The sequence below is a fragment of the Ailuropoda melanoleuca genome, chromosome 16 (genome assembly GCF_002007445.2).
Source record: "Ailuropoda melanoleuca isolate Jingjing chromosome 16, ASM200744v2, whole genome shotgun sequence".
In the NCBI taxonomy this organism is placed as follows: Eukaryota; Metazoa; Chordata; class Mammalia; order Carnivora; family Ursidae; genus Ailuropoda; species Ailuropoda melanoleuca.
Window position 1 is genome coordinate 37,192,490 of NC_048233.1, and position 144,179 is coordinate 37,336,668.

The window sequence follows — 144,179 nt, forward strand, 5'->3', positions numbered from 1 at the left end:
ACAGGCTCATGCATGCCAACCCCAATACTTCTTCCAAGTTCTGAAATAATGAGCTGCCAGTTTCCTTGAGTTGCTAAGCCTTTTGGGAAGGAAGAAGTGAACTGAAACAAGCAAGTACCTGCCTCAGTCCACCAGAAGGAGGAAGCTCCTGCTTTCAGACATGACAAATTCCAAAAATATGTGGTGTTAACTCCAATAGCGTGCAGCTAGCACAACTTGAGACTACATAGACATGTGCAAACCGGCTCGGGAACAAAGAGACATCCTAACCCCAAAGGTGCCAGAATATATGACAACACCACAAAAGCAATATTAACTTGAATGTTGCATGGTGTCTGCAAAAGAAAATAATTTGTTAATTTTCTTTTATCATATGCCATGTTTTTACTTAAGTGTGTCTAATTAGCCTGTGTTTGTTGTGTGCCAGCTGTGTAAGTAATTAGATAAGGAGCCCAAGGCACCATGTCGATTCCACCACAGCTGGATCCTGATTCCCAAAAAATAAAAAAATACTTTTCAATTCCTGTGGCCTTTTCCTCTCTCATTCTGAAGCAGAGGACTGAGAGCCATAACGATAATCCTGCCATTCAGGGGCTGCAGAAGAGGTTCAAGTTGCCAGCCCTCTTTATCCTGTCTTGATTCCAGATGGCTGAAAGCAGGAATGGCTTTAAAATGCATAAACCTGATGATACAATTGCTAATTAAATATTGGAGGAAGAAAAGAAGGAGGTTAGCTTACATTTCATCCTATACGTAAAGAACGCAGGGAGGTTAGCAGTATGATGGATTTGGGATCGATCAAAAAGGCTGTACGTGGGAGTGATCGGTTTCAAGGGGGAAAAGAAATGGGTGCAGCGAGACCAAGAGAAAACTATTGCAATCATTTTCTAAAAGATGATAAGGACACCCTGGGTCCGTGTTCGAAGGAACGATGAGGCCGTTACAAATCTGAGAAGTATTACTGGGAAAATGTGGGTAACTGATTAGCTAAGGATTGGTGAGGAGCAAGGATGATCCCCTTGCCGCAGACTGGCTGGGTGGACAGTTTGTCACCACCTGAAATGCAGAATACAGGAGCAGCAGGAGGTGTGGGGGGAGGTAGAGGTTATAGCGACTTAAGCTGGCTGGCCCCAGCGTCCTGGGTGAAGTAGGACGCGCTGCCACCTGCTAATAATGAGAGGAGTAGGGACCCTGAGAATGGTGAAGGTTTACAGTGGTAACTGAATATAGGGAAGATGTTGACCAAAGGTTTAAAAAAAAATAGTGAAGGGTAGAAGGAGGACTCAGCAGAGCCTGGAAAACACATTATGGGCAGAGTAGTGTGATTTTCTTTACCAGGGTGAACTGCCCATAAGAGAAAGAGCAAAATGTGGCACCAATGGACCTAGAAATAAGCTTCAGAAAGGCGACATTCTATGAGGCATGCTCTGCTCTTGCATACACTGATGGCCAAAGTCTTGGCTGAGATAGGTTGTATCCATTCAGGCCAGATACTGATCTGCAGAATTTTTGTTTTAAACAAATTGCTGTGTGAAGAGATATACTTTGAATAATCAGTGTGAGAAAGATTTGAGGGAGCTAGGGGAGGAGGAAGGGAGACCAACCAGAAGGTGGTCTATGCAAACAAGGAGGTTCTGGTCTAAGACATTATTCATTGAGATATAACTTAGGACCTTATAAAGCCAGCAGAAAGGTGGATTTTTCATTTGTCTATTTGTTTTTCTGCATTAATGTATGATTGAATCTTTAAAAGAGAAAAAAATGCAGGCGTGTCATTTATAAGAGACAGTATGATTTGGGAGGTAAAAACACAGGCTCTGTTAAATCCACCCCCAGGTTCAAATCTCAGCTCTATATGTAAGAGTTGTGTGATCTTTGACAAGATACCTAACCCTCATCTGTAAAATGGAAATAAGGGTCTTACTTAAGTTATGCAGTTATTGTAAGAATTAAATAGGTTAATACATGTGAAGGGCTCAGAAAAACTCCTCAGTCCATATTAAGAACTCAATAAGTGTTGGTATTATTCTCATATACACTTAACCCAAATGTCATCATCCCAAAGAGTCATCTTGTTCTTTTTCTTTTTCTTTAAATTCAATTAGCCAACATATAGTACATTCTTAGTTTCAGATGTAGAGTTTAGTAATTTATCAGTTATATATAACACCCAGTGCTCATCATATCATGTGTCTCTTTAATGCCCATCACCCAGTTATCCCATCTCCCCACCCACCTCTCCTCCAGTTTGTTTCCTATAGTTCAGAGTCTCTCATGGTTTGTCTCTTCCTCTGATTACTTTCCATTTAGTTTTCCCTCCCTTCCCCTATGATCCTGTGTTTTGTTTCTTATATTCCATGTATGAGTGAAACTATATGATAATTGTCTTTCTCTTATTGACTAATTTTACTCAGTATAATATCCCTGAGTTTGATCCATGTCAATGTAAATGGTAAGTATTCATCCTTTCTGATGGCTGAGTAATATTCCATTGTGTGTGTGTATGTGTGTGTACACACACACACTTCATCTTCTTTATCCATTCATCTGTCGATGGACATCTCAACTCTTTGCACAGTTTGGCTATTGTAGACATTTCTGCTATAAACATTGGGGTGCAGATACCCTTTTGGATCACTACCTTGGTATCTTTGGGGTAAATACCTAGTAGTGCAATTGCTGGATCATAGGGTACCTCTATTTTTAACTTCTTGAGGAACTCCATACTGTTTTCCAGGGTGGCTGCACCAGCTTGCATTCCCACCAACAGTGTAAGACTTTCTCTGCCTCCTCATCAACATTTGTTGTTTCCTGACTTGTTAAATTTAGCCATTCCAACTGGTGTGATGTGGTATCTCATGGTGGTTTTGATTTGTATTTCCCTGCTGCAGAGTGATGTGGAGCATTTTTTCATGTGTCTGTTGGCCATTTGAATGTCTTCTTTGGAGAAATGCCTTTTCATCTCTTCTGCCCATTTCATCCCTGGATCCTTTGTTTTTTGGGTGTTGAGTTTGATAAGTTCCTTATAGATCTTGGATACTAGCCCTTTACCTGATATATCATTTGCAAATATCTTCTCTCATTCCATGGGTTGCCTCTTAGTTTTGCTGACTGTTTCCTTTGCTGTGCAGAAACTTTTTATCTCAATGAAGTCCCAATAGTTCATTTTTGCATTTATTTCCCTTGCCTTTGGAGACATGTCTACTAGGAATTTTCTGCAGCTGAGGTCACAGAGGTTGCTGCCTGTGTTCTCCTCTAGGATTTTGATGGATTCCTGTCTCATATTTAGGTCTTTCCTCCATTTTGAGTTTATCTTTGTGTGTGGTGTAAGAAAATGATCCAGTTTCATTCTTCTGCATGCAGCTGTCTAATTTTCCCAACACCATTTGTTGAAGAGACTGTCTTTTTTCCATTGGATATTGTTTCCTGCTTTGTTGAAGATTAGTTGACCATAGAGTTGAGAGTCCATTTCTGAGTTCTGTATTCTGTTCCATTGATCTATATGTCTGTTTTTGTGCCAGTACCATACTGTCTTGATTACAGCTTTGTAATTTACCTTGAAGTCCAGCATTGTGATGCCCCCAGCTTTGGGCTTTTTTTTTCAACATTCCTCTGGCTATTTGGGGTCTTTTCTGGTTCCATACACATTTTAGGATTATTTGTTCCAGCTGTGTGAAAAATGTCGATGGTATTTTGATAGGGGTTTCATCGAATGTGTAGATTGCTCTGGGTAGCATAGACATTTTAACAATATTTGTTCTTCCAATCCATGAGCATGGAATGTTTTTCCATTTCTTTGTGTTTTCCTCAATTTCTTTCATAAGTGTTCTGTAGTTTAGACTACAGATCCTTTACCTCTTTGGTTAGGTTTATTCCTAAGTATCTTATGATTTTGGTGCAATTGTAAATGGGTCAGTTCCTTAATTTCTCTTTCTTCTGTCTCATTGTTAGTATATAGAAATGCAACTGATTTGTGTGCATTGATTTTATATCCTGGCACATTGCTGAATTCCTGTATGAGGTCTAGCAATTTTGGGGTGGAGTCTTGTGGGTTTTCCGCAAAAAGTATCATGTCATCTGCAAAGACTGAGAGTTTTACTTCTTTGCCAATTTGAATGCCTTTTATTTATTTTTATTGTCTGATTGCTGAGGCTAGGACTTCTAGTACTATGTTGAACAACAGTGGTGAGAGTGGGCAGCCCTGTCATGTTCCTAACCTTAGGGGAAAAACTCTCCATTTTTCCCCATTTAGAATAATGTTCACTGTGGTCTTTTTGTAGATGGTTTTTATGATATTGAAGTATGTTCCCTTTATCCCTGCACTGTGGAGAGTTTTAATCAAGAAAGGATGTTGTATTTTGTTAAGTGCTTTTTCTGCATTGAGAGGATCATGGTTCTTGTCCGTTCTTTTATTAACATGATGTATCACGTTGATTGATTTGCAGATGTTGAACCACGCTTGTGGCCCAGGAATAAATCCCACTTGGTTGTGGTGAATAATCTTTCTAATGTCTTATTGGATCCTGTTAGCTAGTACCTTGGTGAGAATTTTGGCATCCGTGTTCATCAAGGATATTGGTCTGTAATTCTTTTTTGGTGGGGTCTTTGTCTGGTTTAAGGATTAAGGTAATGCTCATAGAAAGAGTCTGGAAGTTTTCCTTCCATTTCTATTTTGAAACAGCCTCAGAAGAATAGGTATCAGTTCTTCTTTAAATGTTTGGTAGAATTCCCCTGGGAAGCCATCTGGCCCTGGACTCTTGTTTGTTGGGAGATTTTTGATTACTGCTTCAATTTCCTTTTTTTTTTTTTAACCTTTTTAAAAAAGACTTCTTTAGAGTAATTTTAGGTTTACAGAATAAATGAAACAAATCATAGAGAATTCCTATATACCCCACATCCAATATCCCCATATTATTAACATCTTACATTAGTATAACACATTTGTTACAATTAATGAACCAACGCTGATACATTATTAATAATTAATTATTGATATATTACTGATTTATTACTAATAACTGAAGTTCATAGTCCATACTGTAACTTTGGGAGGAAGTCACTGTGCAGATCATACCTAAAGAATGGGAGCTATCCTCTCCCCCGTTGAGATGGAGGGATTATCTATATAAATTATATGGAATTCTTCTCCATAAGGTCAAAGTGTCTTTTAACTTGAGCTTTTATGATACTGTGAATTAGCTTTATGAATCCCCTTGCTGGTTATGGGTGTGCTCAGGTTTTCTATTTCTTCCTGTTTCAGTTCTGGTAGTTTATACATTTCTAGGAATGCATCCATTTCTTCCAGATTGTCTAATCTGTTGGCATATAGTTGCTCATAATATGATCTTTAAATTGTTTGTATTTCCTTGGTGTTGGTCATGATTTCTCCCATTTTATTTATGATTCTATTAATTTGGGTCCTTTCTCTTTTCTTTTTGATAAGTCTGGCTAGGGGTTTATCGATCTTACTAATTCTTTCAAAGAACCAGCTTCTAGTTTTGTTGATCTAGTTTCTACTGTTCTTTTGGTTCCTATTTCATTGATTTCTACTCTCATCTTTATTATTTCCCATCTCCTGCTTGGTTTAGGCTGTATTTGCTGTTCTTTCTCCAGCTCCTTTAGATGTAAGGTTAGCTTGTGTATTTGAGACTTTCCTAGTTTCTCGAGAGAGGCTAGTATTACTATGTCCGTTTCCCTTAAGACTGCCTTTGCTGCATCTCAAAAGTTTTGAACAGTTGTGTTTTCATTTTCATTTGTTTCCATGAGTTTTTAAAATTCTTCTTTAATTTCCTGGTTGACCCATTCATTCTTTAGTAGGATGCTCTTTAACCTCCAAGTATTTCATTCCTTCCAAATTTCCTTTTGTGATTGAGTTCAAGTTTTAAAGCATTGTGATCTAAAAATATGCAGGGAATAATGCCTGTCCTTTGGTACCAGTTGAGACCTGATTTGTGACCCAGTATGTGATCTAATCTGGAGGATGTTCCATGTGCACTCGAGAAGAATATGTATTCTGATGCTTTAGGGTGGAATGCTCTGTATATATCTGTGAAGTCCATCTGGTCCAGTGTGTCATTCAAAGCCCTTTGTTTCCTTGTTTATCTTCTGCTTAGATGACCTGTCCATTGCAGTGAGTGGGGTGTTAAAGTCCCCTACTATTCTTGTATTATTATCAATGCGTTTCTATAACTGGTTATTAATTGGTTTCTATAACTGGCTGCTCCCAAGTTAGGAGCATAAGTATTTACAATTGTTACATCTTCTTGTTGGATAGACATTTTAAGTATGATATAGTGTCCCTCTTCATCCCTTACTACAGCCTTTGGTTTAAAATCTAATTTGTCTGATATAAGCATTGCTATCCCAGCTTTCTTTTGATGTCCATTAGCATGATAAATTTTTCTCCACCCCCTCGCTTTCAATTTGGAGGTGTCTTTGGGTCTAAAATGAGTCTCTTCTGGACAGCATATGAATAGGTCTTGCTTTTTATCCAATCTGATACCCTGTGTCTTTTGATTGGAGCATTTAGCCCATTTGCATTCAGAGAAGCTATTGAAAGATATGAATTTAGTGTCGTGGTATTACCTGTAAAGTCCCTGTTTCTGTATGTTGTTTCTGTTCCTTTCTGGTCTATGTGACTCTTGGGCTCTCTCTTCACTTACAGGATCCCCTTTTAATATTTCTTGCGAGACTGGTTTAGTGATCCCAAATTCTTTTAGTTTCTGTTTGTCTTGGAATCTCTTTCTCTCTTCTTCCATTCTGAATGACAGCCTTGCTGGATAAAGTATTCTTGGCTGCATGTTCTTCTCATTTGGTACCCTGAATATATCATGCCAGACTTTTCTGGCCTGCCAGGTCTTTGTGCCTAGGTCTGTGGAGCTCTTGTCTTGAACTGCATTCAGGATTTTTTCTTTATCTCTGAAATTTGTGAGCTTCACTATTATATGTTGGGGTGTTGATTTATTTTTATTGATTTTGATGGGGGGGTTCTCTGTACCTCCTGGATTTGAATGCCTGTTTCCTTCCCCAGTTTAGGGAAGTTCTCCACTATGATGTGCTCAACTATACCTCTGTCCCTCTCTTTCTCTCTCTTTCTTCTTCCTCTGGGACCCCAATAATTCTAATATTGTTTCACTTTATGGTATTGCTGATTTCTCGAAGCCTGCCCTCATGGTCCATTAGTTGTTTTTCTTTCTTTTCCTCGGCTTCCTTCCTTTCCAACATTTTGTCTTCTATGTTACTGACTCTCTTTTCTGCCTCCTTTATCCTATCTATTAGAGTGTCCATTTTAGACTGCATCTCAGTGAAAGCTTTTTTAATTTTGGCCTGATTAGATTTTATTTCTGCACTAAGGGATTCTCTAGTGTCTTTATGCTTTTTTCAAGCCCAGCTAGTAACTTTATAATCATTATTCTGAATTTTAGGTAGGGCATTTTATTTATATCCATATCAATTAAATCTATGGAAGAGAGTATTACCTCCGATTCTTTCTTTTGTTGTGAATTTCTCCTTCTAGTCATTTTGTCCAGAGAAGAATGGATGAATGAGAGAACAAAATAAAGGATATCAACCATGACCCCGTTGAAGTATAGAACCCTAGTCAAATCCAAAGAAATCAGAAACCAAAAAAGAAAAGGTGGGGGGAGAATATAATCTAACAGACACTAGATCCCAAAATTGTGAAGAAAGAAAAACTCATATATATACAGAAATAAAATCGAATACAGTGAAAGGAAGCCCAAAATGAAGAATATATCTATAAAATGTAAATGTAAAATTGAAAATTAAAAAAGACTTTAAAAAGTTGACAAACTATTTGAAAAGGGAAAAAAGAAAAAGAAAATTTTTAACTGAAAGACTCATGAGAAAAAAATCTTGAAGTCTATATACTATTTTCCCTTGGGGCTGGAGTTTTCCAGTTCTGTGTGCTCTGTCAACTTGGTATCAGCCTGATGATTCAGCTGGTCTTCTGGGGGAGGGGCTTGTTGACTGATTCTCAGGTGCCTTTGCCTGGATGGAGTTGCACGGCCCTTTGCCAGGGGGCGGGGCTCAGTGTAAGCTGTTTTGGGTTCTGTGTGTGGCTTTTGTTCCCTGAAGGCTTTTCTTGCCACTTTAGAGGATGAAAATGAATAAAATGGTGTTGCCTTGATCTCCAGCCCTGGAGCTGAACAATTGCAGCCCCCACTCTTCAGTGTACCCTCAGGGAAAAGCAATCAATCTCTTTTGTTTGCACCAAACTCTACACACCCGCACCAATCCCCCTGGGGAAGTAGGAGGTGTCTCACTGGGCTCCGCTGTTTGCTGGGCCCCTGCTCCAGGAGTGGTTGCCTGATCCTATGCACACCTGTGCCGCTTCTCACTGGGAGAAGGAGGAGGGCCATGCTGCTTGTTGGGTCCCCCTTGAAGAACAGTCCCCAGTCTTGCCTCGGTTGGCAGTTTATGGCAACACCTAGCTGAGAGGCCATTCCAAGGTTCACTAATTGAAGCCCGCTTCCCCGCTCCAATGCTTGGGAACTCTGCTGAACTCAGGCACCCCCATTCTTTTTGTGACCCTGGGGATCCTGAGACCACACTGTCCCACCTAGGATTCTGCCCTGCTTTGCCACCTGAGCACCTTTCAGGCAGGGAGTCCCTCACAGGAGCGGACTTCTTAAAGTTCCGATTTTGCACTCCACTGCTATATTTCTTTCCAGCAGTCAGCTTATGGGAGCTGTTTATCTTCCAATACATCCCCTCAGATTCGCTTCTCTACACCTTCTACCTTGCAAAAAGTGGTCGCTTTTCTATTTGTAGAATTACCGCAATTCTTTTCTTAGATCTCAGGTTGACTTCACAGGTGTTCAGAATGATTTGATAGATATCCAGCTAAATTGAAGGGACCAGATGAATCAAGGGTCCCCTACTCTTCCACCATCTTCCCTCCCTCTCAAGTCATCTTCTTCTTGATATTAAAATTAAAATGGCCAAAGATCCTATCTTTTAGTGCCCTTCCCTCCTTAGTGTACCTTCCTGTAGATTCCAGCAGCTCTTGCTCATTAAACTTTCACTTTTTTTTTCTCACCTCCTCTGCTGGTTCCCTTTTATCTACCTGTTGTTCCAAAGATAGAACACAGACTCTTGTCCTAGATTTCCCTGATGTAACTCCATCTCGAGGCAAGTTAGAAGAATTTTCTCTGAGGCCTTAGGGTAGTAGAGCGGCAGCTTATAGCACAAGGGCTGCAGTTTACCATGAGATATGTCACACCTCTGCTTTCAACAGTCTGTTGGACATTCCCGTGGTCAGCAATGTGTTCCTGCTGTGTTTCACATGTCCAGTTCCTGAGCTCTTCCTCTCTTTCAGCGTCACCTTCTTCATCTCCCTTCCTTTTTAGTCTAGACTCTTTATGTTCTCTTTCCTGAGCTGTCAAAGGAACCCCATCTATTTTTCTTTATTATTCATAGCAACTAGCTTTCTTGTTGCCTCACACCTCCACTTTCAAGAACCATGTCCTAGCAGGGTGTTTTGTCAAATAAAAAATGATATGTTCAGTAGAAAAATGCTGCTGTTGACTTTTGAAATAAATGTTTTTCTCATTAAAAGTACCTATGTTAATAATACATGCTATATAGTGCTGTTCTACTATTAATGTTTATTTCTTCTGTGTATCAATGATTCTCAAACTCCAGTGAAAAGTCTCCTTTTATTCAATTTGCTAATATGTTGTGAAGAAGTTTTCCATCTTTGTTCATGAGAGAGATTGATAAAAGTGCAGTGTTTTATTATAATATTCTGGACAGTCTTTGGTGTCAAGATTATGCTGGCCTCAGAAATGAGTTGGGATGCATACTGTTTTTCTCTTCACTGGAAGAGTTTGTATAAAAGTATTGTTATTTCTTCTTTAATGTTTGGAAGCATTTACAGGTAGGAATATTGGACCTGGACTCTGTGTGTGTGTGTGTGTGTGTGTGTGTGTGTGTGTGTGTGAAGATTTATTGATGGAAACTCAAATTGTTTTTGTTTTCATGTTTCTTGTATGTGGGGGAAAAAAGAACTTTATAAACTCCATATACTCCATAATTCCTGTACAAATGTAAGGATTAAATTTATTTGCTAAAAATCAACAAAGCTATAAAAACCATAATAATCAGAATTAACAGTATTATTTCAGTGTGATGGGTAATTGTTTTCTTTGGCTAAGCTGCAATTGGAAATGTGGATGCAGTGTTGTTTGGGTCTTCTGAGTTTGCTGTACTTAAGCTCCTTGTGTCAAGGATGACTCAACTCTCCCTTCCCTTTTCTTCATCTGAAGTATGAGAAACTTTTCTCATAAGGTGCACAGTGACATCATTTGGACTTCATTTAGCAGAAATGCTTCATCTATGCATTAAATCCTCAACTGCTAGTTTTTACACTAGTCTTAATCATTAAAATAGTCCATTATATTACTTGGTGGCAGGAGGTCGTTTCAAGTTGTCAAATCAATCTCATTTATTAACTAATATGTGAAATCAAAATTGCATGCTATGGGAAAATCTTTTAATTGAAAACTATCATTCAAAAGAGAACTTTCACATTCATAACTGGTAAAATAATTCAACTTGAGCGTAATTGAGAATAAGGGACGGTCATTTCTGTTTTGATATTAGCACACCTAAGGTCTGGCTGCTGATTTGACATCAGGCAAACATGCTTCCAATGCCTTAAAACTTAAATGTGGTCCCTTAAAGTGACTCGTCTGGGCTACTACGAATGCAGGTGCGGGAGCTAAAATTGCACGATAGTATTACTTGAGGGTAAAGTGGTTGTCTAGATGATTACTAATATGTTGACAGTATTTTTAAAGATTATCATCAAAAAGAATATGTAGACTTAAAGAATTTCTGTAGGGAACATGTGGGCCATTGACAATGTAATTACAGACCCCCATGAGACTAGGGACCCTAGTTGAGAAACACTATTCCATATTAAGGAATCATTTTTTTAAAATTCTGCTACTGTCTGATGGCCTATTCATCATCCAATTCTCTTTTTTTTCTTTCCTGTGTGGGCTCTGCTATTCTTGTCCCAAAGCCAATGTTTCCTTTTAACAGGGCTCTTGCTGTTGGGCAGAAAGATTTCAGGCTTTGCATGTGCACATGCGAAGTTTATACCAAGTATTGAGCTAAGAAGACTTTGCCGTCCTGTGACAGGCACTGTAGGGAGAATGGCTGCCTACTATGGATCATACTCATCCATGTGGTTTTTGTTATTTCGGTTATTTGTTTATCCTGTGACCTGCCCCTCTTGGGGCTGGACCAGAGGCTCCTGTTGACCTGAGAAGAAACCAGCCCAGCAGAACCAGAGGATAAGTGCCTTAAATCCTTGGCTTTTAAGTGTCAAATGGCCTATCCTATTAAAACTGCCAAGTCTGTTCATTAGCCCTTCTGATCCCTGCAGGGGTGGGGTCTTAGACAGAGGGGGAAACTTCGAGTAGAAGCAGAGAGCAGGAAGATGGTGAGGATCTCTAAACAGGTGAGCTGTGCCCTGCTTCTCTGCCTTGTGGTTAGCTCCAAGATGGGAGATGGGGGGTAGATACTAGAACAATTCTGCAAAATGTAAGAAGCCTTGAGGGGAGGGGACAGGTGCTCTGCTTCTTCTCTAGAACCCTGGGAAGTGTTCATTCAGTAGCAGCATCTCATGCCCAGAGACTTAGAGCCAGAAACATGGGGAGTGGGGCTGAAGGGGTCTGAGGCAGCCCCTGCAGGTTTCCTGCAACCCATTTTAGAAGATAAAGGAGTTGGAAGGAAAGCAGAATTTTTCCATGCCCCAAGAAAGCACAAAAAGTAGCTATGAGCAAACGGGCAGATCTGAAGTTGTTAGATCAGTTGCAAGGGGAGATCATTAAAGGACATCAGAGGATGGTATGTCTAAAAGGTCACTAAGAATGTGACTGTTTAGAAGCTGCCAGCAAGGAGAGGTATGACCATGGCCATGGCTATGACTGGGCAGATGGCTGTGGACAGATGACTAAGGACTGGATGTCTCCCCTGATGCCGTGATGGTACATGAACCCCAACTTAGATGCCACCTCAGGGAGAAGGAAGGGCAGGGGCCGATCCCCAGTGACTGAACCTAGGAGAACTACAATGATCTGAGGTTGACTAATAGTATTTTACAAATTAATTCTTAGCATCTGAATCTGGCAAGACATTCAAAAGAATCATAAACTTAATCTATAAGTTCTGTCCTATAAACATATTTATCAAAGAAGTATATCCTGAAGGCAGGCAAAAGATATTTTCTGAGAAATTGTCTGGGCTTCCATATTTGCATACTTCAATATAAAACTATTGAATTAAGAGTATCCCCAATTTAGGTGCATTTGCTCTGAGCTTACCAGGTACCTCAATAGAGAGAGATCTTCTCAGGTAGACAAAATCTACAAAACAGGATTATTTAAAAGCAGCAATAATTTAAAACCTAGTAATCATAAAATGTAAATTTGGGGAAAATTGTAGGTATTACATCTTTTTAAACACCATATTTAAAAAGATAAATTCTAGAAAAGATAGCTAGACACAATGTTGAAGATAAGCAATGTTAAGAAGCTTTAATATTAAAGTTCATGAATATGCAGAAAATTAATGATTTTTATATTTTTACAAGGAAACACAATTTTAAATTTTATTTATGAATAGCATAGATACATAAAAGAGCAAAATAATGTGTTGAGTTTACTGAATTTTCATAATCTGGAATCAGCAATCAGATTAAAAAAACAGAACACTCCCAGGACCCCAGAAGCCCTCCTCCAGGGCCTGCCTACCCCTCTCAAGGCAACCACTATCCTGGCATCTATCACCATAGATTAGTTTTGCCTCTTGAATTCTATTTATGCCTTCTTTTGCGTCTGGCTTCTTATGCTCAGTATTAAATGTGTGCGATTGATCTGTGAATTTGTGTGTGATGGTAGGTTGTATTGTCATTGTTATGTTCTTCCGCTGTACAAATATACTTCATCCATTCTTCTGTTGGTGGACATTTGTGACCTTTTCAGTTTGGGGCTTTTGTGAATAGTGCTGTAAATGGCAAAAGTATATTCTTGTGTAAGTCTTTTGATAACTATATATGCATGCTCTTCTGTGGGGTATAGTCTTATGAGTGGAATTCTTGGATTCTTGTACATAGATCTGGCTTAAAAAATGCTGCCAGTTTGCCAAGCAGTAGTACCGATGTACACGGCCATCTGCAGTACCCGCTCCTGATGGACGGCATCCTTAGTAACATTTGCGTTTCTTCTTCTCCCACTTCTTTCTCAGTCTTCTTGGTCTACATTTCCTTCTCCTCCTCTTTCTTCTTCCTTCTCCTCCTTCCTCGCTTTCTTCCCCTCCCTTCTCCTTCCCCCCTCCTTATCCTTCTCCTTCTATTTCTCCTCCCTCCTGTCTCCTTTTCCTCCTCCTACCCCTTCTTTTCCTCCTTCTTTAGATCTTTTTTTTTCTGGTGGATATCTACTAGTAACATATTATGGATTTAATTTGCATTTCCTTGATGCCTAATGAACTTGAGCGTCTTTCCACATGTACTGGCCATTTGAATATTCCCTATTGTGAAATGCCTTTTCAAATCTTTTGCCCATTTAAAAAACTTGCGTTACCTGCCTTTTGCTTATAGTTGTAAAGGTCATTATATATTCTGGATATGAGTCCTTTGTCAGATGTATGTATTTCGAATATATCCTCTCACTTGAAAATTATTACCATTAACTATGATATGTACTATACAATTTTTGTAATACTCTTTATCAGAAAATGAATTTCCTTTTGAGTCCTAATTTGCTAAAAGTTTATCAGAGAAGAATGTTACATTTTATTAAGTGCTTTTCTGCACCTCTCATGTTGATCATATTCTTTTTCTCCTCTTTTCTATTAATATAAGTGAGATACATTGATTGCATCTGGAATGGTAAACCAACTTCCAATTCTTGGAACAAACTCAACTTGGTCGTTATATATTTTCCTTTTCTTTACATTTCAGAATTTCATTTTCTAATGTTTCATTTGAGGTATTTGTATCTATATTGTTGAGAAATACTGGTCCATTATTTCCCTATCTTTATATGTCCATGCACAGGTTATGTCCAGGTTATGATAGCCCCATAATACAAGCTGGTAAATATTCTGTCTTTTGCTATTCTCTTAAAAACATTACATAAAATCAATTGTTATTGCTTCCCAAAATATTTGGGAGAATTCACGCGTAAATCTATCTGGGTCTAGAATTTTCTGTGTGGAATGGTTTTAAATTACAGATTCAACATCTTTAATAAATATAAAATTAAGTTTTCAGTATCATTTTTTGGAAACTGTATTTTTCAAGGAACTGGTCTAGTTCATTTAAATTTTCAATGTATTGACATAAAAATGTACAACTTTTCATTATCATTTTTATATCAGTGGGATCCATAATGATGGTTCTTTTCCATTTCTGATATTGTATTTATAGGTTTTTTTCTCTTTTTACTTGATCAGTCTTCTTAGGAGCTTATTCTTTTCATTAGTCTTTGCAAACAACCACCTTTGGATTTATTGAGTATTTCTATAATGTACCAGCTTTCTATTTTAATAGTTTTTGCTCTTTATTATTATTCCTCTTTTCTGCTTCCTTTAGTATAATTTGCTAGTATCTGCATTTAACATGATATGGTTTTTTTTTTTAAAGATTTTATTTATTTATTCGACAGAGACAGAGACAGCCAGCAAGAGAGGGAACACAAGCAGAGGGAGTGGGAGAGGAAGAAGCAGGCTCATAGTGGAAGAGCCTGATGTGGGGCTTGATCCCATAATGCCGGGATCACGCCCTGAGCCAAAGGCAGACGCTTAACCGCTGTGCCACCCAGGCGCCCCTAACATGATATGTTTTCTTATAAGCACAGCTTTAACAGCATTCCACATGTTTTGATATGCCATATTTTTATTAAACTTCTGTTAAAAAATATTTTCCATTTTCTACTATTATACCTTCTTTGATCTATAGTTAATTTCTAAGCAATTGGAGATTTTTAACTTCTCTTTTTGTGATTGATTTTTGAGCTTAATTGCACTTTTTTAAAAAAGATTTTATTTATTTATTTGACAGAAAGAGAGCTGAAGAGTACAAGCAGGGAGAGTGGCAGAGGGAGAGGGAGAAGCAGGCTCCTCGCTGAGCAGGGAGCGTGATGTGGGGCTTGTTCTCAGGACTCTGGGATCATGACCTGAGACGAAGGCAGTTGCTTAACCAACTGAGCCACCCAGGCGCCCTAATTGCACTGTCTTGACAGCATACTTTGTATGGCTTCAATATTTAAAATTGTTTGAGACCAATGAGTAAGTAAGGTAACTATTCCATAGACAATTGCAAAAGAAGTATATTCTGAAATTGTTGGTGCAGAGTTCTATATACGTAAACTAGGAAAAGTTTGTTAATCGTGCTGTTCAAATTGTGTATATACTTACAGATTTTTAATCTGATTATTATATCAGTTACTTAGAGATATATGCTAAAATCTTCCATTATGTTTGTGGATTGTATAAATTTCCTTTTAGTCCTGTAAGATTTTGCTGTATGTGTTTTGAAGCTAAATTATTAGATGACTACAGATTTAGTACTTTATGTGTTACAGTCGATAAACCCCTTTGCCCTTAATAAATGACCCTTTTTTTCATTTGTAGTGCTTCCCTCCTTAAATACTATCCTTCTGATACTGGTTAAGACTTACCAGTTTTGGGGGTGCCTGGGTGGCTCATCAGTTAAGTGTCTGCCTTCAGCTCAGGTCATGATTGCAGTGATCCCAGAGTCCTGGGATTGAGCCCTAAGTTGGGCTCCCTGCTCAGCGGGGAGTTGGCTTGTCCTTCTCCCTCTGCCTCTCTCTTTCTTTTGCTCCCTCTCAAATAAATAAATAAATAAATAAAATCTTAAAAAAAGAGACTTACTAGTTTTATTTTGGTTAGTGTTTGTATGATGTATAATTTCCCATTCTTTTTACTCTTATTCTTTCTTTATTCTTACATCTCTCTTATAACCAGCATATATTTGTGGGTTTTTTAAATTGACAATTTTTGTCTTTTATTTAAACTGCTTGTTCTACTTATATTTACTCTAACTACTAATATATTTATATATTTATACTCACCCTCTTACTACTTGTGTTCTCTTTGACCCACCTGTTCTGTTTTTCTCTACTTTTAACTTCCTTTGCATTAATAAAATATTTTTTTATTATTCCACTTTTCTGCTTGATTAGTTTGTTAATTACATACTCTAATATTATTCTTATACAGCTTGCCCTAGAGATTACACCATGCATTTTTGACAGATTGCAGACTAATATAAATTGTCACTGTTACTACTTTTTGGATAATGCAAGAACCAGAGAACACTTTAACTTTATTCACTCTTCCTATCCTTATGTTATTCTTGTATTCTAATTCGACACATATGCTAACCCCCTTAAGACATTATTTTCAGTGTTTTGTAGAATTAACATTCACTTATTTACTGCTCTTACTCTACATTCTTCATTGCTACGCTTCCATCTTGGATCATTTTTCTACGGCTTGAAAAGGTCTCTTAGTGTTCAGTTTTGCTCTAAAAAATGTCTTTGTTTCACTTTCATTATTTTTTTAAAATATTTTCTTCAGGTTTTGTGGCAGTTACATATTATCAATACTTTGAAAATGTTACATCTTTGTCTTCTGGATTCCATTATTTCTATTGGTAAGTCAGCTCTCAGAACTATTGTTGTTCCCTTGAAGGTAATGTCTTTTTTATCCTGGCTGCTTTAAATTTGTTTTGTTTTGTTTTGTTTTGAGTGATTTGATTACGACGTGCCTAGGTGTGGTTTTCTTTGTCTTTATCCTGGGTTCATAGAATTTTAAAATATGTGATTTGATATCTTGGTCAGTTTTGGAAAATTCTCAAATATTGCTTCTGCCCCCTTCTTTTTCTGGGCTCCAATTATATGTATGGTAGGCCCTTCCATTATATCCCAACTCTCATATATGTGTATATTTTTTTTCCTGTTTGTCTAAATATTTTTTCTCGCTCTTTATGTTTTCAATGCTGTGCTGCATCACTCACATTCCCTGGTTAGGACTGAGAGGCTTATTTTCCTCAGCTGCTGGGTGCATTGGTGCTGACAGCTCTCAAGTGTTGGTCCTTTCCAGGAATTTAATTCAGCTGAAGCTAGCCACCTTCCTGAAGTTCATGCCCTCTTCCTGGGAACAGTTGCATCAAATGGCTAATCAATGAAGGGGTATAAAAACAAGGCGCTGTTGCCACCCCCACCCCTTCCCTTGGTAAAATTCTACAGGTCTCTCCTAGCTTGAGCATTTCCCGTGGTGTTGGCTGCCCATACTGAGAGCTGATTTTTCCCTCTGCCTGATTTTTTAAAAAGATTTTATTTATTTATTTGATAGAGGAAGAGAAAAAGAGAGAGAGAAAGCACAAGCAGGGGGAATGGGAGAGGGAGAAGCAGGCTCTCCACTGAGCAGGGAGTGCGATGCGGGGCTCTTTGCCCAATTCTACTTCCTTCACTTTCTTTACTTCCCTGCCGATGTCTAACCCCAAGAGCTCACCCACTCAAAATTCCTAAATCCTAATCTCTGTCTTAGAGTGTGCTTCCTAAGGAATCTGATCTGCAATACTATCCTTTACTTCATAATTTTTCTATTAATCTATCTTGCACTTCAGTAATCCTGTCTATGGCTATGACTGGCTGAGGTTAACCAATTCTTGAGTTTTTAAGGTTAGTTATCTAATTTATAGTTCTATTTTCTTCAGGTTTTTTTTTAATTTAACTTATTTGGAGAAACTTCATCTTGTTAAAATCTAACTTAATAACCATAATATCTAGATCATTTGTGGGTTTATTTCTGGATTTTTTTTCTTATTCCTTTCTGCTAATATGCTTGATAATTTTTTATTGAATGTTGATAATTTTTTATTGAATGTTGAGCAATATGAAAAACCATGAAGATTTGGGATGAGGTCTGTTTCCTCCCAAGAGAATTTAATTTTTTTCTGGCAGACAGAATAAGATAGATTACTTCAATGTAGTTAAGCACAGATCTGACTTGAAGGTGAATTTAAGCATTTATAGAAACCTGTTTATTTCTGGCCCACCCTTGCTCCTATGTTTAGCCCTGTAGGAGTCCTACCTAGAAACATGAGGTTTGTAACCGACTCCTCTTAGCTTTTGTGGTTCCTGAATTCTGTATGTTTTTTTGGGTTTTTTGGGGTTTTTTCCAGCAAGTGAGACTTCTGAAAGCTGTTTATCTTCTCACGCTGTTATCTGATGCTTTCTGCTCAGTTCATGTTGCTTATATGAAACTAATGCTCCAGAGGAAAAAGTGCAGACCTCCTGGGCTCACATCAATGATGTTGTCTTCTCTCTGCTGTCTTGGTCTTCAAGCCTCAGCCTCCTAGATAGTTCTGCAGTGTTTCAAAAGAAATCTAAAAAAAGCTTTCAGTTCTATTTTGTTTTTCTCTGTGAGATGACTGGTCTCCAACAACCTGCTTGCATTAATTTTTAATGTTTAGGTAATCAAGATAAGTTTCTTTCACCTTTTGTTCTAATGTACAAAGGTGTATTTTTAAGGGAGAATTTCCTTTTTAAAGAGTTTTTGAATAGAATTCTTGTACATGTGTACCAACATAATAAGCCAACTTATTGGTAGTGTTTATATATGCATTTATTTCCAGTGCCCGTTTTCCTTCCCCAAACTGTCCTCAGTTGGAAATACACCATTGCATAACAAAGAATTTTAAATCTTGAATGCAGAGGCCTAATTTGAATCTCTTCAATAGAAAGTCATAGCCTCTCCTGTAACTTCCAGACCTAGCTTTATGGTAGGGAGGGTCAAGTAAAATCTCCTGGAGCTCTTCATCCATAGCAAATAGTAAAAATGAGGCCATATAGCATTCCATCTACCTCACATGTGTGACTATGAAGGCCTAGATGTTGGAGACTGAGGGTAGAGTATTATTAGCTTAATCAAATGGTCTCTTTAATTGCAACTGCTATTCCTGGCCCCTGGGTTGTAATTCTTGATCTGGTTTTCATCCCTTTTCCATTACTTTATGCTTCTTCAATGCTATACTGATTCATACATCTCAAAGTATGCCAGTAATTCACATCTTAAGATAATCAACCAAGCAAAAAATTAAAATCACTTCTGCCTGCTCTAGCTAGTTTATCAAACCTCAAATCTCTAAGTGCACCCATATCCTTCAGCTGACATAATGATATCCCCACCCCCACCCCAACTTGGTCTGCTCTAGCACCATCAGAATCCATTTCCTTTTTTTCTTTTTACCAGCTTAGTTTTATTATTTGTCATTACAAATATATGGTAGGTTGAAAAAAGGGCTACAAATTATTTGCCCCATTTCCATGAAAAAGTGGAATCTATTTCTTCACTTCTTAAAAATGAGCAGGATTCTGACTAGCTTTAACCAACAGAATGTGGAGAAAGCGATGTTGCTCAAATTCTGAATTTAGGCTTCTAGAGGTTTTGTAGCCTCTGCTCTCACAGTGAGAACTATTCCACTACCTTGTGAACAAACCCAAGCTAGCCCATTGGTGAATTCGAGATCATGTGAACAGTCCACTGCCATGCACTTAAGATGAGTGTGAGTGAACTCAGACATGAATAACTGATCCCGACCCAGCCCAGAAGGACCACCCAGGCCTTCTCAGCCCAAGTTGACAACCAGACTCATGAGCTTGATAAAACTGTTGTTGCTTTAAGCTGCTAAGTTTTGGGTTGGTATGTTGTGTAGCAATATGGAAAATTAGCAAAGTTTTATACTTTTTTTGGCATATGAGCATTCTCCTCCTGGATTTGACTTTCTAATTGGTCCCCTGGAGAATGCTGGGATATAATTAAAAGTCTGAAGGCAATGAGAGGTGGTATGTGTGGAACCTGAGGACACTTCCTGCAAGAATAATGTCAGGCAGGCTGATTTGGCTCTCAAAGGATGATTAGTAGAGTTCGGGGAACTCAGAATCCTCTTATTCCTCCTCAGCATTACCTGCATAATTCTCCTGGTTCCACTCTTTCTCAGTCAGTGCTGTTTCACATAAAATACATTGTAGGATTTAATGCCCCAACCCACACAATGACCTTCTGCACCTGATTTTTATTTAATCTATCTGTTTTATCTCTCTAACTAGCTATATCAATCTTAAGAGATTTTCTTAGGGTAATCTGAGAAACTCCTTGGTTCTCTATGTCTTTGTCTAAACATTTAGGACACTAAGCCTGAAATTTTCTCTAAGTTCTGAAGTGTAGTTAAAAGCCTTTAACACTCAGCACTCCGGTTTCATACTGTGCTATGGAAGAGGCCTCTGTATGTCCAAATCATTTCTCCAACAGGCACTTTCCCTATATGGCTGTAAATGATAGTTGAAATAGCTGTTTTGCCACTGCTAGTTGTGAGTTATAAGTATTCCATTCTTTAATGGCAAATGGATCCTCACTCCTTTGCCACCCAACCAAGTCAGATAACCAGACCCAGTCAGTCAAGGTACCTCAGTGAAAGTTCCATGGCCGATAACAGAATCCAGTCGAGCTAGTTCAAGGAGAGATTCAGTTAGGGAATTAGGTGCTTATAAAACTTTGAAAGGTGAAGAAGCCATCGCTAGGCTGAGCTTCTAGGAATGACTCCCAAAATGTTACTGCACAACTGGTCTGCAAAGGGAGGGAGCTTGTGCCTCTGCCACTACGAGGAAGCTGAGGAAATAGGAAGCTGCCTCCACAACTGCTTGTTCTAGAAACCCTCTCACCCCTGACCTCTGCCGTGATGTGGACCAGGTAAATGGGTCTTCTGCTCCCTACCTCTTGACACCCATAAGGCTAGGGATGGCCCAGAGAACCAGCTTCCCGTATGTCTGACACACAAATACCCTTACGGCACTGCTTCCCAGGGGCATAGAGTTGTGCTCTATTTTTCTAGGTACCCTAGAATCTGAATCTTCCAAATTTCATGCAGGTGTATCTGCGTAGCCTAAACTGTGTGACCGGCTGAACTATAAAGGAATCCGGGAAATACAGTTTTTCATTTTTCATCTGCTGTCTCCTGACTATGCAGAGTGTATCTGTTGCCTGATGACATCAGCATGCTCTGGAAAGGAATAGAGATGAGTGGGCTCATCTGTAGCCTGTGACACAAAGACTAAAATGCACATGATATGCTTTGTGCGAGTGCCAGTAACACGGGTAGTGCTCAATTCATGTTGGGTTTTTTTTTTAAGCTTTATTTGTTTATTAAAGCATGAGTGGGGGAGGGGAGCAGAGGGAGAGGCGGAAGCAGACTCCCCGCTGAGCAGGCAGCCCAACACAAGGATCCATCCCAGGACCCTGAGATCATGGCCTGAGCCGAAGGCAGATGCTTAACCAACTGAGCCACCCAGGTGCTCCCATGCTGTTTTTGTTGTTGTTGGCCTGGTATTGCTCAATGAGAGGGGAAAGGCGGACTCCAGGGTAGGGGGCATCTGAAGAATCATGCCAGAGTAGAAACATGCCTTTTTATATTTTCTTTTTGCCTCCGGTGTTGTGCTCTTATGAAAAGCTTTCCCAGAATACCAATGCTGGAAGAGGATTTGTTTTCAATGAGCAGCTTTTCACACTGTCTCTCATCCTTAAGTCCTTTCAGCAATTACCTCAATTTCCCACTGAAAACAATTCCACTTTCAGTCCTCATCTTTGTTTCTCGATTCCCTGGTTCCCTCTCTTGCTTTTCTTTTCCCTCTGTCTCCCATTCCTGCCTTGAAAATAAGGTTTTTACATTATTAGAAACACTCTGTATTCTCCTTTTAGAGTCTTTGACTTCACTATTAATGAGTTAATACTTGTAAAGCATTTGAAAACAATTCTAGGCACATAGTAAGCATTGTTTGAGTATTCACTTTTATTTATTGACTAAATTTACTAAGAAATGACCTACCTTAGGCATCCTCCAGAGCCCACCATGCCTTACAGCGATGTTCTTTTAAAACTTCAGGAATTAAACCACTTTGGCTGTGATCCAAGACTGGCCAATTGAAACCAAATCTTGCTCTTGAGAGAGGAACACTGGAGGATGATTCAGTGTCATTATGGCAAAGATCTTATCCCCATAAATGCTGTTGAGAAGAAGCTGATGTCGAGCATCAGGTCTAACTGCATGTGATTAAACCTGAATATTATAAATAAAAACAACCCAGTCAGGGACGCCTGGGTGGCACAATCCGTTAAGCATCTGCCTTCGGCTCAGGTCATGATCCCAGTGTCCTGGGATGGAGCCCCACATCAGGCTCCTTGCTTGGCCGGGAGCCTGATTCTCCCTCTGCCTGCTGCTCCCCCTGCTTGTGCTCTCTCTCTCCCTGACAAATAAATTAAATTAAATCTTAAAAACAAAACAAAACAACAACCCCCAGTTGTTATAGATGCTCAATTTTGCATTTCTTTTAACACCTGGTTTCACACTTATTCGTACTTCTGCCTAACAAGACCCTATATGGGTTTTCCAGAAGAATCCAGGAATAATTGAAAGGGAACTACACACCTATTCATCACACACATTTATATTTGGGACAATTTTAATTATATCTTACATTTTTTTAAAGACCTTGAAGACAACAAGAAAATCTGACACAGAATAAACACTTTCAAGTCTGAGAGAATGTACTAGAACCAGCCCACATCCTGGGAAGCCCATATCCAGGAAAACCTTACTGGTAAGGATGTCATTTAAGACTTGCAGGATGCAGAGACAGGGGTTGTTGGTGGCAAAGCCTGACTCTGACTGACTCACTGGGGCCTTTAGTAGCTGATTTGTTTTCTTGCACTTGGGTTGGGTTGAATAAGGCTGTTTGATGGTCTTTCTGTCGACACATGCTTCCTTAGGTTTTCCTTAGCTGTGACCAGCTCATATGAAGACTGTGTGAGGAGCTCTCCGCCTCTGAGATAGCAATATTATCTCTTAGGTCCCTTCAAAGGAGTGTTTTACAATCTCTGCTCTCAGCTTTTGAATGTGAGGAAATGATCATTTTAAACAAGGGTTGCAGCAGACCTCAAATTTGGTACCTTCTTTGTTAGCTTTACCTCAGGAGTAAACAGGATGGTAGAGTGGGAGGCTCTCAACCAGAATAGACCTTAGCAGAGCTTGATTCGAGAACCGGTCCTGATGTTGGCAAACTGTCCCTTACATGGAAGTACATACATTGGAATGAAAGTTCTTCCACAGTGTTGATGAAAACCCATAAATGATTTGCAGCCAAGCAAGGATCCAGCTGTTTTCTCCAACTCAAGTGTGCAGCACCCGGCATAGGCAGTGCAACGGACCGATGGCTACCTTATAGGCAGGATGACCATATATCCCCATTTTCCGGGACAGTCTGGTTTATGCACATCATCCTGCATTCATCCAGTGAATCAACCCTTTTAGTCTCAAGCATGTCTAGATTTGGATGATAAACTTTATGGAAACTTATTTTTAAACAAGAGGTCAGGAAAATGTTACGCAGGATAGCACAGCTTCTGCTCTTGCCCTCTAGAGTTTCTGGAGTCCCGATAAATTGTTGGGATTCATGCTAGTTGAATTGGGACGTTAAGGGAAACTTCAGTGACAATGGGGGCCCCTCCTTCCCACTGATCCATACCCTTCTGACTGCTGTGCCCTACCTCTGGCCTTCCCTTAAAAGTGTGCAAGAGCCTTGCCTTCCTTTAGCTCCTCTCCACCCTCCCCACTTCCTCTCCATCTCCTAGCTGCTGCAACTATTGTTCCAGATTGTTTTTAAATTACATTTTCTATTTTGGGACTCTTTGCTCAACAATTTTCAATACATATTACAGTTGTCCTATAAGAAATTATTTGTCTTAATCATATGCTCTACTGGTTACTTGTTCATTTATTCTATTCTTCAATTTTTGTGTCCTATCTCTTTCCCTTTCTTGGATTACATTTTTATTTTGAGTAATGTTTCCAGAAAGTTACGTGGGTGGCAAAATTTCTAAATTGCTTGCATGTTCAAAATTATCTTCATTTTGCCTTCATACTTGAATGCTAATTTGGCTGGAAAAAGTTTCCAGATCCTTTTTCCTCAGAATATTTTGGCTATTCCTTTATGGCTTCCTAGCTTCTCCTCTTGCTAGTCAGAAGTCTGGTGCCAGGCTCATTCTAACTCCTTTGTAATTTTTCCTTTCCTTCCACCTTCTTTCTCTGTTTTTGAAAGTTTGTAACACTTTTTTTTTTTTAGCCTTGGAATTCATAAAAATCACTAAGGTATTGTTTCTTAGTATTTGCATAAAGCATATGGTGGGCCATTTCCATCTGCACACACAGGTCCTTCTTTAGCATATGGAAATTTCTTCCATTATTTGATTTTATTTTTCCCTCCATGCTCTGTCCACTCATCTTATTGGGTAAATATTAGATCTCTGGATATAATTCCATGTTTATTAATTCCTTTCATAGTTTCATTCTTCTTTCTTTTTGAACTGTGTTCTTGGAGAATTCCTTCACTCAAGCTTCCGGGTTGCCCAGAACGCCTCTCATCCTTTCTCAACTTCTATTCAGTCCTTTTACTGAGTTTTCATTTCAACAACCAGAATTTCAGCTTCCAAGAGTTATTTAGTATTCTCATGCTTAAATTTCATACTATTCCTTTCTCATTAATGGCTGTGATTTTCTTGAATTGTCAGATCTTTCTCTAAGGTTTTTTTTTTTTTTAAATATTTTAGTTTTCTTGTATTAATTGTGCTTTCCTTGAGGACAGTTCCTCTACTTATTCCATTTATTGGCTTTTTTCCCTCAAATATTGGGGCCTGGCTCTCTATTGGGTAGGTTTGTGTGATGGGTGGGCTTCTTCTGAAGGCTAGAGAAGCCCATCTTTGGGGTATGGGGCTCCATGTCCACAATGAGGCTGGAAGTGACCTGGGACCTTACCCTACTCCTCTTTCCACCTCCAGGGCTCATGCTGGGCATTCCCTAGAAGTAAACTCAATTATTTTGAGAGGTATTCTTAGGATGGTAGGCTGGGGACAAGTATATGTGAATGTGCTATGAAAAGCTACACATATATATAGCTTTTCATAGCACATTCACATATACATATATATGTATATATATATAATTAATCATAATGAAATAAGCAACAAGAAATTGTTTTGAATAGGTGTTGGTGAGGATGTGGAGAAAAAGGAACACTCATGCACTGTTGGTGGGAATGCAAACTGGTGCAACTATTGTGAAAAACAGTATGGAGCTTCCTCAAAGTTAAAAATAGAACTAACCTATGATCCAGCAATGGCACTACTGGGTATTTATGTGAAAAATGCAAAAACACTAATTCAAAGGGATACATGCACCCCTCTGTTTATCACAGCATTATTTACAATAGCCAAATTATGGAAGCAACCCAAGTGTCCACCAATTGATGAATAGATAATGAAGAGAGGTGGTGTGTATATATACACAATGGAATATTCAGCCATAAAAATGAAATCTTGTCATTTGCAACAACATGAACGGAGCTAGAGAGAATAATGCTAAGTGAAATAAGTTGGAGAAAGACAAATACCATATGATTTCACTCATATGTGGAATTTAAGAAATAAATGAGCAAAGGAAAAGAGAGACAAACCAAGGAACAGACTCTTAACTGTAGAGAACAAACTGATGGTTACCGGAGGGGAGGTGGGTGGGGGGAGGGGAGATGGGTGAAATAGGTGATGAGGATTAAGGGGTGCACTTGTGATGAGCATTGGGTGATGTATTAAAATGTTGAATTGCTACATTGTGAGCCTGAAACTAATGCAACACTATATATTAACCAACTGGAATTAAAATAAAACTTAAACATAATAAAAACGAGATGATTTGGTCTTGCTATTTTTATACCGCTATTTTGACCCTGCTGTCTTGACTCAGGCATTTAACCTTGGAGAACATGGATCACACACATACACACAAATTGTTTTAATAAATACTGAAATAAACATTGAAATAATAAACACTGAAATCAGAAAAGAAAGAGAAGAAATTGTTTTGACCTGCTTTTCTTTTTTTTATCTCCAGTTGCCTAACCTGCTAAAGCTAAACTTAGAATTGAATTGTCAGATCTTTCTCTAAGGTTTTTTTTTTTTTTAAATATTTTAGTTTTCTTGTATTAATTGTGCTTTCCTTGAGGACAGTTCCTCTACTTATTCCATTTATTGGCTTTTTTCCCTCAAATATTGGGGCCTGGCTCTCTATTGGGTAGGTTTGTGTGATGGGTGGGCTTCTTCTGAAGGCTAGAGAAGCCCATCTTTGGGGTATGGGGCTCCCTATTGCAGGATAACCCTTCGTGCTGCTCTTCTGTGTGCATGCTTCCCACTTCATGTTAACAGCACACTAAGCATTGAGAAGTTACAAAATATCAAACTTCCAAATGAATTACTAATGTGTAAAAATTAGGTACTAACCATTGCTTGATGAAGATCATGAAATGAAACATATTTTTAAATTGTAACTTTATTTGGAGTGGGAGATTTTCCTTACATGATGGTGATTAAAGCCTCTGGACAAACTATTTGAAAAGTAACCTTTTATTTCAGAAGGGTGTTGCTTACATGGTTTTCTGTCCTCCTATCTTATTATTAATATTTTCTTTATAAATATATTGTCCCATGTAATCAAATCAGGTGACTAAATGACTATCTGTACTAAGATATCCGAGATCAGGAGCCTTTGTTCAGGACATTTCTTTTAATTGGCAAAACACTTATTTTAGTTACAACAAAGAAAACACAGGTAGAATTGATGAAGCATTTTTAAATCAGCAAAATCCTAGACCATATTCACCATAATACAGATTCATTACTCTCAGCTTCAAGAAGTGTTTGTACGCAGGTCTTTTTTTTCCCCCTATCCTCTATTTCATCCATCCCCCTACCCACCTCCCCTCTGTAACCATCAGGTTTTTCTCTATAGTTAAGAGTCTGTTTCTTGGTTTGTCTCTTTCCCTTTGCTTGTTTGTTTTGTTTCTCAAATCTTACATATGAGTGAAATCATACAGTATTTTTCTTTCTGACGGGCTTATTTCATTTAGCATTATACTCTCTAGCTATACCCGTGTCATTGCAAATGGCAAGATTTCATTCTTTTTTTAATGGCTGCATAATATTCCATTGTATATAAACACCACCTCTTTTCTATCCATTCATCAGTCAGTGGACATTTGGGCCATTTCCTTGGTTTGGCAATTGTAGATAATGCTGCAATAGACAGGGCTGCATTTAGCCTTTTGAATTAGTGTTTGTGTATTCCTTGGGTAAGTACCCAGTAGTGCGCATACTGGGTTTTAGGGCAGTTCTATTTTTGCTTTTTTGAGGAAACTCCAGACTGTTTTTCAGAGTGGCCACACCAGTTTGCTTCCCCACCAGCAGTGCAAAAGGGTTCCTTTTCTCAATATCTTCATCAACACTTGCTGTTTCTAGTGTTTTTTATCTGAGCCATTCTGACAGGTGTGAAGTGATAACTCATGGTGGTTTTACTTTGCATTTCTCTGCATGTTGAGCAGTTTTCATGTGTCTGTTGCCCATCTGGATGTCTTCTTTGGGGACATGTCTATTCATGTCTTCTGCCCTTTTTTTTTTACTTGGATTATTAGTTTTTTGGGTATTGAATTGATTCAGTTTATTATATATTTTGGATACCAGCCCTTTATCAGCTACATCTTTTGCAAATACCTTCTCCCATTCAGTAGGTTGCCTTTTAGTTTTGTTGCTTGTTTCCTTTGATGTGCAGAAGCTTTTTATCTTGATATAGGCCCAATAGTTGATTTTTGCCTTTATTTCTCTTGCCTCAGACATATCTAGAAAAATGTTGCTATAGTGGATGTCAGACAGATTACTGCCTGTGCTCTCTTCAAGGATTTTTATGGTTTCAGTCAGATCTCACATTTAGGTCTTTAATCCATTTTGAGTTTATTTTTGTGTATGGTGTAAGAAAGTGGTACAGTTTCATTCTTTTGCATGTTGCTGTCCAGTTTTCCCAACACGATTTATTGAATAGACTGTCTTTTTTCCATTGTATGTTCATTCCTCCTTTGTCAAAGATTAATTGACCATATAATTGTGGATTTATTTCTGGGTTTTCTGTTCTATTCCATTGATCTATGTGGTTTTTTTATGCCACTCCCATACTGTTTTAATTACTACCACTTTGTAATAAACTTGAAATCTGGAATTGTGACACCTCCAGTTTTGTTCTTCTTTTTCAAATTTGCTTTGGGTATTTGAGGTCTTTTGTGGTTCCTACACATTTTAGGATTGTTTGTTCTAGTTCTGTGTTGGTATCTTGATACGGATTCCACTAAATCTGTAGATTGCTTTGGGTAGTATGGATATTTTAACAATATTTGTTCTTCCCATCCATGAGCATGGAATGTCTTTCCATTTCATTCTGTTGTCTCCAATTTTTCATCAGTGCTTTATAGTTTTCGGAATACAGGTCTTTCACTTCTTTGGTTAAATTTATTTCCAGATATTTTATTGGTTTTGGTGCATTTGTAAATGGGATTATTTTCTTAACTTCACTTTCTGTTGCTTCATTATTAGTGAATAGAAATGAAACAGACTTCTGTACATTCATTCTGTATCCTGTGACTTAACTGAATTCATTGATCAGTTCTAGTTTTTTGGTGGAGTCTTTGGGGTCTTCTGTGCATAGTGTCATGTCATCCGAAAATACTGAGTTTTACCACTTCCTTGCCAATTTGGATGCCTTTTATTTATTTTGTCTAGTTGCTGTGACTAGGACTTCCAATACCGTATTGAATAAGAGTGGTGAAAGGGGGCATCCTTTTCTTGTTCCTGACCTCAGGGGAAAAGTTCTTAGTTTTTCTCCATTGAGTATGATGTTGACTGTGGGTTTTTCATATAAGAACTTTACTGTGTTGAGGTATGTTCCCTCTAGACCTACTTTGCAGAGGGTTTTTATCATGAATGGATGTTGACTTTGTCAAGTGCTTTTTCTGTATCTATTAAAATGATCATATGATTTTTATCCTTTCTTGTATTGATGTGACCTATTATACTGATTGTTTTGCAGATATTGAACCACCCTTGCATCCTGGGAATAAATCTCACGTGATCATGTGTCTGATTTATGATGAATTGTTGGATTTGGTATTGCTAATCATCAGAGAGATTAGCCTGTTATCATGATATCTTTGTCTGGTTTTTATATTCGGGTGATACTGGCTTCATAGAATGAATTTGGAAGTTTTACTTCCTCTTGTATTTTTTGGTATAGTTTGAGAAGAATAGATATTGACTCTTTAAATGTTTGGTAGAATTGCCTGTGAAACCATCTGGTCCTGGATTTTTGTTTTCTGGGAGGGTGTTTTTTTTTTTATTCCTGACTTAATTTCATTGCTGGTAATTAGTCTGTTCAAATTTTCTATTCCTGTCTGTTTTGGAAGGTTATATTCAAGTCATTTTAAACTCACAGTAGCACAGTGTGTATAAGAAACTCTATTTTTTTTTTATATTGCATGGTGCACTGGGTGTTATACACAAATAATGAATCATGGAACATTATATCAAAAACTAAGGATGTACTGAATGGTGACTAACATAACATAACATAATAAAAAATTATTATTAAAAAAAAGAAACTCAATACAGATTAATAGGAAAACAATTCTAATAGGAAAAAATGGGTAAAGGATATAAACAAGCAACTTTCCGGTGATGGAACAGTGGTTATAAACATATTTCTAAATATGTATAAAATTTATGTTAATTAAAACTCAATGCTGTATTTCCCCCATCATAAGGGCAACTATTAAAAAATGACAATATTAAGGAGTTATCAAATTATAAGGAGATGAGTACTGTCTGTATTATACTACCAGTGGGACAATAAATCGATACAGTTATTTTGGAGAATAATTTGACAGTTTTTATTACAGTTGTATGTGCTATTTGGTCCAGCTAGTAAAACACCTGCTTCTGTATATGATAGATGTGAATTATGATCTGCAGTATTTTTATAATAATGAAAAAATTACAAACAACAAGTGATTGTGACTTGACAATAGTGAAAATGTGCTCTATTAAACAATGGAATTATCATAGGGCAATAAACTCAATCTACATGAATCAATAAAAATTTCAAAAAATTATACTGAAGTTATAGAATAAATATAACATATAAACTTACGTTTAAAAATGATAAAAAAATGATTTCATATTTTTGTCTATGACAAAGGTCTGGAAAGATACACAGCAAACTCTTAATACCATCCCCCTGACAGTGCGAAAGTAGAAGCTTCCAGGCCTCTTAAAGAACTGACATAGGATCATTTCATCTGCATGCTCTTGGTCTAGAGCAAGTCTCAAGACCAGCCCATATTCTAGGGCACTTCATCTCTGATGATGGGACAAGTGGCAAGCATATGGGCAGAGCTGGTGGTTGTGGGATTGATGGCCACTGTCTTTGTAGACGGAATACCATTTTCCTTCCCTTATTTCAGGCAATGAACAGCCTCCAGCTTTTGGCTTCTTTGCCCACTCCTATACCAAAGCTTGCTTTTAAGGGAAGATTTTATGGGATTCTTTTACTTTAATTGAGAATTTAAAGCAGATACACCATTCTAACAGGACATTTATATTTTATATCTCTCTCTGATCGTGGCAAGAAATAATTTATCTCTTAGGGCAAGTTCAGGCATTAATAGTGGGGGAAGGGTTTTTCAGAGTCTTGCTTTTGAGTTACACTTCATAGTTTTCTAACTGCTTCATCTCTTCTACCCTCTTAAAAGCTGGCCGGGGATAAAAGGGTAATGTCATCCCGGAGGGACTGAGCTCTCCATTCACAGATGCCGCCCAGAGCTTGCCTTAGAGCCTCTGAAGAGGTGTTCATAGCCCGGAACAGAGGTGTCTTTAACCATGTTTTTTCTGGGCCACAGTTAGTTATTGGCCATGTCAGATATCATATAGGGAAGCTGGATACGACACAAGGTACTGGAGGTACCAGTAGTGAACGAGATGGGCTGAGTCTGCCCTTACAGAGCCGCTAGTCTGGTGGGTTATGTAGACAAGGAACCAGAAAGTATAATATGCGTTAAGTATGATAGAGGGAAGGTGCTCCAGGAAGACTGCAGAGAGATCTAAAAAGTGGGGCGCTGCTAAGTTTCCAGCACCTGACTTTACCAGGAAAACAAAACTAAACTAAACTAAAAGGAAATCCCCTGCTTTGCAGTATGTGCCAATTTTCATGGTGTAAAGATTCCCCATTAATTTCATGCTACCAACGTGATCTCACTGAGTGGAGTTATAAAGAGATGCAGTGTTTGCAAGCCGGCACAAGCCAACCATAGCACACCACTGGATCTGAACAAGTCGCCAAAATACTTCCATAAAGCTCTGCCAAACGGCACTTCATTTCATAACAGGATTTAAATAGAAAATGAGCCATGTGATGAACATCCTTCACAGGTAAATTATTTGATGAAATAGTCCATTTTCTTTTCATTTTCCTGCACAGCCAGATTATTGCCATTTTAGCAGGACCTATACCCTTCCAGCAGTGGCTGGCCCTGAGCGGCTGGCCAAGATGTACACCTTTAGGGAAAGAGCTAAATGCAAAATGGCAACTGGGTTTAGTCCTCCTTAAGCTGCCGAGTTTGCATAGGTTGGAAGAAATGCTGATTACCCACCTGGGAACAGAAGTTTGGGCTGCAGACCAGGTTTAGACAGTCTCTTACCTAATAAAACTTGTTGATTTTCCAAAGTTTTATAATAAAATAAATATGTCCATCACTTTCTGGAGAGTAGGCAAGTTTTCCTTCGAGAAGAGAATACCAAGGACTGGACCATAAAATAATCGTTCTTGAGTAGCTTATTCACAAATGGCCCAGATAAAATGCTCTATGACCCAGTGCCAGGGAGGCTGAGCCATGATGAACAGGGAAGAATTGGGTTTCTGTCCTGCTCCCTGCACCTACCAGGGCTGGTGGAAAAACTTCCGCTTAGGGACATTTAAACTGAGTGTCAAACTAAGCGTCAAGATGGCTGTGTAGGAGCCTTTTTTCTAGAGCTACACACAGCCAGAGTCAGGCTTGGGACTTAGAGACCAGGGAGGCCAAGTGCAATGTGGAGGCCATTTCGCTATGACCCTGTCATTCCTAGAGCCTCAATTTCCCTTTGGCGAAATAGGTATATTTTCTTATGAGTCCAATAAGCTAACCAATTTGACCAAAATTACACTGATTTGGAATAATTCAGACTGCAGTGAGTCCATGTTTTCTTCGGTCATCTTTTGTAACCCTCCTTTGGTCTGGACTGGACCCATCCAGACCACATGCACACATGCATACATATACACACAGACATTCTAGAAGTCAAGGGGCACACAGTGATGGTAACTATAGTATTTTGTATTACTATGAACAGAAACTCTAAAAAAAGAAAGGAACCCATATCCTTTGCACCAAAATATGGTAATAAGTTTGTTTTTGCTTGTTTTTTTAATGAAAAGTGTATTAAAGAGTTCTTAAGATGCACCATTTTTAAAAGATGCACCATTATTTCATGGATGACTAGAAGAGGAAAACTGCCAGCTGAGACGTAATGCTTTCTTTTTTTAAAATTTTCATCAGTCTTGCCAGAGTTTTATCAATTTGGAGTTTTCCAAAGAACCAGCTTTTGTTTCACTGATTTCTCTCTATTGTTTTCCTGTTTTCGGTTTCACTGATGTATGTTCCTATCTTAACTCCCTTCTGCTTCCTTTTGGTTTATTTTGTTCTTTTTCTAGTTTTTTACTGTAGGAACGTAAATATTGATTTGAGACCTTTCTTCATTTCTAACGTAATCACTCGAATGCTGCAGATTTCTCTCAGCACCATGTTAGATGCGTTCTTTATATTCTGATATGTTGGTTTTTCATTTTTTATTCAGTAGGTACTTAATTTTCCTTTGATACTTTTTCTTTGACCCACAGAATATGTAGAAGTGTATTATTTACTTTCCACTCCTTTCTGCTACTGGTTTCTAGATGATTCCATTATGGTCATCAAACACACTCCACATGATTTCAATTCTAACTTGTCGAGGATCATGCCATGATCTGTCTTGGTAAGTGTTCCCTGCAAGCTGGAAAAACAAAACAAACCAAAAACACCTGTGCCGTGCCCCTGGCGATGGAGTTTTCTGTAACATATTAGTTAGAACCTTTGGGTTGATTGTACTGTTCAGATCTTCTGTCTCTTTGCTGATTTTTCTGTCTAGTAGTTCTAGCAGCTTCTGAGAGATGGGTGTAGATATCTGCAACTATAATTGTGGATTCATCTTTCTCCGCTTTGTTTTTGCTTCAAAAGACAAAAGGAGTGGAGAAGGTAATGTCTTTTGAGGCTCTGCTATTTGGCGTGTGTGCAAATTTAGGGTAAGTAGGGCTTCCTGCTGGATCACCCCTGTCAGGTACATAATAAAAAGATCAAAGGAACACCTTTAGGTCTCTAATAGTTTTCTTTTCTCTGAAGTCTACTTTGTCTGATGTGAATATAGCCGTGCCTACCTTTCTTTCTTTCTCTTTCTTTCTTTCTTTCTTTTTCTTTCTTTCTTTCTTTTTCTTTTTCTTTTTCTCTTTCTTTCTTTCTTCCTTCCTTCCTTCCTTCCTTCCTTCCTTTTCTTTTTTTCTTTCTTTCTTTCTTTCTTTCTTTCTTTCTTTCTTTCTTTCTTTCTTTTCTTTCTTCCTTCCTTTCTTTCTTCCTTCCTTCCTTCTTTTCTTTCTTTCTCTCCTTTCTTTCTTTCCTTTCTTTCCTTTCTTTTCTTTTCTTTCTTTCTTTTCTTCCTTTTCTTTTTTCTTTTCTTTTCTTTTTTCTTTCTTTATATATTTTTACACCCTTTTACTTCCAACCTACCCCTGTCAATGAATTTGAAGTTTCTTATCAGCATATAGTTGGGTCATGGTTTTTATTTATTCTTTTAATCTTTCTTCTTCTTTTTTTTAATTGGTGTACTTAGGCCATTTACATTGAGGTAATTATCGATGTTATTGCTTAAGTCTGCCATTTTATGATTGTCTTTGTTTTTTCTTGTTCTCATTGCTCTGTTTCTCTTTCTTTGGTTTCCAGTGGGTTACTTAAACATTTTTGTGAAATTCATCTTTAGTTATAGCATTTCTCATTGTATCTCTTTGTACAGTTTTTGTCATGGTTGCTCTGGGCATTTTAGGATATACATATGGCTTATCACAGTCTACTGGTATCAACATTTTACCACCTGGAGCAAATTTGAAAACCTCATTTCTAGAAGTCCCTTTTACCTTCTCCACTTAAAAAAAATCATTGCCCTGAGTATTAGGTGATGATAATTTTTGTTTCAATAGAAAACGTATTTATGAACCTCATGAAGAAGAGGGTAGTCTGTTGTTTGCGCTCATATTTCTGGTCTTTCCTTTGTTCTTTACTGATTTTCTAACATTTTTTAAAATCATTTTCTGCTTGAAAGACATTCTTTAGTGCATTTTTACAGGTAGACCAGCAACCATTCATTTACTGTTCCTTTTTCTGAGAATGTTATTTCCCCTTTATTTCTGAAAGATAGTATTGCTGGATATAGAGCTTACTGTTGAAACTCCTCTCTCAGCACTTGAAAAATGTTGTGCTGGTTCGTTGTGATCTCCATGGGTTTTGATGAGAAATCCTCAGGCATCCAATGAGTGTTCCCATATAGGTAATCTGTTTCTCGCAGGATGTTTTCAAGACTTTTTTTCCTTATCTTTAGTTTTCAGAAATTTTGACGATTATTTGCATGGATTTATCTTTGGGTTTTCCTTTTGAGAATTCACTGAGCTTTTTAAGTAGGTAGCTTGGTATCTCTCACCAAATTTGGGAAGTTCTCAGCCATTATTTCTTCCAATTGTCTTTTAGTTTTAATCCATCTCTTTTCCTTCTGGGACTCTGATCATACGAACATTGACTTTGTTTTTGTCACACGGGTCTATAGCCCCGTTCTGTGCTACTCTTCTTTTTTTTCTTCTAGTTTCTTTCCTCTTTTTTGTTCACATTGGACAAATTCTATTGATACTTACTCAGGAATGCCGATTCTGTTCTCCATCTCCATTCTCAGTAGAATGGATGCTACTGAGTGCGACCAGTGAATTTTTCTTTCAATTTCTGTTATTATATTTTTCAGTTTATGATTTCCAGTTGGCTCTCTTCTTATAAACTTCGGTTTCTTTGCTGGGATGTTCTTTTTTTTTTTTTTTCATTTTTTTTCAAGAGAATTTATAATTGATTATTGAAGCATTTTTAGGATGGGTACTTTAAAATCCTTGCTAGGTAATTTGAACATCTGATTCATCCGTGTTTACATCAGTTGATTATCTTATTCAAGTTGTAATTTTCTTGGTTCTGGGTATGGTGGATGATTTTCAATTGTGTATCAGACACTCTATTAAAATCTCTTATTGTATCAAGCAGCCACTCTTTTCAGATTTGGCACACAGGTCTTGGCCTACTCTGTGACTGTAGTACTAATCAGTTTAATTTGAAGAATCCTTGTTATTTCACTTGGTCCACTTGGTTTACGATTTGCCTGGGGCTTCTACTGATCCCTGCTGGAGCTGCCTGTAAGATAATAAAAGGTGTTCTTTTAAGGGACTAAGTGTATGGTACTTTGTTATAACAGCAGAAGGAGTCTAATACAGAGTATGTGGAAGGTGTGTGCATGTGTGTGTGTGTGTGTGGAGAGGGGAGGCGTGGGAGGAATCATGCTTTTGTGCGTGCTGTTCTGCTTCTCCATCTTTTTGTCTGACAACTTCAGTGTGTCCTTTAGGATTCAGCTTCAGGGGCCTCTGCTGCCAGAAATCAGACTACTCCTCTTTCCCCCAGTGGATTTGGGCATTCCCCTTAGAGGCTCCATGGAATCCTGGGTATATAGTAGAGAATTATCCATTTGATGTTATAACTATTTGTATACATGTGCCCCCTCCTCTGTATACTGTAAGCTCCTTAAAGACAAGGACTACTCTGTTTTCTTGTGCTTAGGACCGTATCTGATGCATGGTTTTCACTCAATGTTTTTCCTTTAAATTATTCAGCCTGAGTGGCAAGCCAGAGTATTCCCCAGAAACATTTGACTTCATCTGACTCACTTGCAGGACCAGGCTGCAGAAATCACTGCTGCAAGGTATGCTTTGGAGCTCTCCGATGATCCCTTGACTTGTGACTATCCAGCATTCGTACTAGAGATATGACTATGCTGTAAGGGCTTTCTGATTTCCAATGATTCCAAGCTAGATCATCTTGGGAATTGCATTACACAGAAATTATACCAACAGAAATGAAAAAAACCTGAAGCTCAATAAAATTAAATGGCTTGTCCAAACCATGGATGTGAAATCCTGGTCTACTGGCTATGCTACACCATTCAAGTCCTTCGCATGCCCCGCCTCTGGAGAGGTGCTGCCCCAGCCTTTCACCTTCTGCTTCAGTCATCAATGACTGCTCCCTAATTGTGAATTGTACGCTCATCCAATTCTGCCTTTAGACTCAGCTGAAAATATAAAAATGCATAGAAATTGGCGGCACATTTTAGTTTTTCCAGAAAATATAAATTGATAGAAAAATGTCTATTTTTTATATTTTTTATAATTACAAAAGGAATATAGTCTCTGTAGAAAATTTAGAAAATAAAGAAATATTGGAGGATGAAGACTGACATCACTTATTATCTTGCTACCTGTGATATCTACTTGTATCACTTATGTCTATTTCCTTTCTATTTCTAATTTTCTATTCCATGCATTTTTTTTTGAAGATTTATTTATTTATTTATTTTGACAGAGAGAGACAGCCAGCGAGAGAGGGAACACAAGCAGGGGAGTGGGAGAGGAAGAAGCAGGCTCATAGCAGAGGAGCCTGATGTGGGGCTCGATCCCAGAACGCCGGGAATCACGCCCTGAGCCAAAGGCAGATGCTTAACGACTGTGCCACCCAGGCACCCCCGTGCATTTTTAATATATAAAACTGGTATAGTTAAGTATTTATTCTTGTTTTTCCCCCACTTTAATGTTATACCATAGTTTTTCATTTTATTGGTGATTATTCAAAAACTTTAAATATTTATTTATTTATTTATTTATTTGTCAGAGAGAGCACACAAGCAGGGGGGGCAGCAGGCAGAGGGAGAAGCAGGCTCGCCACTGAGCAAGGAGCCCAATATGGGACTCGATCCCAGGATCATGACCTGAGCCAAAGGCAGATGCTTAACTGACTGAACCACCCAGGCATCTCTATTCAAAAACATTTTTAATGACTATGTCCTATTCCAGCCTATGAAGGTCCTAGAATTTATTCAGTCATTCCACAGTTTTAGACATTTGGAATGCTTCAAAAATGTAGCTCATTATATGGTGAAAGAATACATTAGTAGACAGAAGTGAATTCACTTCTCTGATTTCTTCCTAAGAATAGATTCTTAGAAAAGAAGTTAGTGGATCAAAAGCCATGAATGTTGTATTTCCTAGTTTCCTGTTGCTGTAACAAATTGTCACACACTTAAGCAGCTTAAAACAGCACTCTTTATCACTCCACAGAGCTGGAGGTCAGAAGTCCGGCGGGCACAGCAGAATATCCTGCTTAAGGTCTCTCGGGCTTCAGATCGACGTGTTGGTGCCGTGGGCTCCTAGCTGGAGGCTCAGGAGAACCATTTTCTTGGCTCATTTAAGTTGTTGGCAGAACTCCTTTCCTTCTGTTTCCACATGGTCTCTTCTGTCTTTAAGCCAGCAGCAGCAGTTTGAGTCCCTCTCATGCTTTGACTCTTTCTGACTTCAGGTGAAGAACGTTTTCTGATTTTAAGGGCTCATGTGATTAGATCTTGGCGGGGGGGCGCTGTTCTGCCTACCACAGACATCCTTAGGGATCTTTAAGTGTTGCCAGCATGCTTTCCAGGGAAGCTGAGCCAAGATTTCTGCCACCAGCTTTGAATAAGTGTTCAGCTCTGCACACTCACCAGCACTAAGGATTAAGCTTTCTTATTTTAGTAATACGACAGACAAAACAATTGTACTTGTGTTTTTACTTGCATGTCTTTGACTCCTAGTGAGATCAAACAATTTATTTATTTGTCTTCAGTGATCTCATATCCATTGCCCATTCTTCTGTTAGATTCTTAATAGTTCCCTTATTGGTTTTTATCTCTTCCTACATTAAGGATACACTGGCCTGTATTTTATAGGAGTTGGTGTTTTGTTAATTGTTCTTTAATGCACTGCTGTCTAGTCCCATGATCCATCATTGGCCTTGTAATTCCCCCCACTGTCTTACTTCCCCAGGCAGCTGTCAAGTCGTTCTTCCTAAAATGCTGTTGCTTATGTATTGCCTTTCTTATTGCGTTTTTCCACTTGGTGTGTGGTGTGAAGAAAGGCTCTAAACATTTTTTTTTTCCAATCCATTTCTTCAATATGGTCTATTGAATAATTAGTACCCAATATTTTCTTGGGAAAAGACAGTCACAAGAGTACATGCTATGGAAGCAAAGGCCCTGCAAACTGCTTCCCATGTGGGTGAAAACGGGGTCAAGAGGATATGGCACAACTTCCAAGCTAGTGAATAAGAGCCGCTTGAAGTGATTTCTTCTGTTTCATCCGTATGTGCCTGTAACAAGGGCTGAGAAAACTAATGAGGTTGATTACAAGGAGCCACAAAGGGTTTTTGAGGTCCTGGGCCTATCTAAGTAGTACTAGGTCTCCTAACCAAGACTCAAAGTGACTTAGCAAAGGTTATTTTTAGTCAATTACCTGTAACTTATAAAACAAGAACCATATTCACATATATTCAATAAAAGCTCACCACCAGGCAAGAAAACCTACTACCCACCCCCACCCCAGAAAGGAGAAAAAGAAGACTTACTCTCCACATTTGAAAATCTAAACATGAATTATAGCAATACCATCCTAATTAATTTTATCTCAGTAAGACAGGAATTGCAGAGCTTCACGCTATAAAGACATGGCCCCAGAAAGATAGAATTAAGATACCTTTCAGCAAATGAGTAGGCATGTCATAGCCTGAGAAAATATATTTGCCATCTGACAGAGGACATATGTCCAGAATATATAAAGACACATCCACAATAAAAAGACAAACAACCTCATTCTTAAAATGGGTGAAAGATTGGAATGGACATCTCACAAAAGGAAACCGGAACGGCCATTTGGAAATGGAATGAAAAATTTCCAACACTAGTCACCAGGGAAATGGAAATGAAAATCACAAAGGGCTACCATTTCCCGCCCACTGGAAAGGCTAGAAAGTACAATGCCCAGTGTTGGCAAAGCTGTGAAACAACTGGAGCCCATATATATTCTTGGTGAAAATGAAAATGGTGGAAACCCTTTGGAGAACTACTTGGAATTTTCTTAGAAAGTCAAGCACACAACCTGTCAGTCCCACCACCTGTCGGTTTTGACCCAATCATCTGCACTCCCACGTTGCTTCCTTTCTTCCATGTCTTCCATGTCTTTATTTGACTACTTTCATATTTCTTCTATTCTTTTTCCTTCCCAAGTGAATTCTCCCTAATTAACCATAAAGAGACACATTTTCCCATATCCATCCTAGGAGGTATGTATGTGATGATATAAATGAAAATGATTGAGGATTAGCTGTGTATTTTGCCAAAATAAGATGGTGACTGTTTTTCTTCGACAGCTGTAAAGGTTAGTTACATGCCAAAAGTAACTACGAAAATGGAACATATGACAACAGACGAAAGACTGTATTTAGATTTGAAATGTTTTTCATGCACAAATAATTTATAACCTTCAACAATAGAAAGAAAATCAAATCATAGTCATTTGAAAAGTTCATTTATTATATACCAATATACACTTTCTGTAATAAAAAAAAAAAGCCTCCCAGTACATTGAACCATCTTATAAATGAAATAAGAAAATAAAATTTTCATCTGTTCATAAATGGGGTTAAATTAACCAGTACAAGATACCATATGTAAGTCTGCCCTGCAGTCTGTGTGAACTCTAGTCCTGAAAATGGCCATGAGAAAGAAAACGGTGCTTCCCTATTTGGCGCTGCAGTATTGCTCTTGAATGTCTGTATAATTACAGAGGTTGATATTTTCAAGTTAGTCATTTCAAAGGTGTAAAGCATTCAAAATATATACAGATTTTATACTTTCCCAATTTTTTTGAATTAATCTCTGATATTTACATTTAAATACATTCAGATTAAACCTGTTTTTAACACTCAGAAGGTACCTTTTCCACTTTCTATTTTGATACACTCTTTAGGTGAACATAAATGGAAACCTATCTTGAAAGACACTATTTGGCAAGTATTTTCCAATAATGACTCAAAAGTTATGATAGTTTCTAGTAATGCTCAATTTCCATAGCAAAGCGCACCATTTGACAGTATTATGCCTCTAGAAAATGATACATAAAACGAATGTATATTTTCTTAAGGCACATTCCAAAGCAACTATTGAAATATGATTTAATATTATACTGGTATGATACTTGTATTTCATACTTGGCTTTACTAAAATATAAAAATATACCATAAATGTTGCTACGACTTGGTGGGGGGAAAAGTGGCAAACTCCAGAAATTCTGGGCAGTGAGTGCTAGTTTTAAACCCATTTCATGTAAGTGTGTTGCAGAAGTGAGCAAGAATAATAGTTTGCATCTCTCTGTATTTTTATGGAGAGCCATTTAACGTTGTGTTAAATGACCAATGAATGTCAGCAAACTCCTGTGCAAGCCAAAATGAACTAAATCCTATTTTAGACATGCTAAGTTAAAAGAACAACCTTCATATTGATAACTCTTTGCAAACAAGGAACTTATTTTCTTGTAGATGATTGTGTTATTATGGTAAACATTAGAGAGCATTACTGAACTATATATAACTTAGGTTTCAAATTTAAAATATCCCCAATAAACAGATACGTACACATGGATTTTTGAGCCCATCAACTTAATTCCCTGCCCCCACCCTCAATAGTATAAACATTTTGACCATGAAGAGAGAAAACTACACATGTAAAAAAAAAAAAATCAAATGTACCATACATTAAAATTCTGATGACTACAGAATAAGATTATATACATAAACATATAGCAATCACAGTTTCCTGCACTGAATGTTTATCAAATAAAAATGTATCAAACAATACTGGGTAATGTAGCCCCACGTGAAGAGTGGTCGGTCTAAAACTTCTGGATGACAATGGAAGACGAGAGGGAGAGCATTGTTCCATGACAGAAGCATGACAAGAGGACTAGGAATAATATTGAAAAGCAAATGTTTCCAGGACAGGCAGTTTAGCAATAAGCATGATTTTTGCTGTTGCTCTATAATTTAAATAAAGCCCCTCTCTCTGTGTAGTAAGATGTTTTAACGTTCATTAAAAAAAAAAATCGAACGAAGAAGGCACTCATTCAATGTCACAAACAGAATGGGCAAAACATTCCTTTACTGTCCACAATAAGGTGTTCTAGCCTGGTGTCTGATCATTCATGTATGTACCTTGCAGGGACAACTCCTGAGACAGGCAGACATACCTCGGAGATGGCAGCTTCAGTTCCGGACCACCTCAATACAGCAAATATTGCAAGAAAACAAGTCAAATAGACTTTTTGGTTTCCCAGTGCATACAAAAGTTTACGCTACAGTCTACAAAGTGTGCAATACTATTATGTCTAAAAAATGTACATAATTTATTGCTAAAAAATGCTAACCATATCTGAGCTGTCAGCAAGTCTTAATCACTGATCACAGATCACCATCACTAATACAATAATGAAAAAGTTTGAAATACTCTGAGAACTACCAAAATGTGACACAGAGACACAAAGGGAGCAGATGCCGTTGGAAAAATGGTGCTCCACGCAAGGTTGCTGTGAACCAATTTGCAAAAAACCCCCCAAACCCTCCATATCTGCTAAGCACAGTAAAAGGAGGTATGCCTGTGTATAGTCAGCTCTCTTAATATTTGCCAAAAATCTATTAAATGAAGAAGTCTCTAATTCAATGTCACAAACAAAATGGGCAACATATTCTTTTACTGTTGACAGTAAGATGTTCTAGACTGCTGTCTGATCATGTACCTTACAGGGACGGTTCGAAAGACCTGCCTTTGCCTCTGTTAGTCAATAAACCCAGGGTATTGGGTGCTGGATTGAGGGAAGGCATTAAGCAGTTAGATAGCTTTGCCACCAGGGCATTTTTGTTTGATGTTCTGAGAATACAAGTACTTGGCAATTCTGGGGGGGAGGGGGAGGGTATTCTCTGATGACCATTACCCACAGCTACGCTTACTCCACTTGCACAAATAGCAAAAATACATCCTCTCACACTGCTCTAGGAAAACACGGGTAGCAATGTGCACCACTCGTTTTAAACATACAAACAGCCATTCTTGACAAAAATGATGCTTTTTCTCTTCCGCAGGTGCCTGGTGATGTTACTATAAACATCTTGGGAATCGTCCTGTTATTTCCTATGAATAACATTCCAATCAATAGAACTCAAATGTCTTTTGCAGCATAATTTGCAACCATTTCCAATAGAAAAAGTATTTTTCCTTGGGTTAGTGATGCTTGGAATTTGGGGGATTGTAAATCCAGTCAATTATAATGAGCGCCATGCTTCCAATCATGAAGATGATTCCAACCACAAGGAAAATTAAAGCCTGTCAATCAGAGAGAACTTGTTAGGGCACGCAGAAACCGTATTTGCTCCTACAAGTTGTTTACCTAAGGCAGCCGTCTGATTGGCATATTGAATTGTATTTCTTACAGCTCGGAGCTTGGTGCCTAGCAGTTCAGTGAGTTTAGAAGCCGAGTTGGGGAAAGAGGGTGAATCCAATGGAGAGATTTAACCCAAATCCTCAAAATAGAGAAATGGTTGATTTGGTACGTCAAAATGATGGAATGCCCTGTAATCTTTAAAGTCAAGTGACAGAAAAAGATTTAATGACATTGGGTGCGCTCACAAGCTTTTAGGTGGGAAAGGGCAGGTCCTAGACCTGCGTATCATAGTATATATGATAGGAGTCAATTTTATAAAGCAAACAAATCAAAACAAAAGCCTAATCTGTGCTGCATATTCCTTAAAAAAGAAGCACGTGTGTGTGTGTGTGTGTGTGTGTGCGTGTCTACACACAGACTAGAAGAGGCCTTTATATTACCACTCAGATCAGCCTCCTCATTCTATACCTGAGGAAGCACCAGCTAAAAGGTTTTTCACTAGAAAGAATCTAGGAGACACTCTTAATTTTTACATCAGTTCAAACTCGGAATGGGTCACAAACAGGACAAGTAATCTGTCAAGGTCACTCACACTGCTTAAAAGTCCAAGCAAGATAGACTAAAGAAGGTAGGAATTCAGGGCTGAGATGATGGGAGGAACTTTTGATACCAAACTGTTGTGAAGTCCCCGAACAGTCCTGAGGGGCGAATGACTCTCAGGCAAAATTCAGCGTAACTCATGAAAAGGCTTTGCTCTTAAGCCTTAAGTGGAAGACTTTATTAAATAGTCATTGATAATATTTAATTACTGGAAAAACAATTATTTCTGGCATATGTTTCTTTAGCATCATTTTAGAAAGGAAATATGCTCTAGTTTAAAAAGATTATATTTTAGATCTAAAGAGGTTAACTGGAAAAGGGATGATTCTGTTCTGGACCTCCATCCACCCCAGGGTACTATGGAGGGGGAAACAAAGCAACGTCTTTTCTTTTGACCTTACAAACCTAACAGATATGAAATAATTTAAACATACTAGTCATAACACTGCCAGGGAGCCTAATTCCTTCCCACCTAATTTCCCGTAGATAGTGCTGCCGTCTTGGTGGTGGAAACTGGTTCACGTGTAGGTCCATTAGTGTTTGACAGGGAGGAAGGACTCAACACAAGATACTTGATGATATGAAGGGAGGAAATCCTGGAATCATCTCAGAAATCCACCCCTCCTTCTCTCCATTAGAGTTCCAGCCTATCTGATTTTTGGTTCTCGTTCATCAATTTTTTGGAATTACTTACTTTCTGCTTTACTTGAACTAGTCGAAGAGCAGCTTAAAAAGGGGGAAATTGCAAGCCTTACTTACCCCAACCTTTTGTGCTGACCTAAGCGGTTCTTTCTTGACGAGTTTAAGATAAAACACTGCTGGAAGAATGAAGATCAGCATAGTGGCAGAAGAAGCCCCTGAGGACAGAAGCACAGGACACGTCAGTGTCTTACTCAGCAAGGCAGAGACCCAAGGTCATGCACTTGAATAAAACCAAATCTTTTTTTTTTTTTTTAAGATTTTATTTATTTGACAGATGGAGATAGCCAGCGAGAGAGGGAACACAGGCAGGGGGAGTGGGAGAGGAAGAAGCAGGCTCCCAGCAGAGGAGCCCGATGTGGGGCTCGATCCCATAACACCGGGATCACGCCCTGAGCCGAAGGCAGACGCTTAACCGCTGTGCCACCCAGGCACCCCTGAATAAAACCAAATCTAATACTGCCCTAATCTTAGCACTAAAAGTACCATTACCTCGTCTTGGTTGCTTATTCAAAGAAGATCTGGTTATCAAGAAAATTAAAATATAACTAACGTCACAGTTGCATTCTAAGAGCACATAATCTACAATAACCATTAAGAAGTCCTCCTGTTAAAAATTCATAGGAAATTGATAATATAAACACATACGAAGGAAGCTGAACTCATCACATACCCTTCCTATGCACTTCTTTTTTTTTTTAACTTTAATAATATGTTTTATTTAACCCACTAAATCCAAAATATCACCATTTCGGATTGTATACAATACAACTATCCTTGTTTCCTATGCACTTCTAACTTTGCAAACTACACCTGATTTTTACAAATTTTTATATTGTAGTTAAAATTTGAGTAATCCTTCAAATCAGGAGATGAAAACTAAATTAATAGGCTACACAGTTAAGAGAACATGCTTTAAAAGACCAACATCCTCTACCATCCAACGATAGCCATCAACGCTCAGTTGATACTGACAGAACTTAGATTATACCTACAGGATGCTTTCTTTCTATCACCTTGCTTTTTGATGCAGCTTTAAGATGTAAATCCAAAGCCTGAATCTGTTCCAAGTCACAGGTATTCCCCAATTTTGAAAGTTCATGTTATGCCACTTCGCTGTTAGGAAAGACCTACATTAGTACCCATATTTGCTAACTGAAAGAAATCTGAAGAGGATTTTTGCCTTTCCGAAAAAAAAAGGCAAAAAATGAAAAGAGCATTTAGACTCTGATTTGCAGCGGGCATGAATAGAGGCAGCGTCCCCTGAGCAGAGAGAGTGGTATCACCATCTCCTTCCCTGGGAGCTGCACTCCATCTCAGCATTAAGCTGCCATAGCTTTGGAACTATGTCTGAAGATCCGTTTTATCTCCATTTATTTTCTGCATTTGTTACTAATCTGTATCCTAAGGTATCAGAAAAGCCCAAGGAGGTTATTTTTTGTGTCCGGGATGCTCAAAAAATTTTCCATATAAATGAATGGTAATTGCTTCTTTGTTTTAAGTCTTTTAGGCTTACAAAAGGTTTCATAGGAACGCTTGACTTTTGGATTGGGGGGTGGGTGGGTGGAGAGGCTGTGTATGACCTGACTTCTCTGGGGATCAATTTCCTCATCTGTCAGAAAAGGCAGCTGGACTAGGTGGCCACTAAGGTTTTTTCTGATCCTATGAATAACTTCCAGAGTCACCCGAGAGGGAGGGGAGGTGAGTAGCTGGAGCCTGGCTTGGCTAATAGGAATCCCATGAGCCTAAGATGGACCAGGGATCCTTGACCTCCCATCCACCAGCTCCTTGTCCACCCATTAAGGAGATATCAGCTCGAGTTGACTAAATAAAAGCTGTTCTCAAACTTACCTATGAATCCAAAGATGTATTTTATAGTTGGCACAAGGATGACCAAAACATTATTCAGTGCGAGAAGTATGGCCGCAATCAGGAAATGTCTTATCCAACTGAAAGGTCTTTTGGGAAACAAGAGTGTGGTCACTGATGTACGAATCTGCAACAAGAAAGTTCAAAGTTGATTTTATCTACAATTTCAAATATTCTTGTCTCTCTAAAACATCTTCTACATTTTTCTTTTTTCTCCCCCAAAAAAATCTCAGTGTTGATTTATCTTCCAAAATTTCATTATCATGGTAAAATACACATAATAGAAATTATTTACCATCTTAACCATTTTTAAGTGTACAGGTCGGTTATTAAGTACATTGATATTATTATGCAACCTTGATGCTGACATGTGTTTGAGAGAGTATTTTCCTTGTGCTTGCTTTCTCAGCTTTCAGATTTTTTCTTAAAAATAATCTCAGAAAGAGATAAAATAACAGGTAAGACATAGAATTCAGGGACACGGGAAAACCCTTGTTGATTTCTAAGCATGTCTTGTTACACTTCTCATGAACAGGATTTTTACAAATCTGGGTTTGGTTTTTTGTTTTATTTTTTTTCAATTTGGCATTGTATTTAACATTTTGCCACATAATGTTTTTTAAAAATACGATACTCTTTGTATTTACTCCTCTCTCTTTTTTTCCCTTTTACCTCCCCCCTTCCCAATTAGAGATTATAAATGTACAAAAAGCAAAGAATAGGACCTAATAATTTTAACATTCTTCAAAGTTTCTAGTTTGGTGTCTTGCACACAGCAGGCACTCAATAAGTGTTGAATTAAATTGAACAGAACAAATCCCTTCCCTCCCTTCCGGAGCCTTGACAGACTTAGCCCTATTTCAGGCAGCTACAATAAGTAGGTGAAGGGTCAAGAGAGGCTCTGTTTGTGGCAGCCTTTCAAGTTACTGTGCTGTAACCGGATAAAAAGATCCTTGTGGGTAGAGGGAATGCCCTTCATGTTTGAACAGCTTAACAAAGTAGAAAATACTCTTATCTTTGGAATCTTTTAGAGGACACTTTTTGACTTGGTGGAATTAGTCTATTGGCTTTTCAGTAAGTGAGCACTTCAGTTAAGCTAGGACTTCACATTTTTAGAAATGCTGGGGTTGATTTTTCACTTAAAATTTTACTTCTGAAATCTTTTACTGGTGGAGAGATGGGAACTCATTTGAGAGAGAAAATGTAAAATACATTTAGAAACACATGTGTGCACGACAAAAACTTCGAGCCGAATCGCTTGTAGTGTCTAATGGGACATTCCTTTCATACCACTCCACCAAAAATTAAAGCCATCTGTTTAAGTTTCAAAAGCAATTTCATTTCCAGAATGGCAAACCAGATAGTCTCTGGAAATGGTTTAACAGTGACTTTGTAAAGGATTTTAAAAATTGGATTAGTGAAAATTATGAAACTCGCTCTGAAAAGTTGGCTGAAGAAAGCAAATGGTTTGAGAGCATTTTCCCCAGCTGCCCATCATTTCTACATTATGATCCACAATTCGTGCTTATTCAGTCTTGTCCAAACTGGTCTCATTAGGCTTAAAAATGAGATTTCTATGATACATCCACACGGCTTAAGGATTTATTTGTCTGAAAGTGCTAAACATATAGAACGCGCAAGTAGAATGCAGGTTATTTTCAGGCAGCGGTCATACCTATGTGCTTTTTTTGTCTTTTGTTAAAGTTAATACTCTTTAGTCAAGAGGCTGAGTTAGAGGTAAGCCTGTATGGACAGGGTCCCGGAATGTGAAGGCAGTTTCCCACGGTCTCATGGCTCCCGGAGAGACGAGGATTTGGCCTGATGATGGAAGGGTGCAGAAGGCTTACAGGAATCATGGTTGGGAAAGATGGCGAAAGCTGGCTCCTCACCGCAAAGAAAGAACAAAATCCCCAGCAGAACTGAAGGCATATGGAGCTGCCAGTGCATTTCCTCAGAAGGCTAAGAGGGCAAACTGGGACACGGCGGGCTGCGGCTGGTGGGAGGTGGTGGCGGAAAAGAATAGAAGAAAACTTGCTGCTCATTCTCTGTGAAAATGCTGCCATGAGAGCTGAGCCTGGATCAATAGGTCCTTGCAGCTCTGTTTACCTACGTCGGGAGTGAGGGAGTCTGGCCTGTCACCCACAAAGCACTGCCTGCTGTTCCACTTATCTAAGTGCCTTTTCTCTACTGACACAAACTGATAAGAACCTGGAAATGTGGGTCAGATGCTGTTGGGTGGGGGGAGGTCGTAGCAACGGCCATGGCCTCTGACCCAGAATGATTCCAGAAAGGTCCTTGGCAACTCTAGAAAAAAACATGTTACTTCCAGAGAGCCTATTCAGAATAGGAGTCTGTGAGGGGGTGCTGTGTTCTAATCCGAGGACCCAATGAAAGGCAGAGTAAAAGTGGGAACCTTCGTTAGGTCTGAACTCTTAAAAAAAAATCAATCCTATTGTTTAGAAGTGAATCACAGTCTCACTTTGTAAGACCGCTTAAGATCAGAGCGTCGGAAATAGCGTGGACCACTACTCTATTCCAGTTCGTGGCAATGTCTGCCGTATTTCTATGCCTGTATCGAATGGGGGATCTGAAGGCAGAATCGATGAAAAGAATGGTTTCACTGTTGTAAAATAAAAGAGAAGTAGCTAGAGAAGCTGAGATGTGATTTTTTTTTTTTTTAAGGTGTGGCAAATGGAACGTGAGTCTGTGTTCTTGATAAACTCATCAGGATTATCTGGTTCTCTGTTTTTCATGCGATGTGGGAACTTTACTGCATAAAGGGAGGTACAAGCTGAAAGTGGTGTTCATAGTCTTTGGGCAGGAGGTGCAGTCCCATAATGGACAGCCCTGCCCACACCACCACCCCAACACTGGAAACAGAAATGTTGGGACACCAGTGAAAAAGCAATTCACTTCATTTATTCATTTGTTCGATAATCATTTTTGCACTCAATATGTGTCTTTGATTAAGAAGAAAAAAACTGACGTAACTGGAGAAAATAAAGATAATAAATGGAATAATCAAAGGAAAATCCATCTAACCACCACCAACAGCAACAGCCTTGTTGTCTCTTCTTGGACTCCTAAGAAAAAGAGCCCACTTACCATTTGTTGAAAGAAGTAGAATATAAAATTATACCTACAATTGATAGATTTTTATCCTAATAGAGTAGGTTTTGTTTGTTTTTATTATTTGTATGTGGGGATAGCAAAGCGAAGTAAATAAATTTCTTATTGGTCAAGCGCTTCTTAATTCAAAGAAAGCCTCGGGAGAACCCCGCTGTGCAGGACTCGGTGTTGGACATGTTGAAAGTCTTGGCTGTAAATGGGAAGGAACAAACACCCCAACTTCTCGCACTTCAGGGTTTGACCGGGACGAGGAGGCTTTTTTTTGCCCTCCGTGTTCACTTTTATACTCTCCATCGTACCCATGGAGGCTTGGCTCATTTAGCAGATCCTCACCCAAACTGAAATTCATGGCAAATGGCAGCAAGGGGAACAGCCTCTGCTTTTGCCAGAAAAGGCAGTTTATGCATCTCCAGAAAAGGCAAGATTCCTTTGGAGACCGTTTTTCGTGGCAACCATTGTTGAGCTCCGGGCCAGTCACTGTGCACATCCTTAACCTCCAGGACTTTGAACCCAGGGGGAGAAGGTGGGCACTTACACAGATGATCTCAGTGTAACACTGTAAGGTCAGAGACAGAATTACGTGCAAAATGTTTCATGAATGTTAACGTTGGGTGAAAATTCTTAAGGATAACAGTTATTTTTCTGAAATTTGGTTCTCATAGTCAGTTCTGATTCTAAGGACCATCTCATGGGAGATGTTTCTTACTACCCTTCCTGATGGTCTGACTTATACCAGTGCCTTATCTGTCATGAGAGAAAGAACTTCTATGGGGAGCTCTAGATTTTAAATGTTGAGGTGAAATGACCATCAGTAGATGAAGGGCTGACTTCCACTTCCCATTATCTTGACCCCAGCCATCAGTGTCCTGCTAGGAACACTGCATGAGTCAACGGTGACTGACGAGCGCATGACCACAGCCAAGTCCATTAGTCTACTGAGACCACAACGTGAAAGCACTATATTTAGGCCTTATGAATAAAACAATACAGAAGCACAGAACAGACTTCTTTAATAAATTACTTTGATTCAATAATGATAGAAGTGCCTACTGTGTGCCAAAAATTAGTCAGTGATAGCTTTACACACACAAAGAAGGGCTTTCAACATTCTTTCCTCAGAGACGCTGTCTGCTTAGAAATTTTACCCTATGGTACACTTTCTGTCTACAGCTGTCTTCTGCCTTGTACTCACGGTAGAGCTGATTTTAAGCTAAAGCTGTGTGCATGTCATTTGAAATACTTTCAGACATATGAGAGGCAAGATATTATTTAAGAGTAAAATATTAGCCCTCCTGGTAATAAGGATCTGATTTCATGCACTCATGAAAAAGGAATGTGTCAAAAAATATTTCAGCACACAAGCTGCATTTAAAGTGACCACAGTGTCATTATAGGAGTCGTCCTCCTACGCTGGGCCCTGTATGGAACATTCTGTACAGGATGGTGCTGGTTACTAGGTCACTTATTTTCCCCCCTAAAATGAATGAGTAAATTCAGTGTTCATGAAAGGAGAAGAGTTGGCAGGAGAATGCAGACCTGTGTTTATCCACAGGTGGTGGTTTTAACTCACGCAGCCCAAATCTCTTCAACCAGCCCTGCTCTGTGGTCTCAGAACCAGTGACGCCAAAGGCAAGTGCCAAGAAGGGGCGATCCCAGTGTGAGTCTGGCAGAGGACGCGTATCAGTTTTGGGGGTCGTAGAAAAGCTAAATGATGCATAATAAAACTATTTTTCCAGGAATTTAGTTCTCGCATGTAATTTACTTAAGAGGATTCCCCTTCTCGTTGGTCTTCAAGGAATTGCATGAAGGCGACTCTTGAATGTTACCGCAGCACAACGCACTGGGGCGGGGGGGATGAAATACGTTCAGAACTGGCGAAAACACAATGAACTGAAAAGTAATGTGGTTTTGGCTTTCAAGTTTCAGAAGCTCTATGAACTCTTACTCATTCCTACTAACCCACAAGATAGGCTCAGATTCCAAAGGCAGATCCTGAGTTTCTAACAATAAATTTTGACCTCAATAAAGCTGGAAAATAAATATAGAAATGCACTTGGTGATTTTTCCCTCCTATATTTTAGAAGTGTTTAACATCTAAGAATATTTGTTGTATCTACATATTAAATTGTCCATTTTAAACGGCTCCAAAGTGCTGTATAAAAATAACGTCTTCAGGCATTGCAATTGCAAACACGCACATTATAATGAAATCCACATCAAATGGGAACATGTGTACAATCTAGGAGGTTCGGCAGGATTCTCCCATCAAAGTTTCATGTACTTACTGGGAACAAGACAATGGGCACTGTTAGCGTCACTGCCACGAGGACCGCCACGCGAACCATGAGGAGAGGGGTGTCGAATGTGTAGACTTTGCTGTAAGCATGTAGTAATTCGTCTTCAACTTCTCCTACAAAGAGGGAGAGAATGGGTTCACTTGGTGCTGTCAGGTCGATACCAACAGGAACATTTTACAAAGGGAACACAGTAAAATGGGGGGAAAAAACCCAGTTGTGGGAATCTGGACATCTCTGTTACTCCTGTCTCTGAGCTTGTTAGTGGTGTGACGCTTCTTCAAACGAACAAGGGAGCCCTGCAGCTTAGGGAGTTGCAGAAGCCAGAATCAAATTATGAACGTTCCTCTCTAGCTCATTTGCTTCGTGATAAGTCTATCTCTGCTGTATGGAAGCCTTGCAAAAGACGTGACAAGCTGAGGTGCTCTGGTGGAAGGGGGTGAAAGGGCCAAGCCCCATCAGCCTGTCCCTCACATCCTGCCGCCACCCCCCACTCCCACCTGCCCAGGGAGCTTTGATGCAGCTTCTCTGAACCTAGTATGGAAACCTTAGGACACATGAACTCTAACTCTTGTTTCAAGTTCAACAATTCCGACTCCATCATGACGCTGATACAGACTTTTGGAATTTTTTTCAAGCTTTTGCTTGTCTTATGAAACTCCTTAGAGTCAATATAAGTAACATGCAAGGATGAATGTGCATGATTTTTACAGGGTCTCTTAGTGAATATTGATCTAAGATTAAAATGCCACCCACCTAGAAGCCATATTCATTCAGAATTCCAGATACAAATGACATGGAGATGCTTATAGAATCAGACGTAGTTTGTTTGTTTGTTTTCCTCCCCACTCCCCTCCGAGGCAGACGAGTTGGGGGGGGGGTGGTAAAAATACCTTCCGTGGTATCGATCTGACTTTAATTAATTCACAATCCAACAAAGAGTTCATGCCCAATCTAACGTGAGTGCTTGGTTAATAGCCAAATATTAGTCAAATGGAAAAAAACCCCAAGTAAATGGTGCCTCCTCCCTGGTCTCTTCCTCCACAATTTGTCTTGCAATCAATCTAATTTACTAAGTCAGGAAACACAAAACTAAACAAAAAAGTTAGAGGTTTATATAAAAGGTAGCTTTACGTCGCTAACATTGATTAGTGACAACAGTTCAATGTTAGAATCCCTGAAATATGTTTCCAGGGCCGAAAGGCAGTAACAGTCCTACTTCTTGTAGGATTAATGTGTCCATTAAGATGCCATAGAGAAATTGTTCTAGGCATAATCTAACGTGTCCATAGTTGCTTTCCTTTGTTTTTGGTAGTACGTTCTCAGACTGAAGGGAATTCTCTCATGTCATTTTTTCTCAGGAAACCATTCACTCTAACAGAATAGAATGGGATGAGCCAGCAAACTTGCCTAACGCTCCAAGCCCCCAGATTCCACTTGCCTGGTAAACAAAAAGCACGTTCCAACTCTAGGACTTTGCACTTTTCCTACCATTTGTTTGGTAGTTAGTTATTCCACCAGGAGAGCTTTACAATATACAATTGGACTCACTGTCATTGCTTCTAGCTTGAGACGGCCTAGGGAGTCAAGCTAAAGAAAGATCATCTACCCCTTAGGGAAAATAATTCAAATGTGAGGGCTGGTTTTTATAAAATATGTGTGAATTCACAAATGGGTGTAAACTGTTGGCCCCGCTGATTCAGGTCCCATTTTCTTCGATCAAGTGACAAGGCTGACGTAGCCTGCTAATGGATGATGCGTACTGGAGACCAGGCCGCTTAGAGAAGGCAACTTAAAGAATTCTACCTACCCGGTTAATGATCAGTGCAACTAGCATCTGCACAAAGAGAATGACTTTGACAGAGCGACGTACCGTAGAAGGTCAGGTAACCAAAGAGGGCAGCGAGCAGGTACATGACAAGCATCCCCGTGATGGAAATATTCGACACTGTCTGCATCTTCCTCCGGGACCGACTGAAAAGAAAACACCAAGCTTTGTGGGTTGTGTTTTGTTGTTTTTTTTTTTTTTTTGGNTTTCCATTTTTTTCTTTTTTTTTTTTAGATGTATTTATTTGAGAGAGAGAGAGAGCGAGAGAGAGAACACAAGCAGGGGGAGGGGCAAAGGGAGAGGGAGAGAGAATCTCTGGCAGACTCCCTGCTGAGGGCAGAGCCCAACACAGGGCTCCATCTCATGACCCTGAGATCATGACCTGAGCTGAAAGCAAGAGTCAGATATTTAACTGACTGAATCACCTAGGTGCCCCTGTTTCCATTTTTCTTAAACGCCACTCCTTCAGTCTTAGGGACAACCGTTTTCCTAGAAGACTGTTTTATTTTGTGTTGATACATATACTTGTCTACTGAGTATTCAAGAATGTAATAACATAAAGATCAACCTGGCTCCTAATGTAGAAAGCTTTCATATTTCACAGTGAGATGGGCTGAATGAGGACACAAACCTACTAGAATCAGCAAAGCACAACTTTCATGAGTCCAGACTACCAGGAAGCCTGGAGAGCTTCTGGAAACCATTCTGGAGAGCACCCAGCCACTTAAGGCCAATTGTCAGGCCTCAGAAATGACTACTATCACTTCTTGATCTTTGGCTAAAATCGAGTGTAGAGTAACTGCTACATGTGATTTTTCCAAGTAAACCAAAGACATCAAAATACTTGAAAGTATTCCAGAAATTTCTTATAAGGTAAATCAGAATTTGTGAAGCAAGTTGTTGCTATTTATAGAGAATAAAGAGAGTGAGGTTGTTGATATCTGGATTCAATAAATTGAGAAGGATTATAGGAAATCCTTCTCTAAAGATAAAGGGGAAAACTATGCTAGTGGGCTCAGGCGTATTTCATACCTAAGGAGATATCACCAACCTCAAAGGGAAAAGACTATTAATGAATCACAGAATTTCAGCTAGAAGATCAAGATTGGCTAGCCAGTACACGGAAGACACGGAAGACTCCACTGTACCCATAAGACAGTGAAGTTGGGTTTTGGCGCATCCTCACGGTGAATGTCTTCTAGACAAGGGTTAGGGACTGACCACAAGTGACATCAATGGCTTAGCAAGGCAATCTTAACCATAATTTTTGGTCTTCATGGGTATGGTCATTTCTGGTTGAAGTGATATCATTCCCAGCAAAATTCAAATTCAATTTCCTCATGCCTGCCAAAATTCTACTAGCCATTGGCTCCTCCTCCCCCTGCCCTAAACCCCTCTTGTGGACCAATAGGATGGAGAAATAGGCGAGAAGGAAGCAGATAAGGTAGTGCAGTGCGGGGGCTGATTCACACCTTTTGGTTAAAGTACATCCCTGATGAGTGGTATGGACCACAAACTTTCTCTGGAGAAAAAGCCATTAACCATGCTTCTGCATAAAGCACCTTTGACCATATGAGCACATTTTCAAAACAAATCGGAATGCTAACATTAGGGCTTCCTTACTCTTTAAGTTCACTGTAGATGGGAAGGACCTCAGGATGGCACACAAAAGCAAATGCTAGGATAGGAATCGCGTAGGCCGTCTGAAAAACAAAGATAATCACGCTGGTGTAACATTCCGACACAGACGGCCATCCCCAACCAGCTCTGCTGATGAACAGAGATTCGCTGTATGATTCGGCTCATCACTTACCCGGGAGTTGAATACAAAGTATTTGGGTTGACACTTGTCATCACCGTGTGCTTCGTACTCTACCCCACTGCCACGAAGAGAGTTCTTGGCCTGGTTCTCGTCTAGGCCTGCGGGATTCCGGTGCGTGTAATCCATCATGAAGTTCACCCCGCTACTCTCGGAGTCGTTAGGCAGCATTACCATGTGCACTGGAAGCGTATTGTTGAGTGTCACATTCCCAACATTGTGATCCAGGACGGGCAGAGGGCAGGGTATTTGGAACTTCTTGTAAATCACCTAGGCCCAGCCATTAAAAAAAAAAAAAAAATCAGCCTTTTGAGGAAAACAATGAAACAAAAATCCATATATGTCTTACGGGGTAGAGGTTCGGGGCCTCTGCTGAGGGTTCCTTTCAGACTAATGGACAAGGGAGACTCCCTCCAGCATCTGCCCTAAGGAAAGGGTTGGAACGATGGTTGCCCTGAGAGTCAACAGGACAGTATTTTGCGTGTATCCATCTTAAGTGTCATTCATATTCTTTTGTGAGAAAGGTGATCATTGCCTTGCTACATTTCATCTCTTTTAGTTCTTCAAACTAAAATAAATAAGGGTTATCAAAAATTCTCCTCTCCTCCTTTGTCTTTTTAGGGAAATGCTGTATACATTTTGGCATCCATGATTTTACAAAAAAAAAAATCTCCCTTTTGGTGGGGAGTGAGGGCAGTGGGAAGAAGGATTTCTTCTTTAATTCCACTGGGGTTGCCCTCTTTTCATGGGTGGAATGTACAGGAGAAGATGGCAGATTGATGAAGCTAATTCTATAGCCTACTCATTTCTCTTCTTGGACTCTTCTCTTCTTCCTCCACCTTTCTAAATGGTAGGTCATTGTCACATACTGCTTGAAGGGTTCCTCTGGTCCAAATATACATCCAGTGTGCTTTGAACATACTATTAGCCACAGCCTTGACGTTCTAACGCAACTATTTCTAAACTCATGACTGTCCTTTCCCCATTCCAAATTAGAGTGCAAGAAAATGGCTTATGATGCAAGAAGAATTTCATGCTCGGGAAGTGCTTGAACAAAAACGAGGACACTAATTCAGAGACTAAGTGTCTCATGCTCAGCAACCTACCGGGATCGTGTCAATAAATCACTTACCACACTGACAAAAAACACCATGCAGGTAAGAGAAAATCCACTGGTATAACCAAGGTAACCTAAAAGTTAGCAGAGAAATTCTGGAAGGTGAATATGGTATCTACAATTGGCTTACCTATTAGAATATGAAATGAAAATAAAAATTAAAAATGACTTTACCTAAGTTTTTAAGAAGAGAAAGTGGAAGAATGATTCCAAGAGACACAAATATGACGAGGTAGTTGCCGTTGAGGTACCATTCTCTGAAAGAGAGAGCGGCAAGACCATGAGGGCGCCGGGGCGGCTCGGTTGGTTATACGTGCAACTTTTGATTCATGATCTCAGCGTCGTAAGATGGAACCCTGCTTTGGGCTCCGTGATGGCCGTAGAGCCTGCTTAAGATTCTCTGTCTCCCTCTCCCTTCGCCCCTCCCCACCCCTCTTTCTCTCAAGAAAAAAAAGAAAGAAAGAAAGAAAGAAAGAAGAAAGAAAGAAAGAAAGAAAGAAAGAAAGAAAGAAAGAAGAAAGAAATCAGGATCAGAAAAGACCCAAGTAGAATGAGTCAACAGATGTTACAGAGAGAACGTAAGACATACCCAGTATTTTCTTCAAGTCCCATGAATGCTCTGATTACTTCAGGTAGTTCATATTTAATGATAAAGAGGTAGCTCGACATCGCTAAAATGGAAAACATGACAGCTCAGTGGTGTACATAGAACTAAAGTCACAAGTCGTGAGAAGTCCCAGCATTTGGGACATTCAGTCTTCTGGTAAGATGAGCATCTAATCTCCCAAATGGAAAGAAAAGCCACCCAGTGTGTTTTGTACGGCTTCCAAGTTCTTTTCAAAAATAGATATTTGGCCCTCTGGCTCTTGCACACGGACCTTTGCTAACAGTATCAATGCTGATTCTGTTTTTAGTCCAGCTCTGAGGTTTTCAGTGACGTTGCTCTTTCAAAGTCTCCCCCTAATTAGTTCTAAGTCATCATGGCCTGTACCGAGCGCCTGTTCTAGTGTCCATCACTTGGGCAGGGGTCTGGCAACCAAAGGCCTGGGCCAGAGGCAGTTCCCCAGGTGGGCGCTAGTCTAGTCCTCTGTAACCTCGTCGAGGGGCACCCAACACCTCAGAGCACAGGCTGTCTCAACCGGAGGCTGACTGGATTGATAAAAGAATGTAAGAGATGATAGCTTCTCCTGCCGTGGTCAATGAATTTGCTTTCTCTATATCCCAGTCTTCCTTCGGCCGAATAAGAAATCATACAACATGGCGAAAGGTCTTGCGCACCTGTGTAATGCGTTATCATGCGCTCTTCCGAAAATCTGCTGGTAGAATCTATAAGCCCTCTCCCTGGAAAAACGTGTATGTATACATATTCATAACGTATAATGTTGCCTAAAGTCGTAGGGACTGATGCGACATCTCTTTCCCAAGTCCATCCACGCCGTGGAGTAAAACGTGAATTTGACACAGGGTCCAGGAAGTTAAAAGTAAAGTTCATCTTATTAATTTAAATTAAAAATAAGACTGACGAGCTTTGCATTGCAGTGCTTGAGCGAGTGCTACATCTTTCTGGTGAATTTTTGCCCACAGACACGTGAAAGCAGACCTCTGAGTTGCAAATTGTACCATTAATACTTTCAAAGGATTTCTTTAACCTCCACAAAAGTAGTAATGGTGATGATGCTTCCCAACATTGTTTAGTCCTGCAGATTAAATCATTTGATCAGCTGAAAAGCCACGTAAAACAGCAAGGTGAAGGTCATTTTCATTCCACAGCTGAGGACATAAAGGTTGGAAAGCTTACTTGACCTGTCCAAGGTCTCACAGATTGAAAACAACAGACCACATCCAAAATATAAGATCCCTGACTTTAGGCCAGTGTTTCTTCTCTGTTGTGAAGTGAAATTTTTTTTTACAATGCCTGATGTGTCTTCTGTAAATATTATTTGGTTAATCTTTACAAAGACCTTGGCGTAAAGCTAAATCTTACAGAGCGCAAACAGAGGAGATATTTCTGATTAACTGGCTCGGTGAGGTACCATTCAATTTTAGAGCTATTAATTGCTGACTTTCAGTGATGTCACCACGGTTAATGTGTTTGGTCTTTGAAAATTTAGAATGATCCAGACCTGTCTGGGTAATGTCAACATTATTCTGCTAATGTTGAAACATCTGTGGTAAATGTTAATTTTTCAGGGGATTGAGAAAATTAAACGTTCTAAATGTGGAGTTGCTAAATACAGAAACACAAATGATTTCCTACGGGAAATATATAACTAATATAAGTACTAATCACATAGAGTAACCAAAGTGAGAGCATTTTCAGGAATGGTGTAGGAAATTTTTGTTTTACTCCCTTCAAGCCACACTTCCTTCCTGTGTGCGTGTCTTGACTGAGCGACCATTTTATAATTTACTCCATTATTTAGAAGCGTAATGGTGGCTACACTTTGAGCAACAGAAGTGGCCGTTGCCCCTCAGCTCATGGGGTTTAGGGCTAAATATGTGTATGTCCAGTTATTTCAGTTATCCAAACAGGTAAATTAGATCAACTATGAGGTGATCCTAGGAAATGCCTGATATTTTAAGTCTTGAAAAGGCTGAAAATTTGAACCAAATGTAAAGCAGTCTATTTGGTGGCGGAGGGGAAGCTTATATGCTTGTGGCCCCAAACCAGTGAGAAGTAAGCAACAATCCTGGTATTACCACCAAATTCTACCCAGGCCTGTAGTGTTAATATATACAAATATGAAAAGAAATAAATACAAATTATTAAGGTGTGCCTGGATTTTATTTAACTGCTTACCAACCATCCATTAGCAAGAGCAGGTATAGCTGGATAAAGGTTATTAAAAGAATTGCTGCGTTCCAGAAATCCAATGATTTTAAGAAGGGTTACCTCCTTGCAAAATCTCCGTGCAAATTTATTTATTGCAGCCATTGTTTGTCATAGTGAAAAACTGGAAACAATCCAATATCAATAACGGATTCAGTATACCCATTACGGTGCATTTGCACAATGGAAAATTCAAAAGCCATTTAAAAGAATAATATGCAAATACATTCAAGGCATATTGTCAAGTAAGAAAAGGAAGCTGTAAATCAGTATTAGAAGATGATCCAATTTTATCAGTAACAATATGTTAAATTTTGCATAGAGGAAACCTTGGAGTAGTTATTTCTAAGGGTGACTTACATAAGCATTTCTTTATAATTTATATATTTATGTGATGTCTTAGTTTTTCACAATTAGCTTATATTTATCTTTAATTATAAAAATGCCCATTTAAAAAATAATCAAGAGGGCTCCAGAGACGTTGAATCCAAGAAATAGGGAGAAAAGGATGTACCGAACCCTTATTACGTGCCATATGTTATCTGATTTCATCCTCACAATGACCTTGTGGGATGGAATACTACTCTCCTTTTCACAGATGGAAAAATTAGACTCAGACGAGAAGTCACAGACGGTGACGGAAACACACTCAAAATTAGGTGCATCAGACTCCAAAAGTCTAGTCTCTATTCAAGGGTTTTAAAATATTTTTATTTTTATTTTTTTTATTTTTTATTTTTATTTTTTTTAAAGATTTTATTATTTATTTGACAGAGATAGAGACAGCCAGCGAGAGAGGGAACACAAGCAGGGGGAGTGGGAGAGGAAGAAGCAGGCTCATAGCAGAGGAGCCTGACGTGGGGCTCGATCCCATAACGCCGGGATCACGCCCTGTGATGAAGGCAGACGCTTAACCGCTGTGCCACCCAGGCGCCCCTTAAAATATTTTTAAAAAGCAGTAACATGTCAGATACATACAAACAGGGCCAAGGGAACCCAGAGGGACTTGTACCTACTAGTCTAGAGAAGCAATGGGTCATGGGAGCAAACAGAACGAGTGTGTGTGGGGGGGGCGGGTTGGGGGACTCCAAGAGTAGGGGAACTGAATATGTTTGTTATGGTATGACAGGACATATAGAAGCAGCTAGCTAGCTAGGTAGGTATGGGGGCGGTAGGAAAGGTATCAGAAAGGTAGGCAGAAGAAAGATGAAGACCCTTACAGGACAGGCCAAGGGTTTAAGTTTTATCCTGAAAATAATGAGATCGTGCTGAAGAACTTTATGCATGTGAGAAGCAAGACTAGATTTTCATTTGAGAAAGTGAATTTGGAGGATGAACTGGAGATAGCAGCAGGAGAAACTCAGGCAGGAAGCCCAGTTAGAAGGCTACTGCGCCAGTCTGAGCAGAAACAGTGACCACCTGAACTGAGACGGAGAGACTGGAAGGAGAGGAGAACTTCTCGAGGCAGGCAGGAAACAGAATGGACAGGAATTGGTATTTGATTGGATGTTCAGGGTCAAGGAGGGAGGGAGAAGTTTAGGATGACATCTGTGATGTCTGGCTCAAGAAACTGGATGCTGCTGGTATCATTCATTGAGAGAAGAGCAGAATGGCAGGTTTGGAGAGGAGGTAAGGAAGTAAGCACCACCGTGTGATGATAGATTCCAGGCCTTTCAAGAGGACATAGGCAGTAGGACATAGGAATTATGGGCCTGGATGCCTTCTGAGGGTCAAAGACTCCATAGGACCAGTGAAGCTGGTGGGTAAACATATCACCTGGAGCACGATTAAAAATACACGTTCTTAGGTTCCACTCTGGAAATTATCATTTAGTAGGAATTATAAGAATCTGTAGAACCGAGGAATTTGTGGTTTTATTATAATGCTTCTGATGCCTACCTAGCCAGATTTTTGCTTTAGCACAACTTCTTGGGACACACTCCAATGGGCTGGCTCTGTGCAGGCTGTCTCAAGGACCCCCCCGCCCCCATATTTGGTTGTGCCTCTCAGATACTTAATTTTCTCTTTTATGAAATAAACTGTCATCCATAGGAAACATCAACTTTTCTGGCAACAACAGAAATAAGCACTAATGCTTTAATTTTTAAAATTTAAATGAAAGCCATAACAGCATTTGAAATCAAAGCTTTTATTTTCTATTTTGCTTCTAGAATTCATTTGGTGGGATCCTATATAATATTTGTTATTTTTAATTAAAGAAAGACAGCAAATCTACTTAAGAATCCTTATTTTTAAAATTTCTGAATATAAAGCAGCTGTTTTTCAGTATTTAACGTGCTTGTTCATTGCCATAAGAGTTTCCTGATTTACGGAGCGCCTGGGTGGCGCAGTGTTTAAGCGTCTGCCTTCGGCTCAGGGCGTGATCCCAGCATTCTGGTATCGAGCCCCACATCAGGCTCCTCCGCAGGGAGCCTGCTTCTTCCTCTCCCACTCCCCCTGCCTGTGTTCCCTCTCTCGCTGGCTGTCTTGCTGTCAAATAATTAAAATCTTAAAAAAAAAAAAAAAGAGTTTCCTGATTTACTGAGCATTCTTTAGAAAGTTTAAGTGGTAGTGAACATGATACGCCCTTACCTCCAATGTTCTGCATTGTAATGGAAACAAAAGCTCCAATTTTCCCAGGCCATCCAAATGCCTTTTCCCCTAGTTTTTCATAAATTAAAGACCCTATAATAAAAAGTAAAAAAACGAACAAAAACAACCTTTTAAAAGGATTGTTTTAATGACAAAAATATTTCTATAATTATAAACTAGAGTCTCATTTGTGTACATAAACACCACATAGAAATTATAAACCCCAAAGATGCAATCTCAGAAGCCAATACAAAATATGTTACATGTTCTCCAGACAAGGAGCAATGGCTTCATTCATCTTAGCTCTGTGCAGCAAGTCAGGACTGTTATTTCTGTCATCCATCAAGACCCCTTTTTCCTATTTGGCTTGAACCTGAGCCAGTTGCCTTTCACTTCTCTTAGCTGCCCCAATTACTAAAAGCATTGAGCGGCCATGTCATTGGGGTCAGAAGAAAATGAAATGTGAAATTGACTAAAATCCTCCTATAGTTAGCAATAGACTGAACTACCCTTTAACAAGAATCAAAATAGAACATCTTGGACATGAGGGGTAGCATACCTCCTTCCTTGGCGGTCTTCAATAGAAGGTGGACTGAGTAGAGTGATAATATTGCTACAGCAAGCAGCATGATTCTGGAAAGGGAATAGAGAGTAGACAATAAATTTCTATAATAAATAAGACATCCTTACGTTAGATATGATCATAAATTATCGCATTGGTCCTTTCAGCCATCAACTTTCCAAAAGTATGTGGATTTGGGGGAAGCTGAGATTCTTTTCTGAACTCCATGCATACCCTTTGCTGTCACAGAACTGGAATTTGCTATATTTTATGTGCTAAAACATACCACTGGAAGTTCCTCTCATTTCGTTTTTTTAGTGTTACCCACACGTAGAATCTGGTTCATAACTCAGATGCTAAATGTACAGCAAAATTAGCAAATGCTGTGTCTCCTTATTCAGCATATGGGTATACGTCCATCATATCTTATGCTATTCTCAGCAACATTTATAATTGAGGGCTATTTGACAAGCTGACTAAACCTTAATGTCAAATCTAGAAATACGGAAGCCAGAGCATGCAGAGTCTAACCTATATCACTACTGATCCTGCACGTGCGATGACAAGAGAGTGGGGGAGCCACAGGGTCGGGCTGTTGCCTGTGTAATAGAGCAAACAGAGAAAGGGAAGGATCGGGAGCAGGAATATGCCTTTGTGTGTTGTGGTCAGAAAGAACCCTTTCTGGCTCAGGACCGTCTTCATGTCCACAGGCGTGTACGGATTTTTTACGCATATAGTGATCAGTGCTTCTCCAAAACCAAGCATTGGAAAGCAAAAATAAGAGCATAGATAAAAGCATCTATATAATAAATAAAAGAATAATACTAAACTTTACCTGACATCTAAAGACAAAAACAAAAACCCCTTATTCTTTGTTTTACACGACCAGAACGCAAACATTTTCCCCACGATTGATCTAATTCTTTGGTAATTCCTAATGAAATCAATGTTGCAAATGTACATTTGGGCCACAAGTTACAAATTTTTATAACTACTCTAGCTATCCTGTGCTCTTGTTTTCCACAAAGTATATTTATCAGAACGGTCTAATCAATGACTTATTCATATGTTTCCATATGCCTTGTGAACTTACCTGTTTTTAAAGATGTGATTCAGATTACAGAATTTTGTTTCCTGGAAAAATAATGAGCATCCCCTGTATTCTAAACACATACTTTCTTTGGCAGAAAATACTAAAAGTAAAACCAATGAAATCCTGTGTTACTCGCTGTGAATTAAGGGAGATAGCCGAATTCAGTGCTTGGATACACAGAGCATGCCCCCCGATGTCCAACAATGGAATTGCTTTGGACAGTTTAATCTGTTAAATGTTCAGGCCTAAAATGAGGCCCTTGGTTTTAAAAGTGGAATATTCTCCTCCCATGAAAATGATCTTGTGTCCCTAGGCCTAGGATGGGGGGGAAGAGTCTCTTATCTCTATTCATCAGTGATGGATCATAACTTCCTAACTGTAACAGTATGTATAATTAACAAGGAGATGACAGTCTGTCTTCGAGATCGTGCCTATTACAAGAGTGTACAACTGTGTGTATGAATACATCTCTAAGCCATTAAGATTCAGAGAAGAAAAAAGCTACTTTGTTTCAAACATGACATTGATATAAAAATCTGTTCAGCTAAAAAATATTATACCCAAAACAGATCAGAGCGGTAACACAATGTAAATATTTATAGTCCCGCCTGATCCTTAGCCCTCAAATAGCTGTGTGATTATCTAATCATAAATGATGTTCAAAACATAGCATGTATTTATAACATAAACATTGCATTCTTAGACAGCTATTTAATGCTCTAGGCTTGCATAAAGGATGGCGATCTGCATTCACGCTGATGCCTGACTAATATTAGACTGTATTCCTGTGAAGAATTCCACTACTGCCAACTGTCTTAGAAAATACCAGGCTGTGCGTAATGTGCACAAACATCTGTGGCTGTCCGTCACAGACGGTGTGGTATCCGTCCTCCAGGTCAGCTATGTGGCCCTGCTGCCCGTGGGTGGCATTTGACCAAGTACATAGGTTGAGGAAATATTTCTGTGCCAATCACTGTACTAGGTCTTCGGGATACAGACATGTGGCGAGTGAAAACAGACATGAGCTCAAGCCTCTGGAGATTATAATCTAGCAAGGGAGAGAGATACTAACCAAAAATTAGACAACTGCACTAAAATACTGAAATTGTGGGGAGCGTATAATAAGGTGTTTGTCCCAGTCATGGAGGTCAGAGAAGGCATAACTCAGGTGAGGGTGAGCTGTGCTATGAGGAGTCAACTAGATGAAGAAGAAAGGGAAAAGAAATCCAGGACCATGTACAAAGGCCCTGTGGTGAGAGGGGAAGATGGCACTTTCTGGGATGGAGAGAAGGCCAGTGTGCCCATTGTATCAGGCATCTGGGGGCCTAGGGGACAGGGCGCAAGATGGGACCAGAGCATGCAGGACTCTGTAGGCCTGGTTCGGGATGGGGTCTTTCCCTTAGTGTGGTACAGTCAGATCTCCTTCTGGGAAAGATCTTTTTACAGTGAACCGCTTTGTAAACCGCTTTCTTCCAACTGGTAGGGCTGCTCCGATACTTCGAGTGGTTGAGCACATATACTTTCTGCCAGCTGGTTGGGGCAGCTGGTTGAACAAGCACCATGATTAGTCTGCTCTGATTAGTCCTCAGGTTGCTGTTTTATCTAGAAGCCAGAGAATATGCTAATACTTTCTCAAATCATTCCTTCACAAAGATCAAACTTGAGATTGTTAATTGAAGGAACACCAGGTGTGCCTGGGCTTTGGACCAGACGTACTTACATAAAAAGTATGATCCCCGTGTTGGCCATGGCATAGGACAGGCCCAAGATTCCACTGCCCATGATGGCGTTACTCAGGTTGAATGAAGACATTCCGAAGGACGTGGTTCCAGGATGCTTCAAGAAAAAAAAGGCGCATTTTAAGCAAATATTTGCCAAAGGAGGAACCCTTTTCAAATTGCTCTTATTCTCACATTATCTTTACTGGAAGAGGTTACAGTTCAAAATTGAAGAGTAAGATAAAATCACAGTGAATAAAAGCTGTTACTACAATAAAAGCATATAATTTTCAAAGGAATGCTTGGTTGCAGCAGGGGTCTTGGGGAAAAATAGAAAATACGGGTCGGGTAACATAAAGAAGGGAAAGCATGTCTGATTGCAGATTACATTTGGGTTAGAATGATTTCTCCAAAAAACAAATGAATTTCATAAATGATTTATGTAGCCATATGGCGAACAGGAAAAACAAGTCCTTATTCCAGTAAGGGCCTGAATAAACAGAGAATGTGCTGATCGAGGCTTGGAAAATTTCAGTCACAGTGTTTTCCCACAGAGACCTCGGTAGGTCAAGCACCCTCGGTCCTGTTTACTGCCCCAAAGCAGAGACCGACTTACATGTTCATCATCGTAATCCGCCAGCTTCTTGTCCCCCAAAAACCCATTTGTCAGGAATTTCTGACTTTCAGCATCTTCATTAGTAAATTGACTGGATGCACATACAAAAAAGAAAATGAAGGAAAAACATCTAAGTAAATGTTCTGAATTATATCTACGTTTCAGGTAATCTAACTCACTGAATCGAGGAGGAAAAACAAGGCACTTGAAACTTTTTCTTTCTTTCTTTTGCTCCTTCGTACTAGTGTTCCTTCCAGACCAATAGCTGAGCTCCATTCATGAATATACTTTGGGAAGGAGAGAAGAAGTTATGAAGGAAGAAAATAATTTTTTTAAGCCACATTTCTTCTTCTCACATGAACTGTGCAAAAAAAGAGAATAATTGCAGCTAATTTTGTTTTCATTTTGAGCCCTCCCGAAGAGAAGGTGCAGAGCGGCGACTGTGCTTTCTCCACTCGTACCACACCAGAATCAGACAATTACATTAATTCAACAAATATGAAGTGCCTAGGCGTGTGATCTTCATCTCATTCGATGTTCAAATATCTCCGAGAGGAACTTTCACGCCCCTGCTCTACAGATGAGGTGACCCTGGCTCAGAAAAGGGAAGTCACATGCCCACACCCACCCGACTCCAAGTCTAGGGTCTTCCATGCGCCCTGCGGTCCCAGGCAAGACCCCACAGCTGGTGTTTCCCGCTTCTCCTGGCCCCACCGTGTATTCACATACCCCTTGCTGGAAGGTAGTTCTGTGCTGTGTTTGGTTGTTTTTGTGTGTGAGTGTACAGATTTTCATGACTCTGAAGATACGCTTGGGCCATTTAGACAATGAGAAACTATGAAAAATGTTAAAGAAACCCCTGAATTGGTAGAAGAGCTGGGAAGGAAGCAGGGCTTTCCACCGTTGCTATCTGCGAACACTGATCGTGGTCAACGTGGACAGAGGCTGGACACCACACGTGGTCATACTGTACGGGTCCTACAGTTATATGCCAGGGGGTTTGAGGAGATGGTCTAATACACCCACACGTCCAAAAGGCTTGACCAGTAATAATAGGAGACCTGTACAAATTATCCTTTATAACAGAAGCTAATCCTGAAAATATCTTGTGAGAAAGAGAGAGGACAATGTTCTTTTATACTCTCCCAAAGTAACCTTGTTAAGCGTAGATGGAGCCAGCAGACAAAGTTACTAAGTTTGATGTGCTTTTCTAGATATTCACTGTGTACAAATTAGGAGCATTTCCCAGCATTCTCCTCTTTCTCCTAGGAAGCATAATGCCTGTCGATGCTTTCTTCCATCCCTTCACGAACCCCCCATGCCATGTTCCCTTTTTGTGCTTTATCTTAATAGTCTGTAATTAATATACTTGCTATGTAGAGACTGGGACATAATGTTCATAGCTGGAAATAGATAAAATAAGATGAAACGAAGCCTAAAACAGGCCTAAGGATTAGAAAGCAAAGTGTCATCTGGATTTAGACTCTGGAATGCCAACGTTCTATTTTTTTTACCTCAATCAATAAATTAGAATCCTTTAGTCCATGAGTAGTTTTTGTAAAATTTAAAATGTGAAAGTAAATACATTTTTCTTTCTCAAGGCATTTGCACGTTTTTATTTTGGCATGAGATGAATAATGATCATAAAACATGACAAGACTGGATAAAATATGAGAAATGTTTTGAATGTCTTAAATGTTTTGATACCGAAACCAGCATGTATTGAAAACATAAGTATAATGATTCCAAATAAATGAGTTATGTCCAATTTCCCAACAGTTTACATGGAAGGGATCAATTCAAACCAAACATAAACAAAACCCATCTTTTTAAAGTGATTATAAAATTGCAAAATGATGAGCTGTGTCTGAGTCAGGAGTTAAAAGCTAAGTCACTGTAAGCAGTCCAGAACACATTGTATGAAGCTTAAAGAAACCACTCCCATCTATCCACTGTGGTTTTTAGAGGACCAAATCGAATGACCCTGTAGGGCTGTTCTCGGGATGGTGTCCCACCATCCGCAGGGTTTGTATCTGTGAGCATCCTTCTCAGAAACAAGAGCCCTCAGAGTTGGTCGATTTACAAGGGGTGACAAAGTGGAGGTGAAGGAAACAAAGTTCCATGGGGATTAACGATCTTGCAGGGAGGGATTCACGTAATTAATCCTCAGAAAAGTAGGGGCCAGTGTATCGTTTTGCATTTCTCACTGGAGCTCACAAGAAGAGAAATGCCTGCCAACTCAGGCAGCCTGCAGATTCCAAAGCCCTCTGTCCTGCCACACTGTGCCTTCTCAAGAGCTGTTCAACCTAGAAAATGCCATGAGTCACATCTCCATCACCTCTCTGGTCCAATGGCACAAAAGCTGACTGCATGGCTTCATGGAGGAAGAACAGCACTTCCTCCTGGTGGTCTTTCCGGAATGTTGTGAAATGCAACGAGATGTCCTTGTTTGAGGGTCCTATTCTCTACTTCGGGCCTAGATTTGGTCAAACATTTCCTTCTAAATGTCTGAAGTCATACCTCATTTTTATTATACACCATTTTGTGAGAAACGAATTTCCTTCATCAACTGGCTGTTGAGCACTTACTATGTTCCAGGTGGTATGCTAGGTGCTGGGACCACAGAGGCCAGTGACCTGTTGCAGTGGAATGAGGAAGGAGAGAGGGCACACAAAGGAGGGGGTGGTCACTTCCACCCAACAGAAGGCTTCACAGGAGTTCTGACTTTGAGCACTGTCTTGTGGGATGAATGGTATCAGTAGAGAAAGGGGAAGGTGGATGAGTGGCACAAAAAGAGGGCATTCCAGGCAGATGGAGCAGAAAGAATGATGGTGCGGGGAGCTAGGAGAGGCTCAACAAGGCTTTCCTACAAAAAGGGAGCAGAGCAAGAGATGGACAGGAAAGCCAGGTCAGGGACGGATCATGAAGGGCCTTACATGCCAAGCAATGTATAGCCTAATCTTCGTCTTATAGCTAACGGGGAGCCACTGAAAGTCTTTACCAAGGGATGGAACCCAAGTCACTTTGCAGTTGTAAAAGATGACTTCTACAGGGATGTGGAGAGCCAGGTGGAGGGGAGCAAAATATAAGACAGGGAGACCAAGGGACAGGAAGGGCTGTTTTAATAGACAGGTGACAGATGATGCGGTCCTAGAGTAAGATGGCAGTAGAATGGGTACAGACAAGAGGATGGATTTGAAACATTAAGAGGTAGAGACAACCAGATAGACTCGAACACTGGATGTGTGGTTGGGGGAAGGGACGGTTCAAGGTTGACGGTCAGGGTCTTTTGACTGAGTTGGTACAAGACAGTGGTGATTTTCACCATGATGGCAATTACTGGACGAGGAGGAGATTTTGAAGAGAAAAATGGAGTTCAGTGTTAGACAATCACAAGCTTGACTTTATAAATGAGGCAATTCAGACACATGAGGCACCCGTAGAGACGTGTGGTAGACAGCTGGATAGAGTGACCTGAATGAAGCTGAGAAGTCTAACAGGTTGAAGACATGGCACACATTCAGTGAATGAAACTGTGAGAGTTGTCAATGAGCTTGCTCACAGGTCATTTTAGTGACCAAAGAATCCCTACAGAATTCTGGAGATGCAGCAACATTGAAGGGGCAGTCAAAGGAAGAGGAATCTGAGGGGAAATAGTCCAAAAGGTGGAAGAAGTGATAGGTTAACATAACTTCAAATGTCCTATATCAATGGGGACGAGAACACTGGAACCTCAATTCTCCATTAGTCACACACAGTCTAATCAGACCGACATATAATAATGACATAATAATGAACTTCAGGGTCAGAGAGTTGATGTGTGAACATCAATGTCATTATAATCTCGCAAATAGGGAATGAGTCCAATTCTTCCTGACAAAAACCTTGTTTTTCACATCCATAAATCTGACATTTTTCCACGGAAACTGGTCATTTTTAATCCCATACCTGCTCATGGCTGCCTTTTCTAAATGTCCCATCCCGGTGTAGCTATCTTGAGCACTTTCTCCACTGACGCTCTCGTCATCAGGTTCGATGTTGACATTTCTCAGCTCCATGGGATCCATTTGAGCTGCCAGAGCCTCTTGTAAGCTCCTTCAGTGTAAACAGTACCTGCACCTTCCGCCTCAGGCTCTCTTCCACTTTAGGCTGGTGTTCACAACACACTTTTCTGCAAGCAGAGCATGCAACAAATCACAATTTTCTTTAAATTAGTTAAATGAATACAAATTACCTACTTTGCGTATGATCTCTATAGAAACATGGAAAGAAAGTACACTCCTGAAAATGTCCTATAAATTTATCTCTGGCAAGTTTCCTTTACCCAATACAAAAATGAAAAATCAAAGAGAAGAAGGAAAGTCATTAATAAATGGCTAAATCAGCGGGTATTTATAGAGTGCCTGTGTATATGAACACGGCAGGTGCTTTGCTAGTCACTGTGGGAAAAAAAAAAATAAGACCTGGCAGCCATCTTCAAGAAGATTTCTTATTTGTAAGCAAATTGCCTGATTTTAAAAGAAAGACAAAAGTTGTTGACAAAGACCTGACAAGGCAGAATCTAACAGTGTCTCTACTAGCGGTAAGATAAGAAAGTTACTGCTTGAATTTGCTAATTGGGTGTGAAAGAATTCACATCACCAGAACGCCTGACAATATGCAACGCAGGGTAGGATCACGCTGAGGGAGCTGTGTTCCAGGTCCCTGGATGATGAAGCTAAAGCTAAGAATATAACAAAAGGAAGTACAGGTTTATCTTTGAATCAGCATCTGTCATCATCCCTATAAAATGCATTTTTTTAAAGATTTTATTTATTTATTCGACAGAGTTAGAGACAGCCAGCGAGAGAGGGAACACAAGCAGGGGGAGTCGGAGAGGAAGAAGCAGGCTCCTAGTGGAGGAGCCCGATGTGGGGCTCGATCCCAGAACGCCAGGATCACGCCCTGAACCGAAGGCAGATGCTTAACCGCTGTGCCACCCAGGCGCCCTCCTATAAAATGCATTTTAACAACAAAGAGACTCAGCTTTTAGGTTCTGCTCTGCCTTTAATTCATCGGATACCAGCACAAGTTAACTTCTTGTTTTAACATTTTATTTATTTATTTTTGTGAGAGAGAGCGAGAGAGAGAAAGAAAGAGCGAGCACGAGGCAGAGGGAGAAGCAGGCTCCCCCACTGAACCAGGAGCCCAATATGGGACTCGATCCCAGGACCCTGGGATCATGACCTGAACTGAAGGCAGATGCTTAACCAACTGTGCCACCCAGGCACACTTTTTTTTTTTAAACCTCATTCTCCTCAACTATAACATGAAAAGGGGTGGACTGGCATTGTGTTTAAAAAAAAAAAAAGCCTATGAATCCATCATGTGTTGTTGATACAATTTCTTCTAAAATTTTACTGTTAGAATCAGTCAATTCTTGTTGAACTGTTATAGCAGGAGAAATACTATATCACGTTTGGAACGTGTGGTTCTGGAATATGCACTACCTGTTTGGGAAGAAAATCCCAAGCACAGAAACTAACATAAAAACTGTTCCAGAACTCACGAAATCCAAAAGTCCCCTGACAAATACAAAGCGACCACATGGGAATGCCTCGGCAGTCTGGCGCCCGGGGAGGCACATCTGTGGAAGGCAACTCACACTTGTGAGTTCACAACCCCAAAGTACAAAAGCCACAGAACACACATGGAAACTCAGGATGAGTGTCAGTAAGCATGAGAAAGCAGATTCATACCTGAGTAACCAGAGCTAGCAAAGCAATCTGAAAGGGACTTTAAAACTGTATAATAAAAACTAATAGGAATGTGCAAAATAAGAAATAACATCCATAAAATAAGAACAGGGTAAAAGATGGTCAGGCTGGTTTGGAAAAAAGCCAAAAAGGAATTCTAAAAATTAAAAAAAAAAAGTCATCAAAATAAAGAGAACTCAGCTGAAGGGATTTTGAAGGGACTATTTTTATGACTATGAAACTGAAAGATCCATGGAAGTCACTCAAATTATATCACAAATAGGTAAAGAAAGACAAACATGAAGTTAAGAGACATGGTGGGGGAAGCAAGAATAAGAAGTTTAACATATTCCACTTGCCCTCCTAATATGAGAAAAGTATGAGGCCATGGAGAAGCAAAATAGAAAGAACGGCAGAGAATTGTCCAAAACCAAAAAAAAAAAAAAAAGGATAGTAGCTCTCAGGATTTAAAAAAAAGCACAGAGTATTTCAAGCAGAAGAAATAAAAATGAATATAATATAGTCATTAATAAATATGATAAAGAGAAAGAGAAAAATTATAAAAGCCAACAGAGAGAAGAGAAGATATGCATATGGTTAAAGAAAAAATAGAAACTTCCATTAAATGAGTAAAAAAAGTTCCTCCTATCCATCACACAGACCAGTCTCACCCAAGAGCAGGAACTATGAATGTTTCTATTTTTAGTTCTTTAGTTAGTTAGTTATCCTAAATTTAAATTATTCACTAAAACTTCTCTGACAGGGTTTATCAATTCTAGACTTGTACATATGACAGATGAGGAAATTAGCATACTTCCTTCTATCTGTCCTTCTCACAAGCTGCTGATTGTTTTAGTTAATGAAATACTTTCACAACGATGAGATTCATAATACTTTCATACTAGTCTGTAAAACAATGAAGTCGCTCATAATTTTCCATAGGTTGTTTTTGGACACTAAAAACCAACAATCGCACTGACAACATTATGATTGTGTAAATGGCATGCTCCAGAGAGCCAAGTGGTATATTGGACTACCTAATAAATGATCTAGAAGTCCTCTGTTAGTAAAACTTTGCAAGTGAATTTTCCATCCTTTTACTTTCTGAATGGTTTCCTCCTCCACCCTCTGGGTCTCACTCAGCTGCCAGTGTCTTCTGAGCACCAGTCCAGCTTCCTTCTTCAATTCATTTTGCATCGTGCTGGAATCCACCTTGAATAACTCTCTTCACAAAATGTGGCCATGTTTGTAAACAGAATTTCTGAGTTGTTTCATGTTGGAAAAATGCTTTACTTTGCCCCAAACTTTGCTTGAAGAAGTATTGAGTAGAGTAGAAAAAGGTAGTTTACTTTGCTTTTTAAGTTTTTATTTAAATTCCAGTTAGATACCAGGCAGTATAGTATTAGTTTCAGGTGTACAATATGGTGGTTCCGTACATCAGCCAGTGCTTGTCAGGACAAGTGCGCTCCTTTGTCCCATTTCACCCACCCTCTGGTAACCACCAGTTTGTTCTCTATAGTTGAGAGTCTGTTCCTTGGCTTATCTCTCTCTCTCTTTTTTTTCCTTTGTTCTTTTGTTTCTTAAATTCTACACGAGTGAAATCATGTGTAGAAACACGTGATGCGTGTTTTTCTCGGACTGATTGATTTCATTTACCAGAACACTCTCTAGCTCCATCCATGTTGTTGCAAATGGCAAGATTTCCCTCTTTTTATGGCTGAATAATATTCCATTGTTTACTTTTAAGCATCTATCTTATTTTTCAACTCATCCACTAATTATTTTTCACAATCATGTTTTTAATTTGTAATAATTTGGTCTTCATCTTCTCCCTCTTTTTTCATCTTACCCTTTTTGTTTGTTTTACAGAGGCAGTATTTTATCAAATCTAAGGACACTGACTAGAAGTTTTCAAAAGCTCCTTTTGTTCCCTGAATTATGTATTTTTTCTGGAGTTAATTGTGTTTGTTCGTCTTGGTCCCTCTCTTGCTCGCTGGTTTAAATTCTTAGTGATCCTAGGTTGTCTGTTCATCTTTATAAGTGAAGAGTATGGTGGTTACTTAGCCAGGAGGGACTCGGGGGTTTCTCTTAAATCTTGCAGGCCCATCTCATTCATGGGTTGCTGCTTCCTTGCGGGTCCCTTAAGCGGCTTCTCTGCAGACATCTACGTACGTGTGGAGCATTCTGGAGAACGCCGCTCTGGATGCAGCTGGCACTCTCGGCGAGGCTACTCTGGGAGCAAAATGCTGTCACGTGTTTTCCTTTTGGGTGAGGCTTCCGTTCCTGCTTGTAATCCCTCTCTGTCTGTGGTGGAGGCCCCAGGGGCTTTTTTTGTAGTCGGGCTTTCTTTACAGACTAGATCACAGCCTTAACCTTTGAGCAAAGGTGGTGGCCCAAACAGACGGAATTGCCCAAACTGAGGTTCCTTGCTGGTCATTGGTTGCCTGTGATCCATACTTTCTCTTTAATTTCGCTTGGAGCAGCTGCCAGGCTCGTTCTGAAAAAAGCCCACTCACCCTGTGAATTGTTTACCCTGGTTTACCTTGGTTCCTTTTCTCTTTCACAGATTTTCTGATGCTATCTGCTTTCTGGCTTCTAGGAATTCTTCCAAACTTGTGTTTATTATTAACATTGCTATTATTTTTCAGAACTTTTGGGTTTTTTTCTTTTAAAAAGTATTATTTTGTTTAGAGCTTCATTGCTTGAATTCCTCAACACGCGGTCCCAATTCTCCATTCTTCCCATTGACTCCCAAGACTTCATATCCCAAGGTTCGTCCCTGGGCCAGGCCTCTCCTGTGATCTCCAGCCTCCTGACTGATGTATATGCTTGCACATCTCAAAGGCAGTTTACATTCAGTGTGTCCAAAATCTAACTTGTAACAGTTTCCTCTTCTTCCAATGTTTCCTATCCAAAGAATATCGTTACCATTTATCCGGTTACTCAAACCAGAAGCATGAATCTTCTATCATAAATTTTCCTTTCTTACCCCCCCGCCCCGCCACACATCCAGTCCTTTACAAAGTTTGGTTGATTTTACAACTAGTCAACGTATATTCTCAAGTTAATCTAGTACTTTCCATTTCTCCCACCATCATTCTTGTCCAAGCTACCATCTTTTCTCTTACCCTGTCAACTGCAACAAACCTAATCTGTGTCCTCGAATCCTCACTTGCTTCTCCTCCCCTGCAATTCACTTTTTTTTTTAAGGTTTTATTTATTTATTTGACAGAGATAGAGACAGCCAGCAAAAGAGGGAACACAAGCAGGGGGAGTGGGAGAGGAAGAAAGCAGGCTCATAGCGGAGGAGCCTGATGTGGGGCTCGATCCCAGAACGCCGGGATCACGCCCTGAGCCCAAGGCAGACGCTTAACCGCTGTGCCACCCAGGCGCCCCTGCAATTCACTTTTTGCACAACAGCCAGAATGATCCTTTATTTTATTTTATCTTATTTTTCAGAATGATCCTGTGAAAACACAACTTAGGTCATATTTATTTGCTTAAAACTCTTTCATGCCTTGCCCTTGTTTTTAAGAGAAAGTCTAACTTCTCAACATGCCCACGAGGTTCTGTGTGGTTCACCGTATTCTCTGGTCTCCTCTCCTTCCCAGCTCAGTGTTCTAGCTACACTAGCCCTCTTGAAATTCCAGGAACTCCCCGGGTTCTCTACCACCTCAGGCTATTTGCACATCTGAGCCACAGTGCCTGGAATGCTCTGCGTTCCATGCCTTACTTAGTCAGCCTGTTAGGGGGTTACAGTAATATACATGGCAGTAGGCCTGGGGGCTTCAGTTAAATCCCATTTCACTTAGTACTTAACTCAAAGGAAACTCACTGATTTCATTCGTAATAAGCCATGCTAACCTGGTGTATATCCTGGATATATATAAAAAATATATCCAACATGGTGGCACATACTACATGTCAGAAACTGTTACAGACTTGACATCCATTAACTCGTTTAATCCTCACAGCAGCCCTCCGAGATAGGTACAATTCTGGTTCTTATTCCCATTTTACAGATGATGTCATGGAGACACAGAGAGGTAAAGTAGCCTCCTTGCTATGCCATCTCGGTTCTGCTGAGAACTAAAGCCCAGACACGGAACAGAAACTCTGGCTCTGGTGATAAATATAACAGGGTATAAATCTGGGCCAAATTAACTTCTGCAATTTTCTGTCTTACCATATTTAAAATGAGGGTAATATCATTTACCACAAAGCAGCATTGTGAGGATTTAAATGATATATTTTTTAAAAGATTTTATTTATTTGAGAGAGAGAGAGCACACAAGCAGGGAGGGCAGCGGGCAGAGGGAGGAGGAGAGAGCCGACTCTCCGCTGAGCAGGGAGCCCAGTGCGGGGCTCAATCCCGGGACCTCGAGATCACGACGCTGAACTGAAGTCAGACACTTAACTGACTGAACCACACAGGCAGCCCCCCTCTTTCTTTTAATAATCAGAATTTAACAGCTGTCTTTATAGCTGCAAGCAAACACACATAGTATTTTTTACGTATATCTACAGTTTTTATAAATGAGGACTTAACATTTCTCAAAATTCACAAAAAACGCAAGCAAGGTAGATATGCTTCCCAAATAAGGAAACTGAGACCTAAACTTATGCTATTTATACCAGATATAAAACATTACTTTCTCTTTTGACAAGGACATGACATAGCCCATGAAGTATGAAACGGTGATTTAAGATCCTGGCCCCCAAATCCTAATTTTGACCCTGGCCAAGTGTTGTCTTCTCATAAAAGCTAGAACACATTTTCATAGCTTATATCTTTAGCTCTGAAGATTTTATTGTTGGCCTATTTTAAGGAAACAACAGCCAAAACAAAATTTAAAAAGAATTAGAACATTATGGGCACCTAGCCATTCTGCATCATTTGCCTGCAGCACAAAGTACATACCTTGAAATATTAAGACCATATCATAAATATTAAAATATATTAACATGATTATACTTCAGTGTGGAAGAATTTTACAGATGGTATTTATTCATTCAACAAATATTGAGGGGCGCCTGGGTGGCACAGCGGTTAAGCGTCAGCCTTCAGCTCAGGGCGTGATCCCAGTGTCATGGGATCGAGCCCCACATCAGGCTCCTCCGCTAAGAGCCTGCTTCTTCCTCTCCCACTCCCCCTGCTTGTGTTCCCTCTCTCGCTGGCTGTCTCTATCTCTGTTGAATAAATAAATAAAATCTTAAAAAAAAATCTATAAAAAAACCCAAATATTGAAAATGAAATATGAGTCAAACTATGAAAGAGAAAGCATGACTAAGACAGAATTCCATGGGGCACCTGGGTGGCTCAGTCAGTTCAGCATTTGGCTCTTGGTTTCGGCTCAGGTCACGATCTCAGAGTCAGGAGACTGAGCCCCATGTCGGTCTCCATTCTCAGCACGGAGTTCACTTGAGATTCTCTCTCCCTCTTCCTCTGCCCCTCCCCCCACTCATGCTCTCTTTCTGGTAAATAAATAAAAAATAAATAAAATCTTTTAAAGAAGAAAAAAAAGACAGAATCCCTGCACAGGATGAACTGTTTAGTAGAAAAAACAGATTTCGAACAAACTAGTCTAACATAATTTACATTTTTACTTTTTTTCTCTAAATAACTACGTAATGAATAATCAATGAATCTTTGCATGGTAGACTAGGAAAGAATGATATTGGCATATACCTTGGTTGAAAAATTTAACATATTACATGTAATATATGTGATACGTGACATGCCACATTATTATAGAATAAAACTTTCATAGGCAAAGATTCCTCTACAGCTCCCCATCTCAGTACACAGCACCTTCACTAACCCAATTGCTCACGGGGGGATTCCGGCTATAGGCATTGACACCTCTTATTCTCAATCCTGAATCTCCTACCCACATCCGATGTATCACCAAATCCTATCAATCCTCCTTTCAACATTTAAAAGTAATTCATTTCTTTCTCTCTCCATGACCAATATGTTATTCCAAATGACTACTTGCTAAAGGCCCTAAAATGAATTGCTCATCACTTTTTTAGAATCAAGTCAAATTTCCTAATATGCTCTAAGGCTCTCCATGGCTCTACGAACTTTAACCCACACGCAGCTCTTTAGGGCCACCTGGAACCACACCTCCCCTCACTCACTGGATACACTGGGCTGTTTTCATTTCTCCTTGCAACCTCGGGACCTTTTAACATGCTGCTCTCCCTGCCTGCAACGTTCTTCTCCAGTAAAAAGAACCTGAAAATCTTTAAATGCCAAGTGGTCGGAGAGGCCCCCCATCTAAACTCGATCCCCCGTTATATGCTCTGGTATCATATTCTCCTCTCCTTCACATCCTTATCACACTTTGTGCTTCTGTTTTAAATTATGTGATTATTTGATAAATAACTGTCTCTCCCACTGGGCAGAGAGCTTCACGTAGGCGGGGGGGTGCTGGGCTTGTAGACCCTACGTATTGCCAGCAAGTGGCACAGTGCCTGGTGCTATATTCCACTAAGACTGTTGTATCTCTGTGTGCTCTCCTTTATAGATACAAGAATGTATTCTTGTTACACCTTTAAAGGTTAATAATTCAAAGTGAAATGGAAGTGTTTCCCTCTGGCTACCAGGAGCAAGAACAGCTTTGCTCCCCAAAGAATGTTCGAAATTATTCTAAAAGAAAAAGCAAATTTGGTTTGACAGAACTTTCTGTAGTCTAGCTTTTCTCTTCGATGACGTGAAGTTTCTCTGTGACACAAAGAGATCTCCAGTGCACTGGTCATCGCACTGCTGCTTTGACTCACTTATTCATCAAGATAAAAAAATCAGAACTTGAAACAAAGGTAATTAGAATACTAGTACTGTCAGAAGGCTTTGTTTCTTCATATTTATTAAGAGCTATCTTAATGTCCTAACGTATAGTCAAATTCTAGTTATTAAACATTGTCCTGTTCTTTGAATAGGTACTCAAGTAATGTTCGATGGGTGATTCTCAGAAAAGCAGACTTCTGTTTTACTTAGGTAGTTCAACTTTAAAGAAAGACCTCACATTCGGAAAGCAAAACTGTCCATGAGTCAAGAGGCAAAAATTAAGACTTCCCTAGTGGCTGCAAACATTTATTTTACCTGATAAGTGAATGTGAAGAGGAAGCTGACATTGGCAGAGCATTTCCCACCATTCCAGGCTGTCTTGTCTTTCATGCCAACCTATTTCTGACGAGTCTACTCTGCAGTCCGGGCCTAGCAGATTGCCTCCCATGTCATTTACCTTTTGGTTGAGCAAGTGGGAAGTAGCTGGTTACACAACTTCTAAAAGCCAAATGCTGTCTGCATCCAAGGAACTAACTTAAATCCACATCCCAAATGCACCTTAGGTAAATGAATACAGCTTTAACAATGAAGTCAATCTAATATTACCTTCATATTAAATTCTTTTAAACAATGTCCCCAACAATGCCGTTCTAGTTGCACATGGAGAGTCAGATGGCTTATTAGTCTGTGGCATGAGTTTTCACAATTAGCTTCCATAAAAACGTTCAGTATCATTCAGTCTGAAGTACATCTTAGAAGAGCAACTGCTAATGACAGCAAAACTGTATTTACTTGACTACTTGCTAGTGCTGGGGCTAATACCCCAGCATCTCCATTCCTGTCCTGTACTCAGACATACCTTGGAAATAATATCTAGGGAGAACTGGAAGAGTTAAAGGAAATAACCCTATGTTGAGGTCTTTTCCTTTTGCTAAGATTATTAAATGCTTGCTAATATAAGAGTTACAGCAACCATTTGACGAGGTATACAGGCTAAAATATAATACAATAAACTATAATATAAAGGCCAAAATAAAATATAAGCAAAATAACATTTCTAGCTCTGTTCTTAGAAGGTGACCTAGATTCTCTAGTCATCTTAAACACTGAGAAACATCTTAAATTCATGCATAAATTTCAGTTCTTATTTTCCCAAAGAGTAGTTTCTAGAAATGCAGAAAAATATGTACCGTGTAGGATATTATCAGAGTGAACTCTTCATGCTTCATGTATTAAAGCGCGATATTTAAGAACCTGAATTGTGGATGCAGTTAATTCTAAAAGGTCTACATTCTGTGTAATAGATACAGGACCACCTCCGGAGGAATTATTATTTTTTTTGAAAATAAATTATTTTACTTTCTCTGAAGTAACTCATATGTTGAAAAGAACTTTAGCAACCTACAAAGTATCCTGTGTAACATAGTTATAGAAAACTCAAGAGTTTATTCCTCAAAACTACATTTCTCAGTACTTAAATCTTACTGATATACTTCTTAGGCTATGACTATATGGTCTGTAAGGTATCCAAAATATGGGGATACACAAATCAACCGAGAATTCTCCCTCATCTAATTGACAAATTTGAGGAGTACAGCTCTATTTTTAGATAACTGATTCTAGTCCTTCCAAATCTAAAGCTATGTCTATATTCTATTCAATTTCCCAGTTTCTTCTAGTAAATTTACTCTAAAAATACTCATTAAGATGGACACATACGAAGACAAGGTAAATCACAACTCTGTTTTCTTTTTCATTTGATAATGATGCAGCCCAGACTCTTAGCCGTTCATATCTACTGCAGTCATGGGCTATCCCTCCTTTGGTTTGTTTTTGCGGGTATTTTTGTTTTCAAGATTAAAAAAATCTTTAATGTTATAGCATTGCGAATGTACTTCTGAAACCTCATATTTTTTTCTAAGACAAATTATTTCCACTCTTTACTCAGTGATTAACCAGGAGATGTAAATAACTAAATACTTGTTGCCTACCTACTTTTTTTTTTTTTTTGCTATATTTCCCTTTTCTGTTATCCACTGTCCTAATTGTATGCTCAAACCTAAAATTATCTGCAAAAGAAAGCTGCAATCAAGGCCTGGGATAATAGTTTCAATGTCTGACATTATACCTAATTTATCTTTTTTAAAATGAGAAAAAATTTCAAACATTTAACTTGTAATATATAAACACTCTACACCATAAAAAGAAGAAAGGAAGCATTATTTTAACTCTGCAACTGTTAATGTAAAAAGAGTTTTACCTTAATTATTTATCCAGTCCTGTGCAATCTCTCTGGAATTGTTTGGAATGGCAGGCCCCTGGAACAGTGTTGACTTATATGAACCTTTGGGGATCTAGACAATGATTTAAAGACCAGTGGGCGTGAATGAGACAAGCCAATCACACCACCACTACCTTGCCCCAACACCTCCCTCTGTCCAACTTGCGTCAGCTCTTCTAAAAAAAAGAGAAGCTAACTCAGTTTACTGTTGTACATTTGGATTAAACATCGGTTACACCAATTTCTATTTGTTTTTAGAATTTTGGCCTTTATACAGCAAAATACTCACTCACTGAAAGTTTTATCGTGATTGGTGTTATTCTGTATCAAGATGCTATCGGTTGGTTGATAAATCTTTTAGAAAATTAACATTTCTAGATTTATGACCTGAAGGCAAAGTATAATAATACAATAACAATAATACTTACGGAGTCAGATTGTTTAACGAAACATAATCAGAATGCACAGAAAATATTAATTACAGAGGAGAAACGTTATTTTCCTTTGAATTGATGGCTTATTCAGAGGAAATTTTATGGAATGACAGATACTTACAAATGGCACCGCTCCTCAAGTTACCGCCAGATTGGAAATCGTCCGTCCTATCCACCTCTGCTACCTTTCAAAAGGCACTGTGCTGAGTAAGCAAAATGCTGTTTGGAGTTTTTAAAGAATTTCTAAATGAACATTTATCTTTTTCAAAGAAATCTACGTGGCTTTCCGAACATCAGAGAAGGGGTTAAAATGCGTTGGCATATCATTTATTCTGTTATGAAAATGTATCAGTGAGGTGAGAAAAAGATTAAAAATCAATCCAGAATTAAGGGTTCTTTGCCTTTTAAATATTTATGACACAAGTGAACGATGTGATGACCAATCAGAAGAAATGCTGGATTACAACAGGTGAGTCAACTCCCAATTTCCAAAGAAACACAACTAAACATTGTTCTTTGAGTAAGAAATTCTTAAGCTGATGCAAAGCATTAAATATTAAGTAAAATGTCCATTGACCCATTTCTTATTTTCTTTTCAAATGTGCCCATGTGGTCGACTAAATTTTATATGGTATATTTGCTTGTATTTGTCTCTTAGCTAGCTTGTTCTTTATTTTTCAAAATTATTCTAAAGATTTGTCTTTTATTGGATGAAAATTATTGTCTGAGAAAAAAAATTACAACAAATATATTGATCTTAATTTCAGAAAAATTTAAAGAATATTCCTTTTCAAATTATTTCCATCATTTAATTGTGATATTTCCAACTTAAGATTTCTTTCCTTTTCCAAAGTTAACAGATGAAATGAGCAAAAATGTGCATTAATTGTTAGAAGATTTCCATTTCATAGTGGGTCAACTGAAAAAAAAAAGATTCTAATATGTGAATTTCATACTATGATATCTTCATATAAAAAAGGATAGAGCTAATTGTCTAAGTACCTAAAGTTTTACCTCTCTTAAAATTTTAAGTTTAGATTTAACTTATAATTTAGATCTTCTTCAAGTATACTAAATTACAGTAAATTAGCATATTAGATTAGAATAAAGAGCACACTTAACAGACTTCTATGAAGGGTCTTATGTCCCTTTTGAACCTATTCTAATTGCAAACTTCTTTTTTTTTTTTTTTTTAAAGATTTTATTTGTTTATTTGACAGAGAGAGAGACAGCTAGCGAGAGAGGGAACACAAGCAGGGGGAGTGGGAGAGGAAGAAGCAGGCTCATAGCAGAGGAGCCTGATGTGGGGCTCGAACCCATAACGCCGGGATCACGCGCTGAGCCGAAGGCAGACGCCTAACCGCTGTGCCACCCAGGCGCCCCTCTAATTGCAAACTTCTTATCACAAACTTTCCTAATATTCCCTTAAAAATCAAATACATACCTTGAAAATTAATTTGACAAAAGTGGTTGAATTAAAATAGCTTAGGAACTTTGTTGTCTATTTTCTTCCCTCAATTTTTGATATATTTAGCTATGTCAATTAATGAAAAAATGTATAGTCTGGGCTTGACAAAACTCATTTTAAATTTCTATTCATAAGGAAAATACAGACTTAATGCCTTAGTTTAATGTTCCACATATTTCTTAAAATCATACATGATGTAATTTCAAATACACTTGGTAATAGGTCTATGCTCTTTTGATTTTTAAAGCATGGCAAATACAACACATTCATTTAGTCTCTGATTTGGTTCCAGGACCACTGCAGAAAGAAGTAATGAACCAGAATATATACCAACTTACAAAAATGAATAAAATGAAAAATATGTGGGTAGTGAATAATGAAGCAAGTCTGAGCAAGAAGATGACAAACACTTTAACTGATCCTTCATATAAGGAATTCATATAAGTATCACCAGGAGCAGGTCCGTGGGTGGGTAGGGGGGCAGGGAAAGGGGGCCCAAGGGGCAAGATACATCCACATAAAGCGATCCATGGCTTCCCAGGCTATAACACAGTTAATGTCAGCAGATTTGCACAATATTCCCCAGGACTCCTGACGATGAAGGTCCCCTGGGGCTGAGGTCCTCCAAGAAGGCATGAGGGTGCCCATGGACCTTTAGGGGGGCCTTAAAAGTCCACATGAGATCCCAATAGGTAGAAAGAAAAGGGAAAGGCATCCTGGGTGAAAACCGTAGATAGGCTAAAGCATATTCTGGCAAGAGTGAAAAACAGTCTGGCTGTAGCGGAGACTTTCAGGGGAAAAAAGTAGAAGAGAATGGAATGGTCCAGACTGTAAAAGCCATTAAGTCTAGGGAGCACAGAATTTTAGTGATAGGGATCTCTTGAAACCTTCTGAAAAAAGAATCATAAAATCAGCAGGGCAGAAAGGGATGCAGGTAGGAAGATGGGATGGAGAGGGTGGTAGGGACATGGAGGACAGTGAAGAGGTTGAATGATAGTTTGGCTCTGGTGATTTCTGCTGTTATTCTCAGGCAAATGAAAAGGCAGATGGAAAGGATTTAAACTGAGGTCAGTGGTAGTTTGTCTCTTTCTTGTAGTACTGTTCCATTTATCACTTTCACTGGCTCACAATACAGGCCATGAATTTTATGTGACTATCCTATGAAAAACAAGAAACTTGCAATAAAATCTTCATTTTTCTTTATCAACCAAAAGAGACTATATGGTGATAACCCATCTGCTTCAGCACCCCTTCCATCCATATGTTGTTATCATTTTCAAATAGTACAGAGGAGGTCTTGAAAGAGTGTATATCTCAATATGTTATCTATTGAAAGTACAAAACTGTTGGCTCAAAATTTGGATCATACCTGCGCACTAAATTAAAATTTTTCTTGCTCATCTTTAAAATCATTGATCATCTTGTTTAAAATTTCCACTTTTAATGATGTCCTCAAAGAGAAAGTTCCAGCTGGATCAAGTCAAAATGAATCAACAATTAAAAAAAAAATGCCTTAGCCAGACCATCATGGCATTTTGCTATGACATTGGGAAAGATAACCTCTTGTTCTCATCGGGACTGCACCCAGATTTCTAATATTAGTCATGGGACAAAATAGTACTTGGAAATAGGACCTGGTTACAGCCAAACTGGAAGATGATGGGTAGAAACAGTAACGACTAAGAAACCGAATTACCTAATTTTTAATAATTTTGTATTGTGTCTGTATCTGCATTCACTTCCTTTTTTTTTGCTCCTACTTCAATTTCTCTTTAGGTCCCCTACTTTTTCTTCTCTTTCTCTTTAACTTTTCTATACTACATTCTTTTTGTGATGACTTATTTTCCAGGAAGAGTTACTTTTAAAAAAAAAAAGAAAGATTTATTTATTTATTTGAGAGAGAGAGAGAGTGCTCATGCACATGGAGTGGGGGGGAAGAGTGGGGCAGAGGGAGAGAGAATCTCAAGCAGACTTCTGGTCTGGCACGGAGCCCAATGCGGGGCTCGATCTCACAACACTGAGATCACGACCTGAGCAGAAATCAAGAGTTGGAGGCTTGACTGACTGAGCCACTTCCATTTTTTAAGGCTCCAAATATATTTTAAAATCTACTTAAATCCAATACAGGGTTACTAAATTGTAGTACATTGTCAACATGTCTATTTCAAAAATTAATACCTAGACGCACATACAATACAAATGACTTTCAAAAGCCTCATTTGAGGATACCTTCAAAAAGCCTAAATTTGGGACACTCTCAAATATGAGGCCCCAAAGGGCTTCCCAGCCCAGGCTCCTGGGAGAGGCCTTGCTTTTCTTTTCTAAAAACCTCTCTGGCCAAGAAAAATGCAATGACCCCTGCATTCTGAGGAAATTGCTTGGTTGATGGCATGCCCCTCTCTTCCACCCAGCCAAAAGCACATTTACAGTTATACAATGGAGCATTTTGGAAATGTTTGAATAGTCAACTACTATATTGCAAAATTAGCAAACAAGTTTGGTGCAGGTTGACAAACTTACTGACTTTGCCACAGATCTAAATAGAAAATTCCTTTTAGCCTTAGCAGACAGAAAAAAAAAAAAAACCTAGTTAGAAGACCGCTCATGTCGTTGATATTCTGTTCCCTGCCATTTGCTTTTTAAGCAACTCAAATTCTTGTCCAATTTTATGTCTTGATTCCACATTGATATGATGCAGAGAAAAACATATCAAAAGTTCATTCCAGGCTTCTGCCTAAGCAGATCTATCAGGGTAAAGAAGAATAACAAGGTCTATGAGGCTTATGGCTGATTACAACTTAATATACCAAAAATTCTAAATGTGAAATTAGAGCTTTTAAAAGTTTGTTCTAAAGAATGATTCCTACCCTTTACAATGCCTGCTTGAGTAAACAGCACTGGGAGGGAAGGACATGTATAACCATAATGATAACGACACTTTAGCTTAATCACCTTGTTTAAGTTCTTTGTACAGAATGCAGTATTAACACAACGGTAGATTGAACTGATTGCCTTTCTAATGAATAGCAGGTGATGGTTTAAAAATTACTTTCTCTGGGGGACACAGCACATTAATTTCAATTGCTCTCTTTCATATTCCCATCGATCCCTTTCCTATAAAAGCAAATTCTCTAGCAGAACAAATTCTATACTTCATCAGTGACAATTCTTTTTTCTTTTTTTTTTTTTAAAGATTTTATTTATTTGTCAGAGAGGGAGACAGAGAGAGCACAAGCAGCGGGAGAGGCAGGCAGAGGGAGAAGCAGGCTCCCCACTGAGCAAGGAGCCCGATGCAGGACTCGATCCCAGGGTCCTGGGATCATAACCTGAGCCAAAGGCAGACGCTTAACCAACTGAGCCACCCAGGTGTCCCTCAGTGACAATTCTTAATGGACTACTCTTAGAGAACAGAGAGGATTTCCTGAGTCAGGTCTGTGCAGTAAATGAGAGGGGCAGGTTTCGGCCAGGAATGCTCATCTCTCCTGCTGGGCTGTAGGCAACTCTAGAGATGAGTGGTGGCGGTCAGAGCTCTTCACAGGGCACCTGCAGACTGATGTACGGTCCTTTGCTACAGGGGTTAGCGGTGCCCAGCACAGCGAGGCGACCTGATTTTTGTACTTTATGAGTCGCTTGAGTAAGGATTTATAAATCCTGGAGGGCTGGGGGAAAGTTGGTAGCATCAAACTTTCCTTAAATACAGGAAAATTCACTCAGTTAAAGTAAATGTCTTGACCTTACTTAGCAGGACAGCAGCAGATTTGGGTCAGATGGTTTAGGAGGTCTGGGGATGGCTTTGAGCATGTCTAGACAGCCAATTTAGACTAGTTGTAAACAATCTCTTTTGCTTGTTTACCTTGATTAATTTTAGCCTCTGCCTGGGTTATAACAGGTACTGTATAAATCGTTGAATTAACGAAGATCTCTATTAAGGGCACTGATTCGATCTGTGCATCCAAAACCTTTCTTTGGAACTTATATATGAGGTTGCAACAAGCAACACTGTAATAATTATTTCAATTGACCAATCCTGCAGTAGTTCCTTCTTCTGCTCAGAGCCAATGGTGAGATGGTAAAACCATTAGTCATACTATACACATTAGTTCCTTTAGAGCGAGCTGCCTACCCAGAATATAAAGCAATAATTACCAATCATGTATTCAAAGAATATTCAAGGAATAATAAGGGCATGGGAAAATCATAAGTTTTAAAAGCAAGATACAAAATCTAATAGTAATATGATCCCTATGTTTTTAAAATTATGGACATATAACATATATAAACATGCAAAGGAAAAATGCCTGAAATTATACCTATCAAAATATGAATAAGTGGTTATTTCCCGATTATGGAAATGTGGGTAATCTTCCCCCCCCCATCTATATTTGCAACTAACCTTTAAAAATTATGGATTACTTTCCCTATGAGAGAAACAGTAAACATTTACTAAAAACAAAAGCAACAAAAACAGAGTTCCTCTCCTAGGTTTTGCAACAACTGTTAATCAATCCGGGATATTAGCCACTAGCTGAATGTCTATTTTTAGTGAGAATATTTTGGGTGCCTGACCAGCAACAATCAACTCTCTTAAAAAATCTTTGATTCTGAACGGGCACTTATGAGTTATTTAGAGTCCAGACAAAATTATACATGTCCAGTTTCTTCTGAAAGGAGGGATTGTTTTTTCCCCACCAGAAGGTGAAATAGATCTCAAGTGTCGTTGAGAAAAATGGACATCGATATTTTCTTTATAATGCTGTGAGATAGTCAATTTCTATTATAGTGTAAGGAGTCATCTTCATTTATTCACTCGATAAATAGTACTGAACATCACGTACAGACTTTGTGGTAGGGGCTAAGACACGAGAGACAGTAAGAAAAGAAGACCCACTGTCTGAAGCCCTGCTCTCGCAAGGGAATCCATTGCTTATGTAGGTCCTGACACTATAAGGTAGCGGGTGGGAACTGAGGGGTGGGAAAATGTGACACCCAACTCCATTTGAAGGGACGGACAAGACTTCCTGGAGGGGACAGCTGAGTTCCACTAAAAGAATAAACAGGAGCTGGCCAGGAGCAGAGGGATGGGAGTGGACCCCCAGCTGGGGGAGAGCAGGAGCAAAGGCAAAGGAGGCAAGCAGCAGCTCCTGGCTGCCCCCATTCCTGGAAGGCTGAGGCAGGTGATGGGAGAGGTGGGGAGATGGGTAGGGGGGAGGGCGGGATTATAGGGGGCATTGAGTGCCATGTCTATTTGTTGTTGTTCTGTTTCAAACGAGCTCATAAAAAAGAGCAGCCAAGCAGTGTCAAAATCTCAGACGTGAAGAAAATGTGTTAGAAATTGTGATAATAAAGATTACTGCAAACAGGAAAAAAGCCACCAGGGTAGCCAGGGGCAATTCTTGCCTGCATTACATTCTTGGAGAGAGTGTTCAGGTGCGTTGGGGCCTCTGCTTTGTGACTGGACCATCAGATTGCTGTAGTATAATTTAGCAAAGAACAGACAAGTTTAGGTTTGTGGGGTATTTTCCTTCAAATGGTGTAAAACACATGAGAAAGGAGCTAATTACAAGTCTTAAGGGGAATTGAATTTTTAAGTATTGAAATCTTGATTCTTTCTATTCTTTCCTAGGTATTTGAAGATTATTTTTAAAGTTAGAATTTAAGGTTCAATATATTTAAGCTTAATTATTTTAAAATACATATAAGTAAAGATTGATGCTTAAGTAAATTATGAGTAATTTATCCAGTAATATTAATATCTTAATTTGTAAGCATCTGTAGTCAAATTCCTTTTTTATAGTGTCTAGTGTAGTGAGATAGGTAACAACTTGAAGACTGATACTTCTTAATTATGGGTGATCTGATATTTGCATGTGTAAGGCAATCACATCAACTCAATTTTGCTTCTGCTCATAAGTTTAAAAGGCTGATGGCATTTTCTTTGAATCTTGCGTAAGACTTTAAACATTAGTTGGAGAAGGCCTGAAAGCAGCTTCAGTTTTTTTGTCTTGAACTGTCCCTATTCATCCCTTCTAATCTAGAAGGCTTCTGACCCTCAAAGGATCTGAATGGCTAAAGGAGCTCTTGTTCCTTTGTTATGCTAACACTTGATATTGGCTAAACTTTCTGGAGATTTGGGTTCAAGTTCTAACTCCCTCCCTCCTAGCTATGAGCCGTATCAACAGGTTGGTAAACTGTCTGGGTCTTCATTTTCTCATTTATAAAAAGTGCGTAATTCCTGGAATAATAACAAGACAATTGGAAGGACCAAATGAAATTCACCCATTCATTTATCGGGGACCTACTATGTGCCAAGAACACACTTACAAGCACAACTATAGTTCAAACTGGCCAAATAGTTACTTTTTTCTTCCTGTGGAGCTCCTTTGGCCACTGCTAGGACCATAAAGCTTAAAAATGTCAGTAGTTGGTAGCCACACTTACATAGTACTCGAAGAAATACCAAAATGGTTGTCCAGGAGAGACCTGTTAGACATAAAATTGATGTGTTGACATCCTGATTCTACATGTTTCAATTTAACTAATTCTCATCAAAATTTTCACCAAAGTTAAAAGGTTAAGCAGAGAATGCATCATCTGTAGTCTTTTTTTTCTTTTTCCTGTTCTCAGTAAGTCAATCAAGCAGTCAGTCCAATCAGCCAGTCATCACTGAACAACTATTTTATGCCAAGAACGATGCTCATTTCTGTCTCCATGTCTTTAGGCTTTCCTTTTACTTTTGAGCAGAACATCTGACTGTTTTTTTCTGATTGACCACGAGCCTTAGACTAACTGGAGCTTTACAGTTGACTTGATATACCTAAGAGTTCTGCTGGCATCTCCATATGTTGTGTGTTACATGGATCGTGCGTGCATGCATTCCATGTTCCATGGATCGGAGGCAGATCTGCATGCCTCTATCTAGTTACATCTGTATCTGTTAGGAACCACAGTGCTTGGCTCTTCCCATTCAAAGAGGCCCAGGCTTTATCCGTTGGTTCATAGGCTGTGCTCCTCTAAGTGCATTGTTTTCTCACTGTCCGTTCCGAACTCTCATCAAATACAGGCCTGCCCTATGAAATGGAGAACACATTGACTCTGGAGTTCAAATTCACTTGATTCTAATCTGATTCTCGTTCTGCTGCCTGCCAGCTGAGAGCCTTTAGAAAAGTTAGAGTTAATCCTCTCTCCGCACATCCTACAAGCTGTATGGACACATTTGTCTACACATCTGTCCTTTTAGACTTTGAATTCCTCGGGAGCAGAGGCTGCGCCTTATTCAGCACAGCACAAGGTCAACTAGTATAGATTGTGGGGCTCGAATGCCTAGACTTAAATGCGATTCCTCCTTTACTAACTGTCTGACTTGGGGCAAGCTGTTTGCCTTTTCTGCACATCAGGCTCTTCATCTGCAAAAAGGAGGTAATAATAGTACCCACGTCACACTGCTGTTCTGAGGAATAATGAAGTTAATATTTGTAGGGAACTTAGAAGAGTGGCACATTGTAAACGTTATGCAAGTATTTGTATATTTTAAGGATTATCTCTAACTTCAAAACCTAGCATGGTACCTACTGAATATATCTTTCTTGAAAAAGTAAAGTTATGTAAATATTCTGGAACTCAATTTTCTGTTTAAAACTAGTCTAACAGGGCGCCTGGGTGGCGCAGCGGTTAAGCGTCTGCCTTCGGCTCAGGGCGTGATCCTGGCGTTATGGGATCGAGCCCTACATCAGGCTCCTCCGCTATGAGCCTGCTTCTTCCTCTCTCACTCCCCCTGCTTGTGTTCCCTCTCTCGCTGGCTGTCTCTATCTCTGTTGAATAAATAAATAAAATCTTTAAAAAAAAAAAAACTAGTCTAACAAAAGCCATTATACCAGGTTACTGTGAGGTGTAACTGAGATAATGGATTTATTTAACCATTATAAACGTAAAAGGTGTATGTGGGGTTTTTTTTGGGGAGGGGTTTGGTTTTTTTGCTGTTCATTTAGAAGGATGATATGACATTAGCAAAATTGATTGTGAAATAGTTTCAGCACAGTTGCTTTGGAAGCGTATTGTCACTGTTTAATTAGACCGTTATTCCATTTGTTAAACTATCGATTTGCACTGTAGAAAAGCTAGAAAACGGGCAGGTTTTGACCCTGACCCATGGAATCTCAGAAAACAACCTCGTAAGAAGACACAATTTGCAATGTGTTTGTTTAACATTAACCAACCTGTGAAGCTGAACATCACCATGGTACATATTTATCCCTGAACCTGTCCTGGAGCCAGTGTTTAAACATGTAAATATACTTGTAGATTTCGGGGTGGGGGTGGTTTGGCTTTGCTTTGGGTTATTTTCTTTTTGGTGAGACTGACAAAACACGAAGACCCAAAGATATACCAAGAACACATTTTCCAAATGCCAAAGTAACTGCCCTACATTTTGCTTACACTCTAAGATTTGAGATTGCTGGGCATTAGTACTAATTCTCAACTTGGCCAGTCCTAGTTTTGGTTTAATCATTGTCGCTTAATTCACTCGCATGACCCTTTTCATCATTATCAATCTGTGCATGGATGAGAGGGCAACATGAATGGATGACTGGCTCTCTGAGGCAGTTTCTTGATCAAACAGAACCCCTAACTTCCATCTTTCCATCTCTTACATACAAAGAAATCTTACAAGCATGCATAGATGGTACTTCTCATTAATTCAAGGTTAACTTGGATACAACTGCTTACAATTTGAAGTCTAAAAGACTGTGCTGTCAAATCCTTTATTAGTTCCAGTTCAATTCATTCTTTGCGATTTAGACATGAGGAAACATACATGCAGATGTTTTCCAACAGAACACTTTATAGAAATTAAAAAGAACGTTGATTAAAATCTTTAGCGTTCTTATGAAGTATTTTTACACTATTTAGGAAACATGCCAGTTTTTTTTACCCATCAGGTGGAATGGGTATAAATGTGAATGAGTGTACCACTGATGGAAGCTGGTGATACGCTCTAGTATTTCATTTTCTTTCCACCTCTTCCCCCTTTCAACAGTTGGTCTTCCAATTGCTGACATACTGAGCTGTTCTCACACGAGTGTGAGTATGCTGATGTGCACAAGTCCCTGTTGTCCTCCAAAACGGAATAATACTGAAGTATATTTATTACATAAATCTAGATATTTTTAGGCTTGGCACCTACCCAGACTACTAAGTGTCATGGTCTCAACAACCCACTTTAAATTTTATAAGGTAAATTTAGTTAAAAAAATAAATAAATAAATCAGTCCCGCTATCTGGTAGTAGGATAACCACAGCTATTCCGCTGAGTTAGTAATTTTCCAATGTATCGACTGGTTTTCCTGGGGCAATTGATAAGTAAACAATGTTTCTATCACTCCCACGCCCCACTGTCACTACCAAAGCCAGATTAAGAAAAGAAACAATAAGGAGCAAGAACTGCAATGTGAAAGGAGAGAAAATGAGGCCACAGTGAGTTGCTGGAAGATTCCCTAGGATTTTACTCGGTGTGTTCTGGTCCTGTTTTGGATCACAAGAAACATTATTTAAATATTTCTTAACTATCCAATACAGCTTATTTTTATTACACTGATACAAGGATTGAGAAATATGTGGCAAAAAGATGAAACACATTTTCAAATGCCTTAGAGAAATCTCCTTATGATGACCTCAATAAGCTAAGTCATTCCAGCTGGAGTGAAAAACCGGGGGCTCTGTTCATTCTTTTTCCTGGGCTTTCAGCAAACAAAGGCACTCAGTTTTTATTATATACATTATCATAAGTGTTTAGCTATACCCAAGATGAATATTTAGGTGTATAAACAGATTCATTTTTAGTAAGAAAATAGCAGAAATAGATGAGATCACCTGGCTTTGTGGCATGTGAGTTTTCACCTAAAATGTTTAAGAAATGATTTTCTTTTAAAGCATCCGTTATCTCACCTTATCACAATTAGTTATTCAGTGTTGTGGTCACTGAAATCAGTTGAGAATAATTGTCACAACTGATACATAAGATAGTATGCCTGTATTGACCAGATTTGGACAGAAAAGAATTTTTGACGGGCTCTTAGGAGTTAGAGGGCCTATCTTGCTCTTGATAGCTCTATGAATCCTATGGAGATGGTCTTTACTTTATGTCTTAAGTAGATGGGTAAATTAAGACTTCTTTTTATTTTTTAGTTCCTTCCTTCCTTATTTTTGCACAGAACAGTAACTTATTAAAGAAGGCATGTGTATTCTTATTTACTTTTCTGCAAGCAAGATAATAACATGTAAAGAGCTTAAAATAGGGCCAGGGATAGAGTAAGAGCTAAATAAATATTATTTATTGTTGTTGCTGGTTGTATATTTTTAAATCCGTGAATCACATAAAATAGCCTAGGTACTTAAAATTTTTATGAGAACCTACTTTTTTTTTTTTAAGATTTTATTTATTTATCTGACAGAGAGGGAGAGACAGAACAAGCAGCGGGGAACAGCAGAGGAAGAAGCAGACTCCCCACTGAGCCAAGAGCCCGATGTGGGACTCGATCCCAGGACCCTGAGATCTTGACCTGGGCTGAAGGCAAATACTTAACCAACTGAGCCACCCAGGTGCTTCTATGAGAATCTACTCTTGAGCAGTAGATTATTTTCGATTTAGAAGAATAACTACCATATATCAACCAAACCACAATTCAAAAATTTTAGTCCGTATTCTTGGCTGAAAACCAAATGGCAAATTTAATTTCTAGGCCTACTGGTAAATATTTCAGGAATGGTGTCCAAACTTTTGTTATTTATAATATTCACAGATCTCCAGGAGAAATGGCTTCCTTTTATTTCCTGTTTTAGGGCCCCTTGAAACATTCAGCCACTTGGGCATTAGCATCCGTTGTCTTGTGTGAGCTTGCTACGGAGTTAACATTTCACATGTAGGAAACCCTGAAAAAATAGATATTTATAACAGAAATGCTGACAAAGTCTCAATGCCTCCAGCACAACCTATGTCTGCTGCAATGTCTGTTTACTCTGGTCTGGTATTTAATAAAATATACAGACTTGCCATGGCAACCACTGCAACACAAAGCATATATGTGTTCCTAAGATAAGGAGAATTTTTTTTTTTATTAAAGGAACATTCAAAAATATGTTAGATGTGCATAATAGTGACTCTGGCAGAGAAGACACGATGCTAGCAATGTTAGAATGTTAGGGGTTAATGACTCTCATTTTATTAAAAACATGATATATAAATATGCCTTATTTTTACTTTGGTATTTTCTATATATGTTTGAAGCCTATTTATTAAAAGTGAACCCTGAAGAATCCAAAAAGAACCCCGTACATTCTATACCAATTTCTAAGGAGCAAAGGTAAAACATTTCTTCCTTTTTTATTGTGAGAATATTATGCATACTTTATATGGCAGATGGGCAGATGACTGGGTATTCTGTGGCCTCAGTTAGGGTATTTGGTGACCAAATCCCATGGAATTTGAAGTCCATCATCCCTGACTATTTCCTTACTTTCCCTATTCAAAAGTGTACTGCCCTAATTTATTTTTCTCAATTAATTTTGGTGGAGAATAAAGGAGTAATAAAAATGTACTCACATGGGCTTTTGAATTGTTTTTCTGATTTTTTTTTTTGCAAAACTTAAAATGTCTACAAATCTACAAACTCAGAAACATATACATACATAATCACTTTACTGAAAGAATTATAAAGGGGCATGAATTGGTTTTTATTTCAATTCTGATTAAAGTTTTCTTAAAAAGTGACTATGTAGGAAGTAACAGCTCAGAGGAATTGGGGGATCTGCATATAGAATAACCTCTCACCAGTTGAGAGGATCAAATTCTTAAAGTCCGTGACAGGAGAATCCCAAGTTGGGTAACTTAATAGCTACAGAGCTTACAGAGAAGATACAGTTTGTGGGGTTGGGGCCAAGCCTGTGTGAATCTGTGAAATATTTTTACACTCCTAAAAGTAAAAATATCACCAATGATGTTATTACATATTTTAAATTGGTAATAATAAAGACAATTAAACTTGGATTTCTCACCTTTTGCTCATGAAAATGTCTTTAGAGTCTCTCCCAGAGTTCCAACAACCTCAAACTCATACTGCTTTGTTGTATATAAACATACATCTAACAGGGCACATTTTTAGCGTATGACCTTATTCCAATAAAATGTCTAATGCCTTTTTGATCTTATGGATTAGAGGCATTGTCTCCTGCTTGCTATCTCCCAGTGTGGGCCCAGAAACAGGATGAACACAGATGCTGGAGATGCAGAAACTTCTAGAAGCCTTCATTAACCTACTAGGCCTAGATGAGTAGATATTTCCCAAGCCTATTCCTCTGTCTCTCAAAGCAGGTGTTTTAAACCGGGGACATGAAAACTACATCATAAGGCACAAACTGCTTGCGCTCCCTTCCCTTGAAGCGAGAACCCAACAGGCCTGACCCCAAGCTGATGTTCCAGTTAGTTGTTCCAAACCTTCACACAAAAGCATTTCTTCTTACAATGCACCCACTTTTCTTTCCTCTCCCTTTTCAGCGTCTGATCTTACTCGTTTCCCCTTAATTATCCTCAACTGGACTGACTAGGACTTTGTATGTACTGCATGGTCTTAAATTCATGTTGACTTTAGAAAAGATGTCATGAAGCAGGTCCATATGTGCGAGGAGTTTTGCAGTTGCATGGCTGATTACAGTTAAAAATTACCATTATAAATTATTTAAATACGATACTAATGAAACAATAAAAAATTATTCATAAAGGCTGAATGTCCTTTAAAAAGCATTCCCTAGTATATATGGCTAATGTAAGCATAAGGTGTTAAATGCTCTTATCTTTTCAACAGTTGAACAAGACAAAGAGAAATCAGACTAAGGTTAAAAGCTGATAGGTCTCTGAAAAGGTCTGTTTGACTTTCCCCTTGGGAGATAGGACCTGCACGTTCTTCTGGCATAGTAGCAGGGACAGCTAGTAAGAATAACCTTCATAATCTATTCTAGAATCTTTTTCTTATGGGATAATCGAATAGTTTGGGTCACTTCTCTTCTGGGAGCCTTGTGTCACAGTTAGTAGAGTACAGGGGCAAGTCTGTGAATCCTGCCAGCATCTTAAGAAGGGCAGCTTAGAGGAATCACAAACCTATGGAGCACCTCTACCTGAGTCCTATTTTCAATCATTCCAAACCCCCTTTTATTTAAATATTATCTGTATGATGATTTTATTTTACTTTAAAACTGACTTGTTTTTGGGCAAACCAGACGAATGGAATGGGAAAAGTGAGCGCATTGTTCCTTAGGCACGATTTTCTGATGATCTTTAGCAAAGGTGTTATATCGGCCCCTAAAATGAAATATTTCACTATTTAGCTTAGGTTTCTATTTCTTATTATGGAAAATTTCAAATGTATACAAATGGAGATATAATATGGTGAAACCTCATGGATGCATTATTTAGCTTGAACAATTATGGACCATGGCCAATCTTACTACATCCGAACCACCCCTCCCCCTCCCTCATTATTTTAAAGCAAATCCCAAGTATATAATTTCCTAGTAAATATATTTGTGTATGTCATTAATCAAAAAGTACTTTTTAAAAAATAGTCATGTGGCACAATTTTGAAAATCAAAGCAAAGTACTGTTTACTGGTGATGTCTTGAGACAATTTAGAGAAAGCTGAGTAAGCACCTAGGGGAGGAGGCCAGCACACATTTTGAAACCTGACCAAAGGGCATTCCAGGTTAGCCAGGTTCTATCAGGAAGAAGTGTGAGGTAAATCATAGGTATTAAAAGGAAGGATATTTGGACAAAATTGAGCAAACTGTAGGTTGGAAGATCCTCAAGGAAACAGGAAAGAAATGACAAGGTGTAATTTTTCTTTAAAAGAGAAGAAATTTTATAAGGGTTAGATTTTAAGAAGGCAGCTTATTGAAGCTTGAGGATGACATTTTAAAAGTTTTAAAATTTTTAAAAAGTTTGAAAAGTTTGAAAAATTCAGAATATGGGAAATTTTATAGGATAAATGACTTGGTTTCACCATCCAATAAATTGCAAGGGAGAAAAAGAGAGATGAGGCTTGATTGAACTTATGTTTCTTAAGTCTCTTTGAATCCGTATCAACAAATGAATGTGTGAACCCCATTTCAGACAATCAGATATATTTGAACACTGCCTGGATATTTGATAATATTAAGAAAATTGTTCATTTAAGGTGTGATAATTGGGTTATTCTTAAAGACTTATCTTTGTGAGATACATATTGAATGATGTATGGATCAAATTATACGATGACTTGGATTTGCTTGGAAATAATGTAGTGATGGTTGTGGTAAGGGTAGCAGGAGGAAAGGTATGGGTATGGTTGAAATATAACAGACAAGTATCAGTAGTTGTTGAAGTTTTGTGAAGACAATTGCACTACAAGCAACTCTGGAATACATTAGAAATTTTCCATATTAAGAAGGTTTAAGTATCCTAGTTTAGAACTTCTACATGTATTTTTCTTGATATCCATCCCAAAAGTTTGAAAGCAGAAGGAAGATACTATAAATTCTTTCAACCAACCAGAAATTTCTATTACCTAGCATTTTTGGGTTTTGCCATGATAAATGAATTTAACAATAGGGGAAGCCGAAGGCACACTAAAACATTAAATCATATTCAATAAAATTCTGATTTTAAAATGGATCTTGCGTATTCTAATTTTTTGCAAATTGACAATGCATGGCAGGTATAATTTCCTCTTAACCAGAACACTGCCCTCTCTAATTATGTAACAGAGTTTTTCTAAATCCTTAGCTAGACAAATGAGACTTTTGAGCAGAATTTTTCTCTTCTGTGTCTGTGAAATTTATGAATATCCATGCATGTATGTGTACCTCAGCAAATTTTTGAGCACATCTTCGAGGTTGGGGGGTTATTATTTTGAAATACTTATACACATAGAGGTCCAATCACTTGACAAAGAGTAATTATTTAAGGTATGGCCCCAGGAACGGGATAAAATCAGAATCTATACATGACTTCCTGCCCCTCTAACCCAAATCCAATCTATTTTGCAATTTATTTAAAGCACTGCTATTGTGTTTGTAATCGCATGCTATGGTCTAAACACATAATTTTTAGATCTGTAATTGAAAACACATAAAGGGTTTGTTTAGACATCAGTATAAGCAAGAGAGCACTAATGGTTATGCCCTTGACTGGACTGAAGCTATGCCTCAGTGAAACGTCAACCAATTTGTAGGGGAATATCAGAAAGCCTACTAACTTGGTATTACGCAGATCAAACCACCAGTTAATTTATTGAACTTTTCACTTCTCTAAGGCTACATATTGTATTTCTAATAGCTTCAAGGATAGATGACTCATCATGAGACTATTTTAATTACTCTTTGAAGCCAATATCTAGGATTTTGTTCCCTTCCTCATAGAAATGTATTCATCGTTTGATTACTTCTTACCAAAAATAAAATACATGCCAAGCCACACATATTTTTGTTAGAGCTAAGAAGGAAAGAATCTTTCTGCTTCAATCTGTTTGTGTCCCATCTTAGTGGGTGGGATTAGAGATCGTCTCCCTGGTTGATAGGCATCGAGGGACCCTGTCCCTTCTTATGACAGCAGTTATGGTTGAGAGACACAGAGAAGCCTGAAGAATCAAGTTTTCTAACCTACATCCACCACTCAGACCGTAAGCCTGTTAATTTTTGGAAAGTCTGAAATTTCATTTTTTATGTTCGCATTAGTAATAATCATATTCATGACAGCCCAATGCTAAGCACATCACATGTATCGAATCAGTAGCACCCACACCTTTGGGGTAGGTATATTATTAGCCCCGTTTTACAAGTGAGGCAACCGATGCTCGAGAAGACTGAGTAATCTAGCCAAAGATCAAAGCTGGTGAACAGGTGAGTGAGCCAGGGCTCACAGCCCCACATCTAACTGCAGAGCCCAGCTAGTCCATCACCACTGGGTACCTACTTTTCATTGGACATTGTTCATAACAGGATCCCCGTCTTCAAGATATGGCACTGAGCTGGAGAGCTCAGCGTGGGCGCTGGGGCAAATGGAACAGGTTTCATGGAGAAAGAATGGTATGACTCCAGAGAGAGGAGGGTGGTTCCAGGCAAGAGAAATGGGATCAGAAGTTTGGCCCCAGTATTACCCAAACAACTAGGGTCTACTGCAGCTCACACAGGATGATGGCATAGAGTCTGGCTAAGGCTGCCCCTGACTGCCAGGTTAAGGAGTTTGAACTTTGTGGAATTCCGGTATAAAGAATAATGTGAAGCATTATATTTGGTGTCATCCTTCAAAGTGCGGATACTGCTAGAGTATTACAAAGTTGTTTGAAGGTAATTGTACAGCTGTTTGTTTTTTGTCTACATTGATATAGAACATGAAGCATTTCTATTTTAGTTTTCTTTCAGAAAGGCTCTACTTTTTTCTTTTTAAAGAAAAAGTTTAAGGGGCACCCGTGTGGCTCAGTCAGTTAAGCGTCTGCCTTTGGCTCCGGTCATGATCTGGGGATCCTGGGATCCAGCCTCGCATTGGGCTTCCCGCTCAGCAGGGAGTCTGCTTCTTCCTTTCCCTCTGCCCCTGCCCAAGACTCAGGCTCTCTCTCTCCAGTAAAACAAATACAATGTTTAAAAAAAGAGAAAAGAAACAAACAACTCCCCCCAGTCACTCCTCAAGAAAAACACAAAGCCTGTGATGTTGGGACCCACAGCCTGTGTCTGCATTTCGTATCACATTCTTGGAATGACTGTCATCATTAGTTAAATAAGTAAATAGCATATTATAAGAGAGGTAAACAAAATTCAGCAAGCCTTTTGTTCAGTTTTCTGACTTAAAGCAAGGTGTTCACTCCCTCAAGGTTGCAGGGCACATTATCTGACTTACCACATGCTGTGGGACCTTAGGTCCCACATACAGGAGTTATAGTCCACAAGAACAGCCTGCAAAGCTATGTGAGGTGTCTAACATTTACACAAAATAAAATAAATTACACAGACAGTACAAAGATTCTGTTCCATTTTGAAAGATTCAGGAAAGCAGATTTGTCCATAAAAGGAATTACAAATGATTTCAGTTATGACAGTTCTATATCTGTTTAGGCTTTCCAACCAGCATCCCCTCCCTACCCTTCATCTACTGACAGGGTTTGGAATAAAGAATATTTTTCTGGTAACAGCAATCATTAAAATGGTGACTTGGTGCAATGCCTTCAGTTTGACTTGGATCTAGTCAGGGCTCTAGAGTGAGAGTTCTGTTGTTTTGTGAATTGATAATATGTCTCTGAAAGCCCAAAGTGTGAAATTCTAAAAACGCAAAGGGGTATTTATACTTTCAGAGAGTAGTGGCTATTTTGTGCTGTCCTCTGGGGAGGACAGAGTGGGGGCGAGAACTCTCCAATAGGCACTCGCTGAAGGGAGGGATTGAGCCGAACTCTTCGAGGTACTATTCAGAAGTGTTGCATTTCCCTTAGCTCGTTACAGTCTTTGGAGAGTCCAGGTTCCCCTTGCTTGTGGGTGTTCAGGTGAAGAGTCACATCCTCCTTTTAAAACCTGACCTAAGTGAAATTTAGGAGATGCTTCTCCCACTGGTGGGTGGGGCGAATGGCCAGAAGAGTAGAACACTGACAGTCTCGGGACCCTTGATAGTTGCCCTGGGGCTAAAGATGCTATTTTGACTCTGGTGATCTGTGTTAAACTGGAGAGCCACTCATGGTCATTTCCAACCGTGCCCCTGAGTTATCAACCATGTGAATAAGCACAGACTGGCAGGTAATTCCCTACTGCAGAAGCATTTTTAATATCAGCTTCAAGAACTCTGAGTTGTCCTAACTAAAGATAAAAATCACAGAGTAGATTATCCTATTGGTGTGGAAATCTTAAAAAGTGCCAGGTTTTAGATCATAACTGTCTCAATACATACTTTTCTCTGCCACCTTCCTTTTCTCCTTTCCACTCCTCCAGTGTTCTCTGTTTAAAATGCAGTTTACACATCTGTTTGCCCTATCGTACACAAATGCCATTTTGAAGTTGAAAACATTCAAATTCTGTCCTCACACTTTTACTGAGTACGCTTGGTATCCAACTGAAGTTCTAGACACATATATCAATCGAGAAAAAAACCCCACTACTACATATGGTGAGGCAGCTGGAATACTACACAGCAATAAAAAGGACCCACCTATTGATGCAACAACTTGAACGGATCTCAAGAATGTTATGCCGAGTGAAAAAAAATCAACCTCAAAAAGATCACAGATAGTATGATTCTGCTTACGTAACATTCACAGAACAATTAAAATATAGAGACGGAAAACATCTCGTTGTCCGGGGAACGGGGATAGAGGCCAGTGTGGCTGTAAAGGAATCGCACAAGGAAGAATTCCGAGTGATGCAAGTGCGGTATCTCGGTTGTGGTGGTTGTGGCTGCACAAATCTATGCATGTGATAAAATGACATGAAAACTATACATACATTTTGTACATACATCCCGTACCAACATCAATTTCCCGGTTTTGATCTTGTACGAAAATTACTTCGGATGTAACCATTGGAAGAAACTGGGTCAAACGTATATGGGGCCTCTCTGCGTTACCTTTACAACTTACTGTGACTGTATGATTACTTCAAAATAAAAAGTTTAAATACGTGTAAGTCCACCATAGCATGGGCCCCTCTGTAGAGAAAGTATAGTTAAATATAGCATAGTGACACGTGCCAAAAAAAGTGTCAGATACTTTTTTAAAAGTGTGCTCTTTCTAAAAAATTGCTTCAGAAACCAAAAAGGAATCATATAGGGATGAACTGTGTTCTCAGGACTGTAATAAAATCGCTCCATTTATGTAGTGCTGTGAACCATTTGATTGCTTGTCAGGCATTCACAACAGTCGGGTTGGAAACATGAATGCTTTTAGTTAGATCCCTTGAACAATCAACATCAGTCGGATCAGACAGTTTATAAGAACATTCTGCATCTATGGACCGCATTTCTTGCATTTGGAGAAATTCCGGAAAATAAGACCATAGCATGTGTAGCCCCGCGTCGCATGCGGGAAACCTTCCTTAAAGCAGAATGGGCTGCCCTCCCCCTCCCCTCCTTTTTCTATTCCTTCCTCCACTTTCTGAGCTCATCTCACTCACTCGCCTGGTTTCTCTAGCGAAGTCAGCATGCAAACTTGTGAGCGGCTCGGGTCCCCAGGCGGCGGCCGCCCGAGGTCCTCCCGGCCCGGCGACGCAGTCGTGCTCCCAGCGCAGCGCGCACGCTCGGCCGGCGCAGCGGGACGCGCGCCCCCCGGGAGCCCCCGGCCGCCGCCCGAGCTGGTGCGGGACAGCGCGCACGTCCAGGACCAACAGGGCAAACACAGCGACCGCCCGACCGGCTGTCCGCCAAAGTGGCCTCTTGGGGGATTACATTTTTTTTAACATTTTTATAGTCCCGTGAGTGTACCCAGCGGTATAAAATTATGCCAAAACAAAGAGCAAAGTCCTTGTCCTGAGGAGTATGCGGTGTGAAAAGGCGCGAATGACGCAAGGCAAAATGACAGGACAAACACGGGGTGGGTGGGGAGGAAGTTACCCTGAAACGTAAGGCAGAATCAATAAGACCCGCGATGGACCGAAAAATGGAAAAGCCAAGTCAGGGCCCCAACTCCTCTGCGAGAAATAGAAGTAAGGAGTTGCAATACTAGACATCGGAACAGGAGCATTTTTGAGGGTTTGTTACGTGCCAGGCAGTACCCTCACATTAATTCTATAAGGTAGGTATTAGCATTACATCTAATAGGAAAACCAGGGTTTCTGTTAACCGTTTAAAAAAGCACCCCTAGCGCTCACCATGTGCCATACATAATTCTATTTTACCCTCATAAAATCCTCACGAAGTAGAAAATGTTTCCCTCATTTTATAGATGAAGCAGTCAGGGAAAGTAACTAGCCCTCTCGGGGTCGCTCAGGGAGACAGTGGGAGAGCCAGAATTGGAAGCAGCCAAGATCGGAACCCAGGAAGCCCAACTGTAGGACGGCACAGGCATTCATCTCCGCACGCCCCCATTCCCCAGCCTGCATGCTTCACTGTGTGCAACAATGCACACCGAATCAACAATCTAATTAAAAAGTGTTTATATTGACCTTCAGTAATGCATCAATTCACTTGCACAGGGCTTTCATAGTTCAGTGAAAACATGCTTCCCTGAAGAATAAATGCTATTGTAAAAAACACAAGCAGTTCCCCTTCCTTCCTTCCTTCCTTCCCTCCTTCCTTCCTTCCTTCCCTCCTTCCTTCCACAAACATGCATGAGTATCTGTTTGTGCCAGGCACTGTGTGAGGAACCATGAAGACAAGAGTGACCAAAAGAGGCAAAAAGGAGAGAAAACAAGGGAACTGGAGATGATGTTCATTTTAATGATGGATACACACTGGAGTTATCAGGAGAGAGAGGGGCAAATAGCCAACAGGAAATAAGGGAACATTTCGATCTTATAATACAGGGAATGACGTTATTCTGGGCTGGACTGTCCTGCGTGAGTATTATTTATCCCTTTTTTCATTTCCTCTCTTCTGTTTCCTTCATTTTAGTTATGACAGAGGAAAACACACTGTCAAAGAACATCTAGTATAAACATTTGTTAACATTTCAAATAATGCTTTGGGTGGTAGAGTATTACCATTAACAGTAATGGCTGTCCCACATGGAGTGCTCGCTATGAGTCAGGCATTAGTCTAAGCACTTTACAAGTGTTAACTCATTTAATCCTCATAACAATCCCGTGAGGTAGGTGCTATTATGATCTCAATTTTGTAGCTGAAGAGATTGAGGACCAAAAAGATTAAAAAACTTGCCCAAGGATATAAGCCTAAAAAGTGGAGGATTTAATGCATTAACTGAAATTAGGTTTTGGATTATTTGTGGATTTCAGTTAGCCTTTAAATTCCCTTCCAAATAACAGCTTGTGAGTATTTTACAAGCGTGGAAATGAAAAGGCATGTAGATCTCTGGGCCTGGGGTGAAAGATTGGAGTAAAAGATCCCTAAAGAAACAAGAGACCCTGGGAGTTGAGTTTTCCAAGTCTGCTATCAAAAGCCAGAATCTTAACTGGCGTAAACCTCTACTTTGGAGCTAAGAGGTTGATATCATTACTGTCACTCCATGCCCTATCTCACTGTTTTTTTTTAAATACATTTTTCCTTCCGGACTCTTCTGTAACACACTAAAATAAATCAAGCCACTAAAAACTAAAATAAGGAGAGAAATCCTCTCCAACTCCCCCTCCCCAACCAGAAAAATACACAAGAGCGTTTGGGAATATTTTTTGTGATTGTGTAAATTGTATCTTTGTTAAAATAAAATATACCCTTGAGAACCAGAAAAATAATTTGATTTTCCCATACAGAGGACAACAAAGTCTAATCTTTTCATTTGAGCACAGTGTTTAAAACCCTAACAATATAAGGAGTCTCAAAAACTATAGTTCTCTATTATAGGAGCATAATAGAAGAATAAAATAATAAAAGTGTTGCTGATTCCTGTATTCAGTCATTTTGTCCCTGGTTAGCACAGTTCACTTCTGAAATTCAAGGGTGGGGCAGAGCTTTGGGACCCTCTCAGAGAGGATGAGCAAGGACCTCACAAACCACACCTCCCTCCCAACCTCCTCCCTGGTGAGTTCCACTTCCTGGTACTGAACTGCTAAATTCCCAGAGTGGTTCCCACTTTCTCCTTTCTCCCTTCAGGTTAGTCTCTGTTGGGAATTCTCTCCCACTTCCTTTTATTTCTGCTTCATCGCCTAGTCTTGTATGTTTTCTTTTTCTTTTTTTTAAAAGATTTATTTATTTATTTATTCGACAGAGATAGAGACAGCCCGCGAGAGAGGGAACACAAGCGGGGGAGTGGGAGAGGAAGAAGCAGGCTCCCAGCGGAGGAGCCTGATGTGGGGCTCGATCCCACAACACCGGGATCACGCCCTGAGCCGAAGGCAGACGCTTAACCGCTGTGCCACCCAGGCGCCCCTAGTCTTGCATGTTTTCTGACCCCTTTCCTAAGCCAGTTTCAGCAGTGTTATGCTCAAATCTGAATTTTTCCTGGCCCTCAAAAGGCCCTCAACGGTGCGACTTTTTGCTGGCTTCTTCTTTCCTCCCCCTGTCTACTTCATTTATTCAACAAATATTGCTTGGGCACCTAGTATTTGCCCAGGACTGTAGTAGGTGTTAGGGAAACAGGGATAAAAGAAACTCCCTAACAGAGTTCCTGGAAGATAATGATACTCAGTGATTGTTTGTGGAATGAATGAATGGAATTAGGTCATTACAAAAATAGTAGAAGGAAAACCAGTGGAAGATCAGCAGTCACACAAAAGACATTTGGCAGTTCCATTTCTCCCAACGAGCTCATCCTACTCTGTTGGGTAACATCTTCGTAAGGCTCTTCTCCTTAAGGTTTTGTTTTCCTAGTTGACTTTCTACTGGCTTTATTGGAAGCAGGAATTCTGGCATAGAAGGGATTTAGTTTGATGCCAGCACTGTCATTCACTAGCTGGGTGACCCTTGGCTCTGTCCTTAATTTCTATGGGCTTCAATTTCCTTCTCTGTAAAATAGAGATAGCAAGCACCTATAATGTGGAGATTGTGTGAAGATTAAATGGGATTCACATTTGTAAAGGGCTTAGCTAAGCGTCTGGCTCTTAGAGAGTTCTCCTTTTCTTGCTTTTGTGGGAGCCCCTTACCCTTCCTACAAGATGTCACCAGGGCAGTAGTGGCTTACAAGAGGACTTCAGGTGGTACATGAAGCACATTTTAAAAAATTATATTATTTTGATATATATCAAATATATCTAAGTAGTCATAGACTCCATTAAACCTTTGTTTTTTAATAGAAATCATTGCTTTGGATATGTAAAAAATTTAAAAAAAAAACAAAGAAGGGCTTAAGTTTTAAAAAATAGTTAGAAAATATCAGTAAGTCAGTACAAAAGAGCAGGGAAAAGAACGAGGAATCGACACCTGAAAAACACTGAGGAAATAAACAGTGACATTGACATGAAAGAAGAAAAACATTTAACACAGAAGTCCACAACGGCTATATTTATTATGTTTGGCCTCAGCATTTGATAAACTGAGAGATGACCCTTGGCATACTATGCATTTCTCAAATGTCACTTATTGAAAAAATCTAGCTCTGGGGCTGTGAAAATTCAGTCTATAGTTATATGATCATGTCTTGGCTTTCTTAGCATAGGATTAGTCTGTAACAGGCCAAATGGTCAGCTTTGGGTCCCTAAAAGTCCTGTCCAGTTCTGCCCTGATAAAGTACCAAGTGAAAGAGTATTATTCATTTAGATTTAAGAATAATCAATGACCACATAGAACTTCCAAAGAGGTTCTATGCTCCCCATACTGTATTTGTCTCTGTCTTGCTCTGTGAACTGAGTAGAATAATAGAATCTCTATCATAAGGTTGTTATGAGTATTTAACATAAAAGAAACAATAAGATAAAAGAAATGTAATAATTTATCTATATGTGTGAGCCATTGTTCTCATTAATCTAGAACAGACTAGACTACATTCTCTGGGAGAAGAGCTAATCTATCCCTGCAGCCTTGAAAATTATCTATCCCCTCACACCAATCTCCCTGCTTTTTAACGTTTTGTGATAAAATCAGCCCAATAAAAGCCTTCTGTCTCTGAACACCTGGTATTCAATAATTTGGAAAGTTCACACATTCTCTTCAGTTTCTCTGCCCTTACAAACTTCTCCCCAGACCATAGATTTTCTGTAAATTCATTTGTTAGCATTTGAGAAGCTATATTACACACACGTGTGCGTGCACACTTCTTGTGTTCCATGTGAGAGAGTTCACCAATCTCGATAACTCTTGAGGGTTGTTTGTAGTGGGGCTAATTTCCCAACCCCACCTCTTCCAAAAGTTAAGGTCCATAAAAGTCTATAACCAAACAAACCCAAACTAGGTCCTGGAAATTGTGATCTAGGTGTAGCAAGTTCTTTTTACAATATAAGACAATTCAGTCCTAACGACTCTGCGCTGCCTGGAAGCAAATAAATATGAATATAAGAAACCAGGAAATTGGGAGACAGGCCAACAAGTCTCCCTCCTTCCCCTCCTTCCCCTCCTTCCCCTCTTTCCCCAAAGGGTGAGAAGCTGCACCATTCTGAAGTGCATAACAAAGAAAGCAGGTCCAGGAGCCTGGGGCGGAGGGGGGAAGGGGGCCGGGCGAAAAGGTGTCCGCAGGACCTGCGCACGGAGAGGGTCCGCTTACACCTCCAGGGCCGCAGCTCCTCCTACGTCTCTTTTCTTGGGCTCTGAGATGCTCCTGAGACAGGTAGAGATGCACTTCTGTCTGGAGAAATTGACATCAAGAGCCGCCCCGTCCTCAGGTGCAACCAGGTCCAGGTATCTAAACACTTGAGCTTAGAACCGGGGCTCGGGAGCTCCAGGTCCTCACCAAGCCTCTCAAGGTCCCAACTACTGCCCCCTCACTGCCCGGTACACACCCTGGCACACCAGTGACCAAGCCTCCCAGGTCGGGCTTCCCAGTTTAATTCATCCCTTTCCTCTAACCAAGTCTGAAGGCCAGTGCTCATCTCCTGGGCTGTCCCTGGGCACACGGCACGGGCGGGGGACTCCCCCACTCTCTGCTGGATCACTAAGAGGAGCTGGGAGCCCCCCGGGGCGTGCTCTGTGGCCCCGGCTCCTCCACCTCAGCCCGCGGCCAGGGCGCAGCGCCCACCCGTGCCCCAGCCTGCGAAGAGCCACTCCTTGCGCCGCTCCCAGCGCCCGCCTGGCTGGTCCCCGCGCTCACCTCTTCTCACTCCAGACTCTCAGCTCACCCCCAGGGACTCCCTGCGTCCGGGCTCCCTTCTCGGTTTCCTTCCTTCATTCTCTTTTCTCCATTTCCCTCCAACCTCATGCTCCGACTCTGGCCTCTTACCCCTTCTCCCCTTCTTCCCTCCTCCTTGGGCTCCGATGTCCTCTCTCCGTCCCCTCAACTCCACTTGCCTTTCCCGCTCCGCGTTTCTGCACTTCCCCTGCCTTCTCTCCAGCGCGCCCCAAGCTTCCCAGTCCCACCGCGCTGGATGCCTCCCTCGAAACTTCGGACTCAGTATTCCAACCGCCCCGCCACGGCCCCCAGACCCAGTACAGTTCTCGCCTTCCTCCTCTCCGGAAGGAGACTCTCTGGGGACTCCCAGGGCCGCAGCCCCCCACACGGGGAACCGTGCTGGCCGGGCCCAGGCAGCCCAGCTGTCAGGGACAGTGGGTCTATTTTAGGTCCAGCACCCAGTGTCCCCGCCCTGAGGACATGGGCCCTCAACTTGGGTAGCACTTGCCAAACCTGATCCTAAGCTGACTCGCGCTAGGCTGGTGGCGGGGCCACGGCTGTGGAGGGCGGTCCCGGGGGACACCTAACTGGAAATCCAAGTGCCAAGGGAATCTGGGGCCGGGGGCGGGGGTAGCCCTCCTGGGAATGGGCTACCTTGGCACAGCCACCTTTCTTGCAAAGGAAGTCACACACAAGACTTTCCAATTAGTCCCCTTAACTTCATATGCCCTGGTTTACTTTATTTCTAGTCAATCCGGTCATTAGCCTGCAATAACCCACCCAAAGCGCGATCCTTTGGAAAATCATAAGAAGAATTAGGGTCAATCAACAAACAAGTCACAAAGAGCCGCAATGCCTAACCTAAACCCCAGACGGTTGAGAGACCAGACTGCACACGTGTGCGTGTTCCTGTGCGCGCACGCACACACGCGCGCACAAACACCAATCCAGGCTGGCAACCAGCCGCAAGTTTGCACACTGACAAGTCTCTAAGCCTAGCAGAAAACAGAAAAGTATCACTCACCTGTGTCTTTTTCTACCTCTGCCGATTGGGATCTAGGGGAAGTATCGGAAAGGGGTGGTTTGAGAGACCCTCCTTTCTTTTCTTTTCGCCTTTCCAAAGAGTGGAAATTTCCATCATGTGATAGGGGGCAGCATCCCCAGTGTCGCGTTTCCTGCGGACCCTCCCTTCCAGCCCAGCCACCAATCGTCGGGCGGCAACCTGAGATGTAAACAAAAGCATCCTCCCAGGTGGGCTGAGTTGTCCAGCTGTCCCGCCAGAGTGAAGCCTGGGAGCCGCCAGCCCCTGCTCCCTCTTTTCTGGGTCCCTGACAACAGAGACGTTCTTGGTGTGAGTTGGGGTTTTTGTTGTTTGGTTGGTTGGTTGTTGGTTTTATAATTAGGTTTCTTCATTAGTCAAGGTTGCGTTTGGTGAATCAGCCCTATGCCCCGGAATAGGTGTTGCTCTTCACTTTGAAATCAGTAAAAAAGTTTTTCAGGTAGATGACTCTAAACTGCCTCCAGGTTTAGGGTTATCAAACACCAACCTGACATAAAGGGGAAAAAACTGAGGAAGAGGTACCGATGAAAAAGCTGTCATTCAGAGTTAAAGTCACTTTCTGATCAATGAAGTTGGGGATAACTTGGTAGCATTTAACCATGAGTGGGGGTCTTTGCGGTTATTTTTTTTTTCTGGGACTTCAATTTAAGCATAATTCCCAGTATATATGGAGAAAGAATTAGGATATAATAAATAGCACTGCAATTTTAGTTCTGTTTATTAAAAGCATTAGCCTACCATTTTAAGGAAAACTGTTTACATTAAAACTATATTGTTAAGCAAAATTCTTGTTTCAAAGAAGTCCTGTGTAACAAATGTGTTCACACCCCTCTGTTTATTTTCATACTCATTTGTCATTCTTTGGGGAAAAAATATTCTCCAGTGGAGAACTGATGCCACAGTTCAGCAAACTCACCAGGCAACACAAATTGCTTTCTGAATTCTGGCATGTGCAATATCACTGTATTCAGAATGTCACTGATCATAGCATGAAAGCCTAGAACCATCTTCTCTTACTTAGAATTCCCATTGACTAAAACACCAGCAGCACTTTAGCACATCAAAAAACAGGATAATGACAAGAATTACCCCAATAATGTATAATGATCAAGAACACTTAAAAAACAACATTAATATAAATCAAATTGTACTAAAACCATCCAACAATGCATATTCAACAGAAGGATGATGCAATAAATACCTTCACTGGAGTTACCATTTTGGAACCTAAATATAAAAAAAATCAGTACCTAAAAAGTACTTGTTTTGGGGCACTTGGGTGGCTCAGTCGGTTGAGCGGCTGGCTCTAGGTTTCAGCTCAGGTCATGATCTCAGGGTCCTGGGATGAGCCCTACATAGGGTTCCCAGCTCAGCGGGGAGTCTGCTTGAGGATTCTCTCTCTCCCTCTCTCTCTGCCCCTCCCCCTGCTTGTGCACCTGTGCTCTTGCTCTCTCCTTCTCTAAAACACATAAATCCTTAAAAAACATAAAAAATAAAAAATACTTGTTTCATGAAAGCTGATTATCCCCCTCCTGATCAATTATGGTAAACCTCCTTAGTCTGTCATAATAAGAAGTTTCCATTCTGAGAAATTAGGATACGTCAGAATAATTAAGTCCCTTTAAACTTGCTGAAAATAGTTTATGTTTATACTATCACACTTCCCATTAATTCTTATTCAATAAACATAAGCGCATTTTATAAAGCTACTAAAGTGTCAAAATTGGTAGGAGTGAAAGGATTAGTGACAGATCAAGACAGACATATATTTCTCTCTGCCTAACCTGACATTTATTAAAGACAATACCCAGGTTCGTAAAATGAAAAGCCATTCCAGAGAAAACCAAATGAAGATGACATCATGCAATTCTAAGACAGATACTAGTTAATTGTGCAACTGCTCAACTGTTTAATGAACTACTTATTTAATCAATTCTTAGCATCTATATCTTAGTACAGAAAAGATAAAAAACAGTGTTTCATTGCCTAATTTGCTGGAGTCCAATGGGTTACTCATCTAGATAAACTGTTACTATCAGGTGTGTGTTGAGGTAAAAGGAGATGCATTCATCTGTGAGTCTGAAATGCGGGACAAAGTTCAAATGTATCATCTTTTGTAGCTACTGTCCATTAGAGTTTAAGAAGAGCTCAAAGCCATGTCTGGATGGTATGAGACAACTGACAACCCTTTATTTCCCCTGCTACAACCCAAACCTTGAGCCATTGACTGCTCTGTTGAACCTACCCGACAATCTTCCAAGGTCTATTCCTAACCAGTCTTTGAAATGATGAGAAGCAGCCTAACCAGCAACATGGATACACCTGCAGGACCACAGTGTAAAACACATTTGATTTATCATCCGATCATTCATTGGCTCTAGAGCAGTTAGCTTAAGTTTGAAGCTCAGAGCTACCACCTACAGCTATGTAACCTTTGCCAAATCACGGAGCCCTTAGTGACTCATTTTCTCCTTCTGAAAAATGGAGTACATTTCTTGATACATTGTTTTCCTGACTTAAGTTCTTTTCAGACGGTACTAAACACTTACCTAGTGCTGGAGGAAAATGAAATGTTTGCAATTGAGAAAAAAGCTTGCAGAGCAGAGAGCATTTACTACTATTTTGACAGAGCTGGCTTGATGGAGGCTCTCTGCTCTAAAATTATATTAACACATATATTAACACAAAATTATATTAACACATCAAAGCTCTCTGCTCTAAAATCATATTAGCCTAGGAATAGTGGTTAGTTTTGTCATGAATACTTTTCTTTTTAAGAAAACTCTATATGGAGGGGTGCCTGGGTGGCTCAGTTATTAAACGTCTGCCTTCGGCTCAGGGCGGCTCAGGGCGTGATCCCAGAGTCCTGGGATCGAGCCCCGTGTCGGGATCCCTGCTCAGCAGGAAGCCTGCTTCTTCCTCTCCCACTCCCTCTGCTTGTGTTCCCTCTCTCGCTGGCTGTCTCTCTCTCTGTCAAATAAATAAATAAAATATTTTTTTAAAAAAAAGAAAACTCTATATGGAAGAACATTCCCCAAATATAGTCTTTTGAACCAAAGTTAATTCTTGAAAACAGTTCTGTGCTCCAATAAGTTTGGAAAACATTGTGTTGAACGTTATTGTGGGATTCCCCAGAAGTTTTAATCAGTCTCTCTAAGGAGCGTGCCATATTTCTCCGTGCCTGTGTGCCCTTTTTGGAGGAACATCTCCCAGGGCTGATCTTCCAGAGTATACCCATTACCAAATTTTAGATAAATGAATGCCTGATGAAGGAAATAGGACACAATTATTATCTTACGCCGCATGACAGTGCTATAAAGTTCCTCGGTTTACGGACTATTGTTAAGAAGTTTGGTGGCAGTGATTTTAGTAGACGTTGTATAAATATTTTTCTTTGATAGTAGACTTTCAACATGGATTATTTTTCCAATTAATTATTATAATTAGTAAAATGGCTTTAAGCTACAAAACACTTAACATATATATGGCACTTGTTAGTAAAATAAGTAACCATAATATTATTATTTTCCCCATTCAATGAGAAAGGAAACCAAGGTTCAGGAAGGCTAGATGGTTTGTCCAAAGACACAGAACCAGTAATTGGCAGACTGGAGCATGAACCACCGGCTTCAAATTCGTTATCTCCCACAACTCACCTCCCTTTTCTTCTGAGCATTTTCTTTTCTAAGACTGATAACTGTTTTCCTGCCTACAATAGAGCCAACCCTAAATGGCATGCTTAACCATAAAATTATGGTTTTTTAAAATAATTACTATAAAAGCAATTACCCCTTTATCATAATTGTATGAATTCTAATGTCAATATAATGACTTTATTTTATATGAATTTGAACTTGATTTATGTGACAAACTGAATAATACCAGGAATTGTATTTATGGTTGAGTTTTAGTGTTATGTTCTCTAAACGGGCTACCATTTCTTACTGGTACTAGGGAAAAGATAGCTGAATAGGTCACTCACCACCTCAGTTTCACACATGATGAAACAACTAGCAGCTGGATCTCAAAACAAAATATCACACTAGATCTAGGATCTCAGAAGACCCAGGTCTTGTGTCCAATATTGGGATGGCAGGGGCCAGACTCTGGGGTCCCCTCCAGGAGGTGAAAAGGGAGAGCAGAGCCTGCATGTGGCACACGGATAGCTCAGAGAGAAGAATGTGCATTGTGTGGTCAACATTCAACACCAGCCCCAAGGAAGTCAGCTTCTGTCTCTCTGGTCTGGAAATGGCCTTACATGCACGCCCCTGACCAGTCATATTCACCAAACACATCACCTTCCTTTTCCAACTTGACATTCATGGTGTCAATCCACTGTAGCCGTCTATACAGCCCATATTCTAAACTGCTCACTTCCCCCCAGGTCCCCAACACCATGGTCTTCCATGCCTTAGTGCTCTTGAAGGTATTATGTCCACCTTCTGGAAGCCCTTGCCACCGACTCTGCCTGTCAACGTCACCTTTTACTCATCTTTCAAGACCCAGCTCACATATCACCACTTAAGTGAATGAAACCTTCCCTGATTCCAGTTACCTTTTTTCTTGGTAGGCTGGGAACATGGGGCGGGGGTGGGGAGTTCAAAGAAACAGGGAAAAAGAGAACCAGCAGGTTTTGGACACAGAATTTAGTACTTACAACCACGCCATGGGGAGAATGCTTTTATCCCCACCTTGTCAGAGGAGAAAACAGAGGCTGAGTTAAGTGGCTTGCAAGAGGTGGAATTTGAATTAGGACGCAGGTGGACAGGATTCCAAAGCTTTCCTCATTCTATCCCATGATTAAACTTGCCCTCATTTGGGTTCCAGAAATATATCATGATACGTTATTTGGCCCCTGCTAGACTTAGGGCCCCTCAGCAGCCAGTCTCTGTTATTCTTATCTGTGTTGCTGGCATTCACCGGAGTATCTGACACTGGGTACTCAGGACATCTGTATGCATTGAGTGAGTGAGTGAATGAAGACTGCCCTAGGATTTGCATACTGTAACAAAGAGTTATTAAATAAAATTACCTGTGATTTATCCCTAATGATCATTTATATCTTTTCTCTATTTTTTTTTTCTCCTAAGTCAAGAGGCACCATGATTAGGTGTCCAGCTCTAGTTTCGATGCCTAGAGAGACAATGATGATGAAATCTGTCAGGCTACCAGCTACTCTGACGTGCTTTGCACAACTGGTGTTTGAACAGGGACTGACATTGATCTGACATCGCCAGGTAACACAATAGCATGACAGCTTTCGGAAAATGATATCAAGGTACTCTAAAAGCAAATTTTACCCCTTGTGACATTTCCTTCGAGAGTTAGAAACTAATTCATATCAGTCTTAACTTTGTATTTTCTTTATCTGGAAAAATCAAATGAAAAGACATATCACCCCAAACCGGACATGTTTAATGAGAATTACCACATTAAATATATGTATAGGTACAAATATATGTACAAAAATATATGTACGAACTCCAAATATACAAGAGACAGAGATGTGAAGTGAAACATTTGGTTTCTGATTTCTAAAACCAGATATCCTAGGTTTGAATTCCAGCTCTGACACTCACTAGCTAAAACTACTTACTAGTTATACATTAATTAGGCAAATGATTAGCCTCTTTATCCTTCAGTTTCCTCATCTCTTATTTGGGGATAACAGTTGTACCTATTCATAGAGTTGTTTTAAAAAGTTTAATTAAGTCACGTACACCACATACCCTTTTCAAATGGAAAATGCTGATGATAATAGTGGCATCATTTGTTAGTAAAAAATTCTTATTATCACCCCCAGAACTTTATTCAGGTCCCCTGGGCCTGTTTCCTCATCCCTAGGACAAGAGGGCAGACTATTTGATCCTTGCGTCCTGTGTGATCTACACTGTACAAATGAATAGCTTCTGCGTGCTCTTTTATTCCCTTGCTACCACAACAAAACCCCGGTTTCCTATTTGCCTTCTGAAGAGATGGAGGACAGGAAACGATTATTAATCCACTGCTAATTTTCAGAAGACTAAATCTAAAATAAAACAAAGCAAAACTGCCAAGTTCCATGAAAGCATTTAACTTTTACTCTTCAAATGTAGGAGAGAGAGGGTGTGAAAGAGGACAGAAATATGTGCTCACTTCTGTGTTGTCCTCTAGCATCTGGCTGTCCCAACGGAGTATTGCTTCATTCTTTCTCATTGTATAATAGCTTGTTTGCATGGTTCCTCTTGAGATGTGAGTTCTGTTTTGTCAAGATGTATTTGCTGAATAAATAAATGAATGGATGGGTAAATCAACTGATGTTTCTCTGTTTTTAAGAAGCTGAAAAGTTGGTAATAAAGAATGGACTTTTATCAAACAAAAGCATTTCAGATTAAGATACTATGGGGAAGATGACTTTGGCACTTATTGATCTTAAAATTATAACCTGGTGTTACTGGGGGGCCTATCTTACTTCGTTCTGGAAGGGGAGATATTCCTAACCTATAGGGGACATTGGAGAAGTTGAGTCTTACTGAGATCACCTTCTGTGTCACTCCATGCACGGCCACTGACCAAGGCTGAGTACTCTTCCAGGCCCTTCTCTGATGAGGCCTTCAGCAAAGTAGGAGGTCTAGGCCCCCCTCTTCTGTAGCAATCCTACCTGGTCAGCCCTCAACAGCCCACAAACATAGGACTATGTAGATAATGTCAAATTCTGAGGGTGAGGTACATCTCAGAAGGGTATTCCAAAGTAGAAATTTGAAGGTTCCAATAATTTGACTGTACAAAGGAAGGCTCCGACACAAAGCCTCTCAAACGCTGCCTTCACCGGAGACGTTCCTCCCCTCTGGACTCTGCTTACCCACACCTAGCCCTCCATTCAAATCTGGTGACCCCATCTCCTCCCTCAGAAAACCCAGTCCTGTCCATAGCCGCTCATCTTCTGATTTACTGGACACTTATGGGGTGCCCCCTCAGTGCTAGGTGCTAAGGATAGAACTGTGAGCAAAACAGACACAATCCCTGTCCTTGTGGAATTTATGACTTGGTAAGAGAAAATATTTTAATCAAAGTGTAACACGAATAAATAGAAAATGACAAAGACTACAGTGAAGGAAGGATGTACTGGGCCCGGAGAAAGACTTCCTTGAGAAAATGACTCCTGAGGATGAGTGCGAGGATAGCTTTCGCTTCTTAAGACAGTGGCGATGTTAGCGTATTTACCGTGCCCAGGGCAGCCCATGCCAGCATTTGCGCTGGTGCTCCCGAGATAATGGAGGGGCAGAGCCGTCTCAGATAGCAAGTGGGAGGCGGACAAGCTCCTATGTCCAAAACGAGATCAATGTGGGGTTCTGATTCCAGTTCTGGCTGGTTGGTTTCTTAGTAGGTCCCCTGTGAATCAACACATCTCACAGAGACATGCTTGACTCACCTAGAGATAACTCGAGTGACATTTCCTTTGGCTTGATTCTTTAAGAATAATAGAGCTTCACATCCCACCCCAATACAGTGATTTTGCCTCTTTTTCTGTCCTGCTTTAGGCCAGCCACCGTGCAGTAAACGTCATAGCATGTCAGTTGTCAGCGGCCGCTCCCTTTGCTGTCTGAAAGGAATGATCCAGCTTGAAGGAATCTTTCTGATACTAGATCCCCTGCTAACGATCCAGGTGGGAGAGAGCGGAATCTGTTAGTTCAACTTGCCATAGAGAGTTCAGGAGCAAAAAAAAGGTTCTGATTCTTGTAAAAAGCCTGACCGTAAACTGGAGGAGGTATCTGAGTGAGTCCATAAGGAGTTAGCCTCACACACGGGACATTGAACACCTCATTCAGAGACAGATATGGTACATGAAAGAGGTTCCTTTAAACCTTAAACAAACAAAAATGGTAAAGTCAGTTTGGAAGTGAGATTTACAGTCAGTCCCTGCATTTTTTTTTAAACTTATGTTGACATATTGCAGCATGTAGTACGTTAGGAAAGATGTGTTGCAATATTCTGCAATATTTAATGTGTAAAGGACAAAGTCACACCTCAAGCCCATGTTCTGAGTTTTGTGGTTTTTTTGTTTTACTTTGTTTTTTACTCCTTAATCCCCACCATCTGTTTAACCCATCTTCCCACCTACCCCCCTCTGGGAACCATCAGTTTATTTTCTATAATTAAGAGTCTGTTCCTTGATTTGTCTTTCTCTCTCTTATTTTTTTCCCTTTGCTTATTTGTTTTGTCTCTTTAATTCCACATATTAGTGAAGTCATATGGTCTTTGTCTTTCTCTGACTTATTTTGCTTAACATTATACTCTCTAGCTCCATCCATATGATTGCAAATGGCAAGATGTCATTCCTTTTTGTGGATGACTAATATTCCATTACACACACACACACACACACACACACACACACACACACTCCGCTTCTTTATCCATTCATCCACCGAGGGACACCTGGACTGCTTCCATACCTTGGCTATTGGAAACAACGCTGCTATAAACATGCAGGTGCATGTATCCCTTTGAATTAATGTTCCTGTATTCATTGGGTAAATACCCAGGAGTGCAATTACTGGATTGGAGGGTAGCTCTATTTTTAACTTTTTTAGGAACCTCCATACTGTTGTCCAGAGTGGGTGCACCAGCTTGCATTCCCACCAACAGTGTAAGAGGGTTCCCCTTTCTCTGCATCCTTGCCAACATTTGTAACTTCATTTATCTGAATCCTTTCTCTTTTTTTCTTGATGAGCCTGGCTAAAGGTTTATATAATTTTATTGATTTTTTTTTCAAAGAACCACCTCCTGATTTCATTGATCTGTTCTATGGTTTTATTAGTTTCTGTATCATTTATTTCTGCTCTAATTTTATCATTGCGTTCCTTCTGCTGGTTTTACGTTTTGTTTGTTATTCTTTTTCTTGCTCCTTTAGGTGCAAATTTGGGTTGTTTATTTGACATTTTTCTTGCTTCTTGAAGGAGGCCTGCATTGCTCTGAGCTCCCCTCTTAGAACCACTTTCACTGCATCCCAGAGGTTTTAGACCACTGTGTTTTCATTTTCATTTGTTTCCAGGTATATTTTTTATTTCTTCTTTTATTTCCTGTTGACCCACTCATTGTTTAATAGCTTGTTATTTAACCTCCACGTATTTATGGTCTTTCCAGATTTTCTCTTGTGATCAACTTCCAGATTCACAAGAGTTTTGTGTTTTTTAATGTAACCAATTTTTATGCTAACAGTTTAACTTATAACATAAAGGGAGAATCCTACCAAAGGAATGAGCTAGTACGTAAGTCTGTCCTCGTGATTATAACATTTGATTTCCAAATATAAATTCCAAATATCTTCATCAAACCAAATCTTCTGCTCCCAAGCCTCTTATTTAAATATCAGCGACCGAATGTTTAGGGCGAGTAAGCCTTGAGATACCATCCAAACCAAAACCTACAGAGTTGCCTCCTTCCCTTGCTTGCAGAGCAAGCCCTGGAAAGAGCTGTTTTTGCAGCTAAGAGGTATCCTGATACGGGAGAGGCATCAGACTTTCTGGAACTGACCTTGGCTCCACAGATGAATGTTTGGCATCTGTCTAATATATCTTCCACTTTCTCTTGCCCCATGAAAGGCGGTGTGTGTCCATGAGGGGGTTGGGGGGAGGCGGTCAGTGCCTTCGCATTCTCATCTTTCCCCATATCAAAGCCTGCTCAGAGGAAAGGCCTAATAAACCCCCTGGCTTTGAGGTGTGAGGATTTAAAGTACTTTCTTCTATGTATTAAGCAACAATTTACTGAACACTTATGTGCTGGATAATGTCTAAGATACAGAGAGACAAATTAGACATTCTCTGTCTTTGAAAATGTGCAATCTAGTGGAGGGGGCCATACATGCAAAAATAATTATTGTAAACGAGAGTCATTTTGGCGTGGTTTGGAGAACAGTGTTGACGAGCACATATAGAGGAATGCAGAAGTAAGCAGCCTTGTGGTTCCCTCCGAGACATGGTAGGAACATACTTCCAGACCTTCTCAAATGCACCATGGTAGTGTTTAGTGTTAATTATTTTCTCTGGCATTTGAAGCAGACTTCTTTCTTAATGATGTTTAATATTAACAGAATAATAAGACAATCTTTAGGCCAAAGGGCCTAGAACCTCTAAATTGAAATTTCAGATACCAGGAATGAACGTGCTATGTCCCTGTAGTCCCGAATCACTGATAGGTCTGTGCAGAGGATTGCACCAGATTTATCTAGAGCACCGGGTAAAATAGAAACTCTCAGACTCCATTCTGGAGAAGCTGATTCAGTAATGTTGGGCTGTGGCCTTTGCCTCTATATTTTAACCACACACCGAGGTCATTTCAGTATATGGCCAAGTTTGAAAATACACAATCTCCTGAAATGCCTGAAATTATACCAGGTTAGGGCATGTCTATTTGGAAGGCCAGCTCTCACCCTTTCCTGGGACCATAGCTTAGTGTCAGACAGTGACTTAGGCCCCAAACAGATGGGCTTCATTGTGTTTCAGTGAGCATATGGGTTACATGGATGCTGCTTGCTCCAGAATCCTGGTCCGTGATCTTCAGCAGGATGGTGCCTGGGACCAAATCAATAGTTTGCAAAGCAGGGTCCCTGGATGGCTACCTGAATAAGAGTTCCCAGGGTACTTGCGAAAAACTCCCTAATCCTACCCCAGGCCTGTTGAATCAGAATCTCAGGAATGAGCAGGAATTTAATTTTAACGAGTTCAGTCCTTATGTAAGATATTCCTCAAGCGGTTCTGGCTTCTGCTGAGGACAAGGGGACCAGTCTCACCCACTGCGGAGACAGACTTGAGGGCTGTGTCGGGGAGGTGACAGGTCCCGCTGGCCAAATGCTGTACCTAAAGGGTCTGGTGACAACTCACCCTAGCGCGGAAGAGCGAAGGGTCCGCACAAGGGGAGTAGCCAAGGAGGAAATTCTAGGGGGTGCTGTGGGGAAGGTGGAGGGGGGTCCTAATATAGGAGATTCAGGAAATGCTTTGGTCATGGATTCTTTCAGCAGAGGGACCCTGGTTATAGCACTGGGAACTGGGCGCAGGACACCAGTCTCTCCAAGGAGACTGCGGTCCAAGGCTGATTCCCAAAGAATTTAGATGGGAGGAAAAATGTAGCAACTTGCTGTGAACTCTGGGTACAGCGGTGACTCCAGGTGGAGTCTCTGAATATAAGGTTCCTCTGAACTGAGTTGAAGTGGCTTCTGCAGGTGGAAGTCAAAGGGCTACCATGCGGAAGGGAGGCGCGAGGCCGAGGAAGGGCAGCACTTGAAAGCTGCGCATTACTGGTAAGGCCGAGGTGCAGGGGAGGCTGACCACAGCACCCTCACTGCTGGAAGAAAGTCACGTCCCTGAACTCTGCAGTGATCATTCTAGAGTGCCATCTTTTCATGGTCCAGTCCTACAAGACAATGATTATAAGAAAACAGAGCCCTGAGTAGTTGTGAAAAACCCATCATTTCTATTTTCACTAATGAAAAGCAGCTGCTTTATATAGACAATAAAATTGGGCCAATTTATGAAGCCAATAAAATTAATTTGCAAAACTTTTGCCCATTTTAATAACAAAAAGGAATGAAAAAAAGAATGTAAAATACCGTGTATAACCAAGTACACGAGAAGACTTTAGTTAAAACAATGCCATCCTGGGGGTGCTTTTTAAACAATTATTTTATCAGTAATTAGTGTTATGGGAATTAAAATAAATAACAAATTTTTTAAATGTGAAATTAAGCAAAAGGGTAACTCATCCATTGTCTCTTTCTGCATGTCTATTGTATAAAGACATTAGACAGAATTTCAGCATCCTAAAAATCATGTTTTTTCATTCATAGATATTTATTGCCTATTTATCCTAAGATACAATGTTGTCTGTACCACCATATAAACCTAAATTTAGTAGAGATTAAATAATACTGGATTATATACAATGTATAATATGTAATATATGATATAACACCATATAACATTTGTTACATAATGTGTTGGTATTTTCACGATATATTACATGTGTATGTGTGTGCATGTATATAATTCTACGTATATGTTACGTATTCTATGCATATATACACATGTCTAATATATACATATATATGTAATCTCCTATCAAAGTAACAGAAGGAGCTGGTTCCTCTCCTTTCAAAGTGCTCCAGTTACTTCCAAGTATGTCCAAAGGGGACACCTCGCACGTTTCCACAGACCAATCACTGTGGTCTGCCGCAGTCAACCCCTTGTTCCTCCTTTCCTCCTCGGTGCCCATTCCATCACAGCTGTCCCAGGAGCCACTTGGAAAAGCTGAGAGATGTCCTGGCCCTCACTCACAGTGTGGTCTCCAGGATGCCCATGTGTCCATCAGGGCCCGGACGGGCTGAGACAGTGGTGGTAAGAAGACACTTCTCTGTTCCTTGGGCCACATCGGCCCCAGCATCTTCCCCCTCCTCGAGCTCAGCGTCTAGCCCTCCAGCTGTAAAACCCTTCCCCACACATGTTACTGGCAGGAAATGAGTAGAGGGAGCAGGGGGGAGAAGGAGCTGAGACCTGGCAGCTTCTAGAGTGGTAGCAATCAAGCCCAAAGTGTGACTTGATCAACTGCTGACCCCACGCTTGGGGTATGCTTTAGCACGGCAGAAAATAATCACATCAGGTTTTTAATAACCCTTTAGGACAACTACCCAGGAGTATTGCCTCTCATTCCTATGGTCTTTGAGGCAAAAATTGCTTGTAGGCAAGGGTTGCTTTTCCTCCACGTGACATAGGAAAAGAGGGAAGTATATTGGAAGTGCTTATAATGCTAATATTTTGTTAACTAAATTTGTCCTTTTGGCAAATCATCTGTTTTTACTGCTGTGGGAAACACATACAAAGATCCGATATTAAAATTTCATTTAAAGTCACAGGGAACGTGGCTTCCCGTTCCTGCATATTACCATCTCACACATAAGTACAATAACTAGTAACTTACCTGTCAAAGTAATTGGAACACTTGTGGGCCTATGATGTGTTTCAAGTTGAGAGAGAAAGGACTTCACTGTGGGAAGCTGAGGCCCCCAGGTCCTGTCTGGGGGACAGAGTTACTCTTCCTTCCTCTCTGGGACCCCAGTGTTAGAGGCTGGGCCAGGGGTGCCTCAGGGGTAAGACCGAGGTGGGAAGATGGTAGGAGCTGGTTCCACTTTCTTGGCCTCACGCTGGGTGTCTTTGGGGTCTCCTTGGCCTCCTAGCACATGAGACCTCACTTTCTGACTCTCTGTGCCAGTCAGGGACAGGCCCTCCTGCTGCATCTCCAGGAATGTTCCCTGTTCTCCACACCCAGGAACCTAGCCTCCCGCACTAACGGTTAGGCACAGCTGTGCCCGGAAGTGAGAAAAAGACAAGATTTGCGACCACTGGAAAAGAGTGATGTAAATATAGCCCTGTCCGACATTGAAAAAACAGAGCACCTTTTAGGCTCTCCTGACAAAACACACTGGAATTCCCTAGTTTGCAGGATTTCTCCCACCTCTCCATCCCTCTCATGAAGACTCTGCCCAGAAATTTGGAGACCAGCTCTCTCAGTAACATCTTTACCTGAGTGCCTGGCCCTTGGGGTAAACAATGCCTCCAAAACACTGAGATGGAATTTCCAAGCAGTCACCTGATGCCTTACCATGGGCTTCTCTACTAGAGTGCCTCAGACTGGGTGGCTTGTTAACAACAGAAATTTATTTCTGTGATTTATAGTCCGAGATCAAGGTGCCAGTGTGGTGGGGTTCTGGGGAGATCCGTCTTCCGGGTGCAGACTGCAAACTTCTCTGTGTCATCTCTTATGGCAGGAAGAGGGCTGGTGAACTCTCTGGGGTCCCTTTTACAAGGACACTCGTCCCATTTATGAGGTCTCCACTATCATGACTTAATCACCTCCCAAAGTAATTCTTTTCACATTGTGGGTTAGGATTTCAGCAGACGAATTTTGGAGAGACACTTTCAGTCTTTAACACCTGAGTCTCAAAGAATCATGAAATATGGGGGCCAAAGGCAGCATGGTCTCATTGGCAGATGAAGGTGGACATGGAATCCAGAAGAAATACTCCCATTAGACCAGAGTTCTACAGAACGAATATTTCTCTGCAAAAACATAAGCGTTTGGGTTTCAATTCAGAGGGATACTTTTTCCTTACTTCTGGAGAGGCAGTTACAAATGTGTCTTCATTGGACAGATTTATTTAAAATAGTTCAGGTGTAATTAGTTGGTTTCTTAGTGATTTGGCAATGGAACTACTGCTGGGAAAACATTGTCACTACAATTACTGGTTGCCAAGTTAGAATGAGAAAGATAATATGATGGCAAAAAAGAGTCTTGGTGGAGGGGAGGCGCCTGGGTGGCTCAGTCAGTTAAGCGTCCGACTCTTGAATTTGGCTCAGGTCACGTTCTCAGGGTCATGGGATGGAGCCCTGCTTCAGGCTCCACGCTAAGTGTGGAACCTATTTGGGATTCTTTCTCCTTCTCCCTTTGCCCCTCCCCTCTCACGCTCTCTTTTTCCGTCTCTCTCTCTAAAAATAAAATAAAATCTTTAAAAAAAAAAGAAGAGACTTGGTTCTGTTGATAAAATAACGTGAATGAACACCTGTGGAAAACAAGTTTTTTAGTTTGTAAGTGCTGCTTAATCAGTTGAGGGAAGGAACTGTCTCTGAAGAGCACCGTGTCCTTCCCCAAAGTGCTTTTCCTGAATTTAAATCTGATTTTACTGAATAGCTTCCCAAAACAAGAAGTTATGTGTACATATAGTATACATTATTGGCCATTTACTATGAGCTGGGCACTGGGACTAATGCTTTCCATGCTGTTCACCTCGTTGACGCTGCCCCGTGAGATAAGAGCTCTGCTGTCCCATATACAGAGGCTCACACAGCAGGCTCCCCCAGAACTCCTCACTGCCGCCTCGATCCCATGACTACGCCTTTCATATTATCCTTTTAATATTATGTGTCCTATCACATTCCAACTATTTTTAAATACTTTATATACCCACTCCTCCTTCATTGGTTGGTAGATCAAGTACACCTTACTAGTATAAAAAGAGTCTTCCAGTACAGTGTCTCACTGGATTCTGAGAATCCTAGAATTCTCAGAGTCGTGAGCAGCTGTCTACAGCAGTGGCTCTGAGGAGCCCACCTGGGCTTGTATCCCGGTTCCACCGCCTGCAACCTGAGCAAGCCATTTTACTTCTCTGTGCTGCCCTTAGCAAAATTGGGAGAGTAATGGGGTACCTCATGAGGCCGTGCGAGGGTGGAAAGACAATACCCAAAGTGGAATAGAATAGTGCCTGATGTAGTAAATACTCAGTGAACACTAGACTTTAATGTTATGGTCCTTATTGCTGTCATTGATGACCATTACTGTCTCACATTTGCTTTTGCAGCTAATACTCTCTAAATCTATGCTCTCTTACCCATATTTATATGAGATACGCTCACGTAATATATTCATGTTGTATATATTATTTATGCGCATGAAAATAACTTGCTGTCTTTCCCACCATCTGCCTCTAACCTTGTTACTCATCTGCAGCCTCAGCTCACGTGGATGTTCCTCTTTGAAACCCTTTCTGACCCGCCTTCCCTCTGGAGTCACCACTACGCTTTGTGACCGACATCTTCCGTATCGCTCATGGCACTCATTACAGTTGGTTGCTTACATATCTAGCTCCCTAATAACTCTGGGCTCATTAGGATCAGGGAACATGCCTTATTTATCCTTTTGATCTCAGTCCATTGCAGATTTCCCATTATTTTCAGTTAATGAATGGACGACTGAATTAATGCTAAAGGGATGATATTACTCATTTTTAAAATAAAGTCTACACAGCAGAGCAGGAGAGGCTAAGACATAACTAAGTCCATTCCCTCTATTCCCATTATCCCTTCCTTTAGAGATGGAGAAGTGGAGTTACAAAGGGGTAAGACGTGCCTAACGTCACATTGATAGGAAGTGGCCAGACTATGCCCAGGAAGTGCGTGGCCTTGGCAGACAATCGAAATAGTTGCCAAACAAGAAACCAAAATCCAAATCCTAGGTCTTTTTTACTGTTTTGTCCCTTTTAATCACAAGTCATTGTATCAGTGAAGATGCTTTTAGCTACAACTAACAGAAAATGCAATCCGGATTGGCTTCAATAATAAAGGCTCCTTTGGCTCCCATGATTCAAAAATCTAGAGGGTAGGGCCGACTTCAGGACTGGCGTGATTCAGCAGCTTAGTGCTACCATGGCTTGCTTTCTTTTTTTTTTTTTTTAAAGATTTTATTTCTTTATTCGACAGAGATAGAGACAGCCAGCGAGAGAGGGAACACAAGCAGGGGGAGTGGGAGAGGAAGAAGCAGGCTCATAGCAGAGGAGCCTGATGTGGGGCTCGATCCCATAACGCCGGGATCACGCCCTGAGCCGAAGGCAGACGCTTTAACCGCTATGCCACCCAGGCGCCCCCATGGCTTGCTTTCTATGTCTCCATGATGCCTCCTGCGATACGAGCTTTCTAGTGAGGCTGCCTTCTCCTTAAGCGCGGCCGCAACTACTCTCAGGGCTGTGTGCATGACATCCACAGCCAGCAAAGAGAGAGAGTGAGGGGGGGAAAGAAAGGATGTGGGGGGAAAGTGTGAGTCACTGCTAACGGGTATGAGGTACCTCTTTGGGGTTATGAGGAAGTTCTCAAGCTGATTGTGGTAATTGCTGTACAGGTGTGCGAGGATACTTAACCCATTAAATTTACACTTGAAGTGAATTGCATGCTATGTGAATTATATCTCAATGAAGCTGTTTTCTTGTCATAAGTGAGAAAAATAGCACTTTACCCGACAGCTCATTCTTTGCCAATACCCGAGAAGTTTTGTATGACCTTAATTGAAATGGAAGCTTGCTTTATCCCAAGTTATGTATAATCTTCAGAACAACACGAATGTGGACCCAGGTGAGAGGGAGGGCTCTGCTGCCTGTGAAGTCTGAAGGTCGTTAGAAGAAGACAGGAAGAAAAGGCGACACGGACATCGGGGACACTCCTGTACCTAAAGGGGAATTCTAATGGAACTCCAGCATCAGTTTTCCCCCCATCCTTCAGATTACCTCCTCCTAGCATTATTGGGGGGAAGTGGGAGGACTTAACTTATGTCAGTTTCTTTCTTTCTTTTTCTTTCTTTCTTTCTTTCTTTCTTTCTTTCTTTTTTTTAAGATTTTATTTATCTATTCAGAGAGAGAGAAAAAGAGAGAGAGAGAATCCCAAGCAGACTCCCTGCTGAGCCTGGAGCTGGACACGGGGCTCAACCCCACAACCCTGACATCATGACCTGAGCCAAAATCAAGAGTCAGATACTCCACCGACTGAACCACCCAGGCGCCCCAATTTAGGTGAATTTCTAAGCAGTTTACTTGACTGCTCATGTTCCACTCTGCTCCTCGGCCCTCAGGAACAGGCCACTGCCTACTTTGGTGCTCTTTACAGCCCCAAATTCAAAGATTCCAGTCACTGTCAAAGAAATGTCCCAACCGCACAAGGCATTTGTGGAGATGTGTTAGTTTCCTGGGGCTTTTGCAACAAATTATCTCAAACTGAGCAACTTAAAACAACAGAAATTTATTCCTTCACAGTTCAGGAGGCTAGAGGTCTGACATCAAGGTTTTGGCAGGATTGGTTCCTTTTGGAATGAATTCCATGCCCCTCTCCTAGCTTCTGATGACTGCAGGCAGGTCTTAACATTCTTAAGCTAATGGGTCTCTCTAATCTCTGTCTCTGTCTTCACATGGTCTTTTCATCTCTAGGCTTTCTTCCTCTCTGTATTTTATAAAGGACACTAGTCACTGGATTTAGGGCACACCCTATCCAGGATAATCTAATTTAGAGATCTTTGCCTTAATTATATCTGCAAAAGTTTATTCCAAATGAGATCACATTCTGAAGTTCCAGAGGGGAATGAACTATTGGAGGACACTATTCAACCGACTACAAAAAGTGAAGGAGTCCTTCCATTTGGGACTTATCCCTTTTCCCCCTCTACAATATCATTACACACAGTTATGTGGGCTCATCAGATTTTGCTGAAAGTTTGGTGAAAATAAAAAGTAACTATTAGCCTATAAGGGAAAACAACTATAAGCTAACCATGATTTTTTGAAACCCAATAAAAGATTCCTCAAGAAACCTTTCATAGCCACCATCGTGCCATGAATAACAGACCTTCTACCTCAGGCTCATGAACCATGGAGGAGGGCTCCCTTCTTCCAGCCTTCACGGTGCAGCTGTCCCTTCAGTGCTCCAGGGATTGCCTTCACCCTATAGCCCTTCCCTTTTCCCAAAAAGTGATCCAAGGAACCCAGTCATCATTCACCATTTCCCGGAGTCTCAGTTATTTACTACTAGAGGAACACCACAGAGATGAGTCCAACAGGGTGGTCCAAGGTGGAGTTGGCAACCCTGCAGTTGGGTAGGAAAATCAGTAGCATTCCACACAGCACCCGTGTGAGTTACAGCCACGCCCCTTTCTTTTTCTAATTGTCTCCACATCTCTCCAGCATAGTTTCTCAAAACAATGAAGTTTGTATTCTTCTAGGTACTGTGAAAAAAGTCCATCACTGAGCCATGTATTTCTTAATATAAGGGCCAGAGTAAGTTTTTAGAGGCAATAATTCTACAATTCTCCCGTACCCACTCTTGGGGGGAGTGGAGAAGAAGGGACAGTGGTGGTGGTGGTCGTAGGTGGTACTGGGGAGGCAGACAGTGGTTTTGTTGTCCTGCGACACTACCAAAGTCATTTCCGATTAGACATCACTTGTAGATCACTAGTCTTGTTTCAGACATAGTTTGCTTCCAAATTTTAAGTATATTCTTATGTATAGAGGGCTCACAAAGTACCATCTGTTCATTAAAACAGATGAATGACTTTTATGCGCAGCCAAAACAAATAATATTGGCCAACTTCTTGCTTCTCATTATCCTGAAATATAAATGGAGCCAAGATTTTATTTGTTATGATCTCTATAATGTTGGAAATTCCTGCAAATAGATCAGCAGAATCTTTCAGGGCACATCTTCTTAGGTTGAGCCGAAACCTTTCCTATTGGGGCCAAGTGACTCCTTGGCCATATCCTTAATCCTTTATTTTTCCCTTAACCGCTTCTGGTATTTAATTTTCTGGGCTGAATTTTTATTGACTTCGTCTTTGTTTCCTGGAACATTTTATTGTTACTGTTTGTTTAATTATGAAATATTTCATTCATGCAAAAACTACAGAGACATATAACAAGCACCTATGTATCTACCCCTAGACTTAAACAAATGTCAATACCTTGCATGCTTTGGAATTTTTAATTTTTATTTATTTATTTATTTTTTTAATAATAATATTTTTTATTATATTGTGTTAGTCACCATACAGTACATCCCTAGTTTTTGATGTAAAGTTCCATGATTCATTACTTCTGTATAACACCCAGTGCACCATGCAATACGTGCCCTCCTTAATACCCATCACCAGCCTATCCCATCCCCCCCCCCACTATGAAGCCCTCAGTTTGTTTTGGAATTTTTTAAAAAAATAAGTAAAACATTACAGGTACATTTGGGGCCAGAGAGGGGCAATGTTTTTTTGTTTTGTTTTTTAGTCTTGTTATTGATGTTAATATTTTAAAATTTGGTTAAGAGAAATTTTATTTTAAGAAGTTGCTAAATTTCTTCAGAAAATGTTTTTCTTTTAAATGATTGGAAAGTGAGTCCTTTCCATGACGGCTTCTGGATGTCTCTATCCTAGGCCTCTGCTCAATCTCCAGTTCTTCCTGACTTGTCTCATTCATGCCCATGGCTTGATTACTACTCCACTGATGACTTCTTAGTTCCTGTCTTCAACCCAGGTCTTCCTTTGGCATTCTAGGCTGGCACGGCCAGAGATCACCTTGTTGTGCCACGAGCCCTTCCACCTTAACATAACCCACCAAACCCATGATTTCCTCCAACCACTTTTCCGTGTCTTTGGAAATGACACCGTCACTCATGCAGTTCGGCATCTCCGATCCCTAAGACTATAGCACTTCCTTAAATCTGTCAACATATCCTACCGCTTCTAGCTCCTCAAGTAGGTATCAAACTGATTGACTTCTGTCTTCCTCTGGGATCACCACATTAGTCCAAGGCACCATGGACGACAGCAATAGATTCCTGAGTCTTCTCTATCCTTCCTGGGGCTCTCTAGTGGGTTCTCTGCATGGCAGTAGATTTTCAGAACACAAATCTGATAAGACCCCCATCCTGCTGGACTCTGATTCTTAAGATAAAAAAGAGTGGTGCATGGTCAGCATAGTCTGGCCCAGGCTACTCCTCTTGGATCCTTCTGTTACCCTCCCTGTATGTCCCAACTGCTAGGTTTTGAAAGCAATATGCCTCTTCCTCTACCCAGAGTCTTTGCATGTGCTGTTCCCTCCTTATGAAGTCACTCACCCATTTATGGGCTTCCCTTCTATTCATCATTTAGATCTCAACTCACATGTCATTTCCTTAGGGAAGCTTCCCTGAACCCCATTCTGGGTCAAGTTTCTTTACTATCAGTTTATATTCAACTGTACTCTTTTTGTCCTGGGACTTTTCTCAGATGTAATGATATGCTCTTGTTTATTTGATTAAAACTGGTCTTCCCATCTCCCCATCCCTTATGAATATATTGCAAGATGTAGGAAACCGTGAATAAATAAGCGAATCTCAAGTTACATGATTTATCGGTAGCCTCGCGTGGATCGTGAGGGAACGAGGGGGCGGGGGTAGTGCCGATAACGAAGTTACGGCATTCTGGGTTTCCATGGCTATGATCTCCCCTCCTCTGTTTCAAAAATGACATCAGGCCATAAGCTAATGATACCACTTGTGTAATAAGGTAAAGGAGGGGAAAGCTCCAGGCATAAGATGCTTGATGAAGGATAGACTTATTTTTTGGTACCTTAGTGAAGTGTAAAGAGCTGTGAATCCAAATTCTTGGTGTACCGCTTACGTGTTCTTCAGTGTCAGCCGGGACGGACAACAGCTAGCCTCACTTTCAGCCTCTAAAGTGACAATATGCTATCTTCTAAGTGAGTTGTAATAACTCCAGCTTACACCCCCACAGCACCCATACCATAGTAAGGGTGGGCACGTATTCGCAGCCTAAGAAAGTTAGCGAAAGGGAAACACCCAAATACCAAATACTCCGTGAATTGTAACCATGGTGATCTTATAAAACGATGGGAAAGAATGCTTTCTTGTAAGGAAAAGGAAGCAGTGTGCTGGTGTGGGAATAAAAGACTGAGAGTCAGTGGAGAACAATCCTGGACAATAAGCCAGAGCGGGCCTTGCGTCCACGCCTGGTGCCTGGGCAGCTCCGCTGTTAGCTGCTCAAGAATGGGGAGACCTGGGGCGCCTGGGTAGCGCAGTCTTAAGCGTCTGCCTTCGGCTCAGGGCGTGATCCCGGCGTTCTGGGATCGAGCCCCACATCGGGCTCCTCCGCTGGGAGCCTGCTTCTTCCTCTCCCACTCCCCTGCTGTGTTCCCTCTCTCGCTGGCTGTATCTCTGTCACATAAATAAATAAAAAATCTTAAAAAAAAAAAAAAAAAGAATGGGGAGACCTACGGCCGCTTGCCTCCTGATACCTGAGCGCCACAGGCAGCTGTAGGTAAAAACGAGTGGAGACATAGGGCCTCACAAAGGAAAGGACGAGCCGCAGACGGAGGGGAGGGGCAGAGCCAGCAGAGAGGTGGGGATGTCAGAGGCCAAATGAGGAGGCAGCGGTCAGCGCTCCTAAGAGTCAGTTCACAGGGAAACCAAGCCATGTCCTCTGGATCCAATGCGAGCAATACGGAGGTCAAGGACGACTTTGGCAAAGACGGTTTTCAGCAAAGCGGTGGGGCAGAAGGCAGAATCAACCGAGCCGGTCAGTGAGCAGGAGGCGAGGAATACAGACAGGGAGCTTGGATTCTTCTTTCAAGAAATGTGTCTGGAATTGGCAGAAGAGAGACTGGGTGGGGTTCGTTGGAGGGGAGACAGGGTTGAGAGAGAGGTTTTTTGTTTGTTTTGTTTTTAGGTGAAGAGGCTTAGCCTATATATAGTCTGAAGAAAGGAATTGGAATTAGTGTACTGGGGAAAGAGAGGATAATTAATAGGTTGAAGTTCCGAAGAGGCGTCAGAGTCCCTGTCCAGCCCTCATCAGCCCCCTGGAACACCCCAAAATTGAAAAAAAATGCATTCTCGATATCCCTTCTCCGTTCATCGATATGGCCCTGGACCCTCTCTCTTGGTCTGGGCTTGCATGTGCATTCTTGACCTCCTGCTGGATCCCCTTGACCTTTCACTTCGCCTCTTATTTTCCTTAGCCTGCTCTCACCCTGAAGATCTGATGACGGATTTAGCTTGTCTGGCCCGCAGCCACTGTTCCCCTTGGCTGCACTACTGCCTTCGCCCTCAGCTGTTGCAACTCTTGGCCACCCTGAGCAAAGGCCCTGCCAAGACCCCCTCCCTGACTCGTCCACGTGGACAAGAAGTGCTTCCAGGAGGAGCTCACAGCAAGAGGATGAAGCCTGGGTGCAGGGGGAAGATGAGCTTGGAGGCCAGCAAGGAGGTGAGGAAGGGAGCCAGCGGGATTTCCCACCAAGGGCCCCTTGAACATTCCCTTTAATCTGATTCTGTACTATTCTGGGTTTTTTTTTTTTTTTTTCCCCATGACAATATATTATGTTAAAAACACAAAACTTTTCTTTTTAAAACAAAAACTGATCAATGAGGGGAAGGAAGCGTGTTCATGAATTCATTCAACAGATACATATGGAGCCCTAGGGAGACCACGTGCTGGGTGCTGGGGACCCTGGTGAAAGGCTCCGTCCCCCATCTCAGGGAGCTTTCCACTATGTAGGAGATGCACAGACATTAAACAAATAATTACACACTTACTTACGTCAGTACAGAAATTGGGACTCTGGGAGAGTTCTGCTCTCACTGGAAGGCAGGAGGCAAGGTCATTTGCTCAGAAAGGGGCTGGACCTGGGTAGGGGGGCTTGAAAGCCAGGGTGAAGATTAGGAAGAAGAGGTTTCAGGAAATGGGGGGAACATGTCAAAAAGAACAGAGGCATGCATACTTTTTGCTTGAAGGTATCCAATCTCAAGTCCCCGGGCTTGATTTTAAGCTGGCCACAAGTGTCACGTATTTGCTTTAAAAAAGCAAACCCCTTTTCTTTAGACTCTGCTATTCACCATTCTCCTGTTAACATTGCCAGCAAGGATCTCCTTTTGCTGAACTATCTTCGATTCACAGTGCTTGTACTGGTAATAGCCAACCTGTGTCTTAAGGACTGTTAAGTAACAGGATAGATCTTTAGATTAAAAGCAATACAACTGTGTCCTTATTAGATTCTTAGAGTTTACCGCACTACTCTTAAGAGTCACCCCTCCTCCTCTGGTCTATGGCAAGCTCAGAACTGTTGCCTTCCCAGGGCACTGGCACCATAGCTCTGGTTAAGCTTCAAAAGTGTATTCCCAATAAAGTGACTCAAGTTTTATCTAGCATATTTAAACAATAACACTTTAGTCATATTCTTATAAATTATAAGTGCCTCGGAACTTTTTTCTTAATCTTACATACACATTTCTTTTTTTTTTTTTAAAGATTTTATTTATTTATTCGACAGAGATAGAGACAGCCAGCAAGAGAGGGAACACAAGCAGGGGGAGTGGGAGAGGAAGAAGCAGGCTCATAGCAGAGGAGCCTGACGTGGGACTCGATCCCATAACGCCGGGATCACGCTCTGAGCCAAAGGCAGGCGCTTAACCGCTGTGCCACCCAGGCGCCCCCACATTTCTTAATATCATTCACTATTTTATGAGCATATATTTTCCAAATATTGGAAAGGAGAATTAAAAAAAAAAAAAAAGACCGCATGTCCTAACATTTTTCTCTTGCAGAAAGCAGTGCTTTATTTCATTGGTCCACAGGTTTTATCTTCCATGTAGTGAGTCTCCAAATGTATTTAGAGTTTGCTCTTGAGTGCTGTACTAAAATCAGGGCGTCTTCAGATATTAAAGAATAACAAAACAAGAGGTTGGGACAAAGAGAAGTATTTCACTAATATTTTCTAGATAACGGATTCACTTGTTTTGTGCATATCTTGCCTAAATCCCTCCATTCATTTTGTTTGTTTTTACGGGAGATATCTATCTGGGGCAGCTCCATCTGTTATGAGCTGTGGGGAGGGAGACAAGGAGAGACAAGATTTGTTGCTGACTTTAAAAAAAACACACATCTGCATATGTTTCACATAATAGGCAATTAATAAATGTTTATTAAGTTGACTTAAATGGAACCAGGATCAAGGACGTGTGGCTTACGGTTCAAATGCGCGTTGCTATGGTATATAGTTGAATCAACAGTGCTGGGGTGGGGGTGAGGGGCAGAAAGGAGGGTGGGGAAATCTGAAACAAAGTGAGGACACAGAAGCAAATTGAACAGAGCATGATTTCGAAGATGGAGACTGGTACACATCCACGTGACATGTACTGTTACATACATGTGTATGTGTATATACACCGCTGTGCATGCGTGCATATATGTAGCCGTCTCCTTACACGTGTGTGTGCAGCAAATGATAACATGACAGGGTCAAAATTTAATGAATAAGAAATTGAGTGAAACTTCATCGTATCGATTTCTTTCATTTGAACTAACGGGTTTCCATGGCCCTCCTCCCGGTGAATGGAAAGCCCCTTGGGAGCCCCGAAGCACAGGACAATGGCTGCAAAAGGGCTTTCTCCTTTCAGTTAAAGGTCTCACTTATGCCCGGGCCCATTCTCCTTCAACTTTGTACTTATCTCCAGAGCCGCCTACTGCATTTAAGCACGCGGGCCCTGTTTTCTAGAATGCCAGGGTGAAGTCCAAATAAAGGAAACCGTAAGAACAAGTGCGTGCTGTGGCCTTCTCTGTTGCCCAGTGTCCGCCCCCCTTCCTGCGTCTGGGGGGTCCTCACCCTGGAGTCTTGGTCGGGCCCCTTAGACACTTCTTATTCTTAAAGCTGAATGGATCAGCGACTGGCTTTCCTCTCCTCCTTTGGAGTAAAGAGCTGAAAGTAACTCAGGAGTTTCTGACACCCCCCCACCAGGGGCCGGGAAGACTCGGAGGACGGGGTGGGCGGCCGCAGCTGCAGACGGGCCAAGGGTGTGGACAGAGCCAGTGCTTGCCCGCTCAGCCCTCAGGCTGCAGTGCTCTAGCAGGGGGCAGTGAGGGCTTCCGTAGACCAGCCCTCTGGTGCAATGGGGGCATTTTCTAGATCTGTCACCCTACCCCGCCTTGACTTCTCCATCCAGGCCTCAGCGAGCCTGCGGTGGCCTTCCTGTGCAGAAGAGAAAGCTGCCCCCTCCTGGCAGGCGCAGGTCTCAGCCAGTGTAGGGTCGTTCTGCTCCGGTCCTCTCAGTGGGTCCCAGAGCGACCTGGGCTCCTTCTCCTGAGTTTCTGTTCTGTCGAAAGCCACCAAAGTTTGCCTTGTGGCTGACAGCGACAAACCCCTGCTGGTATAATCAGGCTACCATACTTGTCCAGTTGTGTCCATAAGCCTTTTCATAGTATTACGTGCCTCTGAAAAGAGAATTCTTTTATTAAGACATACAGTTATATTATCTGGCATCCACAGGACCTATTATATCCCCACAAAGTAACAGAACTAGCAAATGTTTCTGCTTAGTTAGCCCCAGTCTACTAACCCAGAGTAAATCGTTAGCCGATACTTGTAAATGTTCATATTCCACATTAAATGGCTCAACTGCCAATATCTAAATGAGATATTTTAAAAGTTAAGTTTATCTCGCCCTGGGAAGGAGGAAAAGGAAAAGACGATGGTTATATCAGCTTGTACATGGGGGACCCCTCAAGTACACACAACACAAACCCATTCCTGGGAAGAATCAACTGGGTCACCTGTGACCCCGCTCCCTCTGCCACCGACAGACTCCAGTGTCACCCTTGCTTTGCATCTTTTCCAAGCGTTCTCTGGTCACAGGGGCCGCCACGGCCAGTGAGGGCACAGGTGGCTCCCACCAGAGTCACTGGGCTTGCTTCAAGGACACAGCCAAATCCTACTAAATCTAGGCGCTCCCCCTCCTCTACACCTCCTATTTGCATTGATGTGGGTCCCATGAAATGTCGGCAAGCATCTCTGGTCAGCTACCATCCACTGAGGGCTCCTTCCCTTGTTACTATTTTCTCCGTCCTATTCATTAAATGGAACCCCGAGCCTCTCCCCACTGTCCTACCCAACCCCCGTGACCTCTGCAATTCCTGCTCCATCATCATCAATCTCCCTCACCTTCGACTTCTTTCCTGGACATTTGCTCCGCTTCCTTGACATCACTGAAACAACCCCCCGGTGACATTATATCTCCTGCAGCCTTTTCACCTGGGGCTGTTTCTTTTTGTCTTCACCAACGTCCTTTCTGTATTTTACAGGAAGTGTTATGGACAAGTGTTGCCACAGTTATCCAAAGCACGCATCTCCTTGAGTGCTTACATCTTACCTTCCCAAAGACCTTGAGCTACTAATGATCACATCTCCTTTTGTGGAGATCCTTCTCGCCTCTCCCGTCTTATTGATGTGTCATCGATATCGTCTCCCAGGGTGTGGATTGTCATTTCACTCTTTGCACTGTTTTTTGATGAACACAAGCTCTTAACTTTAATGTAATTAAAGCCATCAATATTTTATAGTTAATGAACTTTATAGAATATTTACAACATGGCTTTTATTTACAATTTACAGTTTACCTTTATCTACTCAGGACTAATATTCATAATTTATGACCTTGAAGTCCTAGTCTATTATATTATCTTCATGTTGTTTAATAATTTTTGGCTTTCTCATTTAGATATTTGGCCTACCTGATTATTTCTTATTTATGGCATGAGAAAGGCATTCGACTTTGTTTTTGTCTGAAAGAATGGTCAACTTCCCAGGATGATTTATTGGGAAAAAAAATCATTTCCTTATTGACCCGCAGTACTACCCCAATCTTATTTCAACAGCCCACTTATAAATGCATCTGTTTGGGAAGCCTAATTTTTCTACTGGTCTAGTTTTCTCTGCCTGCACCAACAACTTATGGTGTTAATTACTTTAGCTTGGTAATACCTTGTGTAAACTATGTCTACTTGTCACCTCACCTATTTTTTTTCTTCAAAAGTGTCTTAGTTACTCTTGACTCTATGCATCATGCAAAATTTGTAATCAGCTTATTAATTTTCAAAAAAGAAAAACCTGTTGGGTATATGAATAGTATTTCACTGAATCAACTTAGAAAGAGTGGAACTTTTTAAAATATTGTGTTTTCCAGTCAATGAACATGGTCTATCTTCCCATTTACTTAGGCCTCCTTAAACATTATTCAGTAAAATTTTATACATTTATCTGGAAAGTTTTTGCCTATCTTGTCATTTTTATTATTATAGACTTCTTTTTCTATTATTTTAAATAGTATGTTTAATTTTATTTTTCAACTCCTACTGGCATGTGAAATGCATACCAACATTTTTTTATTTCCAGAAACTTTGCTAAATAAATTCTCTTGTTATTTCTACTAATTTTCTGAAGCATCTTTTGCAGTGTTTCTGCACAAAATCACACCATTTGCAAGTAATTTCAATTTTGTTTCTTCCTTTCTAAGCTTTGCAGTTTTACTTTCTTTTCCTTGTCTTCTTTGCATATAGGCATGCTAATTTGAAGGAACTGTGTGGTGTTGTAAGCAGATGTGTCACACAAATTCCACCTTTATATGCATTTATTTGTAATAGTTCATTGTTAGTAAGTGGAGAGGTAAACATATAATGATGAATGTTCAACAAACTTATTAAATGTCATGTTAATGAAAATGTCTAAGATGTTACAGATATTACAATGCTATCTCCTCTTCATGCCCGTATGTAAACTTTACAGAACTATCAAATTGTGCCTCATTAAAAATGCCATTTGAAGATGTTCATTGGCAAATGTTGACTACCATGACATCTGATTATCTTCAACTAGCAAGCAAAACTTTGATGTTAGTAACATCATTTTTTCTACAACAGATTAGAGACCAGGCATTTGCATTTGTATTGTTGACACAGACTGCATCTTTCGCCTGTTAAGTCAAGCCCTGGCACTTTAGTTTCTGCAAAACAGTTCCTTCTGCAACAGTAATGTTCTAAATTTGAGTTATATTTTTCTCAGTGTTTAATTCGTAAATTTAGTTGGTTTTACACTGGTATAAGAACAATGATTATACAGTGTTTGTGCTTAGTTTTATTACATATTTTAGTAACATTGTAATTAAAATAGTTTAAATCAATCCTGGATAGCCTGGTTACAATTGTCTCTCATTTCATTACTTCCTTTGGAGAAATTCTGTCCCAATGAGCTAGAAGACTCTCCTTGGTCTCACTTTGGAGGACCCTGGCTTTGCTGGTCTTCCTAAATGTGTGAATTACTTACTTACATTGGGTGGACGTACCTGACTTCATCTGTTTCTCCACTGTGAGGGCTCCTGAGAGCTCTTTTTAAAATGCAGATCTGATTTAGCCTTTGTCTACTTAAAAGTATTCAATACCTTTATTTTTAAGATAATGCTAAAAATTCTTTTTAAAATTTTATTGAAATATAATTGACTACATATCTGTATAAGTGTATATACACTATATAAGTGTAAAGACACAGCATAATGACCTGACATACATATATTGCAAAATGATGACCACAGTAAGTTTTGTCAATATCCCTCAACTCATATAGTTACAAAATTTTTTTTTCCCTTGTGATGAGAACTTTGAGATCTACTCTCTTTCAAAATTCTTAACATAACCCAGAAAGCTCTGTATAATGTAGCTCCTATCCACCTCTCTAAATTCACCTTTGCAAACTGCTCCATTCACAGTTGACTCTAAGTGAAAACCTCAGTCTTCCTCAGCCTTTGCTCAGACAAAACTCCCAGAGTCACCCTCGGCTGCTCCCAGATATACACCACGTCAGCCAATCATTCAGGCTTTACTTTCAAAATATGTAGAAACTTACGATTTCTTATCACTTTCATACTGTTGTGTGGTCCATGCCACCAACACGTAGTTACATTTCTGCAATAATTTCTTGATTAGTGTCCACGCCCTTACTTCTTTATTAGTTTCCTGTTGCTGTAACAAATTATCACAAACGCAGCATCTTAAAATAACACTAATTATTATCTTGCAGTTCCGTAGCAATCCAATAAGTTTGGCTGGTTTTCTGATCTGGGAACTACAAAGTCAAAGGTGTCTGGAAGTCCACTTTCAAGCTCATTCAAGTTGTTGGCAGAATTCAGCTCCATGTGGTTGTAGGCAGCCCAGTGTTTCTGCTCAGAAACACACACAGGCTGAGGGTCTTTACAGCATGGTGGGTGATCCTCCAATGGGTGAGCTGGCTCTGGTTGAGCATGGGGGAAAGACACGCAGCCACAATGCCCTGCTAGAGAGTGTTTTATGTAAAGTGCGCTCTCTCTCTGTGTGTGTGTGTGTGTGTGTGTATCTTTGAAGGAGAATGTTTCAGATACAAATGGTGTTACAACAAATCAATGTTGCATGCGTAGGCTGGCTTTAAAGGACGTATGTGTGCTCTTATAGGACTGTTTAGTATTAGGCTCTTCCCCTGCTAGACTGTAAGCTTGGAGACGGCAGACGCTGTGCTTAAGCTATTCTATCCCCAGTGATAAGCACAGTGCCTGGCACAGAGGAAGTACTGAGTAAGCCTGTATGGAATAAATACGTGAACAACAGTTTTATATTGGTCAGTAAAACCAGACTACAAAAATGTTTTGAATTTCAGCATCAGTTAATGTTATCTTCATAATCAAGATAAAATCACTGAGCCTATAATACTTCTGAGTGGATTGAGGAGAAAAGATGTCTATCAGAAGTAAATTTCTGCTCCTGATGCAATAGTCCTGGGGCAAATCAACCAGAGAGGAACAGGTCCTGCTCCATCGAATAGATGTGGGCTGAGACCTGGGCCCACAGCAGGCTGGGGCTGCTGGTATACCTAGCTCACTGGTCAGCTGATACTTTGAGACAGACCTGTTCTTTATGTCTTGTCCCTCTGGCAAGAATGCAAGGATGGAGATCCAGTGGCAATCAAACCTTGGTATGACAAGAAGGCCTAATACTGCATGCAGCCCAAACACAGCCACCCCAAGGGAGATTATGTAGACTCTCAAAATATATTCCTTTAGAACTTACAGAGGAGGATGCATGGGGGATGGGCTAGTCAGCTTTCTTCCTGAATTTTCTTTATTGATTACTATTCCCTTTGAGTAGGCCCTTCTTCCTTTTGTGAGGGCCTGGTATGGAGGGCTCAAATCCATCTGAGAATGGGTGGGTTTCAATGACTATCTTTAAATCTATTGAACTAGTAGAAAAGATATCCAGATTAAATTGTGCAAAATAAAGAGAATTAACTCCTGCCTTTTGTGAAGATTTTTCTCTACTTCCAATATTATGGAATCTATAAGAAAGGATTATACTAATCTGTGGACCCTAGTCCATAAGCCAAAAATATTCAGCAAGCTAGTGATGAGTAGGACTCATACTAACCCTACCTCTTTAAACAGGAATACTAGCTCCACATTTTAAAAGTAGGCTTGTATTTGTTCAGTTCATACATTCAGCAGACATTTAAGATAATCATCATTCGATTTTTGTTAATGGTCCAAAAAAGAAAGTTGTATTGGATAACCCCCTCTGGGTGTTCCCTGGGCTTGGTGAATTTCACTAATCATATCAGGGTCCAAGCCAAGTAGACAAAACCCCTTGTGGAGGGCTAATGATTTGCTATGTGATTTTAGATGCAGTTTTCTGATCTATCTGGGCTCAGTTCCCTGATCTCTGACGGGAGGTGAGCATTTCTCCTTCAGGGTTTTGAGAAACAATCAACAAGCTAATTATAAAATACTTTGCCAAAATACCATGCCACACACAAGTGCTCAATAATAAAGGCCGCTTTGTAATTTCAGAATGTTTTGAAAGTTGATCAGAGATGACGAGGGTGATGTTCATTTTGGAGCTAATGTTTTGGTTAGATTTTGTTTTCTTTTCCTGAGGGGTGGTCCTGTGCACAGTGCTGCAGGTCGCGGGAAATTAGTGACTTAGGTCTGGCCACACAGTGTGGCGGACGTTTCAACAAACCAAGGAGAGACAGCAATGAATAAGTAGTTCTTGCCTCCAAGGAGCTTGCAAATGGGGAAAGCAGAGAAAGGTGCACTCCGTGTGCATGTGATAAGTGCTTTGAGAGCACAGATGCTAGTTCTGTGAAATAGAAGGGGAACCACCAGAGAGCAGCCAGAACCTGAAAGAATTTGTAGAAAGGAGAAGAGAGGAGAATATGGTCCCAGAGGAGTGAAGAGAGAGAAAGCCAGAGATTTTAGAGGAACCAAAAGTAGTTCTGTCTGGCTGAAATGCACAGTAGAGTGACCTCGCAGTGGGCTTGTGAGGGCTTTATTCCACATTCGAGATTTTGCGCTTTATCCTAATGGCAAGAGGTAACCATTAAAAGGTATTAAACAGGGAAGAAACATCCTCTTATCCGTGTTTTAAAAGGCCACTCTAGAAAGGTGTTCTGAAAGGTCACTATGTTATGTATGTTTTACCACAATATAAAAAAAACCCTCATGTGGTGCCTGGCTGGCTCAGTCGGTGGAGCGTGCAACTCTTGATCTCAGGGTGATGAGTTTGAGCCCCATGTTGGGTGCAGAGATTATCTTAAAAAAATCTTAAATAAAATAAAATTTGAAAACTCATTACAGACAATTTTTCCATAAAAGAAAAAAATTGGACTTCATCAAAATTAAACACTTTTGCTCTGTGAAAGTCTATGTGAAGAGGATGAAAAGATAAGTTATAGGTGGGAGGAAAGTGTTTGCAAACCACACATCCAACACAGGATTCCCATCTAGAATATATAAAGAATTCTTAAAACTTGACAGTAAAAATGGCAACAGCAAAAATAAGCAATTAGAAAACAGACAAAAGACACGAGCAGTCATTTTACTGGGGAGGATATACAGATAGCAAATAACCACGCGGAAGAGGTTTAATATCATTAGACATTAGAGAAATGTATATTAAAACTCCGGTGGGCTATTACTACACACCTAGCAGAATAGCTCAAACGAAAGATAGTGAGAACACCAAATGCTGGTAATGATGCCGAGAAACTGGATCATTCACACTTTGCTGTGGGGAATGTAACTGGTAGAACCACTCTGAAAAATAGTTTGGGAGTTTTTCATAAAACCAAGCATGCAACTACATACCACCTAGCAATTATATTCTTGGGTATTTACCCCAAGAGAAATGAAAACTTAGGTTCACACAAAAACCCCTATGTGAATGTTCATAGCCACTTTACTGGTCACAGACAAAACACTGGAATCAATCTAGAGTCCTTCAACAGGAATGATTAGACGGACAGTGGTACCTACTTACTCTAGAAACTACTCAGCGATAAAAAAGAACAAACTTGCTAACGCACAACCTGGATGAATCTCCAGCTAATTTTGTTGAGTGAAAAAAGCCAATCCCAAAAGCTTATGTTCAGTATGACTTTGGTTATCTAACATTTTTGAAACGACGAAGGTTTAGGAACGGAGACCAGATTAGAGGTGGCCGAGGGTGAGGGACAAGCAAGGTGCAGGCGGTGCTGGAGGGAAATGGGTACAGTTAGAAAGGACAAACCCAAGGGTCTTTATGGTGTTGGAACTTGTCTGTGGTGGTTGATGCAGGAATAGACACAGGTAATGAAACCGTATGGCGCTTAATATGCACACGCGTGCCCACCCACCACACATGCACAGGACAAGTCAACGTGCTGAAATCTGAATAAGCGGGTGCATTAGATCAATGTTAACATCCTGGTTATGACATTATCCTACAGTGTTGCAAAATGTAACTATCAAGGGAGCCGGGCAAAACGTATACAAAACATTTCCCCGTATTATTTCTTACAACTGCATGCCAATCTACAGTTATCACAATAAAAAAAATTCGATTAAAACAAAGTCACTCTGACTGCCTTGTAGGGAATGGATTTGAAACAGAAGCTGCCCCCCGTCAGTGTCTGGGGGGCTTATCAAAGAGATTGTTGGGCTTCACCCCCAGAATTTCTGAGCCAGGTGGTCTGGGGGGGGCCTGAAAATCTGCATTCCTAACAAGTTCCCAGGTGGTACTGAAATTTCCAGTTGGGGAACTGCATATTGAGAACCACTGAATTAGAGGGTCATTGTGGCTCCCCACGCCCGAGGGGAAAAACAGAGTTTGGCTTTTCCTCAGTGTTGCTTTTTACGAAGACTTGAGTCTCATGGTGGGTTTCTGGATGGAAGGCTCGGTCTTTGGGTTCTAGGATAGCTGTGAAGTATCTGCTTAGGGCAGTTGTGCTCAAAGGATGGCCTCCAAGCTGGTACCCTTAGCATCACCTGGGAACTTACTAGAACTGATGTAGTGACTAGGAAGCTCCCAGGGGGTGGGGCCCAGCAGTCTGTATGTGTGTGTTTTAAGAGTTTTTATTTATTTAACAGAGAGAGAGAGAGACAGCCAGCGAGAGAGGGAACACAGGCAGGGGGAGTGGGAGAGGAAGAAGCAAGCTCCCAGCGGAGGAGCCTGATGTGGGGCTCGATCCCAGGACCCTGGGATCATGCCCTGAGCCAAAGGCAGACGCTTAACAACTGAGCCACCCAGGCGCCCCAGCAATCTGTGTTTTAACAAGCCCAGCAGCTGATTCTGAAGCGTGCCAAAGTTTGAGGACCCCTGGATTAGAGAGAGGCAAGAGAGGATGCTGGGAAGCTGTTTAGGCCCTTTTGAGTCCATATTAACAAGTATGAAGGCTTTCCAGGTGTATCTAATTCCAAAACGAGACATGGCACAGGAATAATCAAGGTGTGGTCTCCGGATGGTAGTGGTTATTGACTTCTAGTCTCTTAAGAGTAGACACAGAAGGCAACACTAACTTACTGCCTTCACAGCCAATGCTGGGCTAATTAACCAATTAAGGGATCATAAAGCACACAGAAAGAATAAGCCTAAGATTGACGCTAAGTGGCAATTAGTGGTATTAGGCAGTGCCCGTTACATGCTCATAAACATACCAACACGTTGACCTCAAAAGGAAATACGACCAGACAGTGAGCATGAGCCGCCTCTTATTTACTGCAAGTCACAGGATCGATTGCCCTTGACAATTACATTCCAGGTTGGTTAATTCCACCATCCCCAAACTTAATCTTTCAGCTACCTATTGAAGGCCTACTCTGGTTTTTCCATTATGTGCTGGGAGGGTTCTGGAAGTAGAGAGCAGTATCTGATTTCTCAGTCCTCTTCTATTCCTAGCTGTGATTTTAGATGTGGCTGACCGTCAACATTCAGAGACCCGTTAAGTCCCTGGGGACCACAGCTCAGGGTGCGTGTGTGAGCCAGTGGGTTTATTACTGACTCCGCACATGAGTCATCGCTGCTCTATTCGTGGAACGGGGCAAAGATCGCCGGGTCATCGTCAATGCCTGAGGTGGCTCAAAAACTATCGAGGTGGATATTAATTTGGAATAAGTTTGCCCATTTTTTGCTCTGCTTGCAAATTAACCAGTAATATGTCTAAAACCTATAACACTTTTTCAATATGTTGTTAGCGGAAAATTGACAGCTCTCAAAAATGCTCCTTTGTTGAGAACTTCCCCACGGTCTTCTGAAATTTCTCACTGACGTCTGACTTCATAAAGAGATGATATGGTGTAGATGAATGAACCCGAGTGTTGAAATAAAACAGATTTATGTTTAAATAGCAGGACCGTCACTTAATGGCTGTTTGGTCAAGTGCTTAAGTTCTCTAAGCCTCAAGTTTCCATCCATAACATGGGCTAAAACACCTGTCTTGTGTGGTTGATTTGAGAAAAACAAATAACAATGTACAGAGCATGGCATGCATTTGGCACAATGCTAATTTCTCCTAGAGTTGGAGAGAATCCCTTGGTCTTGGTGTGAGTCTTTCCCCCATAAACTTAATAATCTATGGAAAAAATTCCAATGACTGTATGACATCCACTTTTCTTTTCCTTGTTTTCTTTTCTCCACTCTTTTAGTCGGCATAAAGTCAGTCCTTCCGAGGTTCACTCAGTTCTAGTCCATTTGCCAAGGATCCTGTCACTCCTTTTACGGTCTGAAAAGTGATATTCATATCTGGAAGGCATCCAAAACATAATGATACTCTAGCTTGTGTTTGTCAGACAAGGCTGCAAAAAGCAGACTGTAAAATATTAAAAGGAACAGAATTGTTTTCCTGTACCCTCAAAAGAGCTGAATGAAAAGACAGCGGGATGTTTTGACCAGTATGACCCAAATCGTACTATGATATAGGACTTTAACAAAATGATGAAGTAGGATACAAGTTACTGACGTCCAGATCCACAGATAATAGTGAACTCACTCTCCGTTGCACATGCATCAGGACTTTGGTAAATCTGAAAATAAGTTTTCCTTTAGAGTAAATATTTAAAATATTTTGGGGGAGTGAAAACCAACAGACATAGAATCTAGCTGAAATCCAGTTTTATTGGATAGCATAATATTCTGTAAAATTTCCTGCAAATGCCTTTGGGCTGGGTGTGCGTTCTCTAGCTAGCGACAGTCCCCACCGCCCTTGCTGTTCCATGCCCACTAGCCCAGCTGCTTCACATATCATGGGGCTTGCCACGCCCCTGGAAGCATTTAAGTTTGCACACCCCAGTCCCAATCATTTAGATCAACTAACTGGGTTCCCGCTCGGGCAGCTGGGCTCCAACAGCAGGACCCTCAGCAGCACATCGAAGTTGGTCTTTGGGTAAAGTTTTGCCTCAGACATGGTCACAGTTCCCTATAGTTATTAATCTTCAAGTAATTTGACTCTACTGTCTTTTGCTCCTTCAGAATTTCCAACAATCTTATAAAGAATCTCTGTATTAGGGGCGCCTGGGTGGCTCAGGCGTTAAGCGTCTGCCTTCGGCTCAGGGCCTGATCC

The 144,179-nt window shown here is 40.3% G+C and overlaps 1 protein-coding gene across 5 annotated transcripts; it reads right to left on the bottom strand.

Annotated features, from left to right (window-relative positions):
- Positions 1–39,804: 39,804 nt before the first annotated feature.
- SLC38A4 (solute carrier family 38 member 4) lies at positions 39,805–108,211 on the bottom strand. Of its 5 annotated transcripts, none has more exons than XM_019802805.2 (16): positions 108,107–108,211; positions 69,460–69,682; positions 65,512–65,602; positions 64,898–65,013; positions 62,082–62,155; positions 61,523–61,615; positions 56,690–56,771; positions 56,275–56,357; positions 56,116–56,174; positions 54,978–55,253; positions 54,788–54,867; positions 53,210–53,310; positions 51,328–51,452; positions 45,896–46,040; positions 44,105–44,202; positions 39,805–42,687 (listed from the first exon to the last, which is right to left on the bottom strand). In XM_019802805.2, the coding sequence occupies exons 2-16, from the start codon at positions 69,576–69,578 to the stop codon at positions 42,586–42,588; spliced, it is 1,644 nt and encodes a 547-aa protein (XP_019658364.1). In that variant the 5' UTR covers positions 69,579–69,682; positions 108,107–108,211; the 3' UTR covers positions 39,805–42,585. The 5 variants fall into 5 exon arrangements, with proteins under 5 accessions (XP_019658364.1, XP_019658363.1, XP_002922331.1 ...); XM_019802804.2 differs by lacking the exon at positions 108,107–108,211 and adding an exon at positions 101,390–101,660; XM_002922285.4 differs by lacking the exon at positions 108,107–108,211 and adding an exon at positions 80,300–80,385.
- Between the last annotated feature and the right edge of the window lie 35,968 nt (positions 108,212–144,179).

Excerpts from the sequence above, each read along its gene's own strand:
- SLC38A4 (XM_019802805.2), bottom strand. The coding sequence starts at position 69,578 with ATGGATCCCATGGAGCTGAGAAATGTCAACATCGAACCTGATGACGAG. Across the intron at positions 56,772-61,522 it reads TACAATGCAGAACATTGGAG|CGATGTCGAGCTACCTCTTT; the intron begins GTAAGGGCGTAT and ends TTTCCATTTTAG. Across the intron at positions 56,175-56,274 it reads TTCTCTTCTTAAAAACTTAG|GTTACCTTGGTTATACCAGT; the intron begins GTAAAGTCATTT and ends GCTAACTTTTAG.